Source organism: Eptesicus fuscus, chromosome 20, assembly GCF_027574615.1.
Source record: "Eptesicus fuscus isolate TK198812 chromosome 20, DD_ASM_mEF_20220401, whole genome shotgun sequence".
Taxonomy (NCBI): Eukaryota; Metazoa; Chordata; class Mammalia; order Chiroptera; family Vespertilionidae; genus Eptesicus; species Eptesicus fuscus.
In genome coordinates, this window is record NC_072492.1 from 42,452,678 (window position 1) to 42,574,573 (window position 121,896).

The window sequence follows — 121,896 nt, forward strand, 5'->3', positions numbered from 1 at the left end:
TCTTTCTAGCTTGGCCCTCCTCCCTTGAAGATGAAGTTCTCATTCACGTATTCACAAGTTCAGCGGCTCTTTATTGAAGCCTGCTCTGCACCAGTCACTAGAGTGGGATACAACAGAGAACAAGACAGTGTTTCTTGCCTTCATGGAGCTTATTAGTGACATGGGAAGATAGAATAACAGACAAAATAAACTACAGATGGAGAGCAATGTTATGGAGGAAAGAAGGCAACAGAAAATAAGGTGGTGCGGGGGGCGGGGGGGGGGGCACCTGTGCCTACTTTAGATGGACAGGTCAGGGGGGTCCCCCTGAGGAGTTACTAATTTGAAAAGGAATAGATGGGAAGGGGCCAGTCAGGATGAGCGTTGGGGGACGGGAGGAGGGAACATGGGGAAAGGTTTTGGTGCAGCTTAGGAATTTGCAAGGCTGGCTGGCTGAGTTTAGTGAGCAAGTAGGAGAGTGGCATCATGGAGGTCATGGAGACTCAGGCACAGATGGGGACATGCAGGACCTTAAAGGCCTAAAAGAGGGTCATTTTAGAACCCCTGTAGGCCCTCTGGAGTCCTGTTTGGGAGGACCTACTCCACATTATAGTCAACAAAATACCATGTACCCACATCCCTCGTTAAAATAAAATACACAAATAACTACAGAAAGGTTGATTTGAAATTTAGGATTAGTTAACATATGGTTATACTATGTAGTCACAAACATTTATTAATTTTGATTTTGTAGTTTTTTGGAGTTTGTTTCCCCCCCCCCTCCCCCCCCTTCGTCTCAAATACTTGTTATAGGCCCTTGACAAGACCTCGCCCCTGGGCAGTGGGCCATGAATGAAATGCCTAGTGGATACAAAGAGGCTGAGTGTTGAGAAGTTTAGATTTCATCCAAAGTGCCATAGAAAGTCATAGAAAAGTTTTAGCAAAGAGTGGTATGGATCTGAATTACATTTAAAGATTTCATGGCTTTTAAGTGGAGAATGAATGAAGCAGGTAGGAGTGGAGGTGAGATCTGCTAGGATGTTTTTTCCAGGGCTAGGGTGTTGGTCCTGGAGACATAGGTTTGAATGTTTTGGGCGTAGAAGTAACTGAATTTGCTGATGAGTTAGATGGGGTTGGGGAGGGAATGGAAGGAGACAGGGATGATTCCCAGGTTTTTTACTTTAATAAGTGGGTGGATGTTCATCTCATTTACTGAGGTATGCAAGTGGGGAGGAGTTTTTCTAGTAGAGAATTAAGAATTTAATTTTGCAGATAGTAAGTTTGATATGGTAGGAGACATCCAAATGAAAATGTCAAGGAGGCAGTTGAATTTACAAATCTAGAGGTTGGAGGAAAAACTCTGGGCTACAGATACATTTAAGAGTTGTTTTTTTTTGCAATCGAGGGGTGTTGACATTCAGAAATTGGGAAAAGGAGGACAAGGTCTCAAAGAGATTGAAAAGGAGTATTGAGTGGAGTAGCCTGGAGAAAAACAGGAGAGTATGGAGTCCCGTAAGCCTGAAATGAAGTGCTTCTAGAATGAGTTGGCAGCTGTGGCAAATGCTGCTGAGTTCAGCAACGTGTCCATTAGAAGAGTCCACGGTGTCATTTCCCATCTCAGGAACCTGTGGTGATGTTGTCTTGCCAGCTACATCAAACTCAAATCCCTCTGACATTTCTTCAATGTCCTCTATTCTCCATTCCTCCCCTACGTGTTCATTCATTTGTTACATTTGTCTGATGCCTCTTTTCTGCCAGACTCAGTGTTAGCTGTAGGAGATGTATAGTTTCTGCCTTCTAGTGGCTCAGGTCGCAAGCACCATCACCCTGGACTAGTAGCTATTCTGTTTCTTCTTAAGGAAACAAACCTGCTACTTCAGCGGGAATGAGGGGGAGAAAGGGAGGAGGTGGGGAGGTGTCTCCTCCTTAGCAGATTCGCCCCTACCTCTTTGTGCTGAAGCGTCCATCAGAAATGACTTGCCTCCTTTACAAATCTTCCTCCAGGTCCCACTTAAAGATTCACACACCATAAAGCTTGTTTCTTCATGAAGCGTGCCTTCTCTCCTAAAGGACAATGTAAACTCCTTGAGATGCTTTGTATCTCTTTTGTATCTTTTACAGACAGAAGAACAACAGATACAGAGATGGATCGACCAGGAGCTTTCGGGCCTTCTATTTGCATAGGAACCTTCCAGTTTTTGTATTCAGAAACGGCAGGTGGAAGTTGGAGACATATTTTCTGATAGACTCTAAATTAACTAAAAGTATTTGTTGACTTATTAAGCTTGTTTTACTTGTAAGGATTTATATGAGAATTCTAGTTATTGATTATATCAGTGCCTTGCCCAAAGCTAAGTGCTTGCCTTAATCTTTTAAAAAATATATATATTTTATTGATTTTTTACAGAGAGGAAGGGAGAGGGACAGAGAGCCAGAAACACCGATGAGAGAGAAACATCGACCAGCTGCCTTCTGCACACCCCCCACCAGGGATGTGCCCGCAACCAAGGCACATGCCCTTGACCAGAATCGAACCTGGGACCCTTCAATCCACGGGCTGATGCTCTATCCACCGAGCCAAACCGGTTTCGGCTCGCCTTAATCTTTTTACATACAGACTTTACTTTGTAGAGCAGTTTTAGGTTCACAGCCCCACTTCGGGGAACCCGGATCAGCAGCACCCATCGAACTTCAGGGGCTCCTTCAATGTCAGCCAGGGACCAGGAACAGACAGGTTTCAACTTCGGCCCAACCTCTGGCTTAGGTCTTTTATATAACTGAAAAGAATCAAAGCCGCTTCTAACTTCCCTTCTTTAGACAAAGCAATGTTCTTTCTAGTTTGATTTCCTCAGAGTTTCCAAATATCTCATCCTTCTGAGATATTTCTTATCTTGTATTGATGTTGCTTTATTTTGGTTCCCTACATTTGTTACTTTTTCTTCCTACTAAATCATAATGATTTGAATGGAAATATAGTGATTTCTATGCTATACTGTTATGCACTTATGTATTTGAATACTAAGAGTAAAGCCCAACCATAAATGATTTTTAACTTCTCTTTTGTCCTTTTTTGGGTGAAGAAATTGAAAAGGAGTATTTAGTGGAGTAGCCTGGAGAAAAACAGGAGAATATGAAGTCACATAAGCTTGAAATGTTTTCTTGTTCTTCCTTATTTTTAAAGACTAGTCAGCTGAATCACAAAAACTGCTAGCAAAAATAAAGTGATTTGCACAGGGTAGTTGGAAAAATATATACTAACACAAAAATTTGCAAGGGTATGCAGAACTCAGAGCTGTTACATAGAGTCCTTAGGATGCAACATGGTGACAAGATTTCATCCAAAAATTGGCTTCGCAGGAGAATAGCAAGAAATGCTTCCCTTTTTAGACAAGGACACCAAGGCCCAAGGAGTGAGTGTCTTGCCCAAGGTTTCCAACTCCAGCGCCCTGGCACGAAGCCAGCTTGAGTAATTGCATTTAGGTCATGCAAATTTTGTCTGAAAAAGTGCTACATTAAAACGCCTACTATGAAATAATATGTACAGTATTATACTATTTTAAAAGAAAAATATATACAGGAGCATCTTAAATACTAGAAGGAATGACACTGTTCGCATGACAGCAGTAGTTATTTTTGCATGGCAATATCGTTTTTCCTTTTGTATTATTAGAAAAATGTTTAAAATGTACAACGTTGCATATTCATGTGCCACAAATGAAAGAGATGGAGAAGGTTTGGGAAGTGTTTTTGGATATGTTTCCGTGAGTCTCATCATACACTGAAAGACGGTCATGAATAAATGTACGCAAATGTTGAGGCCAGTTCATAGCCCTGTCGGGGACATCGCGAGGCAGAAGGATAGCACAGCAGGGAGTGGGTATCGCCTCCTTTCACAATCTTTCGCCAAAAGAAGTCCTGCCCCAAGACGAGTGTTTAGAAAGGTACAGGGTCCTGGTTTTGTTACCCCTCAGCGTCCGGCTCCAGGCAGCTCTGCAAGAAAACCCTGAGAAAATGTGGTTCAGATAGAAAGGGCCTGGCTGTTGTCTTCCACCCTCTGAAGCCAGCTCAGCCCCAACTAGCAATACATTCAATGCCATGTTTTATATTTTGTGATTGAAATATTTGGGCTTAACTTTTAGCTTTATGCTGGGCACTCTGGAAACTGATTTGATTTTATATTTTTTGAAAGTGATTTTAATTGTTTTTAAAATTCAGGTCAATGAGCCACTGACTGGGAACAAATACTTGCAAAAACAAAAACCAAAAACACCCTAGAAAACCCATATCTGATAAAGGGATGTAATCTAAAATATATTTTTAAAAAAACCTCTTAAAACTCAACTATAAGAAAATGAACAACCTACTTAAACAATGAGCAAAAGACCTTAAGAGATACCACACCGAAGAAAATACACAGGTGGCAAATGAGCATCTGAAAAGATGCCCCGTATGATGTCATCAGGGAGATGCAAATGCAAACATCAGTGAGATCCCATCACACACCTGCTAGAAAGGCCAAAATCCCACACGCCGGAAGCACCAAATGCTGGTGAGGACGTGGAGCCATAGGAACCGTCATTTATTGCTGGTGGGAATGCAAAATAGTACAGCCATTTTGGAAGGCAGTTTGGCGATTTTCACAAGGCATTTACTCAAAGGAGTTGAAAACGTACGTCCACACAAAAACCTGCACATGGATCTTTATAGCAGCTTTACTCATAATTGCCAAAATTTGGAAGCAACCAAGATGTCTGTCAGTAGGTGATTAGCTACATGAACTGTGGTACATCCAGACAGTGGAATATTATTCAATGCTAACAAGAAACGACCTATTAAGCCGTGGAAAGACATGGAGGAACTTTAAATGCATATTGCTAAGTGAAAGAAGCCAGTCTGAAAAGGCTACATACTGTTATGGTTTCAACTACATGATGTGTGAAAAGGCAAAACTGTGGAGACAGTGAAAAGATCAGTGGTTGCCAGGAGCTTTGGCGGAAGGAGGAATGAACAGGCAGACAGCGCACAGAGGATTTTCAAGGCAGTGAAACAATTTTGTATGATACCATAATGCTGGCTACATCTCATTATATTTTTGTTAGAACCCGTAGAATGTACACCAAGAGTGAGCCCTAATGTAAACTATGGACTGTGGGTGACAATGATGTATCTATACAGGTTCATCATACTCTGGTGGGGTATGTTAATGCTGGGGAGGTTGTGCATGTGTGTGTGGGGAGGGGCAAGGGGTGGTGAGGGGGGGAATCTATGTATCTTCTACTCAATTTTGCTGTGAACCTAAAACTGCTCCAAAAAGTGAAGACTACATGTAAAAAAAGTAAGGCCAGCACTTAGCCTTCAATTTAGAAAAAAATTTTCCAGTTAAAAATCTAGACTTTCTAGCCATAAAGCAGTCATATTTTTTTTAAAAAAATGTGTTCATTCATACCAGGTTGTGTGTGTGTGTGTGTGTGTGTGTGTGTGTGTGTGTGTGTGTGTGTGAAAAATGAGCCGTTGTGTCCTTGACTTCTCGAAACACAAAAATGAAATGTTTCAATAATCTTTAAAAGATACTTTAAGAAAAAGAAATGTTTTGTTCTACTAAATAATTCTTATCAGACCTCATGAATGTGACACTAACAGCAATTAAAGCAAATTCCATGTGAGCAGTTTGGCAGGACAGTCATTGCAAAACACGGGACAAGTATGACTAATACTCCCCTGTGGGATAAGCTGCTAAAAATCTAATTTCCAGATGGTCAAAGTTCAGGCTTGACTTCTTTGGAATTCTTTACAAATTGAAAACACAGAAAACTCAGAAAACTCCAATTTTTGTTAATTGACTGAAATTACTAAGCAAATGAGCCACAGGATCAAGGGGACTGACTGGGGTTCCTAAATAGAACTCGGTGCTGTACTTTTCCAGCAGGTGGCAGCAGAGAGCTGCATAAGATTAAATCAGTTTTCTCTGAAGAGGGGTGGAAACCCTAAAGGTAGAATTGCAAAGCACTTTAGCTGTCACAGAACACCCTCAGTTTACAGACGAAGAAACTGTAAATCCATAGAGATTACCTGAACTTCCGAAGGCAAAACTCTTCACTGAAATGAATTTCTCGAAACATGTCCGGCTATGCAAATTTCACTTACAATCCCATTACACTCAAGGCAAACATGTAATTAGATATGAAAAAAATATAGTATTTCATATAAAATATTGTTATGATAGAAAAGCCTTTGAAGTACTTCCAGAACTCTTCTCCTTTTTTTATTCATACCTTTATTTTAAGTCCATCTGGATGTTTTCCGATGGGATGTGCACTCCTGGGGAGAAAGTACACATTTGGGAAGCAAACCTGCATTTGATTCTTCATCTCATGTCTGCTCTCACCTAAACTGTTCAAGCTTTGCCCTAACCGGTTTGGCTCAGCGGATAGAGCGTCGACGTGTGGACTGAAGGGTCCCAGGTTCGATTCCGGTCAAGGGCATGTACCTTGGTTGCGGGCACATCCCCAGGAGGAGTTGTGCAGGAGGCAGCTGATCGATGTTTCTAACTCTCTATCCCTCTCCCTTCCTCTATGTAAAAAAAAAGCAATAAAATAATAAATAAATAAATAAATAGTTCAAGCTTTGCGTTCACTGTCAACTGCAACAATAATATACACCCCACAGGGTTGTTGCAAGGTTTGAATGAGACCACACCAGTCATGTTCCTGGCTCATCCACAGGAGGCACTCAGTAAACGCTATTTCCTTTTTCCACCCACTCTGGGGCACACGGAGGTGGACAAGCCAGGTATTTCCACGAATAGAGCTACCAAACAAAACGCAGGGCACCAAGTTAAGGTTTAATTTCAGGTGAACAACCAACACTTTTTTTGTGTGTGCAAGTATGTTCCAAATTTTGCAGGGACATACACTAAAATAAAAGAAGATAATTAAAATTTAATTGGCTGTCCTGTGTTTTTCTTTGCTAAATCTGGCAACCCTCATTTTTTAAAGTTCCCGATTTATTACAGAATGAAGAAACCCTGGAGCATTTTATAAAAATTAGTGATAAAATTTTCAATATTGATACTTAATAAGTTAGAATGCCAAACTAAGAAATACATTGCAATATAATTGCCTGTCACAAATAATGATAATAACAAACATTCACTCACAGCGCACTCTAGCAGGTGTGGTCTGGTATTGGGACACATGCTTAACGCTGCACAACCAATGTCTTCATTGAATCTTGTTTATGTGTCTTTGTGACTGTCACCTCATTTGGAGATGAGGCCAAGGATCTCAACGTGAAGTCCTTTAATACGTGAGGGCTCAGCCAAATGGCCCTCAGCCCCTGGGATAAGCCCTATGCAATGTTCTAATATAATAGTAGAGACACCTAGTCCTTTATCCTAGAAAAATATTTCCTTTGTCAACTATGACAGGATCATTCAGTTGGTTGTATTATGTGTATTATTCCTTTATTGGTGTTGGGAAAAGGCAAAGGAAGCCATTGGGCTGAAAGCAACCACAGGACCTCGTGGCCCAATTTCTGCCCTGTAAGGAGCTGGAGGAGCTGCAGCAAAACCTTAATAGACCCCAAAGCAGGGCACGTTCTCCTTGCATTGACGTGTTGTGGTTTATTATGTAGTAAAGTTGTCTGTTCATCACATCACAAGTACTTTTCCGACCACTGTGGTCATCCGATGGCACCACACGGCATCAGGAAAGGAACGGCCTGGACAAGTCTAATTAAGGAGCTGTCCGCAGTGTTTGTCACTGTGCCACATTTACAAACAGAGCCAAAACTTTAGAAAAGGTATTGTTAGGGTTTTCTTTTAAATCACGTTTAATTAAATATGGAATAAATAAAAACAGTATTTGCAAAGTATATGTAAGAAATAAGGGACCATGATGTATTGAACTCTTGTGTATATCCACCACTAAATTTTTAAAATATATATTTATTGATTTCAGAGAGGAGGGGAGAGGGAGAGAGAGAGAGATAGAAATATCAGTGATGAGAGAAAATCATTGATCAGCTGCCTCCTGCATGCCCCACACTGAGGATCAAGCCCACAACGCGGGCATGTGCCCTGACTGGGGATTGAACCGTGACCTCCTGGTTCATAGGTTGATGCTCAACCACTGAGCCATGCCTCCGAGCCACCACTCAGTTTTAGAAGGGGAAAAACAAAAAAATCATCATGATCTCTGAAGTCCTCTGGGGTCCCCTCCTAGATTCTCTTCCTTCAGAGGTAACCATTATCCTGAATTTGTGTTTATAAATTCCCGTGTTTTTCATTCTAGTTTTACCATGTATGTTTATATTCCTAATATTTATATGTATATACATGCGTACTAGTAAAATTTTAAGAGAAATACGTCATCCATGAAAACATATATGTTTAGTTTAAAAAAATAATGGTAAAACGAACACTTCTGAATCTATTACCAGGCCAAGAAAGAACGTTATCAAGACCCATCTGAGCACCTCTTCAATTGTATCTCCTTTCTTCATCTCCCAGAAATGAATATTATCTGGAATTTTGTATTAACTACTTTTCATAGGTGTCAACTGTGCCCAGTACTTACCATTTAACCATGTTTAGGTATACAGTTCAGTGGCATTAAGTACATTCGCACTGTTGTGCAACTATCACCCCACCCAGCGTTAGGGCCTCCCCTGTCTGGGAGAGTATCCAGTTAGACTCTCACCTGGGCTCTGTCTCCTGTCCTTGGAGCTCTTTAAGTCCTTGAAAACTGAGAGCTAGCTAATTTGGCCATTGCTCCATTTACCTCTCTGGGATCCAACTGCCGTTTGGTTTTGGCTGAGGAGGGAACCATGCCAAGTCCCCGGATAGTCAAGGCCGGTGGGAGCACAAAGGCCTTGTTATCGATACACCTGAATGGCCAAAGGCCGCTCTGGGCATGTGCCGAGATGGGAATCCTAATCAGGCCAAGATACCACGAGCGGGTGCAAGGACACAAGGCACACTGCGCCCTTCTGTAGCAAATATGATGGATGTCACTATGGCACGAAGCCTTCTTTGTCTAAATGGTACAAAAGTAGGTTCCTGACCAGCTAGTTGGCTGGACCAGGCTGGGGTCGGCTGAGGATGGAGTGTGTGAAGAAGTCTGTAGAGAGAGCAGCTGGGTAAGAGAGACAGGAGAAGCTGCTGAGCCAGAGAGCTCATGTACGGCTACAATGTGAGGCGGTGAGTCTAGGAGGCAGCGTGCGGCTGCTCAGATACTAGCTGTGGGTACAGAGATGGATGCTGCTTTATGGGAAAGATAGGCACTCACCAGCCAGTGTCCGGCTGCCTGCCTGCGTGGACTTGGCTGTGAGGACTGTTCTTGTCTAATGGCTATGTGGCCACTGGCTTCAGCAATAAAGACTCATTCTTATACACCTACACCTTCTCCATCTCCATCTCCTTCTCCGTCTCCCAAGGCACTCTGCCAAGCTCGGCCCAGACTCGGGACAACTCAGAGCCCTAGAGCTCGTGCAGAGCTCCTGCTGCGTGCTCTGACAGCTGGCTATTCCTCACTTTAACTCACGCACTTAGAAGCACGTTTTTGTAGTATTTTTACCCATAATCTTTAGTTGTTTTCAGCAGGAGAGTCAGGGCAGGTGCCTAAGCTCATTATAGCATCTAAAATTATTTTTAAATAATATTCTTAAAGTTTTTCAAACAAATACTCAGGCCTTTATACGCATTGCTTCCCAAGTTATGCGTGTTGCTTCTCTTTATGTCATTCTTTCCTCTCAATACCCTGTCTTTTCAGTATGACACATACTCACTGAATTTTAGCGTGTGAAATTGATATCTTTGGCTGGGGAAGAATTGTGTAATGTTCGGCAGAGAAAAAGAATTCAAGGGCAGCTGAGATCCGCAATGTTCATGCAGTTTTGGATTATTTTTGTTTCTTGTTTTCTCCTATGGTTTCAGCTTCACTTTGGAAATGCTCCTAAAGAGCCCTACTGTTTATTTTCCTCATTAACATTCCTGGTAAACAGAACAGTTTGATGTTTATCAAAGGGACGTCTTCAGGACAGCACATCACGTTGGATGGTCTCCCTCTTCAGCATGTCTGGTCCTGAAGCACATAACAGGCACATTTTGAACATCCGATTCTCCACATTTCATCACATGACATGCTTTATTTCCCACGAATGCACTGGTTGTTGCAGCAGGAGTCCAGAAAACACAGCAGAGAGGAGATGGGCTCCACGCTCCATGTCTCATCTTGAGGGCCTTTTCTTTTCTCCCTTTCCTAAAGCCTTCCCTGACCAGCCTGGGGGGAGCCATCCGCCCTCTGTCTGAAAGCCAATGAAAACAGTCCTCTTCTTAGTCTCAAAGCATCCTCTCAGGGGGCCCGCTTCGCCTCAGGATTCTGGAACACCATTTTCCACGTTTTTCCTCTCTTAGCTCTCTGACATCTCACCTCCTTCTCAGGTCTATACTCTGTACCAACTTCTTAAATGCCACTGCTCCTTCAGGCTGTGAAAGACCATTTTCTTCTCCAACCACTACCCTATCTGTCACAAAGATGTAGCTCCAGGTCAACATCCCCATGAGCTCCGGACTCCATATTTAACTCCTTCTGGGCATCTGTACCTGGATGGCCCCTGGGCTTCTTAGCCCAATGTGTCCTGAACCCATTTGTCTACGCAACTCCCCACCTCCACCAATAGCTGCTCTCTTCCTGCCTCTGTTCATCCCAGAACCTGGGAATCACCCTTCTCTTTCCTTATTTCCTTATCTGCTTTTTCCTCTAAGGCTGGCCAGTTCTCTCTTCATACATACATACACACAGACACACAGACACACACACACACACACACACACACACACTTATACACAGATTGATATACATACGTATATAATATAAATATAATATTACACTGTTACATTATATTATATATTCATTCTCTATTCCAGCATAAATGCTACTGCCCTAGTCCAGGCTGGCCCTCATCTTTTCTTGCCTAAACCACTACATTTGCATCTTAACTGGTCTCCCTCCTTCCCGTAACATTCTCCCTCCAATGCATCCTCTACACTGCCTCCAGGGGTCCTCCGGAGCGATCATTCTGGAATGCAAATCTGATGAGGTCTTTTCCTCACGTACAACCCTTCCCTGGTGCTCTCACTTAAGGACTCAATCGAGTTCCTCAGGGTAGCATGCCACAGTCCCCCACGCCCAGCCTGGCCCATGCCTTGCCTGTACCTTGCCACGCCTGCCGTGTGTTCCAGCAGAGCGAGTTGCCCACAGCTCCCAAAGGCGCCAGGCTCTTGCACACCAATCTCCTGTGCTGGGAAGGCCTTGTCGCCCACTGCTCATCCGTCTCATTCTTGTTTATCCTCCAGACTCAACCCAACGTCACCTCCTCTTGAAAGCCTCCCTTGGATCCAATTCATCTCTCTTCCTTAGTCTGAATCAGGGCCTTCTGACAAGCACATTCAGGTCCTGGAGCGTATCTGTCAGCAGCATGGGGCTCAGTCTACTGGATTGTTTTGGGGGATCTTTGGTGCCCAACACTCTACCGGCATAGCAGGCATTTCATCAATGAACGTTTCTTGATTGACTTTTTGATCCCAGGTTCTGTTTATTAGCTGTGTGATCTTGGGTGAGTCATTTAACCTCCTGCGTTTTCGTAAGAATAATAATATGCCCATCACAAGAATTAAAAGAGATAAAGCATATAAAAATGCTTTGTGGATTGCACCTTACTGCTTTTCAAATGGAAGGACTCATTCCTACCACCACTTGTGTACTTCTTTGATCTGCAGGCTTTCAAAACGTGTACTCTCTCCGTTTCCCCTCCTTCTCTGGGACCTTGCTCTGCTCCCCCAATGTCCCCTGTCTCCTTCCTTTTCCACCTCACTGCTCCCTTCTCTTCTGCCTACAAATCTGTTCTCATCTCATGCCTTCTGAAAGCCCTCCAACCCTACCTCCCCCTCAAGCCATGTCCTTCCTTTCTTCTTCCCATGGCTGCCAAAGCCCTTCAAAGCGTGTCTTAGCTGGCCGCCTGCTGCCTCTCACCACCCACTCCTTTCCTGCCCGGCACAGTCTGGACCCCCCTCTCAGAGCCTCGCAGTCCTTGTGCCCTCTGAGGGCGCGCGTGACCTCCTGTTGCCTAACCCAGCGGGCTGCTTATCAGACCTCCTCCCACGGGGCCTCTGGCGCCTCAGGCCCTGCTGCTCACCTCCCCCTGCTGGGACCTCCTCCTCACCACCCCGATCCAGCGCTTTCTCAGTTTCCCCGTTCCCTTGTTCTCTTCCCGTAAGTGTTGGCATTCCTCAAGGCGCTGCCCTCCAGCTTCTTGTTTTCTCTCTTCTCTGCTGGGTGATCGCACAAACTCCCCCATGGCCACTGGGACCTCTTGGCAGACGCATGCCTTCTTCAGTCTGTACGTCTAGAGCAAGTGCCCCTGAGCTCCCGTGGCCTGCTGCGGGCTGGACGGCTCCCTTTGGTGGCCCTATCAGGACCTAAAGCTCAAAGTGTCCAAAATGGAAATTATTATTTTTCTTTCCTCCTATTTTATTTCTATTAATGGCCCCATCATGCTCCCAGCCACCCCAGATTCCTCACTCTTGCTTTCCTTCCACTTCCAGTCACTTGCCAAGTCCTATGGATGCTCTAATGGACATATCTGATGCGAGTGTCCCACGTTTGGGCTCCAGTTGCGAACGTCCCCCCCACGACCCACGTGGTTCAGGGTTCAGGTTCAGGGTTTGGGCTCTGGAGGAGGCCGCACGCAAATGAAAGAGACTAGAAAATATTAATTTGGATTGATTGGGGGCCAGGCGGAAGCCCACCTCTAGGGGGAGGACTCCACCCCGCTCTGGCCTTGCGATCCCTTTTATTAAGGTTTGGGATCCACCCATAGCCAGGAATAGCCAATCAGCAAGGATTTACATAAGACTAAAAGGCAGAGGTTGCTTTAGCTACCATTGTCTCAACTAGACAGTGGGTGGTTGGCTCTGACCTTTCAGAGCTTCCAAAGTTGACCAGCCCTCCGGGTTCCCTGTCCACACCTCTCTGCTAGTGAGGACAATGGGCGGCTTCCGACAATCTGAGGCTCCCCCACCTTATCATTTCTACCACCCCCACCCCTACAGAAAGGCCTTTATTATCCTCCCATAAACCATCTCCCTAGCCCCGTGGTCGGCAAACTCATTAGTCACCAGAGCCAAATATCAACAGTACAACGACTGAAATTTCCTTTGAGAGCCACATTTTTAAAACTTAAACTATATAGGTAGGTACATTGTTATTAACTTAATTAGGGTCCTCCTTAGCTGGCCTTTGCTAAAAACTCAAGGTGGCCAAAGAGCCGCATGTGGGTCGCGAGCCGCAGTTTGCTGACTACTGCCCTAGCCTATCACATTTGGCTTTTTTTCTTCCTTCCGTCCCTTCCTCTCTCCATCCTTCCCTCTCTTTTTATTTTTCTCAACAAGTATTTATCGAGCACCTGCTGTCTATCAGGCAATAGGGAAACAAAAAATTCATGCAGGGCAGGCCCATTCCTCAAGATGGTTAGAGCGCGTGGAAGGCTTATGTCAAGAGGCCCGCATTCCGCGGGGGCGGGCCATGGATCAGGAAGCAGCTGATTATTGAGTGTCCCCTTCAGGCGGGTGTCCTGGCCTCCTTCCCCCCCTCCGTTCCAGTCCATATGACTTGCGGTGCCAGGCTAACACGTGCCTAGGGCATGGTGACAGTGCTGCCGGGTGCCTGTGTTGGTCAGCGGCATGTTTTTATGGGTTTTCACAAAATGCCCCAGCCTGCTTCTCCAGGTGCACCTCCACCTTCTCCCCACCTGCCTTGCGCTCCACCAACGTCCAGCCTCCAGCTGGAGTTCTCGGAAAATACTCTGTTCCCACCTCTCCTTTCTTCATATCGTCCCCTCCTCCATCACCTCTGCCTGTAAAAATCCCAACCACAAGTCCATTTCCAGCCCTGACCCCAGAAGGTCTGACTCTTTCTTCCAACGGTGCTTCAAGTCACCCGTCCTTTTCACAGTGCGCAGAAAGCTGATGACTGGGCGAGCCAGCCCATCTGCTGGAGACGCGGAGAGCTGCAGCAGCACCCAGCCTCCTGGGGTGAGCAAGCCAGGCCCGAGAGCCATCGCACCAGCAAGAAAGTAGAGAGAGCATAGAGCAGTTAGGGGACGCCTTGGACCGATGAAGGAAGAACGCAGACAGGATCAACGCCAGCTGCCGTTGGTCAGGCCATCCCCACGGTCAGGGTGGGGAGGAACTGGAGAGCAGAGCCCCGTGTGCGGCCTCTGTATCCTACTCTACATGACCTGGAGAGCAACCTGCACAGAGTCCTGGTAAACAGGCGACACCCCAGCCCCACCTCCCCCACCAACGCCTTTCTGACTCCCCGCTTCCCAAACGAGTCACTGCTGCCGCTTCCAGCTCCCACGACACGTTCTTCTTACTGCACCTGCGGTAGCAGTTGGCCTGTCCCGCCTCGTGCGTTTACTTGTCCGTGTGCTTTGTCTGACCCACGCCACCAGACTCCCGAGCTCCGAGGGCGGGACTGCAGCCCTGGGGCCAGGGAGAAGGTGATTACTATTCACAGACGTGAGTACAGAGATGCTTCTCCCGCTGGAGCATAAGGCAGGCGCTATGCTCTAGTCTTGGTACCTCCAGGGTGACTTGCAGGTGGCTTACACACCACACACCTCTCTCTCTCAAGAAATGCTGCTGATTGGTGGGTTCAACCCCTGCAGGGAATTACTATAGAGTCTTTTCCATAACATTCCAATTTGGGATGGAATTCCAAAGCAAATGGAAAGTCAAACCACAAATATAAAAAAAAAAATTTTTTTTAAAAAATGCAGGTTTCTCGTACACACGAAAACCTCTAGGTCAGTGCCTGACACATAGTAGGTGCGTTGAGTAAATGTTAACATTATTCCATGCGCACACGACAGCCAATAAGGTAACAAGTCCCCAGACAGCGCAGTTGGAAAGTAGGTCACGTTTTCTTTAGGTAGACATGACTCAGAGGCACTAGGCAGGAATGGGGTGTCCGTGCGGCTCGCTGGGCAGGGCCCCAAGAGGTTGGACTGTCAGATGGGCATCCTGGACTAAGCAGATAACGACTACACCATCCTCACTTTGTGCTGAAATGCCACAGGCAGTCAGGGAATGCTTCAGTCCCCTCTGGGGGGGATGAGAATTTAGCAATTTTTCTGGACATTTCTTGGTAATTTCAGGGTCATTATTTTGAAGGCTCTAAGAGCACAGATTTTGAGCATCCTTATTTTTTAGGGACACATGCTGAACTATTTACAGATGAAATGACATGATGTCTAATGTTTGCTTCAAAATAACCTGATAAAGGAGAAGGGGTTAGGGTAGAGCTGCAGCAAGAACAGCCATGCTGATGGTTCTTATAACTTACTGACATGAATATGGCAGTTCATGGAACTAGCTCACGGTGCTTGTGTATGTTAGAAATTTTCTGTATTAAAAATTTTGTTTTTTGGTTGTTTTTTTGTTTTTTTTTAAGTACAGATTTTAGAGGACAAACCTGGGTTCAAATACCTTCTTGACTTTTTTTTTTGGCGGGGGTGGAGGGGGTTTGGATGATCTTGTCCTTTTATTTTTCTGAACCTAGTTTCCACATTTCTAAAGTGTTGATAAGAATAAATCTTGGGCCCTAGCCGGTTTGGTTCAGTGGATAGAGTGTCGGCCTGCAGACTGAAGGGTCCTGGGTTCAATTCTGGTCAAGGGCACATGCTCAGATTGGGCTCGATCCCCATAGGGGGCATGCGGGAGGCAGCCAATCAGTGATTCTCTCATCATTGATGTTTCAATCTCTCCTTCTCCCTTCCTGTCTGAAATCAATTAAAAAATATATTTTTTTAAAAAGAATAAATCTTGGTTCACAAATTTGTGGCATATAATATAAAGCACTTAGGGCTTTGGCCTGGGACATGGTTGGCAATTAATAATGCTACCGTGGGTTTACTGGAGCCTAACCGTGCTAGCTGGACCAGCTCTTAGGAACAACCTGCCGTCATGGTTGCTGGTAGGTGGCTGGCCCGCAGCCTCGACCTTGCAGGGCCTGCCACAGCTTTGGGAGATGAAACAGAACTGGGATCCAGTTATAGGCACAGATCCTTTACTAAAAGTCCTAACAGGTGTTTCTTGTGTAATTTTTTTTGATGTTGAAAGTGGCGGTGACAGGAGGGAAGAGGCAATGGGTTGGGAGATGCCACTTCTTTTGGCTGCAAAGGTTCCTGGGCTGCAGATGTCAGTGGGCGGGGGAAAGCAGAACCCCGAAGTCCAATGTTATACCCCAAAGTACAATGTTACACCCCGAAGTACAATGTTACACCCCGAAGTACAATGTTACAGGGTGTCCCATTGGCAGATCCCTCCTTTTTTTTTTTTTTTTTGGCTTGGACTTTCATCCATGCGCATGAGCAGGCAGCCAGCACTTCCCAGCTGGCCTCAGGGTTCTGTCTACCTGGGCGTCTTTTCAGGCTCTGGCTGGCAGGGCAGCCCCCTGAGTTTTGCAGAGGAGCATGTGATAGAATCAGGAGAGTGAGATCACAAGGAATCCAGCAGCACCCCAGATCCTTCCCCTCCTTCTCCTTTCTGTGCCCCTTGGCCCTACCTGACTCCGACCCCAGCGATTTCTTTTTCCCCCGTAGAGTGGCTGAGGGAACCTGCCAGAGCCAGGCCAGGAGCTTGCTTCTTCTGGTATTTTCTAAAGAGACAGTGCGCAGCCCTCACCACATGGGGACCTGTCGGTGCAGCCGGCGGATAATTACCCTTTCAGCAGTGGGGGGCCTTCCCATGAACGGGAACGCAGGCATTGGCCGCAGCTGTGACCCCATGGCCATATCGGGAGGCAGTGCACACGCGGAGCAAGCAAGATTCAGCTGGGTCAGTCCGCAGAGTGCTGGGCAGTAGAGGTGGGAGGAGTGGTGTGTAGGGAAGATTGGGCTTCCTTCCCCATGAATGAGTGAGGAACTTGCTGGGCCCGCCCCTGAGGTCTCTCCTTAGAGACCAGTGCAAGCCAGCCCAGCCTTTCCACCCAGCTCAAGTGGCCCACCTCCTGTGGGAGGACCCAGAACTCCAGGACAAACTTAGGACGGACAGATTTCTCCTTATTTGAGGGAGGAAAATCCTAGTAACCCAGTGGCCAGCAATGGGACGTGCTGCCTAGTAAGGTAATGAGCTCCTCATTACTAAAGGTAATCAAGCAGATGCTAGCTGGCTGGGTGCTAGGGATGTTACAGAGGGGACTTAGCATGGTGGGAGTTAGTGCCTGTGCCTCTATGGGTTCTTAAGAGAATAAGAACATGAACTTGGAGTTGTCAGAGGCCCAGGGTTTCATCCTGGCTGCATAGTTATTTGGATGGCCATGGGTAAGTCGCTTAATGTCTTTATTTAAAATAAATCATATAAACATATTTTATTTTTCTGGTAATTGATGATCATTGTTAAAAAAACAATTTATTGTGGACACTTTCCAACACAATACATATAGTTTTAACTCATTAACTCCTTTTTAAAAAAAATATATTTTATTGATTTTTTTACAGAGAGGAAGGGAGAGGGATAGAGAGTTAGAAATATCGATGAGAGAGAAACATCCATCAGCTGCCTCTTGCACACCCCCTACTGGGGATGTGCCCGCAACCAGGGTACATGCCCTTGACCGGAATCGAACCTGGGACCCTTGAGTCCGCAGGCCGACGCTCTATCCACTGAGCCAAACTGGTTAGGGCTCATTAACTCCTTTAAACCATGGCTTCTTCAGCTGAAAAATGGGATAATTATGAAATCATGAAGATGATGCACAGATTAAATAAGAAAATGCTCACAAAGTGCTTAGCATGTAGTTAGGCATCTAAAACAAGTTGGTGACTGACCATTATTCCAAACCAGCACTGTCCACTAGAAATATAATGTGAGTCACATATGTAACTTAAAATTTTCTAATAGCTACATTTAAAAAGTAACAATAAACAAGTGACATTTCTTTTAAAAATTTAACCCAGCACACCCAAAACATTACAATTTCAACATCTAATCAATATAATACTCTATCTAAATATATAAAAGCCTAATATGCAAATTGTCCCCTTGGGAGTTCGACTGGGCCACTGGGAGTTTGATTGCTCGCTATGACGTGTGCTGACCACCAGGGGGCGGCGCAGAATGCAGGGAAGCCCCAGCCAGCAGCTGGAAGGCCCCGATCGGCCCTGATTGCCAGCCAGGCCTAGGGACCCTACCCATGCAAGAATTTTGTGCACCAGGCCTCTAGTTATTAATAAGATGCATTGGCCACCTTTTTATTTTACTAAGTTTTAAAAATCTGGAGTGTGTGTGACACTTGTAGCACAGCTCAGTTTGGACCAGCTACATTGTAAGTGCTCCATAGTCTCATGCACTAGCGGCTGCACCCTGAACAGTGCGGCTCTGAATCTCCCACCTTACTTCTCCTTTGAGCTACCATAGCCCTGAGAGTTTCATCTGTTTACCAAGTTAGGCCATAAATATGGGTTAGCTGGTATTATTCTCTGTGTCGCACGATTTCATCTTGTCTCACTTCTTTACAGGGCTCACAGAAGGTGCCCAAGAAGTGCGTTTTTGACTGACATCCTTGGGAATCCAAAAGCAAGTGAAGGTCACCGGCTTCCTTCCCACCTCCTGGTTGAAATGCCTAAGAGATGCTTTGCACTGCCTGGACCACAAAAGACATAAACATTAGCTGTCATTGTTAGGCTGGGTGGCATTGAGGTGCTGATGCCACCTTCCGGTCAGGGGCCCAGGAAAATCAGTCTGTGCTCTGAGCTTCCGTTTCCTTCATCCTGAAAATGGGATGCTAGTTTCCACCCTGCCGACCTCCCAGGAGAATGACAGTGGTCAGGTGAGATGCTATATTGAGAAAGTGCTTTTGAAAAGTAAGATCTATCAACATCAAGAATGGTTCTGACCTAGCCGGTTTGGCTCAGTGGATTGAGCGTCAGCCTGAGGACTGAAGGGTTCTGGGTTCGATTCCAGTCAAGGGCACATGCCCGGGTGGTGGGCTCAATCCCTAGTAGGGGGTGTGCAGGAGGCAGCCAATCAAGGATTCTCTCTCATCATTGATGTTTCTATCTCTCTCTCCCTTTCCCTTCCTCTCTGTAATAAATAAAAATATATTTAAAGTAAAAGGAATGGTCTACTTGTACTCAACTCAGCAGCTAACAGAACCCTGGGAGGGCAGGATCAGCCTTCAGGCCTGGCTGGAGAGAGTCTCTCATCCACCGAATAACCAGAAAATTCTTGGGCTGGGCTGGGCTGGGATGGCAGCGTGTTCCCATGGCCCCGTGGCATGAGCCCGGCTTGTCCTCCCTCTGAGACTTGAACTTAGGAAAGTGTTTTGAAAGCTGTAAAGCCCTTTGGAAGGATCCTTTTATTACAAGCGAGAGTGGAGGCGGCAGAGGGAGCCGGTATGTGCCAAACTGACGGGGAGCTTTGTTTTATTCGGGCGGCGCGCGAGACCTGCGCTCACGTAGGCTCCTGAAATTGCTAGTTGTCAAATCTGCACGGTCGCCTGAAAGGAAGGAACTCAGATGGAAATAATAGAAACCACAGGGATGGGTATTTCTTGAACCGTCTGATCTGAGGAGGAGAACCGGGCGAAACCTGGGAGAAGGCCCGGGGGGAGCTCTCCTGCTGCTCACAGGGCCTTTTGGGAAAGTCTCCGTAAGCAGAGGAAAGAAGTTCCTGTGAAGCCTTTAGGTGCTTGTCTCGGACCGCCCGGGGCCGCGATCCCATGCCTCCCACTCTCTCTGGTGTTTATACTGCAGAGAGCCATCTGCCTCCAGAAACGGAGACTCTGGACCAGGAAGGAATTCGTCCCAGAAATGCTCGCGGCGCTGCTGGCTCTTTGCTCTTGATTCCTTCATGGTGTGTCCTCTGTGCAGAGGGCCGCCTCTGAGTCATATATTTGGGTGTTGAGGACTGAGCGTTAATTTGTGCTTTTTTGCCTAATAACCAGAAACCGGCAGACCCAGCCCCGGGGCCCGGGTGAGTGGGAAAGGCCTCCTGTCTATGACCCGCTGTCCCCCTTCTGGGGCCTGTCCGACACGGGCCGTCCCTCCCGAAGGAGAGGAAGCAGGCAAGGGAGCCATGCGGAGTCTGAATTTGGGTTTTCTGGTTATTCGGTGGATGAGAGGATGAGAGGCTCCCTCCAGCCAGGCCTGGAGGCTGATCCTGCCCTCCCAGGGTTCTGCTAGCCGGAAGCCCATCCGAACACGAGCGCCACAGCTGGATCGTCCCGGCCTTACGCGCCTTTGAAAGAACACGAAGGCTTTTTGCCTTTTTTCTTTCCATCAGACTCCCCGGGAGAGGGATTTCTCAGTCGAGGAAAAGAAGCGTTTCTGTCTGGGTTCAGAGGCACCCCTCTAGGTCTAAACTCGTCCTTTCTCCAAATATGCCAAGTGCCCGTTAAGTACCAGATCTCATTGTAGGTGCTTTCTAAAGAGGAATTGCAACAACTCGTCGAATTTAAAAGGAACTAGGAAAGGAAGCCCTGTGCCTCGTCTGATGCACTCACAGAACAGCCAGCCTTGGGTACCGAGATCCTCCTTCCGCGTGAGCCACTGAGGCAGGTCCCAGGGTTTGACTTCCGCAGGCTGAAGGCTGCAATATTGTTTCCTCATATTCCCCCCCCCCCCCCCAAAGAACATGGAAATGAATTAGTGTTTTTTTTTTTTTAAATATATTTTATTGATTTTTTACAGAGAGGAAGGGAGAGGGATAGAGAGTCAGAAATATCGATGAGAGAGATGAGAGAGAAACACCGATCAGCTGCCTCCTGCACACCTCCCACTGGGGATGTGCCCGCAACCAAGGTACATGCCCTTGACTGGAATCGAACCTGGGACCTTTCAGTCCACAGGCCGACGCTCTATCCACTGAGCCAAACCGGTCAGGGCTGAATTAGTGTTTTGAAGGTAAATATAGAAAGCTAAGAATGAAGAGTGATGAGACGTATGACGTATGGTGCCTATTTCCTTGAGTAATGAGAGTCTCTCCCCCCCCCCCCCCCCCCCACACACACACACACACGGGTTGGTGACTGTCCCCATTCTGGGGTGAATGGGAGGCTTTCTGAGAGGGAGATGCTAACTGCCCGCTGAGCACAGCGCCCTCTTCTGGTGGAACAATGTCTAAACACAAAGGCAGCAGAAAGCGCCAGAAAATCCATTCACTGCCCTGAATAACAGTCGCGTTGCATTCAGTAATTAGCAAGTGAAAAAGAAGCCCAGACTTCTGAGCGCATTGCTTGGCTCCAGGCACCGGAAGGTTTCATCTTCCCGGAGACTGATGGGGCAAGTGCTAGTATCGTCATCGCTTCCATTTCACCAGTGCTGAAAGGGAGCAGGGACACAGGTAGCTCGCTAAGGTCACGGAGGTGGGTGTGGCATCACCAGCCTTCAGCTCGGGCCTGGTGGCTGCCAGGCCCACGTGATCACCTGCCACCCACATACGCTGGCCCCGAGAGCCAGCAGCCTGGGCTCTCCTGCCTTCGGTGTGGTCATGGGCAGGCTGATCTTGACTTTCATGAGCCTTGGTTTTCTCTCTGTAAAATTAAGGGGTTGGGGGATTGGACAAGAGCCATTCTTGCAGACTGAGATAACAGACAAGGAAACAGGGCACACCCTCTACGATGTGTAGCCCCAAGGACTTAGGGAGCACTTGGTCAGTGTGAGCTGCCACCGCCGCCGCCTCCGTCACCGTCACCTCGGAGAACACGGGTAACAGACCCGGGCCTTTGTCAGTGACTTTGCCCAGGCCCAGTTTTTTTTTTTTTTTTTCATGCTCCAATAAACTTTATTTTTTTTTTAAATTTCTTTATTGATTAAGGTGTCACATATTTGTCCTCATCCCCCCATTCCCATCCCCCCCCTCCCCACGCATGCCCCAACCCCCTGTTGAACTTAACCGTTGGATAGGCTCATATGCATGCACACAAGTCCTTTGGTTGAACTCTCCCCCTCCCCCCACCCTCCCCTCTCCTCCCTCTGAGGCCCGATAGTCCGATCGATGCCTCCTTGCTTCTGGTTCTGTTCTTGTTCATCAGTCTATGTTGTTCATCATTTCCCCTAGATGAGCGAGATCATATGTCACTAGATATATACTTATGAGAACTGAATGTGAGACGAGCAATAATAGTTATGCTGACAGGCAGATGAATAAGTCTGTAGTGAGTTTCTTTCTGGACCAACAGTTCTTTTGAGACCCAATTTCAATGTCCAGCAGTTCCTTATGTGTACATGTCGGCACTGACCCCTCAGCTCTGGATGGTGGACAAATGGTGGTAACGCAGGTCCGACTCCCTCTGGTTTGGTCTCGGCCGGACCCAGGGGCACGGCTTCACCCGGACTAAGGGGCACGTGGCCTCACCCGGATCTAGGGACACATGGTCTCACCCGTACCCAGGGACGCTTGGGCTCTCCCAGACCCAGGGGCACGTGGCCTCCCCTGGGCCTAGGTGCACGAGCCAGGCCCAGTTTTATTCGTTTTGGTTCCTCCTTCCCAGTGAAGAGGCCCGAGTGCTTGTCTCTGGAGGCAGAAGGGGACATTTTGCTCCATCTGCGGAGGGCTTGGGAGAGAAGAGCCCCACAGAGAGGCAGCTCTGGAGGAAGGAGGGTGGGCCCTGGGGCGTGATGCCTTTGGCATTCAGGAGGGGCTCTGGGAGTTACTATGGTTCCCTGAGAGAGCTGAAAACCAGACCAAACCAAACGGAAAAGAAACCGGTGAGGCTGTTTGCGAAGGAGAGGAGTATATTCCCGCCTCAGGTCAATTTGTTTTCCCTCCCCCTTACTTCACGGAGGCCCAGAGATGTTGAGTGACTTGGCTCACATCACACAGCTCCTCGGGGACAGGCTGGGGCTACAGCTCCTGCCGCCGACTCCCCACAGAGCTGGGCGCTCTCTCAACCAGGACCGGTCCATGTTGCCTTCTCCAACACATTCCTCTTTATTTGGCAAACACGGCCTGTTTATTTACAAAATGGCTTGTTTGGAGCCTGAAATTTGGCATAGCTGATTTTGGCTGTGAGGGGTTCACATTTTTCCTCTTTGTTCTGGTTTGCTTAACCATGTTTGTGAGCAAAAACAACAGCAACATAAACACAAAAATGAAAACACAGTGAGGCTGCTAAAGTGGTTTGAAGGCAAACCTTCCAGAATGCGGCCGCATCAGCGTACACAGATTTATTTTGTAACTCGAGAGAGCAGATCGGAAACCATGGAGGTTTACTTTCAGGGGTTTACAAACCCCCAATAAATCAATAGCTGGGGTCTCTGTCCAGGCTGCTTCTCTCCATGTGGGACTGAGAGGCTGGGAAAACGCCCCTGCTGGGCAGGTCCTTAGAGAAGAGTCTGTCATCAGGACTAAGGTCTGGGTGGCAGTTTGCAGAATGGCACTCAAAATCCTTTGTCGTTTATCTTGCACACAGCAGAAATCATAAAAGATTTTATTATTAGCACTTGAGAATCCATGCATAGAATTCACCCTAAGTACGTGAGAATACATTGCATTTAGGAGAGCGAGGTGCCCTCAACCTCCAGATCCTCCTTCGAATTGTGCTGTAAATTCAGGTTGTTTTTTGTTGGGAGGGTGGAGGAGAAGAAGGGGGGTGGGGAGAGAGAAAGAGAAAGAGAGAGAGAGGCGCTACATTTTATCTGCGAGTCCACCCTCCGCCTGGGTGGCTTCTCCAGGCCAGGAAGTCTGGGCGTAGCCCCATCAATACTCTGAGCAGATCTGTTATCTGTTCCAGGACCCAGAGGAGAGCGTCTTAGCTCTTCTCACCCGGCTCAAAACCGGATGAGAGATTAGCTCAAGTGGTGAGCACTCTGCTTTTCAAATGGTGTGGTTGGCTGGCAGCGTTGCCACTGTCTTAATTTAACAAGCCCAGCTACAGGCTGAGCACACTGCAGCGTCATCCAATGCGTGTGTGTGTGTGTATATGTGTGTATATATACATATATATATATCTACAGGGGCGCTCTTGTAAAACACAAACACTTAAAACCTTGGTTCCTTGGGTCCATGGATAACCATTGGTGACAGAAGGACATTTCAGCTTCAGGCTGAGACCTGCCGAAGCGGCCCGCCAAGCCAGGGGTCTGCTGGGCTGAGTGGGTGGCACCTGATCGTGGCGAGAGGGAGGCGGGCAGTCAAACCTGGACATGCTGTCTGCTGCCGGGGCCTTCCTGGTGCGGGGCTCGGATGCACTCTAGTCCTGGCAGCAGAGCCCCTGGGACTTCCCTGGACAAACCTAAGAGCGGCTGATGAAAGACGAATGAGGCTGTGCTCAGAGTCTGATCCAGGGCCCCCTCTCACACTGGCCTCTCGGTTCCGCTTCTTCTTCCCACGTTCTTGTTGGCTCCCTTAAGACTTGTGTGGAACAGAGCCTCCCTGAGATCTGGGTACAACACAGACCGCTCCCCGGAGCCCTAGCTCACAGGATTAAGACTTCCTGTCGCAGCGATGACCGTTCATGGACCTGCCTGCCCTGCTACCTCCCAGGGGTCACTGTGGGGATGCCCAGAGACACCTTGGGGAGAAGGTACCCGCCAACCACCCGCTTTCCTCGGAGATTGCTTAAGCCCGTGGGGTGGCGGGACGGAAGTCTGCGAGCTCTCTGTGGTTGATCGCGCGTGAGGTGCTGCTGTGGCTTCCCAGACTGTCAGCCCAACCTGGAGGGTTGGCCACGAGACCCCGATGTCTCCTTCTGGCCGCTCTCCACAGCTACCCAGCCGGCCTGAGCTAAACCTCAGAGTCAAACCCTGGTCCTAAGCACAGCTGGGACCCAGCCTTAACTCCGCCAGTGCCTCGCTGTCTTTTCTGGGGCTACCTGTTTTGGCTGGAGACATCCAGAGGCTCTTAATGCCGGGGGGCCTCTCTCAATGACATGCCTTTAGTTCTTTCTGCTGTAAACCCCCCAGGCCACCTGCTGCCAGACAGCTCCGCTGCCCTCCGCTCTGCCCTCCCAGGGGCTCGCCAGGCTTCTCTGACCCACCGCCAGGGCGCCGGGCACTCGTTCTCCACCTGCCGTGGCTATGGCAGAGGCCTGGGCGCATCACTGCCCCTCCTCCAACCTCCCTGTTCTTTCCGTCGGGGAATCAGAACGCCTGGCAGAGCTCCCACAGGGAAGAGCGTGCTGGACGGGGAGTGGGACCCTGTGCACCGCATCGGGCCACAACAGAGCCCGCCGCCCAGGCCATTTAGACACATAACATTCTTTGTGTCCAGATGCTTTGCTGGTCAGGCAAGAGCAACACTCACCCTCCTGCCGGCCAGGGCCACGGGGAGCCGGGTCATTTCAGGGCCCGGCTGTGCGTCTCTCACGGGGGGCTGTTCCCGACCTTTCTGTCCCCAGAAGCTTGGAAAGAACCTGTTCTCCCCGTGGCGCTTTTTCTTTCTCAGCTTCTGACCTCCCCATAGCTCTCCCTGGTCTGGCTTATCTATAACAAAAGCATAATATGCTAATTAGACTGGACAGCCGAGTGACCTTCCAGACATCATTCCGGACGTCCTTCCGGACAAAGCCGCAGTGGCAGGGGTCAAGGCAGAGGTGATTAGGGGTGATCAGGCAGGCAGGCAGAGAGGTTAGGGGCGATCATGCAGGCGAGTGGTTAGGGGCGATGAGGCAGGAATGCAGAGTGGTTAGGAGCAATCAGGCAGTTAGGCAGAGTGGTTAGGGGTGATCAGGGAAGGCAGGCAGAGTGGTTAGGGGCAATCAGGCAGGCAGGCAGGCGAGCAGTTAGGAGCCAGCGGTCCTGGATTGCGAGAGGAATGTCCGACTGCCAGTTTAGGCCCAATCCTGGATCTGGCCTAAACCAGCAGTCGGACATCCCCCAAGGGGTCCCGGATTGTGAGAGGGTGCAGGCAGGGCTGAGTGACCTCCCCTCCGTGCATGAATTTCATGCACCGGGCCTCTAGTGAAGAAGTATATGTCCGAGGGCCAGCCCGCTTCCTACTCTGATTGTCATCAGTCCTGGGCGAGGATAAACCATGGAGTGACGGGAAGACCACTGCCAAGTGCTTGCATGTGTCTGGCTGTTTGTGGACTCCCAACCCCCCACCTCAGGAGGCCGGGTTCTTCCTTTTGCAGAGTCCCCAGTGACAATGCATGAAAGGGCGTGACTACGTGGAGACTGTGATTTACCATTTATTTACTGCCAATATTTTTTACTTTGGATGAGGGTGAGCTATAGATTTTCATTTTATTTGTGTGTGTTTTTTAACATATTTTTCTATTGATTTTTAGAGAGAGAGGGAGAGGGAGAGAGAGAGAAGTATCAATGTGAGAGAGAAACATTGATCGATTGCCTCCCGCACACTCCCCAGCCAGGGATTGGACCTGCAACCTGGGCACGAATTGAACTGCTGACCTTCTGATGCACAGGATGGCACTCCACCAACGGAGCCCCGGGGGCCAGGGCCATAGATTTTTGTTTCAAATGCTCTTCAGGAACAGCCTCAGCTCATCTCTGGAATAGAATTCCCTTAAAACCAGCTTACGTTTGGGAGCTCAAACTCTCTGACCCCCCAAACTTTCAGCAGCGCTGAGGCGGTGGGGGCAACTCTCCAGGTCACGATTTTCCGTAGAAAAGTCCCTCCTTCCCCTGTGAGAGTCCTGTGTCCTGTGTCCCAACCGTTCCGGTGGCTTTGCTGCTCAACAGACTCCAGCCGAAGTTCTCTGCTGGATATGTCTCCGTCCAACCACCCGCTTCTCTTCCATGGCTACCAAAACCCCACGTGGAGGAGGAACAGGAATCAGGGAAGCTCTGCACCGACAGAGGAAAAGGCCAGGGAACACAATGGACACCACCGGTGCCGCTGGAATCAAGAGCCCTCCCGGCCCGCCCGGCCGAGGCTGGGCCACAGCTGGGGTAAACGGGCTGCACACACATCCCACACAGCAGTACGGCTCCCGGCAGAAAGGGCGCGCTGAGGGAGCAAAGCCTAAAGATGCAATTCCCCCCAGGAGTCCTCTTCTCCCCTCTCCTCTGCTCTGCTCTCCTCCCTCCGGCGGCTTGGCGAAGGGCCGAGAGAGGCTGAACCCGTGTTCACGGGTGGAGAGAACGCCTCCTCCGGCCTCCCACGGCCACAGAAGCAGGGCGGAACGCGCCGGACCCATAGCCACGAGGACCAGCTCTCGAGCCTATGGACCCTGGGAGGTGGCGGCCCCAGTCCAGAGCTCAGTTTCTCTTGTGTCCCATGCAGGGGCGTTAGGGGACCAGGAGCGGGGCGTCTGGTCATCTCCAGGCGGGCGGGGGTCTCTGGGGGAGCTACAGAGTAGACGGTTGACAGCCCCAGAAGGGGGGACCCCTGGCATCAAAAGAGGATGAAAGTGGGTTATTGTTCCTTAAAAACTCAAAGGTGGTTGCTTTCCTGCCCCTGCTTCCATACTGGGGTGTGATGGCCAAACTGTAGCTCTGGGACCACAAGCCACCACTGTCCCCTCTTCCCGGCCGGGGTGTGTCCGGAGGAGGCCCACAGAAATCCCTTCTCCGCTGCCTTTCTGCCCTTCCGAGGTGGGACCTGGCCTCAGCACTGCTCCGCCTCCACGAAGCCCTCCTTCTCGTGGCCGGCGGGCTCCACCTCCGTGTAGGTGGAGTGGTTGGGGTGGTTGCGGAATCTCATGGCCGGCCAGTGGTGAGGTCTCCTCTGCGGGGAACAGACCAGAGTCAGCGGGGATGAGCTCACCCACTGGGGACCACCCCCCAGGGACAGCGGGGAGCACCGAGACTCTCTTTACAAGGACACGGGGTGGGGGTGGGGGTCTACTGAGCGCTGGGCGAAGGTCAGGGCCCTCCCTCCGCTGCTGGGAAAGCTGCTGGGATGTGAGGGCTGCGGGACTCAAGGTGGAAGCTTCAGCAACACACGGAGTGGAGCCCTGAGACCGTGGAAAGTGAGGAAGCAGGTGAGAGAGGGGGTGACCTGGGAGGCGCTGGAAATGCCGAGAGAACAGGTCCTACCACAGAGTCCGTTGCGGAGCTTATGAAAATTGCAGATTCTTGGGCCTGTCTCAGACCTGCCCCGCAGCACCCCTGTGGCTGGGGATACCAGGCCGGCTGAGGCTTATGCATGACTGGTTAGGATTCACAAGAAACAGGGGGCGAGGGAACAAAAAGGAGGGAACCACCTGGGCCTCTGGGTAAGGAGGTCAGTGGGTTTGTGCACCCTGAGAAGGAGACGGTGGTCACAGAGGTGCCACCGCTGTGCCAGGAGGAGAGCCGGTGAGAAGCCAAGCGTGGGGCTGGGACAGCCGCTGCTGAGCTCCGTGGCCCAGTATGAAGAGGGCTGGGCCTCACTCCCATGCTGCAGCGTGGGCTGGCTCTTCCAGAATCTGAGACGTGCAAAACCGTAGCATCCTCAGTGCAAGCTCCCTGTGATCACGGTTCGTCGAGTCTGATCTAAGGAACCCACCCAGCAGCGTGCTCTCCCTCCGGGGGCAGGCCCACGCCTTTCTCCCCTCTTGGGCGTTCATCTCCTGAACTCCCAGGGTCCCCAGGAGACTTGCAGCCAGGGGAGCACTGGGCAGCGGCAGCTCGTCCCGGGCTTGCCCCCTGGACCTGTCTCCAGGCCGCCTTTTCTCTGACTTCCCAGTGCGTCAAGCAGCCCCGCCTCGGCTCCTTTCTTTCCCTGACATTTCCAGAGAGCACAAGCAGCCCCCTACACGCGCTCCAGTTGTTTCCTCTGTCCTAAGCCCTTCCTGGTTCACTGTCCCAGCTTTAGTAAACCTACTCTCAAAAAATAATAATTAAAAAACAAAAAACAAACAAAACCCTCACAGCAAAGAGGCAGAGACCTCAGTTCCATTATGGCTTTGGATAGACACCGGGCCTGGAGTCTGGCCACGCGGGACCATAGACCGTTAGGGATGGGCTGCCCAGCACTCAGTGGCCATGTGTGGCGTTTCTGGCCTCAGTTCTTCTCCCTGGGGCCTCATTTCACCAGCGGGAGAGCAAACGCAGGCAGGACAGGAGGCCTGGAGGCGTTCCCTGGGGCTTGGGGGCTAAAAGGGCACTAGCCAGTGTGCGATGGGCCTGGATGGAGTCGGTGAAGGCTCCTCAGGTGGGAACAGGAGCCGGGCGCGTGGCGGGGGAGGGATGAGCTGGGGAGAGGCAGGTACTGAATGGCCAGGGAAACTCAGAGGCAGAAGCAGAGCGGGGAGCCGACCTCGATGAAGAAGAGCGCGGCGTTGGAAGTGGGGTGGCCGCTGATGTAAACCCCCGCCAGGATGATGGCCGCCACGACGAGGACCGCCAGCACGATGCCCACGATGGTGCCCAGGTGCACGGGGGGGCCCTTGGTCTTGGGGGACAGGTTGTTCTGAAGGCCTGTGGAGAGACCGTTAGGGCAGGGCTGCTGCAGGGAGCAGGGAAGGGGGGGCCATGGTGTCCTGGGTGCTGACAGAGCCCCAGAGGCGGAAGCTGACACCCCCTTCCGTCCACGTATCCAATACACACAGAGGCGGGGCTGGAGCGGGTGGAATCCTGGGCAGGGCATTCACGTTCTTGGCTCGGGTCAGGTGGTTTTTCAAAATCGCTTCAAGTCGCCCAAATGCCGATGGACTAAGGATCACCAAGAGAAGTTCTCACTGATCCCCAGGCCACATAAGTACTGTTAGGGAATTCACACTGGGCATGTGACAGGTGAAGAGTTGGGGAGCTGGAATCTGGCTGTCTGGATTCAAACCCAGACTCTGCCCCTTACTAGCTGTGTGGCCTGGGGCACATTACTTAACCTCTCTGTGTCTCAGTGATCGTTTATGCAGAACAAGGGTAACAATCACGACCTGCTGGGGTTATTGTGAGGGTTCAAACAAAATAATGCTTGTCAGGTACTGAGGACGCTGGCTGGTATCTCCGAGGACCCCAATAAGCGCCAGGTATTATGGTAGCAAAATGGCCACATTTTTACCTGTCCCTGTCCATGACACCAGACTGTGACCCCCTGAAGGGCAGAGACAGTGTCTTATTCCTCTCCATGTCCTCAGCACTTAGGGAAAAAAAAGGCCAACCCATCGTAGGAGCTCAATAAAAGACATGAGCGAGGTCGTCTGAAGGCCAATAAACCAGCAGCCACTCTTGAGAGCATCCCAAGCGTTTGAAATATATTCCACGGAGGAAACGGGGTATTTCCATAGACGGCTGAGCTGGCAGCGCATCCAGTCCCACCCTTCCTGTGTGGCTGAGGTCATGGAAATACAGAGAGGTGAAGTGGTTTGTCCAAGGACAGAGCCCGGGCCAGCTAACTTCCTGATACCACCTGGCTGTTTGCTTCTCCTCCCGACCCCGAAGGGATGTGGAGATCACGAAATAGACACAGAGGAGCAGGCAAAGGGCAGGACTATCTCATCTTAGTTACACGGCTAGTGGGCGGGATGGGATTTTTAAAAGGCTGTTACATGCACCCCAAAGCATTGCCCTCCCCACACCCTCTTCTCTGCAAGCAGAGGAAACTGGGAGAGAAATTCCCCTGGGGCACTCGGCAGCAGGTTCCTGCATCTGTCTGCCAACAGGTGGGGGAGCTGAGGGGAGACCCCCCCCCCAAGCTGGCCTCCCCTGACCTGGCCAGCAGCCAGCCAGCAGCCTGCAGTGACGCTGGGGATCTGATGGTCAGGACTTGGGCTAATGAACACAGGGTGTAGAGAGGGGAATGTGGCTCAGCTGCGCCCCTCCACCCTGCGCCCACACCCCCCAACGCACACGCGCACTCACACCTGCTGCCCACAGAAGAACAGCTCCACCCCTGGTGGGAGCCACCATCAAACTGCGCTGCATTCACAGCCTCTTCTCTCCTGCGGGACCCCGACCTCCCAGGCCCTGCAGTTAGGGGCACTCCCACCTCCCCGTTGCAGAGTTGGCAGCAAAGGCCTGAGCTGGCTCTGGGCAAAAGCAGGAAAGGTGGGGCCGTCTCACCTCACCAGCGAGACGGGCCTCCCAGGTAATCCTGGGGGAGGGGACCCCACCTGCCGGCACCCTATAAAAACGGTGACCAACGTTGAGGTACCCTCTGCCAGCCCAGGTGGGGAGTCAACGGGACGCTGACATGAGAGAAGATGCTCTTCGCTCACGGTGAGGCCACAGGCCGCACACCACCACGCTGCCGGGGTGCAGCCCCGGGGGTGGATATTCAAGAGCAGAGAACCACCGGAGGTTCCCAAGATGGGAAATCCTAATGGAGATACATGTTCCTTCAATCTAGGGGGCCTGTGCCCAGGAGCCCCTGCCTTCCCACCCAGCAGGAGGTCTAGGAAGCGCAGGCTGCTGCTGCGGTTGCCCCTCCCCCACTGAGAATGCAGGCGGAGGCCAGGCACTGCTGGGCCTCCTCTGAGGGTGTCCAAGAGCCTGGGCTCTGAAGAGGGCGGACAGCTCTGTCTGTACTCACCATCTCCTCCCGCATAGGGATTCAGCTTAGTGTCATCTTCCAAAAGAAAGGAGAGAAGGCGGGAGATTAGTGGAATCATTAGGGCCTTTGTCACTCTAGGTCTGGATGGGACTTCAGGGAGGTTCAGTCCAACCCTTCATTTCAGAGGCAAGGAAACTGAAGCACAGAGAGGGGAGGTGACTTGCCCAAAGTCACACAGCAGTGCAATGGTAGAAGGCCGTGAACAAGCCAGCTTTTCCTAGTCTCGTATTCATTCATTCATTCATTCATTCATTCAACAAATACTCATTGTCAGCTGTGAATTGAGCACTGGGAGCAGGCACTGAGGATAGACTTGGTCTCCGCCCGCAGGGAGTTAACAGGTTGGATGGAGGGAGGGACCATTAAGATCCAGCCTGATGAAGCTCTGACTGGGGCCTCACCAGACCAACGGAGACAAGGAGGAGGGCTGGGGAAAGGGTTCTAGCCGGAGGGAAGAGCATGGGCAAAGGCCCAGCGTCAGCAAGAACTTGGCCAGTTGAGAAATAAAAAGCAGTCCAGTGCAGCCGGAGGGTGGTGAGGATGGGGCAGGGGTGTGGAGAGTGAGGCTGGGGTGGGGCACGGCTGCTTGGCACCACGTCTCACGCTCTCCTAAGGGGCAATGGGAAGCTGAGGAAGGATTTGAGGAGGGGGTGAATGTGTCACAAGATCAGATTTGCCACCCAGCAGGCGTGCCTCCGTGATTGTGCATCGACCTATGAACCAGAAGGTCGCAGTTTGATTCCCAGTCGGGGCACATGCCTGGGTTGTGGGCTCGATCCCCAGTGCGGGACTTGCAGGAGGCAGCTGATCAATGATTCTTTCTCATCATGGATGTTTCTATCTCTCTCCCCTCTCCCTTCCTCTCTGAAATCAATAAAAAATATCCATATTTTAAAAAGATCAGATTTGCCTGGAGACCTCCCCTAGGGTACGATGTGGAGGACAGATTTCCACACCAACACCCCGTCTCTCTCCACCTCAAGGTGTGTGTCCTGTAGCTTCCTAAATGCGTCCCAGCGGCTGACCCTTCCTGTGGCTCTTCCCCGAAGTCCTGTGGGGACAGGAAAACGAGGGTTCCCTGTCGGGACAACGCTCTGGGACTGCTTTAAGCAGCAACACTCTAAACTAACGGGACCAGGCCACCGTTAGGGCTGCCAACATGGGTCCCGTCCTCTTCCCCCTCCAGCACCTCCACCACCATCTATGTCGTTTTATTTATTTTTTAATGGAATTTTATTTCAGAGAGGAAGGGAGAGGGAGAGAAACATCCATGATGAGAGAGAATCACTGATTGGCTGCCTCCTGCACGCCCCCTATTGGGGACTGAGCCAGCAACTGGGCATGTGCCCTTGACTGGAATCGAACCCGGGACCCCTCAGTCCACAAGCTGACACTCTACCCACTGAGCTAAACCGGTTAGGGCACCATCTATGTCATTTTAAAGGCTTTGCCGGCTCCTCTCTGTCCTCAGGTGTTCAAGGCCCTTGCGATCTGTCCCCGATCTTCTTGCCTCATGTCACTCGCCACAACTCCAGACGGCTGCGGTGGCTGCCACAAGCTGCCCAAGGCTCTCAGGCACCCTCGGCTCGCACGTCTCTGAGCTGCTGCATATTCTGTTCCCTCCCGCAGGGCGTGCCCTTCCTCCCCTTCACTTATTCCTCTTTCAGGAGTCCCAGCCCTGAACCGACCTCTGTGTGAGGGGTTAGGGCTGGAATTAGGGTGAGACAATGAAACGGGGTCTGATCCCCTGTCTTTTACTTACAATTTTGATATTTTGTTCATTATGGAATTTTTGGCATCAAGTTTGGTTTTTACAGATATTGCATTAAAATATTATGGATCCTGATTATTGCTTTTTTTTGTGGGAGAGGGGGGTGCCTCCTAAAGTTTAACACCTGCATTGAGAGCCTCACTTGCCCTGCATCTACAAAATGGGCCCGTGGCTGAACCGTGCTTTAACATAGTCACTTCTTTCTTCTCTCCTTTCCATCTGCCCCTTTCTTTCTCTTTTTCTTTTTTAAAATGTATTTTTAATAATGTCAGAGAGGGAGAAAGAGATAGGAACATCAATGTGGAGAGAGAATCACTGATTGGCTGCCTCCTGCACACCCTCTATTGCGGATCAAGCCCACAACCCGGGCATGTGCCCTGACCAGAATCGAACCCTGACCTCCTGGTTCATGGGTCAACACTCAACTACTAGGCCATACCAGCTGGACCCATTGGACCCTTTTTCTTTTTCTTTTTAAACATATTTTTATTGATTTCCGAGAGAGGAAGGGAGAGGGAAAGAGGAAGAAACATCAATGATGAGAATCATTGATCGGCTGCCTCCTGCACACCCCTTACTGGGGATCAAGCCTGCCACCTGGGCACGTGCCCTGACCAGGAATTCAACCGTGGCCTCCTGGTTCATGGGTCGATGCTCAACCACTGAGCCATACCAGCTGGGCCATTTGGCCCTTTCAAACAGGTACCTGGCTCAGGGGGGGTGGTAAGAGCCTACAAGTCTCTAGTCTTAGCCTAGAGGCAAGGAGCTGAAACCTAGATTTGATGTATTGAACATGGATAAGAGAAAGGAATTTCTTTTACACAGCCAGTCCCAGCCGGGCCTGCACAGGCTTCTGGAGACAGTGTGTGGTGCCTCAAGTGGATGGATCTCCGGCAAGACACCCCCTCCCAGGCCTCAGGATGGCAGAGAAGCTCCCAGGACAGCCAGGCCTGAAGAGACAGGGACAGATCAGCAGCCACCAAGATGGACACAGCTGCCCTACTCTGACCCTCTGCCAGCCCCAGGCCTGAGGTGGGATTCTCCGCACTCCAGCTGAATAAGGATTGAGAAAAGAGAAGTTATGGGGAAATGAGGCATGTCTGAGTGTTCAGAATGAGTCTATTCTTTCTTTCTTTCCTTTTTATTTTAAATATATCTTTATTGATTTCAGACAGGAAGGGAGAGAGAGAAACATCAATAATGAGAGAGAATCGTTGACCAGCTGCCTTCTGCCCAATTGGGGATTGAGCCTGCAACCTGGGCGTGAGCCCTGGCCGGGAATTGAACCATGACATCCTGGTTCCTAGGTGGACACTTAACCACTGAGCCACGGTGGCCAGGCTAGAATGAGCCTATTCTTTCCACAGGGATGATAAGACCTCCAGGTTCTGTGAGGATTGCTCGTAAGATGAACTGAGATATTGTACAAAATGCCTGGCCCTGGGCTGGACAATCATCTCCCCTCAGCCCTGACGTGGGCCAGCACAGCCTTAGAGCCTGGGGTGGAGTCCCCTCATTCTAAACTTGGTTCTGCTTCTCACCAGCAAGTGACCCCAATGGGGGTCTCTGAGCCTCAGGCCCCTCATCTGTGAAAGGACAGGGCAGTTCTTATTCCCCGAGACAATCCCTGTCAGAGAGGGTGATACTCCAGGGCAGTCGCCCTTCCCCGGGGCTTCTCCTCCCCCGACGTTACCTTCCGTGGTGAGGCTGTCCAAGGAGAGGGAGGAGGAGGTGGTGCTGTGGTCTCCACCCGAAGGGCTGACGGAGCTGCCAGGGGGAGACGAGTAGTGGCCCTCGTCCTGGAAGTCCTCACACGTCCTGCCCTCCGCCTGTAAGAGAGACCCGGCCGCCCTGGACAGAGGCCTCGCTGGTGGGCGTGCCACACAAATGAGGACGGTGGGGTGCTTTCATCCCTTGGTGATCCATGCATGGTCCACGCATGGGGATCTAGCCAAAGCTGTGCCCTGCATGCCTTTAAGCTTTCCACTTTATCCTGAAAGCAGCATATATATATTTTTTATTTTTATTTATTTTTTTTATTTTTTTAAATATATCTTTATGGATTTCAGAGAGGAAGAAAGAGGGAGAGAGAGAAACATCAGTGATGAGAATCATTGATCAGCTGCCTCCTGCACGTCCCCTACTGGGGATCAAGCCCACAACCCGGGCATGTGCCCTGACAGGGAACGGAACTGTGACTTCCTGGTTCATGGGTCAATGTTCAGCCACTGAACCACACTGGCCAGACCTGAAAGCAATGAATCTGTCTACTGTTTTGAATCCTTCCTCAAGGAAGGAGCCGAGATGCCAACTTTAAATAAACAGAACAAATCTGTACATTCACCAATGGCCAACGGTAGAAGTAGGCCGCTGGACAAGAATCTTTTAAGGCCAGAAAAAAGACTGCTCACCCAGCCTTCCTAATAAAACAGTGGGGCCTGGGGATTTACGTTTAAATGCTGGGCCCAGCACCTTTGCCCTCTCACCAACTGTGAGATGCAGGCCAAGTCACTAAACCTCTCTGAGCCTCAGTTTCCCCTTCTGGTCAGTGGGGCAGCAGCCCCCAGCTCCTGGGGCCACGTGAGGAGTAAATCAGAGCAAACGTAGGGCAGCATGCAGGGGCGTGTGCTTGCACTGCAAGAAGAGATGGAGAGGGGAAGGGAGGGAAAAAGGACACATGGATGACCCACGTGTTAGTATAAGGGGTGACAACAGGACGCTCCCCACCCAGGATCAAAGTGCGGAGCATTCTGGGAGATTCCACTAGTGAGAAAGAACAGGTATGGGATGCTAAATGGGAGGAGCCTGGGACAGCCCTCCTCACTCCCAGAATGACTGCCGCCCCCAAAAGCTGAAGGCTGGAGCCGCAGTTGCTTCACGGATGTCCCCAGGGGCACAGCCTCCCAGAGGATCCGAGTCCTAGGTGGAGGGAACGATTTCACCGAGAACCAGACACCTTGAGAGGAGCTACCAGGCGAGGGCCTGCGGACAGCCCTGCTGCTCCCCACAGCCTGGCTCAGGCACGCCTCTCACCTCCTGGGCACAGCCGTAGGCCAGCCACTCCTGGCGGTAGCGGTCAAAGCCACTGGAGCACCTGCAGGGGGAACCAAAGGTCAGAGGTGGAGGTGGGGGTTGGGGGAGTGGTTAGAGAAGCTCTCCCCTTCCTTTCCCCCCATTCAGCAACAGCTCTCCCAGGGCCCGGGCGGTCCAGCTCCCCGAGACCACTGGGCAGCGGCCCTCAGCACCAGGCGGCTGTGGAATCAGGAGTCAGACCCTCCTGGCCCCTCTATTCCTTCCCCAGGAGGAGGGGAAGGCATTTGGGAAACCCTCGCTTTCTTTCTGACCCAGCTCCCGAGGAACAGGCCTCCCCTGCCCAGACGAGTGTGTAGGGGGCTAGACAGACCCCGTGACCTCCAATGACCTTTGGGGTCCCCTTGACTTGGGGCTGCCAGGAAATGGCTAAAAATCCAGGGAATTCACATGCGTGTTCTCATCTGGGGAAGTCTTGTTCATTCCTCGAGACCCCTTTTTTGGCGTGGAAGGGCCTGCACTTGGCAGGGAGAGGCTGGGTGAAGCTGGACATCAGCAGGTTCAGCCACCACCCTCCCCCCGCCCCGTGTGACGTTAAAGGGCCGGCAGGAGGGTCCTGCCCCAGGCTGGCAGAGACGAAAAGCTGGCCGCCCAGGGCTCCCGGAGAGGACATTGCGCAGCTCCGCTGGGCTGCAAGGCGCCGAGCACTTGGCTAGGGAAGGGGCGGAGGCGTGAGCATAAACCAGAGAATGTTCTCCACGGCCTCGTGCTCAAGTTTCCGATCTCCACTCTTTGGTGCCAGGGGAATCCATCAGGCCCTACTCCAGTGCAGGGACATCTGCCTGGGGAAAATAACATCACGCGCCACCGGCGCGAAGACAGGACTCGTGGCTAGTTCACTTTCTGCACCAGCAACTGCCTGCGCATCTGCCCGAGAACGGGGAGGCTGAGGGCCCAGGCCCCCGGGCACCGGCAGCGTTCCTTCTGAGGATGACTCTGAGCTGCTCCGCCGGTGCCCTGAGCCACCCACACGCCTCTCTCTCGGGTCCTCTGTGCCCTGGCTGTGGGGGACGGAGGATTAGGGGCACTATTGGAGGATGGGAACTAACGTTTCTTTTAAGCCACAATGATCCCTTCAAGGACTGAGCCTTTATCATAGGTCTAAGAGCATCACATGCTAAGCCCCGAGCCAACCAACCCGGATTCCAAGAAGAAGGGCATCAGCCATGGCCGTTCACTGAGTGCCCTCTGAATGCCAGGTGCTGCCTCAGCCACATGCTGCTCCTGCACCATCTCCTGGGACCCTCCCAATGGCATGCGGGAAGGCTCATTTCCTGAGCCAAATCCTGGAGTTAAGGTCACCCTTAGACTCCAGAGTGGGCCACCGGGGGGCGCAATGTGGGATGACAGGAAAACGCCAAGGTCAGTGACATTGTCTAAATCAGCTCCAGGCCCAGGGCAGGGAGGGAAGTCCTGGGAGCCCGCTGAGGGCCGAGCCGGTGGAGGGGAGAGGGTGAGCCAAGAGTCCACGTGGTGATTGCAAGCAGCTGTTGGTGGGAGAGGCCACGGTGGCCGGCCGCAGTGCGCCAGCCCTGCCCTCTGACCTTTTAGGGGCTGGAGAGAGCTCTTGGTTGGAGCCGAGGCTCCAGAGAGCTGGCAGTGGCTGAGCCCAGGCCCGCGGGCACCTGAGGACCAGGGGTTTCCAGAACCACGTCAGCCTTGCACACTCTGATGAAGCACCTCTGTCCTGCAGCTGACAGAACCACTGCACAGGCAGCGTCCACACCGAGGCCTGCCCTCCCCCAGCCTGACCGACCCTCAGGAAACTGGCATGCTCCCTGGGATTGGGCGTACGCGCTCCGTGCGGCTGTCGGTGAGAGGTTTGCTCCCATCTGACCCATTTTGCAGTTCTCATGGCTCAGCTGTCGCTGGATGCTGAGTCAGGCCGTGGCAGCCAGCCCCAGGGCTCCAGGGCTCACCCAGGCGCCTCTGGGTTATCGCCCCACGCCGCCCAGATGGTGGCTCTCGAACTTCAAAGTGCACACGCTGGGCCTCGCTGCGAGGCTCCACTCGTAGAAGAACCCACCTGGGCTCCACCCTGTGCATTCTCTCTGAGGCTCTGTGCCTTCCACGCGAAGGGCCCTGGACACTTGGCAAAACGCTCTTTGGTATTTGAGGAGTTAAAACAACGGTGCATTCCTCACTCATGTTTCTCTGACCACAGAGCCCCAGCCCCTCTTACAGAGAAAACAAACAGTGAATAAAAGCTGTGGGCGGAACACCTGGGAGGCCTGAGGGGGAAGGGGGGTGGGGGAGGGGGGCTCTCCTCCCAGCCGGACCTGTGTCCTGTGTGCTCGGCAGGCCGCCTGTAAAGGCGACAGCTTCTATTTCTACGCCAGGAGCAAAGGAAACGCGGACAGATGCATCACAGCTGTAGGGGACTCGGGGACTCTGTAATTTGCAATTTTCAAGATTGCCTTAGAGGCTCTCGGAGTTCATCGGGCACCCCACTCTCATGAGAGACCTAGCGCCCCTCTGCCATTTACTTATCTCGGACAGGAGAACAGGGCTCAGCTCCTGAGCCGCGTCTGTGAGGAAAGGGTTTCCGGACCAGGAGTGGAAGATGAGCTGGGCTTAAGAACTTTATCCCTGAACCCGCCTCTCCTCCTAAAACCGAGCAAACACAGCTCTGTTTGCCCCGGCTTCCCGCAGATGCCTGGCATTTCCATTCCCCTGGTTTTCAGGAAACCCCGCTGCAGCCTGAGAAAGACCCCCTGGGGTCCTGGAGCTCTCACCCCAACAGCAGTGGGTCTCTGGGGCACCCCGTCTCTGAGCCGGCAGGTCTCACGCGTGTGTGCGCATGAGGCACCACGTTGACATGCGGGCTCGGGGCTTCTCTCCCAGAGCTGCTAAGGCAGGGCCTGGGGCGTGTCCCCGGGACCCACCAGCCTCAGCTCTCGGATTCTGGAGCGCTGGAGGCCGAGGGCCTCTCTGAGAAGCCCTGCCCTAGGACCAGCCAGCCCTTTCCCGGTGTGAGGAGGGGGCTGCGGTCGCCGGGGTTTCCAGGAGCCCAGTGTCATCAGAGGGACCCTGCCACACAGGCACCTTAACTGGTCACAAGCCGCAGGGAGAAGCTCCTTTCTGTGACCTTCTTGTCCTCAGGGTCAGAGCGGACTAGCCAGCGATCCCGTCACCTTGGCAATGAGGCCTGAGGCAAGGAGCCGGGTTATGCTACCCTCTGCCCCTCCTCCACAGACTGCCTGCGGGGACCAGAGGGTCAGTCCGGGCACAAACCTCTGGAGGACGTGGCACCAGCTGCAGTTGAAGGTCAGGTCCGAGGACATGCAGGCATCGCAGCTCCGATGCTGCAGGCAGGCTGCAAGACAGAAGGCAGTGGGCCCTCAGCACCAGGCCCCTCACAGGCCCCCGAAAAGTACAGCTTTCCTGAGTGCCGAGTCCTTACTGAACTCTGCAGCCTCAGACTAGCAGGGACGCTGGAGTTCATTAACGCCTCCCTCACTTGAGTCCAACCCTGATTCCTCCATCTCTCCCTTCCTCTTTCCCTCCCTCCTTTCCTTCCTTCTTTCTGTCTCCTGGGGCGGGGGTTCAGGCCCTGAGCTGGTGCTGCCACAAAGCCCATGCACTTTTTTATAAGGAGAGACAGGCCCTCACCCAGAAAAGCGGCAATAGAAGGCTCATCTCATGAGCAGCTGAGCAGAACACACGGGTAGAAGCAAGACGTGACAACCAACGACAGAAAAGGGACCCCTCGTTCAATAAACATCGCATGCATTTCTTCACTGTGTGCGTTGTCATGGGACTCTCCCACAATCCGCCAGTCAGGGAATCCGTGTGCATTCCATGGAGCCCACCACGATGGGAGCTGGGAGCCAGCCCTTGGCGAGTGGGAGAAAAGCCGTCGTGGGCACAGAGTGGACACATTAGATGCTACGTGGGAGGGACTGACTGTAGGCAGCACCGCGTCCGTGTGTCTGCCAGGTCTTTGCAGGCCTGGAAGGGTGGTGGAGAGCCACGGGCAGGGAATAAGCAGGAGCTGGCCTGGCCCGAGGATGAGAGCTCTGGCCGGTTTGCTCCCTTGCGGATCCAGGGGGCCTAGAACAGTGCCTGGCATGTGGGAGGCAGTTAACATGTTTACCGCTATCTAGATGCTGTTGTTGTCCCCATTGTACAGAAGAGGGAACCGAGGCCTGGGGGGAGTCACTGAGCTAAGAGTGGCCGGTCTGGGTGTGAATGAAGGTCTGTCTGAGCAGAGGGTCTGAGCACTTAGCCTCTGTGGGGTCCCTCTGCCCCAGCACCTGCCCTCACCCCACACCGCCTTTTCATGAGCCTCTTCTAGAAGAGGGACCAGCCAAGGGGTGCAGGGGCTCAGAGATGGCCTGTCCACACCTCTGGAAGAATCTTGGATAATTCTGCCCTCCCCCCCCCCGCCCCCCAATAGATAAGGGAGCGAGCCTGGGCTGGGGTGGGGGTGGGGGGAGATGCAGTTTTTGGAGGACAAAGCTAATTGGCCTCCCAGGGGCTCCAATCACAGCCTCCATAACACTGTCCCCTCCCCCACCAGCTGCACCCACAGGGGAGCCCATGTCCTGGCCATTCCCAGGGACTCTGCAGGCCCCTAAATGGCCCTGGTGAGACCGAAAACAAACCCTGGGTGCCGCGTGGGTGCTGATAAGACCCACTGACCTTTATTTCTCATCTGCATTTCCGATGTCCTGCGTGCTAGTCAGTGCTCACCACACCCACTGGAGGGGTGGGAAGCAGCTCACACGTACAGTGTCCCAGAAACTCATTCCCAGGACGGTTCGCTTCTTCCGCCCGCCCGCCCGGGCAGTTAGCCCTGTCCTTGGATGTCCTTGCTCCTACATGAAGTGTTATTCAAGCCCTAGGATCTGAGCTTTGCTCTCAGCAGTTCTTGAGAAACCACCGGTTCTCAGGCCCCAGGCCTCTCTGGCCCAGAGGGAGGACTGAGGCCTGCAACGTGTTCTCGCCCTGTGACCCCATGGTGTCTGGGTCCTTCCTCATTTCCAGGAGAGGACAATGTGACCTGGCATTCCAGAGCCTCCTCCTCCTCTTCTTTCTCGACCCTCTGCTCCCAGAACCTCCAGGGAAGAGGAGAAGGTGGGGGTCAGGGAAACAGGCAAGGAATGCCCCCGAGGGCAGGGAAAAGGCCATGGCTTCCGAAGCTGGGAGATACCGTGAGACAGAAGAGAAGTTAAAACCCTCTTTAAAAATCCAAGGTCGGGAGTGCTGTCCTCTCCCTCAGCCTCCCAGCTGCTCGGACCAGATCCTGACCAGCATCCCACCCTGATCCTTCAGGTACACAGCAGCAATAGGGGCCTTGGCCATGACCTGCTTTCACCTGCAGGTGCGTGGGGTGTAGAGAGGGGAGAGGGCCAGGACCCATGGTTCTTGGAGAGCTGCTGGCAAACTCCTCTTATGGCCTCTGCCCGTGGACTCCAGCATCCCTCTCCTCTGAGGAAAATACACCGATAATGCATTGACCCATAATGCTTGTCCACCCTTCTCTCCCTGGTGGATCATTCCGTTCCTGGATTATTTTTCCTGGGGCTCCGTCTACGTTCTGAGAGGCGCCCCTCTCCTGGGTTTCAATGATGTGTGAACAACTAGCTGTCGTCTGTCAAGCACAGACCGCACCCCAGGCCCGAGAAGTGCCAGGTAGTGCCAGAGCTGCCATCTGTGTCCTCAGCTCTCCCTACTGCGGTTCAAACCCTGACCAACGCTCCGGGAGGGAGGTGGTGTTAGGCCAGGTGACAAATGAGAGATGGAGGCCCCGAGGTGCTAGATGGCCATCCCCACACAGGGGAACGGTGGTGGGCCTGGGAATGGTGCTCCGTCTGTTTGACTCCAAAGATCTTTCTAGGCCACAGCTGTCCTAGACTGCCTTCCCCTGTCAGTAGGAGCCACGCCTGCTTACTTGGCAATGGGGTGAACTCCACGGCCGACGTGCTGGTGACCTTGCTGGGGTCCAGCTCCACACGGTGGTACTCAAAGATGGCCCTTCGCCGGGATTCTGAAACAGAGGCAGGGCCTATCATCAGGAACAGGTCACGGGCAGAGGGCGCTCAGGCCTGTACCAGGAGCCTGGTGGGGGGCAAGAGGTTGTAGGGAGTGGAACTGAGGGCAAGAAGTAAACCCTTCAAGCTGGGATCATGATGCTGGTGCTGCGGGGAGACGGCGGACAGGAGTTGACCTTGAGAGAGCTTTGTGTTATCAGCAGGTTTAACTACTCGGTGCAGAGGCCTGGCTGCGCCTGGGGTCAGGACACGGGAGGTGCCGCGTTCCTGCGTGCCTCCGTGCCTTCCCAGCTGCTGCGCCCTTGACCCATAATGCATTTCCACCTTCGCTCCCTGTCAAGCTCACCCTTCTACATCCAGCTCAAAGGCTACTTCCTCTGACAAGCCCCCCTGGGTCACACCCTCCTCTCCCCCCCCCCCCAGGCCAGGTGCCCTCCTGCTGCTGCACTCACCGCCCTGTGTGGTCACTAGGCTTTATCTGGAGGCGGGGCATGAGGCGTGAACCTGACCCGCAGTGAGCGCTCTGCTCATGTCTGGGGAAGGACAGGCTGACCTTGGAGAACCTCTTCCTTCGTGGCCAGAGTGAGGTTCAGGGCCTGGAGCCAGGCTTATGTCCTGCCTCCGTCCCTGAAGAAACTGCCTACAGGACCTCAGAGTCAGGACACCCCCGTTTTGATTTGAGTTTTGTTCCCAACTCACTGGACAACCTTAGGGCCTCAGTTTCTTTCTTTTTAAATATATTTTATTGATTTTTTACAGAGAGGAATAGAGAGTTAGAAACATTGATGAGAGAGAAACATCGATCAGCTGCCTCCTGCACACCCCCCACTGGGGATGTGCCCGCAACCAAGGTACATGCCCCTGACCGGAATCAAACCTGGGACCCTTGAGTCCGCAGGCCGACGCTCTATCCACTGAGCCAAACCGGTTTCGGCGGGCCTCAGTTTCTTGTCTGTGAAGTAGCAAGACAACAACACATGCTCTAACACCCTTTGGGATTGTGGATGAAGAGACTTTTCCTAAAATGGCAATCTGCGCTGCTCCGATATTTCCCACCACACCCCCATAATCACCCAAGAACCATGACTTGGGGTTGGCTTCCTTTGGCTCTGAAAAGCAGGAAGCCAGCCCCTGAGCTTTGTGAATGAGTTCCCTATGAGGGGAAAGGGCCACTTAGTGTTTGGTCGACCCAGCACCCCTTCTTCTTCCGGATTGCTTCTTCAATTCCCTTTGGGGGCACTTCCCCCAACCCCTGCCTACATGGTCTGTGGAAGTTGCCTTCTTCCTCCATGACGCGGCCTCCCTGGCCACACAGTGATTGGTCCAGGCCTGAGCATCTGATGGAAGCCGGACCAATCAGAGACCTTCCCTGGGACTTTGCAACTGTAACCAAGAGCCCCTTTGCTCCCTACGAAGGAAGCTAAGATGCAAGCTTGGAATCCATGAATGGCCACAGTTCCAAGCTCATGGGGAAGGCCAGAAAGTGAAACTATCTTGTGGAGAGAAGCAGAAAGTACTGGTGGCATTCCAGGCTCTGGAGTTCCAGATCCTGCCCTGGTCCCTGTCTGACCAGTTGTCAGCTCTCCTGTGCTCTGTGGGCCACTTCAGTGTCCCCATGGGACTCTTTCCCCCACATAACCTAGTCCGAGTTGGGTTTTTGTCGCTAGAAGCCCAGAGTGGGCGAGGAGATAATTTTCTCATTCAGCTGAAGGGGGTTTGGAGAAAGTTCCCCAAGGTGGCAGTAGAACTCAGTTGGGGCATCCATGAAAGAGAGGGTGTCCTGTGCAACTGCTGGGTGCCCCCGTTTCCCTCCTTTATGAAGAATCTGGGAGGGGGGAGGCATCTGCTGCTTAAAAAAATATCTCATCGTGGGGTGGTGAACACACAACACAATATAGAGGATGTGTTATAGAATTGTACGCCTGAAACCTACATAATTTTACCGACAAATGTCATCCAAAGAAATTAAATTTAAAAATCTCTCTATATAAAAGCCTAATATGCTAATTGTCCCTCCATCCATTAACTGTTCGAGCAGTCTCTATGACACACACTGACCACCAGGGGGCAGACGCTCTGACCGGTAGGTCAGCTTGCTGCTGGGATCTGGCTGATCGGGACTGGGCAAGATGGGCCAGATATACCCTGGAGCCCTCCCACAGTCACTTCCCAGCCCTGATCATGCACCCGTTGGGTCCCTCAGCTTGGCCTGCACCCTCTTCACAATCCAGGATCCCCTGGGGGATGTCAGAGAACCAGTTTTGGCCCGATCCCTGCAGGCCAGGCTGAGGGACCCCACCAGTGCACAAACATGTGCACCGGGCCTCTAGTTATATATGAAGAATATCTCAGCTATGTTTCTTTCAATATTTATTCCCTAATCTTGGAATTGTTCCTTCCTGCTTAACCCAGCATTGAACCCCAGGGGGGTCTGGTGCCAAAGCAAGCTCTCTTCCCATCTCACCCCACTGCCCCACTGCAGAGTCACGGCGGACACCTCAGCCCCTGAAACACACGAGACCGCAGAACATCCTCGAAACACATTCCATGCAAACTGCTCTGGCTTCGGTGCCAGCAACGCTGCCCTGGAACTAAACAGGAATCTGCCCCCCCCTCCCCTCGGAGGCCTGGGCCTGCAGGGCTGGTGCTACCCGCTCTGATGCGACCAGGCGGGTCTGCTACCCACGGGTCAGGGTCTGCTCTGGGCTGAGTGGGAAGGGGGAAGAATGTGTGGGGACCGACAAGAATGTGGAGGAAGAGAATTCTGCATCAGGAGAGGGACCACACAGGGAGGGGAGGGTTAGGCTCTGCCCTCACCATCTGTGTGACCTTGGACAAGGGACTAAGCTCAGCGAGCCTCATCCACAAATGGAACTTGTTATTCTATACTTAGGGGGTTGTCCTGGGAATTCAAGTAGGCAACTCCGGCCCTTGGAGCCACGCACAGCATGGGGGCTCCTCTTTCTTCTCACCACCCGCTCCTTTTGTTTGGTTTTCTCGTGGCTGAGACTCCGGGGCATTTTCAGCCTCTCCCAGCCCCTCACACTCTGGCCAAAGAACATGAGGGAAGGGATGGCATGTTTCTTTCCTTCCCTCCTCCCACCCCAGCGTGTTTCTTGTCAGCGATTCTCGAGAGGGTCCCTCAGCTCCTGGGCAACTCTCGAGGGTGTTGTGGGTGGAGCGACCCCCGGAGAGGCAGCCGACCCCAGGGAGTATCAGTGACCCTCCCCTGAGCTCCACGGTGCCCTGTGCAATGCCCAGTGCCATCTGTTACTCTGCCCCGCCAACGTTCACTTTGCTGGCCACCTGCCCCTCCAGGCCGCAAGCGCCCACGGGGAGAGCCTGCAGGTTATTTGTCTCTGTCTCCCAACCCCAAGCACCAGGCCCTGCACATAACAGGACATCAAAACATGACAGTAGCCCTAGCTGGTTTGGCTCAGTGGATAGAGCGTCAGCCTGCAAACTGAAGGGTCCCGGGTTCGATTCCGGTCAAGGGCACATGCCCAGGTTGCGAGCTCGATCCCCAGTAGGGGGCGTGCAGGAGGCAGCCCATCAATGATTTTCTCATCATTGATGTTTCTCTCCCTCCCTCTCCTTTCCTCTCTGAAATCAATAAGAATATATATATATTTTTAAAATGACTGTGAAAGAATGCATGAATGGGTTACAGACAGAAAACCTCAGCAACATATTCTAACTCCAGCCCACACAGATTATGGCCTGTCTCCGAAGGCCAGACAGGTTAGAGCTCCGAGTAGACGAGTTGGCTTGCGGGACTTCTCCGCCTGCAAGGATGCAGGGACAGCCGCCCTCGGTTAGAAGGAAAGTGAAACGGAGGGACAGAGGGGGTCAGGGTTGGGGCACAAAAGGAGACAGGGACTTGCCAAGGGAGCCGATTTCAGAGACAAGAAGCAGCATCCAGGGAGAGCTGGGTCCCCAGCAGAATCTGGGGGTGGGTCTCCCCACCAGCCGGGCTCGAAGTGGAGTTGGGGTTGTGCCTCGAGTGAGGGGCAGCCCGCGGTGGTCAGATGTCCTCCAAAAGCCACCCCAGCCCTCCCAGCGGGGCGGGGGGACCAGTGTGGCAGGAAGGAGGCGGCGGGTAGGTGTGCGGAAACATACCTCCGATTTAAAACACTTGCTCATTCCAACTGCCAGCTTACAAGGCGTTGGTAACACTTTTCTTTCTCTGTAAACAGAACCCTTACCACCCCCGCCGGACTTATTTGCTCCTGGGTTACTCTGCCAACATCTGGGGCTCACCCGAGGACAATGACGTCTGTCTGAATGACCAGCAGATCCCTTCCGGAGCCGACACGGCGGCCACCCCAAAGCCACATATTTGGCAGTTTGAGACGTTCTGTTTTATCTCCGCTTCCACTCATCAAAGATTCAGAAACCGTAAGGTCCAGGCACGGAAAGTCCTGCACCCGATTAAGAAACGCCCACGGTGCGAGAGAGGGGTTTCCGAGTCCCATTTGTTTCCACGCAGACACCGTGGAAACGGCATCGTCCGGAAAAATCAGACGGATGGGCCCCGCTACAAACGTCCCTCCACGATGGGTGGTTATGATATAAAGAAATATCAGGTGGCGGCTTGGGGGCAAGTGTTCACCCGCTCGTTCATGTACTTGCTCATTTGGTTATTTCTTCAATCATTAGGAATCGAGCCCCAGAGATAAACACGTCGAGGGGCCTGCCCCCGAGGAGGGTCCCTCCTCAGCACGAAAGCCAAGCAGGCAAGGGGCAGGCGGAGGAGGGGAAGCAAGAAATGGCTCAGCGAGCAGCGTAGAGGGGAAAACAGAAGCGAAAAGAGGGGAGGGAGAAAGGGCCCCCCGACGGATAAAAGGATAAAAAGCTCCAATGGGGAGTTCTGTGAAGGACCCTTTATCCAGAGAGGCCAGAGGCGAAACAGGCCCGATCTGGGGATGACAGGTCCCCGCCCACCACGCCCTCACTTGGCTGGTCCTTCGCCCTCCTCTGCAGCCAGATCCGGAGCCTCCCTCCCCGTCCCCCCCCGCCCCCCCCTGCGGCCGGCACAGGCCTCTGACACATTTCTGGACTCACATCTGCCTGTGAAAGGAAAGGAAAGTTCTGGTAAAGGAGAAGGCCCACATGTTAAGGGCCGTCCGAGGCCATTGTGGGGCCAGCCAAGGGGCAGGCTATAATTTGGAGCCTTTAATAATGAAGTCTCCCCTCACTGATTCCACTTACTCAGGATCTGTCAGTTCTGGCGTTGGCTACACTCAAGTTGCTTTTTTTTCTTTTTTACTGTCCATAAAAGAAAAGGCTTCTTAAACAAATGAGTAGGTCGAGGAGAGCGGCCACTGCCATGATTGAGCAACAGACGCGCAAGGGTCCGGGGTTGCTGTTGGGAGCGGCGGGGTCGGGCCCGGAGCCGGACAGCAGCAGGCGGCGCCGGGAGCTCGGCTGCCAGCGGGGCCTCCAAGGTGTTCCTCCCTTAAGCCCCAATCACGCTTCTCTCAGGACACGGATCCACCTTAGTCTCTGCAGGATTCGACCGACTGATACTGTTGTGGAGTGGCTCTGGTGACGGTGATAACTATGCAACACTGAAGGGCCACCGTGGAGCAGTGAGGGAACTGCCTTATGACACAGACGGCAGCGTGCTCTTCTCAGCATCCACAGATAAGACGGTGGCAGTGTGGGGGAGTGAAACAGGTGAGAGGGTTCAAAGGCTGAAGGGACATACGTCCTTTGTGAATTCCTGTTATCCGGCCAGGAGCGGCCCCCCGCTTGTCTGCACGGGCAGTGACGATGGTACAGGTAAGCCTGGGGACCTCCCGAAGGAAGCAGCCACGCAGACATTTCAGAATACCTACCAGGTGTTAGCTGCGACCTTCAGTGACACAAGCGATCAGGTTATTTCTGGTGAAAAGGCAACCATAACCAGGTCTGGGGCCTGTGTCAAAACACGCTGGCCTGCACCGGGGGAGGCCCTGCGGATTCAGCGGCCGGCCCGAGTTTCAGTTCTGAAGGCTCCTGTCTTCTGTCCACTGCAATGGACAGCACAGTGCGGGTCTGCGATGTCCGGCCATTTGCTCCCAAAGAGAGATGTGTAAAGAGATTTCAAGGACATGTCCACACCTTTGAAAGGAATCTTCTGAGATGTCCTTGGTCACCTGATGGAAGCAAGATGGCAGCTGGCTCAGCCGACAGGTTTGTGTATGTGAGGGACAGTGGTCGGCAAACTCATTAGTCAACAGAGCCAAATATCAACAGTACAACGACTGAAATTTCTTCGGAGAGCCAAATTTTTTAAACTAAAACTTCTTCTAAGGCCACTTCTTCAAAATAGACTCGCCCGGGCCATGGTATTTTGTGGAAGAGCCACACTCAAGGGGCCCAAGAGCCGCATGTGGCTCGCGAGCCGCAGTTTGCCGACCACGGGTGTGGGATACCACAGGCAGGAGGATTCTGCATACGCTGCTGGGCCATGCTGGCTCCATCAGTGAAGTGGCTTTCCGCCCCGACGAGCCCATCATGCTTTCAGCATCCAGGGAAGATCAGGGATGGGAGACTCCAAGGCTGCTTGACCTCAGACTGCATCCGTGGCATCAAGTGGTACCCAAGCCAGCGTCCTCCCTTCAGATGAAGATCAAGAAACCAGTAGGAGGTGGCCGTGTTCCAGCCACCACATGCATCTCATTTCTGCAGGATGGATGATTAAAACAAGCTTACAGAGGCCTCTAAAAACCACCCGCCAGATTTCAGGGACTGTTTGGTTTTTTTCTTCTTCACTTTTTTTTTCTTCTTCAAAGGGACAGACATTAGTTGGTTTGTAGCTTCCTGTTTTCTCAACCAGATTGAAGACAGGGAATGTGACTGAAATTTGCTTATTGGGGATTTGTTTTAATAATTGGCTTGTATATTTTATTTCTGTGTTTCTCTGAGTCATTTCGTATTAAAAGCCCAATAGATGCCTTTTTACAAGAGAAAAAAAAAAGCCACACACAAATGAATAGAGGAAATGACATGGACTTCGGGGACCCCCTCCGGCCCCATAAAGAGTGGGTTCCGTGCGCCTCTGCAGAAGGATGCTGCTCACTGCACACGACTCCTTTCCCTGCGTCAGTGCACCCTCTGCAGACGCTGCTCCAAGCCCGGGCAGCAGTTTACAGAAGGAAGTGACGGAGAGAAAAGCTCTCCTTCCCTCAGCCCCAGGAGCGAGAACACGCAGAATTCCCCGGCCCTCAGGCTGGGCAACGAGCAAGTCTCTGGACAGGCTGCTGTCATGGGGGGATTTTTGTTTTTAATGGATTAAAGGGTTTTGTGTTTTGTTTTTTTAATATATTTGTATTGGTTTCAGAGAGGAAGGAAGAGTAAGAGAGAGAGAGAAACATCAACAATGAGAGAGAGAACCATTGTTCGGCTGCCTCCTGCACAACCCCTACTGGGGATCGAGCCCGCAACCCCGGCATGTGCCCTTGACCAGAATCGAACCCGGGACCCTTCAGTCCGCAGGCCGACACTCTATCCACTGAGCCAAACCGGCTAGGGCTGGACTCTTGAATAGGGAGGAACCAGACTCCACTCCTCACAGTGCTCCAGGCAGGGAGGAGCCGAGCTTGGGAACAAGGACGGCGATGCCACCCAGTCTATACGTAGGTGGGCTTGGACCAGGGGGTTATCCTGGGGGACCACAGGGTGCCGACCACAGCACTCCCCCAGAACTCCGTCTTGTTTCAGCCCCGGCTGTTTGGGATTTACTGTTATCTGCAGCTCAGCCGAATCCAAACGAATTCCCTGCCTCCCGGGTTGCATATCAGACCCAGAGGAACCTGGCCGCTTAGCCACGTAAAAAGCCACCTTTCCCCAAAGCAGAGATCACGGCTCATTTTAAAACCCAAGGAAGGCCATGGAGACGGCCCCAGAAACGTGCCCGCCTGGGGATATGCTCCACCCGCAAGGGGAGGCCTGGATCCCCAAGCTAACACCTTGACAGACAGATGCCATGACCAAAGCACGCACCCCCAAACTCAGGTGGTGGCAGGCCCTGCTCTCATTCGGGGGCGGCCGAGAGCAGAGGCCAGTGGCACTCGCTCTGCGCGACTCCCTGTTGGAGCTCCTTCCTGCCACAGGCACTGGGCAAAGGGCTGGGGCCACGGCGAGCTCTGTGGAGCACACGGCTAACTGGGGAGGAGGCGGATGAGCAGGTCGTGCGATGGGTTTAACATTAAAGGTATTAACAAAGTGCTAGGTGAGTGGAAAAGGAAACCAAGGATTTGCTGCATGGAGGCGGCAACAGCTGAGCTTTGCCAATTGATAAAAGAGGGGCAGTTTATCCAAGGGACGGGGCCACAGGAATTTAGATTGCCCTCGGCACGTTTGGGGAACACAGGGCATACGCACCAGTGCTGCCCGGACGGAGTGGTGGGCAACAGGAGGGTTTGGAGCCGAGGCTATGAAGTCAGGCTGTGGGCAGCTGCCCGGGGCCTCGAACGCCACCCTAAGGATTGTGGCTTGATGTTTCAGGCAACAAGGAGCCAGAGAATGACATGATCAGATCTGTCTGGCAGTGATGAGAGGGACTGGGGGACAGAGAGAAGAGAGACTGGAGCCTGGGAGCTGCTGGGCAGGGACTGGGGGCCAGGCTCAGGCTTCTGTGGACACAACAGCCCAGCACAGACCACGTGGAGTCACCAAAGCCAGCAGTTCCCACGACAGGGCCCCTGGGCCTTCTCCGCGTCTCAGAACGGGCGCAGCTGCCCTCCTGTTTTTTCAGGTGCACGGTCCTTCCGCCGCCACCCTTCGCTCCGCCTCCCCGCGTCTCCCAGGCCTGCTCCGAAACAGCCTTTCATTCCAGAATCACAGAGAAGCTTCAGAGGCAGACACTCCCAGGGGATCCGACTTCCTCTCCTTCAACAGCTGGATCCACCACCCATTTCCTGAGACTCTGCCGTGCACAGCCCCGTGAGGGAGACACAGACGGGACAGACCAGATCCTGCCCAGCGGTTCAGTGATGCACGGGCGGTGGGAGGGCGCACCGCTGTCCTTCCTGCAAGACAGCTGGGGTGTGTGCACATAGGGCTGGGTGTGTGCACAGAGGGCTGGGGTGTGTGGGGAACTGAGGCAAGGATTCACCCCTCTGGGTGGAAGGGAAGTGGGTCAGACTCAGCAAGTCTCTAGGGGGGACCCTGAGGTTTTAAAACAAACAAACCCAGAAGATCTGGTTTGCATGTCTCCCTTTCACTGCTGTGTGACCACAAGCAAGTCACTCCACCTCTCTGAACCTCTGTGTCCTCATGTACAAAGGGACAAACATACAGTCGTCCTCCCTTATCTGTGGGGATATGTTCCCAGGCCCCCAGTGGATAGTACCAAACCCTATCTATACTCTTTATTATTAAAATATATTTTGTTGATTTTTTACAGAGAGGAAGGGAGAGGGATAGAGAGTTAGAAACATCGATCAGCTGCCTCCTGCACACTCCCTCCTGGGTATGTGCCCGCGACCAAGGTACATGCCCTTGACTGGAATCGAACCTGGGACGCTCTATCCACTGAGCCAAACCAGTTAGGGCCCTATCTATACTCTTTTTTCCTATACCTACATACCTGCGACAGAGTTTCTTATAAATTAGCCGCAGTAAGAGGTTAACAACAACTAATAATAAAATAGAACAATTCTAATATTCTGTCATCAGAGTTATGTGAATGTGGTCCCTCTCAAATTATCTTCTGTCTGTATTCACCCTTCTTGTGATAATGTGAGATGATACAAGGCCTTCGATGAGGGGAGGTGAATGATGGAGGCATTGTGACGTAGCAGTAGGCTACTACTCAACTTTTGCTACTTTATTTATTTATTTATTTTTTAATCCTCACCCAAGGATATTTTCCCATTGATTTTAGAGAGTGGAAGAGAGAGGGAAAGACAATGAGAAACATCGATGTGAGAGAAACACATCCGTTGTTGCCTCCTGCATGTGCCCTGACCAGGGCCCAGGCCAGGGAGGAGCCTGCAACTAAGGTATGTGCCCTTGACCGGAATTGAACCTGGGACCCTTTGGTGGATGCTCTCCAAACTGGCAAGGGCTACTCATCTGTTTTTAATTAAATTTATCCGGTGACATTGGCTAATAGGATCATAGGTTTCAGGCGTCGATTTCTATGTTACAAGATCTGTACACTGCACTATGCGCACACCATCCAAGTCGAGTCATCGTCCATCGCAACATATTAACCGCCCCCCCCCCCCACACACACACACACTACTCATCTTCTGATGAGACGGCTGCTGGCGGCTAAGGGGCGGGATACGCAGCGTGGATACGCTGGACAAAGGGATGATTTATGGTCCCAGGCGGAATGGAGTGGGACGGCGGCGAGAGATTTCATCACGCTACTCAGAACGACGTGCAACTTAAAACTTAGGAGTTGTTTATTTCTGGAATTTTCCATTTAATATTTTTGGACGACGGTTGACTGTGGGTAACAGAAACCATGCAAAGCAAAGCCACGGATAAGGGGGGGACTACTGTACGTTCGCTCACAATGTTGGGAGGAAGACCCCATGAGAGGCTGCAAAGCTCAGCGCCTGGGGACGGGGTTATAATCAGAATGGGAAGCAGCCTGCCTCCAGGTATTCACCCTCTCCCGTCCCGAGTGTGGGCTGGACCTAGTGACCTGCTTCCAGCCAGTGGACTACGGCAAGGAGCGACCGGATGCCACGTCTAAGATGAGGTGACAAGAAGCCTGGCTCCCATCTTCCTCGCCCGCCCCGGCTGTCTGCCTTGCCTGCTCTGATGGGAGCCAGCTGCCAGGCTGGGCGCTGGCCGAGGGGCGGGCCACGTGGCAGGAACTGAGCGGGGAGCTGGATTCTGCCAAGAACGTCCTGAAAGCTCTCGGAAGTGTATCTCCCCCCCAACAACGGCGGAGATGACTGTCACCTGGCCTGTGGGAGACCCTGAGCCAGAGGACCCAGCTAAGCTGTGCTTCGCTTCGTGATCCCCAGAAACGCCGAGATAACGTGTTTGTTGTTTTAAGCCAGGAAGTGTCCGTGTGATTTGTTATGCAGCAGTAGCTAACAAATACAACCAGGGTGATACTGAGACTGTTAAGCAACCAGCTCAGCACCAGCGTTGACCAGTTAGAGCAGATGCTGACAGCAGCAAGGGAGCAGGGTCTTGCAGGTCCCTGCTGAGCCGCTCGCTAGAAAATGGGTTCAGGAAGGGGGTCGGGGGAGGGGCAGGGGAAGTGGTGGGGGTCTATCTTATGGGAATACTCACACAGGGGCGTAAAAGTCTTGCAAGACTATTCACTGCAGCATTATTTTTTTATTTTATTTTTTGTTAATCCTCAGCCAAGGATATTTTCCCATTGATTTTTAAGAGAGTGGAAGGGAGAGGGAGAGACAGTGAGAGAGAGAGAGAGAGAGAAGAAACATCGATGTGAGAGAAACACATCGATTGGTTGCCTCCAGCCTGCAACCGAGGTACGTGCCCTTGGCTAGAATTGAGCCTGAGACCCTTCAGTCCACAGGCTAACACTCTATCCACTGAGCCAAACTAGGGCGACGGCAGCGTTATTTGTTGCAGCAAAAGATTGGAAACAACTGAGAAGTCTACACCCAGGGGACTGGCTCAGTTAAGGACATCCATGCCGTGGGCTGTCACGCAGCCATTGAACAGGATGAGAAACGTGCTGATGTGGAACGAGGGGCCAGGAGAACATGGCATCGTGGACCACCGTTTGTGTTAAATGTATGTACACACACTTATCTGAGGGCTTGTCGCTCTAGAAATAACCGGGTAGCCCTGGTTGCCTCAGAAAGGGAAACTGGGGGTGGGGGTAAGGGATGGGAGAGAACCCCGATTTTTCTGTCCCCTGGAGCCCCCTGTGATGTTCCTTCATGGGGGCAGTGATGGCTGTGTTCTGGGAAGACTCGTAAACCCTGATTAGGTGTCTGGAGCTTCTCTAAATTGGGGGGTACTGAGTGGAAGGACCCCGGCTCATCTGCCCCTCGATAACCAGAGCAGTGCCTCCTGCTGGAGCTTTTATCGGGAAAAATGGATCCTCTGCTTTAATGAAGAAGCGTTGGGACCTCGCGGGGGCCCCCTTTCTTCCCTCAGTTCCCACTCAACTCTCCACCATCCACCTGCTCCCCGCCACCCCCACCCCCAGCCTGGGTCTGTCTGAGCTGAGTCCACCCCAGTGGAGGTCTCTGCTGGCTCCCTGGGGACTCACCTGGAACGTCTGGGGATGTGTTGAGCGTCATGAAGGCGTCTGACAGGCCGGTTTTGACGGGGTGCTGGGAGGAGCTGATTTCCAGGACAGACATGGGGATCTGCAGCAGGGAGAAGAGGCTCCATCTACCCCCAGACCCTCTCGGGCCAGCCCAGCTTCCCCTCGGAGCGCCTCCCCTCTGCTTGGCGCCGCCTCCTGGCGGGTGTGAAGACCTCTCACACCCAAGGGGCCCCGTTCAAATTTCAAGTCCCCCCCACACCACCTCCAGCACATTCCCTTGCTCTGCGCTCCATCTTCGTGAATGGCACCTCACGCAGGCCTGGGAGTCACCCCTGCCCTTCCCTTTTCTTCATTCCCCCCCCCTCTTCCATCTAATACACCTCTAAATCCTGTTAATTAACCAGCTAACTGGCTCTCAAATCTGTCTAGTTCTCTCAATCGTTCCCCCACCAGACTCCAAGCTGGCAACACCTCTTTCCTAACTCATCTCCCAGCATTCCCTCTGAGCCCCCAACAATCTGTTCTCCGCTCGGAAGCCAGAGTGACCTTTGTCAAGGGCAAACCTGGTGTTCCCTTGCCCTGTCTTGCCCCTCACTCCCTCCCCTCCAGCCATGCTGCCTTCTTTCAGTGCTCTGTACCAGCCAGGATCGATCCTGTCACAGGACCTTTGCACATGCTTTTCTTTCTCCTGGAACACACTTCGCTCTCCTCTTTGCTTCCTTAACGCCTATGCATCCTGCAGATTTTAACTCTTTTCCTTAGGGAGCCTCTCCCGGCCCCCACTGAGAGAGAGAGCCCCACGACAGGCTCTCATGGCACCAGGCACCTCTACCGAGGAGCACTAGTTACCGGGGCGATTCTACATTTGTCTCTGCAATCGCTGTCCGTTGTCTCAACAAGACTTACCCTCTACAAGGGCAGGGGTCACAACCATCTTACTAACTGCGTATCCCCAGCACCACGCACATTTCACATTCCCTACAAGTATTTGCTGAGTCGAGGGGGGCGGGGAAGCTCCCTGAGACCCAGGCATCTCTCACTCACCTCTTTGTAGCCAAACACAATGCGGCCGTCACGGTGCAGAGCCGCCTGGAAGGTGAAGCTGCCCCTGTCCTCCCGGCCTTGGAGGTAGACATGGTCCCACTGGACAACAAAGACTGTCCCTGCGGAGAGCAGCAGAGAGCTGGCTGGACGGGGAGGTGGTGTGGGGAGAGGGCCTCGCAGGAACAGTGGCCTACGTGGTCGGGCCCCGTAGGGACGATGCGGGCAGTTTGCAGATTTGACTGAAGGCAGGAGCTGGGCAACCCACCAACATCCGCCTGGCTTCCATGCTGGAGGGGACCGGGACACCCTCTTTCAGCCCCCAGATCCCATGCTTGATCATCTCTTACCCCAAGCACGCCCCTGCCTGCCTGCCTCCTATCCTGACCCTCGAGATAAAGAGGAGGAGAAATAGAAGGAATGCCTGTTCTGGGGTGGGAGGGGGGGGTGTTTGGGGGACAAGGTGGTGAGAGAAAGAAACAATAGAGGACCCTAGTATTTATTTCGCCTCCACGAAGAGCCAGGCATTTCCATCTCGTTATCTCACCAGATCCTGCTAGGTAGCCGGCAGCCTGTCGCCACCTTACGGGCCAGGACACAGTCCAGAAAGGTGGGTGGGTGGCTGCCTTGCTGTGTGACTGTGCCAAGTCCCTTGCCCTCTCTGGGCCTTGCGTGCCTCTCACGGGGCTGGGCCAGGGGAGCCCTGGTGCGAGGTGACCTGGCCTCACCATTGTCAAAGTAAGCGACGGTGGAGTTGTCGGAGTAGCCGGGGTTGAAGTTGGCCATCAGAGGGGCCACGTACTGAGTCGCTGTGAGCATCCGATGGGTCACGTCACCGGTGAAGATGAAGCCTGGGGGGGGCGGGAGGAGTGCGGGGGAGTCACTTCCTATGCTCCGCCCCCAAGGTCAGGAAGGAGCAGGGCAGGCAGGCGAGTCTTGAACCTCTGTCCTCTAGGCCCCCAACGGGTGGGCTCAGGGCCAGGTGTGTATGAAGCAAAAGGGCCCCAGGCCAGAGACGGTCCTCCCTGCCCGTGGGGTGGGCACTCTCCCTGCCCCTGGGAGCACACACAGGAATCAAAGACGGGCTCCTGCTCAGCGCAGTCTCCCTCCCCCTCTGTCACAGACTCAGAAGCACAGGGGCCAGGGGGACTGCCCACACCGGCCTGAGCTGGCCCAGAGGGACACACACACACACACACACACACACACACACACACACACACACGCGCCCGCGCGCGCGCGCGCGAACAAGTCCGCTGATGTGAAAGGTATTCGGACACAGTCACTCACCTCCCTCCTAGAGTGGGCTCCCAAGAGAGCTAACTGTGGGTCCCTCTCCATTCCATCTCTACAACCTCATCTCCAATGCACCTCCCCAGGTAGGCCCCCAAGTTCCGGCTGAGAGCTCCAAATCCTCCCCCAGCCCTACTGGCACAGCCTTACCTCCGGTTGCTATGGTGATCTGCCGCAGAGGATGCCCGTAGAAAGGGAAATCAAAGGACAAGACCACTCTCTGCGGGGGATGGGAGAGAGTCAGCATGGGCCAGGGGGCTGGGCATCTACCCTACCCCATGCTTGTCTGGACAGGGTCGGGGGGCAGGCTGCCAGACCACAGGTGGGCACCCCAACTCTGGCCAAACCACCCAGAAACCTCCGGAAGGCACCTCCCAGATCACAGACTTAGGCCATGCCCACTGACCAGGCGGTGTGGGCGGGTCCCCAGCCTCCCAGCCCAGGGCAGCGCTGCCAGGACCTGGCACTCACCGAAGCCTGCCGGTGGGTGTTGGAGAGGATTCTGTGGACCTTCACGTGGCTCCGGTTGGCCTCGGCCACGTCCACCCACAGCTCCCGGCTGCGAGGCTCGCTGGGGCCGTACAGACGAGACACATAGTAGCTGTGGTTGTCCTCCTGTCGCCACCCAAGACAGAGCCCACCGAGGCATGAGGGGTCAGGCCTGCCAGGAACCACCCTCTGCACCTCCCTGACCCAGACCTCTGGATGCAAGAAATCCTGGCCCTCCCAGGAAGCTGGACCAGATGAGCTAACCCAGATGGCCGACTTAGGCCTGGTAGCCCCTGGACTTCCCTGGGCCCCCAAAAGCTTAGTACTTGGCCCCTAGCCATGACCATGCAGCTCTGGCCCCAGCCAGACCCACACCTGTTACACTCAGGCTCAGCCCTGGCTTTCCCAGAGAGACCAGGAGGCTTCTCCTGCGGCTCGAGTCCCCATGAAGCACCCCAAGGCAGAGCTCGGCTTGAGGCACCAGAGAGAAGCAGACAGAGCAGCCCCAAACAGAGCCCTTGTCTTCAGGGAGCTCCCAGACTGAGGGGGAGAGCTCCCCTGCTCCGGGAAGTAGTATATATAATTGGTTTTTAGAGAGGAAGGGAAATGGAGAGAGAGATAGAAAACATCAATGATGAGAGAATCATTGACCAGCTGCCTCCTGCACGCCCCACACTGGGGATCGAGCCTGCAACCTGGGCATGTGCCCTGACAGGGAATCGAACCGTGACCTCCTGGGTTCCTAGGTTGATGCTCAACCACTGAGCCATGCCAGGCGGGCTGGGGAGTAGCCTTTTTAAGGGAGAAGAAAACACGGCATCTTAGAACCTGCCAGTCTAAAGATGGAGGCAGGCCCTTGATCTTGGGGAGCTGCTAGGCTGAGGGAGGAGGTGGGACTTACGCAAACAGAACACACAGACACAGACCCCCAAGCCGAGGGTGACACAGGGCCCATCCTGCAGTCACTGCAGGGCTGAGAAAGGGGGAGAAGCAGAAAGAACCTCCAACCTCTACTCTGTGCCCAATGCGGACAGAATAAAGAAGAAGCCGAACACAGCCGGCGGGCGTGACTTCGGCAAGGCCTGTCCTGCACAGGAGTGTCCAGCGCCAGGATCGAAGAGGCGGGGAAACGGGGGGCAGAGAGGGTGGAAGAGCCAGGAGAGGGGGCGACGTCACAGCATTTCAGCAGGCGGGGCCGGGGGGGCGGGCAGCCTTAGGAGAAACGGAGGCAGAGCGGGCAGGTTCACTTGGCAGCGGCCACGGAGCTGGGGCTGCTGACCCGTGAGGAGCCCCGGGCGTCGTGGGTCATCAATCAGGCTGCCCAGCGGCAGCGGCTGCAGACACAGCAGAGCAGACCACGTTCGCGCTGCCAGCTGCCAGCTGCCCAGCCAGCCCTCGCCCTGGGCCCAGCATGAGCAGGGACGGGATGCCTGCTCTCCCCACCCCCCAGCAGGGAGAGTCTGCCCTTTTGACAAGTGACACTCTGGGAATCTGGGGTCGGGCAGAGCCGGGGAAGAGGAGCAGAAGACACGTGTAAGGGGGCGGGGGGTAGACTTCACACTACCATTGCCTGGTTTCACATCCATCAAATCAATTTAAAACCACATCGCTCTGCTCACAAGCCCCTGGGGCTCCCACTGCCCTCATGACTGGCATGCATGGTCTCATCAACAGCCAGCTCTGCAGTCTCCCTGGCTTCCCTTCTGCCTCCTTCTCTCCTTCCCCTGGGCATCCTTGTGCCCCCACCCACCAGACCAGGTCCTCTGCAGCCTCAGGCCACCAGTGGTCACTCAGGCCTTCGCACATGCTGATCCTCCTGCCTGAATGACCTTCCTTGCCTTCTCCTGGTCGATTCCTGTTCCTTTAAGGCTCAGCTTACACTTCACCTTTTTAAAAATGTTTTTATTGATTTTGAGAGAGAGAGGAAGGGGACAGAGAGAGAGAGAAACATCGATGAGAAGCATCAGCTATCAGCTGCCTTTTGCATGCCCCCTACTGGGATCGAGCCCCAAACCCGGGCATGGGCCCTGACCAGGAATTGAACCAGCAACCTCTTGTTTTTGTTTTAAATATATTTGTATTGATTTCAGAGAGGAAGGGAGAGATAGAAACATCAATGATGAGAGAGAATCATTAATCGGCTGCCTCCTGCATGCCCACCACTGGGGACCAAGCCTGCAAACTGGGCATGTGCCCTGACCAGGAGTCGAACCATGTCCTGGTTCATAGGTCGATGCTCAACCACTGAGCCATGCCAGCTGGGCCCCTTTGCCCCTTTATAAGGGAAGGAGGAGGGATCAGTGCCTGGCTTTGGGTTGACATTTTGGAAATAAACCCGTCTCCCTAATGCCTGGGCACCCTTTCATGATCTGTGGGTGAGGCGGAAATGGGTGGCCCAGCAGCGCGAAGCCGCGTCTGGGGGCCACTCCTGTGTGTGCTCTCCTCAGATGCACTGTGTCTCACAAAGACGATGTGCCAGCCCCAACCCCGGTACCTGGGACTGTGACCTTATTTGGAAATAGAGTCTTAGCAGGCCCCGATTCCCATGATGGATGTCCTTTCAAGAGAAAGGAGAGGGAGGTTTACAGAGTCGCAGAGGCCACACAGGGGAGAAGGCCACGTGACAACAGAGGCAGAAATTGGCTTGTAAGCTGCCTCACCCCGAGGAACACCAAGGGGTGCCAGGAGCCACCAGAAGCTACAAGAGGCGAGGAAGGACTCTTCCCTGAACCCCGAGAGGGACCAGGGCCTGGCTGGCGGCTTGACTCAGACTCCTGGCCTCCAAGACTGCGAGAAGACATTGCTGCTGCTGTCAGCCACCCAGGCTGTGGCCATTTGGAAACAAATACATTTGCCCACGGTGTGTTGCTGTGGCTCAAGCGGGGTAACCCCGACTTGTCTCCCTATTCCGTGCCACTGCCCTGTGGCTTCCCAGCTGCTCTCAGACCGAAGGCCACACTCCGCACCACGCCTCACAAGGCCTGGTGGGGCAGGCCCCAGATGTTGCCTACCCAATCACTTCTTTATGAGCAGAACATCGATTCTGGAGCCAGCAGCAATGGAGCCAGCTAGAAACCTCATCCCCTGGATGGGTTACGTGTGACCCATGGGACACGGGCTGGCTAATGAGAGAAACTGAAGGTTCTAGTGGCGCCTTTTGAAAGAGGTCAAATTCGACTGCTTGGCCCTCTTGCCTTTGCCCTTCTTACCCCTGCCTGGGATGGAGGTATGATGGATGGAGCTCCGGCAGCCATCCTGTGAGCATGAGGACAAGAGCCACAACCTAAGGATGGCGGCGTGAGGAGCTGGTTGGAACCTGGGCCCCGGAGGCCATGTTGGAGGGATGCTCGTTAGCCCTCAGTTACACACACACACACACATACACACACACACACACACCACCTCCCTTCCCCTGCTCTTTGCACGCCAGCCCTGCTCGGCTTCTCTCGGTTTCTGAGCTCACCCAGTGCCATCTGCCTCAGGACCCTGGGGCTCCCTGTGCCTCAAAACCTCTCTCTTCTTCCGTTCAGAAGCCGCCGCCCCTTCCCGTCCCTCAGGCCTCAGCTTCCCAGTCCTTGCCTCCCTGAAACCCCGGTTACGCTCTCCTCCCGCTCCACCAGCCACACGATCCTGGCGATTTATTTGGCGTCTAGACTTCTCTCCACACCTGCCTCTCCTACAAGTTGCCCACAGGTGAGGTCAGCCTTTACCTCTGGTGGTGAAGACAGAGTACGTGCTCCGTGGGAGGATTTGTTAACGAACGAGTGACCATTCCGAGTTTCTGGGGGCGGGACGGCGCGGCGTCGCCAAACAAGGCAGGACAGCAGCGAGCAGGGGCCACACAGCTGCCCGAGAGGAGCCTGGGCGGGCCTGTGCTTGCCACGGCTGTTTGCAGGCGGGGAGAGGGGCCCATTTCCATCCCCCGCTCCCCGGGACGCCCCGGGGGGAGCGGGCACTGAGCCTCACGCGGTGGAAATGAGGCCCCGACAGAAGCCACGCTCTGCAGCTGTGAAGCCCAAACATGCTGACGCGTGTCTCGCTGCCTCACCTAAGGGGCAAGCAGTGGGGTGACGGGGGACGCGGCTCAGCAGCCCGTTGCCCCGACTCCTCTCTTTCCCACGAAGGAAAACGGTCCCCCCGCCCCCAGCTGGTCCTGCTCTGCTGAGGAGCCGGGCTGGGTGCAGCTGGGGGGTCCTCGGACAGAATCACCTCCCTCTTAGGGTTCCCAAGGACGCACAGCGGCCGTCTTCACTGGCAAAAGGTCTTTGTCTACGGCTCAAGGGGAGTCGGAAACTAAAGGAGCTGCCGCCTCTAACTCCTAGCCCCCTGGGTCGGCAAACTGCGGCTCTCGAGCCACATGCGGCTCTTTGGCCCCTTGAGTGTGGCTCTTCCACAAAATGCCACGGCCTGGGCGAGTCTATGTTGAAGAAGTGGCGTTAGAAGAAGTTTAAGTTTAAAAAATTGGCTCTCAAAAGAAATTTCAGTCGTTGTCCTGTTGATATTTGGCTCTGTTGACTAATGAGTTTGCCGACCACGGGCCTAGACAGTTCCTCTCCGATGAGTCAGCAGGTCCCTGGGAGTCCTTGAGGCCCAGGCTCTGCTTCAGGCCTCCAAGTGCCGAGAGCAGCGGGCCTACCAGGGGAAGAACTGCCTCAGGGCGCGTCCCACACAGGCCCGAGCACCCCACCGCTCCTGGCAGGGTGACTGATGGTCCCCAGGGCAGTGGCCAGAAGCGGTATCTGTCTAGAGCCCTGGCCTGGGTGCTCCGTGGGGATGGGGGAGGCCAAACTGCAGGGGGGGGGGGTTGCTGGGAGAACTGGAGGAAAGAGGCAGGCAGCCGGCGTTGGCAGAGCTGTGACACTTGCATTTCAGATGCATCGCCGCGTAACAAGTTGGTGAGTACTAACGTTAGTCCCGTTTTATAAGTGGGGAAACTGAGGCCTACAGATCTATCTGCATCCATGTCAGTCTCAAAGACACAGTGCCTTCTCCTCTGCCTACGTTTCTCAGGTCTTTAAGGCACTGCCCCACGAGAAGAAGCCTTAGACCGCCTGTCTGTCGTTGGTTAACACGTGTCCCGTCAGAGGGACCCGCATGGGTCCTTCAGGGAGCACAGAGCTCAGGGACCGCGGCACATTCTCCTCCTCACCCCGAGCACCTGCCTGGCGCAGGGCCTGGCACCTGGCATATTATAGGTGTCAGGAGTCTGCCTGCCGCGTGAGTTCAATCACGCAGATCCCACAGCTGGCGGTGCCGCAGGCTGTGCGGGGAATGAGCGGCATGGCTCCCGCAAGGAGAGCGTCCTCCCCCACCCCCGATGTCGGGCGGCACCAAAAGCTCTTGTGAAAGACCCGGCTGCCTCCTCGGGGAGCCCAAGTCCGTAGAAAGCATATTCCCGTTGCTGGGACAACCTGCACACAGGAAGGCGTCTCCCGACTCCTCAAGCTTGTGGACGGAAACAAAAAAAAGAAAAAGGCCACATGCTAACCCGACAAGCTCAGGGGAGGCCTGCATGGCGGTCTTGCAAACTTAAAGACCTAAAGTCACCACAAAGGACGGCCTGAAATTAAACTTGAACTAAAAGCAGTGATGGTGGGTAGTCATGTCCTAGGCCGGTATCTTCCCTGATGAGGTCAGTTTTTACCTTCACTGAGCCTATTGTCCTTTGGCATCTATGATAACATATCCCTGAAATGTCTGGGTAACTCGTAACTTCCCTTTTTCCGGACCCCTTGGGACACAGACCCCCTGGGCGCCGGGACAGATACCACCAATTCCTTCATTGTTACTGTTATCTTGTTAGTTGTTGACGGTTAACCAGCCTGCACCCCCCGAAGTGTGTGTCTATCATTTTACTTTTTATCCAATCCCAGGGGTTTGCCCGCTTTGCTTTCTCCCGCCTCTCTCATCTACCCCCGACGGATCTCACGTAGCCCACCTACGTCCCCTCCTTCGACTGCAATGGATAAAAATAGAGGAAAAACACGCCGATCTCTGGAGCATTATCCCAACCCCAGTCCGCTGAGATACTGCTTCCCGGCAATTGTCGACAGTTGGCTCCAATGAACTCACAAAAATTCTTTGCAGGTTTGAATGTTTTTACGTGAACAAGCTCTTCCCTGGGAAGTGAAGCCAACACGGGGGACGCTTCGGGGCGAGGAAGACAGCCTGGCACCCCCCAGCTTAAACGTGGGAGAAATGCCCTCGACCAAGTGGCTGGCAGCCCAGCTGGGCAGCACGCAGGGGACACGGGTGACTCTGATGTCAACAGGGTATTGTCCGTAGGAAAGAGAAGGAGGACCTCACAGGCATCTGACTTTGATACGTATGTGCTGGGTACGTGAAAGGAGACGAGACTTGGGGCGGTGGGGGGGGACTGGAGAGACAGAGACGGCAGCCCTGGTTTCCGACAGCGTTTCAGGTCCAAGGTCAGGCTGTCCTTCCTCCCCTCCCTGGAGCCCAGAGTGGGTCCCTGCACCCTCAACATAAACCTTTCCCCGAGACGGCTCAAGTGGCTCCTTGGAACCAAAAGGGCCCTAACCAGAACAGCCTTGCTCATGGGGTGATCAGAGGAAGGACTTCCAGGGACTCCCCGATAGCCCGGCACCAGCACAGACAGTGCGAGTCCGAATGGAAAGAGGGAAGTGAGAAACCCCACATCTGAGAGAACTTCCCCCCCCTCCCTCCCCACCCTCTTCCCCCCACCCCAACGCTGGCCACCAAGGTTTTTTTGATTCTACAAAGTCCATCACTGCTAGCTTCTTCTTTTTTATGAGAGAAAGTTTACTTGGAAAGCCACAGAGGTAGAAGTGAGCCATAGAAGACATGGGCTCAGGAAACAAATTACAGAGGCAAAGAGAGGGGCCTTGGAGCTTAGGAGAGGAAGTGATGGTGACTTGCTTGAGGGGGGAGGAGGAGAGGGGAAGTTAAGGTAAGGGCAGGCGCTTCGAAGTGAAAGCCCTGCTGGGTCCTCCACCCTAAGGGCTTTTAAGGGTGGGCCCAATAGAATATTCATCAGCTCTCCAGGTGTGTCCTTTCTGGTCCGGGACAGTGGTCATTAGTCAGAGCAGCTGGCCCTGAGGTCAGCCCTAGCTTCGCTTGTCTGGTTTCGCTGCTTTTCTGGGCCTGGAGCTGAAGCACAGCTGAGGCCTCGCTGTATGTGATGAGGGCCAGAATCTCCTTGTCCTGGGGGCTTAATGCTTAAGGGCCCACAGGGGAGTCACAGGAACCCACTCTTTGGCCCCCCCGTTCAATCCTCCAAGGGGGTCTGCCACATGACTGGCAATGTGCCAGGGGAGCAAAGGTCAGGGGAGGGTCCAAACCAAAGGGCAAGCTGCCGGCTTCCTGAGTGACCACCCGGACAAGCGTCACGTGGTTTGGAATTCTCCAAACGTGGCGGCACCTCCCCTCCAGCACTGCAGGCCCCTGGTCATGCTGCCACTGGCCTTCCAGAGGGCCAGGGAGCACAAGCCAGGCCACTCGGCACGTCCACCAGAGGGAACCAGGCTTCCTCCAAACGCAGGCGAGAAGCCCTGGTCAGTAATCCCCCTTCGTCTGAGGAAGCCGCATGACGATGTGATTTCAAACATTTGGGGCCATGAAATCCTTCCTTCCAATTCATCTCCCATGGAAACTCCATACAGAAATCCCGTCAGAGGGAGGCCGCTCTGGGAGAAGGCAAGAGAAGGGCCTGGAGCCCCGCTGAGCGGCCTCCTCCTCCACGCCCTCCATCCGCAGCAGCCCGGGAAGCACCTGTGGGAACCCCGAGGGTTCCGTGGCGTGCAGGTTGAAAACCACCGCTCTGGGATCCAGGGCAGGGGCTGTGGCATCAGACAGACCCACATTCAAACACTGGACCCACTGGAAAATGGTCTGTGCCAAGCATGGCTCCCCACTCCTGCGTGTCCGCGCTGACACTGCCCTTTCTCGCCGAGTCCGTGAGAGGATTCCACAAAACATGTCGATGGCGAGCTCTCGGCCCAGTGCCTGGCCCACGGTGGATGCTTGATACGTGGGAGCTGTGATGCTGATGTTGTTGGATCTTTCTAGGAAAAGGATTTGATTGGGGAGGCTGCCTCCTCAGCGCCGTCCCCAGCTCCATCCTAAACGTCTGCTGTTACCGTGTCTCTCTGTCTCAATTATTCAGGCCGGAAGCCTGCCAACACTCCATTTCTGACAGCGGGGCAGCATTTACCTTGGCTGAGCTCAAGACGGTTCTGGACAGGAATTCCGGCTAAGCTGTCACCATCGGCCCATCACCTGCCTGCCAACTGGCAGGTGGAAATGCCAGGGCAGGCAACCAAGGGCATCCCGCAGGGCCTGCTGGAGAGGCCGGGCCAGCCAGGCGTGTCAGCTCCAGGCAGCTGGGCTCAACCCAGGAGGTGCTGATGGGATGAGTGGGGTAGGGGCACCCCAGCCCCTGCCTCTACCGTTCCATGAGGCCTTACCACACCAACAGGAATATTTTCTAGAGCCCTGCTCCTCGAAGTATGCCCCGGGGACCAGCAGCATCTGCACCACCGGACCACCGGGAGAAGGGGGAGCAGGGGGGGGGGGGCCTCGTTAGACATGCAGAACCCTGGGCCTAACCCCAAACTTGCTGGATCAAAACTGCGTTTGAACTAGTTCCCCAAGAGCTTCTTTTGCACAAGAAAGTTGGTGAGCGCTGATCTCGAAGCACCCTCTGTTTAGGCCAATATGTCACTCATTTTTGCCCAGGAGGAGACAGTGGTGAAACGTTCAGACTCCGAAGACTGAAAGACCTCGGTTTTTGTCCTGGCTCTGCCACTCGCTAGCTGTGCAACCTTGAGTAAGCTAAACATAGAATTACCAGGTGACCCAGCAATTCCACTCCGAGGTGTATACCCCCAAATAGTAGAAAACAGGTACGCAAACAAATACATGCGCACGTGTCCATAGCAGCTCTATTCGCAACAGCCAACAGGTGGCAACAGCCCAAATGGCTATGAATAAATGAATAAGCAAAATATGGTATATCCGAACAATGGAATATTATTCAGCCAAAAAAGTGGATGAGCCTCAAAAACATTATGCTAGGTGAAAGAAACCAGACACAGAAGGTCCTATATCGTCTCTTCTCACTTATATCTGAAACTTGTAGATTAGGTAGATCCATAGAACCAGAACACAGACTGGTTGTTGACAGGGGCTTGAAGGAAGGGGAGGATGGGGAGCAATTGCTTTAAGGGTATAGTATTTCAGTATTTCCTTTTAGGGTGATGAAAATGTTTTGGAACTAGACAGAGGTGTGTTAAATACACTTCAGTTTAAAATGCTTAATTTTGCCTGACTGGCATGGCTCAGTGGTTGAGCATTGACCTATGAACCAAGAGGCCACGGTTCGATTCCCCGTCAGGGCTCATGCCTGGGTTGTGGGCTGGATCCCCATTGGGGGGCGTGCAGGAGACAGCCAATCAATGATTCTCTCTCATCATTGATGTTTCTATCTCTCTCACCCTCTCCCTTCCTCTCTGAAGTCAGTAAAAATATTTTTAAAAAATAAATGAAATAAAAACATTTTAAATGGTTACTTTTATGTTCTGTGACCCGTACTTCAACAAGAAAGATAGAGAAGAAGAAACAAGAAACCAAGGAAAGAGAAAGGGTGAATAAGAGGGGCCCACCTGGGACATGGACCTCCTGGGGCTGAGCACCCGGGGAGGCGTCGGGGGAGAGGAGACACAGGGACTGTGATCCCATCAAGTGCCTCCAAGTTTGCTTTTAAATCTCACTGCTGTGAGTGCACTGTTTGCCACGCCATTTGGGAAAGTTGAAGCCAGCTGGGGCTTGCACAAGCCCGCTGTGGCAGGTGGATTAGCTACGGGGTCAGGTGTCCCAGGTCAAGCGCTGGTGGGTGCCGGGGCCAAGGTCGGGCGGGAGACCAGACTTTCCACGGGGCTGGGGACTGGACGTCTGGACTCCACCTCCACCTCTCTGGGCGCCCTCACTCCTCACAAAATCTACCCTCTCTCTCCTCCAAGTTCACTCACAACTTTCCCCTCCGTCCACCCACCTCACACTGGACTCCCAGACTTCTTCCCCTCTGGGCCTCCTCACAACCCTCCCTCCCCGAGCGAGTGCATGGGCATGTGGGGTTCTGGAGTGAGCGCTGCTTGCTCTTCCTGTGTCTGTGCTACGACTCTGTCTGTCCGTCTGTCCCGGCTCCTCTAGGCCCCCGAGTCTGGGAGGGGCCTCCGGAGCCTCCTTCTGGGAACTGCCTGCTGCTTCGGGAGGCTGTAGAGACCAGGCAGGAATTGCACTCCCTCGTGCCTCTTGGAGGACGTGGTGCCGGGCGCTGGGCATTGCTGCGGCTGCCATGGTGGTGGATGAGCCGGGGAGTTTCGTGTGGACGGGGAGGAGAGGAATTGTTCCAGGGCCTTAAACTGGTCTTGGTGGAGAATCTCTGGAAAACGTGCGCTCAGACAAGAGTCGATTCCCACTGGGAAGTGGTTTTGGAGTGGGCGTGAGAATAAAGCCCAAGGAAGTGGCTCTGACCTGGAGCTGTGGAGCGGTCAGTTCCCCCTGGGGGTGCAGGCGGGATCCCCCAAGGCCTCAAAACAAGAGGGTCTGAAACACTGTGCTGAGGTGGCCAGGCAGGGGTGCTGGGCAGAAGGGGCTGAGCAGAGGGGATGGGCAGGAGGGGTAGGTAGGGGGTCTGGGCAGAGGGGTAAGCAGGGGGGCTGGGCAGAGGGACTGGGAAGAAGGGGTTGGGCCAGAGAGGGTGAGAAGGAAAGATGGTGGGGCGGGGGAGGGGGAGGCGGCCTGACAAGGCCTGGGATGGAGGTTGAGCAGAGGAGCTGACTTGAGAGAATGGGGCCGGGGACCTGGCCAGGAGGGAAGCCTCAGCCAGAAGGATGTACTGAGGGACAGCGAAGGAAGATGAGGGCACAAAGGGGATGGCAGCTCACCTGCCAGGCCCTCGGCCCCTACATACGGCCCCCGAGAACAGGCACAGGCCAGGCTGTGATATGGATAAACGGGGGACATGTTTTCCTGTTGAGACCAAGAAAACTTCCGGAAACAGACCAAACCAAACTTGCTGCAATGTCCCTCCCCACTCCCCTCTCGCCCAGCCTTCGCTGCCAAGCTCTTGTGTAGCCTGGGTTTCCTTTAGCCCAAGAGGCCCAGCTCTCAGAAATGCTGGCCACAGAGACCGGGAGAAGCAGGCCTCGCTGGGCGCCTGTGCTGGGCTGAGGCTGCCCACGTCCAGGTCAGGCGGGACATAGCCTGGGGGGGGGCGGGGTTTGAGATCTGGCTATGCTGAAGCGGGGTGATCATCAGTGTTCCCCGTCGATGACTGCTCAGTGCAAAGCTAACAGGTTCGAAGGAAGTAGGGAAGGAGCACAGGCCCCGCTAAAGATTCAGGCACGAGACCAGCCGGGTCGCGGTGCACGAACCCATGAGTGTGGGACCCGAAAGTCAGCAGCGTTGGGGTCCTCAGAGGCCACTGAATCCAACAGCCCCCGCCAGGCACAACCTGTTCTTTTCAGTCACCCTCTTTCGAGGCCTCTGGGGACCAACAAACCCTTACTTCCACCACGGGCAGGGCACCGGCCACAGAGCCATAAAACAGCCTCGGGTCACACGGTGCTTCGGTCCCAGCGGGAGGACCGGCAATGTAAACAAAGAGAGAATTCCACGCAGGACAGGGTAAGGGCGACAGACGGAGAAAAACCATCTATTTCCCCTGCCCCTGTCGCTGCCCTGCAGCCCCACAGCGATTGGAAAACAGCCACATGTGGAGCCATCTCTCTGCCAGACTCACTCCTTCCCCTCCCCCCGCCCCAACCTTCCCAGCTCCGGCAACCTTTGGGCATGAGACTGGTTTCTAGGTGACCATCTGAAGGGAGGCCCGAGGCCCGCGGCCATGGTCAGGCTGAGAAACGCCCCCAGGATCCCCAGAGCCCGAGCCCCGGGGCCAGGGTTTCTGTGGGTTCCCGTGAGCACAGCTGGCTTTGCCACCTCCGTCCTTGGCAGCCTCCTCTCATCCTGACTCATCCTCAGCCCACAGGCAGTGAGGAGCCCAAGCCTCTTCCTCCTGAACTGCTGCTGAGCCACGTCTCCCCACTTTATTTTAAACCTAAGCGCCAGGATTTGTCCTTATCCCGGTAGTTTCACCCGGAGGCCAACCATCACCCAGCCTGGCCCGGCGGCCGCCTGACACCGGGGGGTCTCTCCCAGCTCCGATGGAAGTCTGAGCCTCCTGTCTTCTGGGCAGAGCTGGGCACAGCCCCGCACACGGTCAGAGGCACCTCCTGCCAGGGTGGCCCTGCTCCTCCCGGGGACTCCCGCTGTGTGGCTGCTCACGGAGCCACGGAGCCACGGAACCACGGAGCCCGGGGACGTGGAAGCCTGGTGGTCAAGGTCAGCCACACGGTGCCTGAGAAAGCCCCCTGCTCTGGCGGGCAGCCTGGTGACCGATATTGAAACTGGTTTGAAATGTCACATGTCAGCGGTTCCCACACCTAGATGACCGTGAGAATCCGTGTGGGGACTTGAACGAAACCCGTTCCCAGGCTCCATCTGCAGTTTCTCAACAAGTCGGTCTGGGGTGGGGCCCAAGAATCTGGGGCTATTGACTCCACGCCGGCTCTGACCGGTCCCACTGCCCTTTCCGAACGCCCACACACAATTGCTTCCAGAAGCCCGCGTCCCCGCGGCTCTCCGGCGAGGTCCTCCCTGCAGCCTGGGACGCGCCCTCTGGCCATGGCCTCTGGCCCAAAGCAAGTGTCAGTTCCGTAACTGATGGCCCAGCTGAGCTGGGGGACAGGGAAGGTGAGCCTCCAGTGTCCCCTCATTCAGGGGCCCTCTCCTGCCACGGCCTGCCACTCCCTCATCCCGCCATGCCCCCCCCCCCCCACCCCCGTTCTGAAGGATGGAGAAGACAGGGCAGCCTGTGAGTGCCTGAGGCTGTGTACATGAGGGTGGGTTCTACCTCAGGGCCCGGATGAGGGCGAGGAGAGCGAGGCCCGGACCCCAGGTGCAACAGGTAATGCCCCGCACACTCAGTCATCACGACAGAGAACATTCAATGCCCTGGTTTTTAAAAGTCAAAATGAATCCAAACAACTCTAGGATGAACTAAATATCAAAACAGTAAGGGGAGAGTCAGTATTGGTGCCAGCCATGTCAGAGCCTGCGATAAAAGGAATAATCAGCCACGGAAATGATGCAGAGAGGGGGAGAGTTCGGAGCGTGCGCTACCCTGCTCCCTCCCCACCGGCTGCAGGCTGGCAGGCCCCTCCCGCCCCTCCGGCTACAGCTCTCGTCCAGCAGCCCCTCCGGCAGAGGCAGCCACAGCTCTTCTGGTTGGGCAGCCACCCGCCCTGCCGCCCTGCCGAGTGCAGCTGGCTCTTCCCAAAGTGCTTCCCCACCCCTTGTTGTCCTCCTTCACCCGGCCCGCTCCTGTGGAAAATGTCCCTGAATTAAACAGTCCCCCATTGAGAGAGAGAGAGAGAGAGAAGAGAGAGAGAGAGAGAGAGAGAGAGAATGCAGAGAACAAAGAAAAAAAGGATTCAGAGACCTAACCGGTTTGGCTCAGTGGATAGAGCACTGGCCTGCAGACTAAAGGGTCCCAGGTTCGATTCCAGCCAAGAGCATGTACCTTGCTCATCCCCAGGGGCCGGGGGGCGTGCAGGAGGCAGCTGATTGATGTTTCTACCTCTCTATCCCTCTCCCTTCCTCTCTGTAAAAAAAAGAGTTGTTTCTACCTCTCTATCCCTCTCCCTTCCTCTCTGTAAAAAAAAAATAAAATATTAAAAAAAAAAAAAGATGCAGGGAGCAGGAAAAAATATTAAACATTTTAATTTAAATATCTTTGGAAAGAGAAGATCTTACATTTCTGGCACAAGAACAGGAGCCTTTTTAAAGAAAAGAAATAATCGGAAAATAATAGAGAACCCTTGGAAATTAAAAATATAATAGTGGGGGGGGAGACGGATCAGCAACATTAAGAAAATAAGGTTGCCCGGCTGGCATGGCTCAGTGGTTGAACATCGACCTATGAAGCAGGAGGTCACGGTTCGATTCCCAGTCAGGGCACATGCCCACGTTGTGGCCTTGATCCCCAGTAGGGAGCATGCAGGAGGCAGCTGGTCTATGATTCTCTCTCATCATTGATGTTTCTATCTCTCTCTCCCTCTCCCTTCCTCCCTGAAGTTAATACAAATATTTTTTTAAAAAAAGAAAGAAAGAAAAGAAGGTTGAGGAGCAACCACCACTGAGTGGTCTTGAGCTGTTCTTCCACAAAATTTTTTTTGTAATTTATTGATTTCAGAGAGAGAAACATAAAGGGGGAGAGAAAGAGAGAAACTTCGCTTTCAGGGATCAAACCCACAACCTTGGTGTATCGGGATGACCCTCTCACCAACTGTGTTACTCAGCCAGGGCCCACAAACTCTTAAGCAGAATGGAAATAAGAATGACAGAAAATAAAGTTTCTAAAAGTTGGGGGGGGGGGGGGGAAGGGGACTGAGAAAATCTCCCAAAAAGTGGACCAACAATAACATGCAAACTAACAAATAAACAACAAAAAATGTGCCCGGCCGGCGTGGCTCTGTGGTTGAGTGCTGACCTATGAACCAAGAGGTCGAAGTTCCATTCCTGGTCAGGGCATGTGCCTGGGTTGGGGACTCCATCCCCGGTGGGGGGCGTGCAGGAGGCAGCCAATCAATGATTCTCTCTCATCATTGGTGTTTCTATCTCTCTCTCCCTCTCCCTCTCCCTTCCTCTCTGAAGTCAACAAAAATATATTTCAAGAAATTAAGTAAAATAATGCAAAGGGACAGACAAACATCAGAAGAGAGAAGAAGGTTTGAGGATTATTCCCCAGGAAGGACGTCAAATCCAGGGAAACTGTAGAAAGAAGAGAATGCGGTAGGGAGACAATTATCAAAGAAATGAAGAGGAAGGCTTTCCAGAACGGGTGAATATGAGTCTCTAGGTTGAAACAGTCCATCAAACATCCAGCTACAACAGGGCCCTCCTCCTCGGAGGTTGCAGGGAACACCCGGAAGCTCCCGGAGGAGGGGGAACAGGCTATACAAAAAGGGGGCATTGAATGGCACCAAACCTCTCAGCAGTGACATTGGAAGCCAGAAAACAATGGTGAGGCGCCTGCAAACTTCTGAAGGAAAATTATTTTTAATCTAGAATTCTATATTCAGCCAAACCATCAATCAAGTGTGAGATAGAATAAAGGCATTTTCAGACATGCGAGCTCTCAAAATAATTTTCTCCCCCATGTAACCTTTCTCAGGAAGCTAAACAAACGAGGGGGAGAAGCAGGAACAACAGAGGGTCAATGGAATAGGCCGGCCCAGCTGGCGTGGCTCAGTGGTTGAGCATCGACCTGTGAACCAGGAGGTCACGGTTCGATGCCCGAGCAGGGCACATGCCCAGGTTGTGGGCTGATCCCTAGTGTGGGGTGTGCAGGAGGTAGCTGATCAATGATTCTCTCTCATCATTGATGTTGCTATCTCTCTCTCCCTCCCTCTTCACCCTTCTCTGAAATCAATAAAAATACATTTTTTTTTAAAAAAGAGAGAGAACAGGACGCCCAACACAGGAGAGAGGCCAGAGGTTGCAACGAAGAAGGAGAGGTCCAAGGATGGCTGTGGGGAGGCAGGGAACACAGTGCCGGTTGGAGCAGGACTGTGAGAGGTTTCGGGGGCCGGGGGGCACCGGGGAGAACTGACAGGTTTGACTACCCCGAAAATTATAATGGAGGCTGTTAAACCACAAAATTCAACAGAGTACGTTGTAAATATCTTATTGGTTTCATTGAACTATTCATGAATCGGGCAGCATCCCATCTAGCAGATAGAAGGAGGTTTCTAACCAAGAGTGGATTGTTCGTGTCAAGGTCACCTTCTTTCAGGGGGTGACAGGGGGTCTAGCAAGCAGTTTACCTCATTAGAGCTGACCAGGTCATTCCAAACTGACTGGTTTAAGACTCCACTCCTGGGAGAGGTGGAAACTGTAATTAAATTAGGTATTAAGTGTTGTTTTTCTGTCTTGTGGGTTTAGCACAAGGGACTCCATGTTGAGCCTGTGGTCTCTTTTGTAGCCAGGCCAATGGATGTGTGAGAATACAGAGCTGTAGCAGGTACAGAAAACGAAGCAAGTGGGCAGGGTAAGGACCCAGGAAAAAGAAAAGTTACATAAGAAAGTCAACAATGCTATCATCCTGCTTGGATTAGTGGTGAGCAATATTCCCATGATTACCATGCTATAAAGCCGAGCACATGGATTTAACAAAAATATTGGGGAGAATGTAAAAGGCAGATCATCTACACAACAGGCAGTCAACACATAATGTGTAAACGGATTCATCGGGAGGCAGCAGAATGCGCAAGCTCCTTAGAAATGGGGAGGGCTCCACCTGCAGAAACGCCTGAAGCACAGCCTCCTCTGAGCTGGGGGCGGGGTAGGGGGCTCTACTGTGTCTTGTTTTTTAATCTTAGCATTATTTGACCTTTTGGCTATCTGTAAACACTTATTTGATTTTTAAAATGTCATGAAAACATAAAGGAATATATACCGAGAAACACATCCTCTTATTCCTTCTCGTTTCATAGTTTTTTAGCATCCGGAGAATCCACCCCTTTACTCTCAGCCACACTCACATGGACACACACACACACTCACATGGACACACACACACTCACATGGACACACACACTCACATGGACACACACACACTCATGATAGTAGACATGGTGACAGACAACCAGGAACATGTACATAATCACCAAACCCCTCAGACACGCATGCAAACACACTCCTGCCAACACGCACACATGAATATAGACTCACCCACACATATGCAGAGGCCCCCCGAAAGCCAGCTGGAGGACAGCACTGCCTCCTGGCCTGGATCCCCCTGACCTCCTGCAGCCCCACCCCCAGAACTGCCCCAGGCAGAGGCGGGTCCCTCCTGGGACTTGACCCCCATTGCTTCCTCTGCTCAGAGTTCCTTGCTACCAGGCTGAGCAGCCGTGAGCCCTTTGGGGACCTCGGTCTGTGGATGGCACAGAGAGGAGGTCGGGAGGGGCCAGAGCCGGCAGCTGGATGCGACGAGGAAGCCCCTTCATTCAGCTTTTGCTGGAGGCCCTACGCAGGGGAGGAGTCCAGTGTCAGGTCACGCTGTGCGTCCTTGAGCAAATCCCCTTACCTCTCTGGGTCCACGAGGAAGTAGGCAGCCTCTGTCACTCTTGAGACGCCAAGATGTCACGACCCAGGCCGGGCCCTGCTTCCACCCCCTCTAGATCCCTAGCTTCACGCCGACCTCCAGGGCCCACACCGAAGAACAGGCGTTTCTCACAAGTGTGCCTGGCCACGTGCCGGGCCCCCCACCGCCACGTCCCGCCCCCTCCATGTTCCTCCAGCACTCACCACCACCCTGGTCCTGTTATCCGGCAGTGTGTCAATGGCCAGGGTGCCCCCACCCAGGTCCTGGCTCAGCTGGGTCCTGTCCGGCTCCGACACCTGCCCGGGGCTCTCTCGGGCTCTCCGATTCCAGCCCTGCGAGGTCCCCTGGGCGGCCCATCCAGAGGCGTGGCCTGCATCCGGACCTGGGAGAAGGGGACAGGAAGGTGAGTGTCCTGGGAGTCCGGAGGGAAGGACTGCGAGGGGAACCAGCCCACGTACGCTGCAGAGGCCCTGCCCCCACGCCATCACTGCTTTTGGGGACACTGACTACCAGGGCGGGAGACACCCCACATGCACTGAGAGACAGGTACCCAGCTCCCCTCCATGCACTTTGCACACATGACTCTTTAGTCCTCACCCCAACCCTCCACCGTAGAGATTCCTGTCTCCATTTCACAGACAGGAATCGGCTCCCAGAGGTTAAAGAGGGTCACACAGCAGGTAAGTTTCAAACCCAGTTAGACCTGCCTCCAAAGCGGTGATTATTCTTAACCTGAGGAATCTTTAAAAATCCCTGATGCCTGTGTCCCACCCCAGAGACTGGTATAGCACAGTCCGTGGTTCGGCCTGAGCACTGGGATTCTTAAATGATCCCCAGGGAAGCTATTGAGAAGCCCTGGCCCGGCCTGGGTGGGTCAGTGGTTGAGCATTGACCTGGGAACCAGGAGGTCCTGGTTCGATTCCTGGTCAGGGCACATGCCCAGCACAGGATTGGGAAGCGGTGGCACCCAGGCCATTTAGCAGCTATTCCTAGACTCAGATTTATTCTAAATGACACAGAGACCATGCTTGTCCGTTTCAGAAAGATGGACCAAGATGTGTCCTATATTGTCACTCCAATAGCCACCCCTACAAGGGATGTGTGTGCGGGACACAGACCACCAGACAAGTGCCCCTGCTAGTCCCCGCGACCTTCATCAATGTCAGGCCCACCCTGTGTCAGAGGCCTGTCTCCACCCACTCCCCAGAGCTCCCGGATGTAGCTCGCTTTGCTGGAGCATCCACTGGTGGTGTAACTACCTGCCTGTCTCCCTGCTGCCCCGGGACTCTCCTGCCTTCTGCAAACGTGTATCCTCAGGGCCTAGCAAACACTAGGTGCTCAATCACGGCGTAATTGAGCACACGAGCTGGAGGTAACTTGGGAGCCAGCAAGCACAGAGACTGAGACAAGGTTTGGCCAGGACCAGGCCTGGGGCTGGGGCCAGGACTCTTTGCTGTGAGGCTCTGGTTCGTCATTAGACATTTTATCCAATTAAGTCATTCTTGGCTGCTGGCGCCTGCTGGACCCTTGCCGGCCCCCTTTTACTTCTCTGCCCCTAATCGCAACCAGATGCTCGGGAGAAGCTGGGGAGAGGGGCGGTCCCCGGACCCCTTCCCCAAGATGCCCACCGGCTGCGATGGCCCCGAGCCCAGTGCTGGGAAGGCGGCCTGCCCCTGGTCCTTATCCCAAGCCAGGGCTGCCTGGCGTTTCTCGGGCGAGGCCCACAGCTGCCTCTGGAAGCAGAACTGTTTATGCTGGGCTGGTGCGCCCCGCTCCCCGAGTCCTCCTGCGAGCAGCCCTCGGGCCTGGGCAGGAGCCAGGGCAGGAAAGGAGCATGTGCAGAGCAAGCAGAGGAGCTGGGCCGGCCTGGGCAGGGATGCTGGGATCGGCTGGCATCACAATCCTGCAGCCGAGACAGGAGGGGGCCTGGATGGTGGGGGCCCAAGGCCTGGGGAGAGGGCAGGGAGGGGGTGCCCAGCGAGAGGTGGGGTTGGGGAGGACACATCTGTACCCACAAGCTGTTCGACCTTGGACCCAACCGTTTATTTCTCTAAGCCTCAGTTTCCTCATCATGAAAATGGGGACAACAATCACGCCTATGAGAGGCTTTATAAATAGAGGCTCAGGGTCAAAGGCAGAGGCCCTGAAGGAGGAGTCGGCCCTACCCTGGCCTAGTCCTGAGTCTTGCCCTCCCAAACCACACGCTCCGTCTCCCTGCCACCCTCCCCCTCCCAGCTGGCGGGGACAGGACATCATCCCCTCAGCCCGCGGAGGGATCCAACACAGCTGGTGGCGCACGTGTGTGTGTGTGCAAGGGCCCACGTGCCTGTGCATACACACGTGTGCGCGCACACACACGGACTTGCCCGAAGGCCCTGGCCTCCTCCCTCTGTGTCCACGCATGTGTCACACACCTATCCGAACCTCGGCGGCTCCCTGCTATACCTCTGCCTTGCGTTGGAGAGCCTCTGCGTGTGAGTGAGGGCAAGAAGCTTCCAGAACACACTGCTCGTGTGTTCATCCCCTCATTCACCCGTGGCCCCACGCGGCACGGGGTCGAGTGGGATGTCACAATAGTAATAGTGACCATGAAAATGACAGCTGGCTGTCACAGAAAGGCGGACACTGTGCGGGCACTATCCCAAGTGCTTTGCACACATTAACTCATTTAATCCCCATAATAAGCCCAGGAGGCAGGAGCTGGGTTTAGGTCTATTTTACAAACTGGGAAAGCGAGCCACAACGATGTTAAGGAACGCCCCACGGTCACACAACCAGTCCGCGGCAGGATTTGCACTCGGGCAGGCTGGCTCCCGGGTCCGTCAGACCACAGAAAGCCCAGCAAGATGTGAGCAGCAAGGCCAGGCTGCGCCCCAAAGTGCAGGGGCAGCCCCGGGGCAGGCCTGGCACGTGGGCTGGGCTCCTGGACGCCCTGCTCTGAGAACCACTGCACCTGGGAGCTGCCCGGGGAGACTGTGTCCCCTGTCTTGGAGGGGGCAGCCCAGCGGTGGTGCCCCAACCCCCTTCACATGCCACTGCCTTGCTCCGGGGCAGGAAGCAATGGGCTGGCCTCAGGAGGGCAGGGCAGGCCACCCCAGGGCCTGGTCCAAGCCACCCTCATCCCACCCATCACCCAGGTTTGCCATTCCAGGCCCAGAACCACCACTCGGTCCAGCAGCTACTTCGGCCTCCACCTTTAATGCCCTTCAGCCGGCTCCCACCTGCCCGCCAGCGCATCTAGGGGACAAACTGGATGCCAACTCTCCCAGGCGCCCCACTCGCCCAGGCCTCCAGCTGAAGACTCAGCAGCTCCACCCAGCACCCGAGGCCCTGTGACTGGACTCCTGCTCCCTCTCCAGCCTCCTGACCCCCTAACGCACCCAGCCTGCTCTCCGGCCACCAGGCCTCACACCAGCAGTTTCTCTGCCAGGACCACTCCGCTCCATCAGTGAGCCTTCTCCCAGGGAGCTCTTGCTCATCCTTCAGGTCGCATGAGATGTCACTTCTTCCCAGCGCATCCCCGGCTATCTCTCCCGCTCTCCCAGAATGCTTCACTCGTGTGGCACCCCAGCCCCGACCGATCGATCGCAACGTATCGCTGCTGCCTGAGCATCTCTAGACTCCAGGTGCCTGACACAGAGCAAATACTCAGTAAGCTCAGAGATCGGGACTGAGGGAAAGAAGGAAGCGAGGGAGGAAGGGAAGGAGGCAGGAAAGAAAGAAGGGCAAGGGAGGGAAGGACAGAAGAAGAGGGGAGGAAGGGAGGGAGGGAGGGAGGGAGGGAGAAAGGGAAGGCAGGAGAAAGGAGGGCAGAAGGACCTTTAAATGCCCTGAGTACCGAGACCCAGAGGCTGACAGACCCTCCCCTTGGGACAAGGCCCCGCTGGAAGCCCCTCTGTCATGTCCCCGCAACAAAGGAGCCGGGCGTGGGATTGGACAAGGTCGAGAAAGAAGCCTGAATCACTCCTCCCTGACTGCAATGCCGGACAGACTGACCGCTCTCAGCTCCAGCCGCCTCCTCGGTAACGTGGGATGATAAGACCTCCACCTGGCAGGTCGCTTCAAGTCTTTAGGAAAATAACACACAGCATCCCGCGGGTCCAGCCTTCCCTGGGTCTCACGTGAGGACCGACTTTCCGAGGGGCTTGGGACAGGCCCCAGACCCTGAGCGGAACGCCTGCCTCCTCGCTGCAAAGCCCCCACCTGCACCCTCTCCCCTCCTGCTGCCGCAGGTCCCACCGAGGACCTCATCTGGGGAGAGCGAATTTGCAGGCAGGGACCACCAGTAGCTTCGAAAAGGAGAGAGAGGAGAGGGGAGGGGAGGGGAGGGGAGGGGAGGGGAGGGGAGGGGAGGGGAGGAGAGGAGAGGAGAGGAGAGGAGAGGAGAGGGGAGAGGAGGAGAGGAAAGGAGAGGAGAGGAGAGGAGGGGAGGGGAGGGGAGGGGAGGGGAGGGGAGGGGAGGGGAGAGTGGAGAGGAGAGGAGAGGAGAGGAGAGGAGAGGAGAGGAGAGGAGAGGAGAGGGAAGAGTTTGGCTCCCTGCGTGTTTCTCTCGAAGGAAGCGAGTCTGTGACCACCTCTGACTCACTCGCTCATTCAATGCACGTTTATTGAGGCCCTGCTGGGTGCTGGGTGCCATGCTGGCTGCGGGGGTGACAACAGTGATCCGGCCGACACGTCCCCTGTGCCCGTGAAGATTCCGTTGGCTAAGACATACACCAGATTAACAATACAGCCGGGCCCTGTGTCGACTTAGGCCGAATCTTCCCGTAAGTAAATCACCGTGTAATGAACTCTCTGATATTCTAGGGAGTTGCCAGCTTCGTCCTGCGGTCTGAGAAACCTTCCTGTTATGGTGGCCCGTCCACCTGGGACAGATCTCAGCTCCCTCCTGAGCCATCCCCCCACCCAGCCCAGAGGACGCGGGAGCCTCGGCGCTGAATGGCAGAACCCCGTCAGGCCCGCTCCCAGCTGCCCTCTCACTCGTCCAAGGCCTCCACCACCCATCAGAGCTGGGCTGTCCCTCCTTAGTGGCCTCCCCCAGAATGTCCCACCCCCACCTGTTCTCTGCCAAAGATACCCCTGCCTCCATTCAGCTCCTCTGTCCAATCCAGCCCGGCCTCGGGGAAAGAAAAACTAAACGGAGAGTCAGCAGCTACCCCCCCTGGCTCCTAAAGCTTCCTTAGCTCTGACAACCGGCCCTGCTGCAGGGAAAGTCCACGTCTCCCGCTGAGTCCGCCAAAGCGGAGAAGACAGCATGTCCTCTGCTCAGAGACGGGATTCGCTCTGTCTGCCCGCTCGGCCTGGCCTCCCCGGGTCTCTGCTACCTCAACCCAACTCCGAAGAGGGGCCTTCAGCCAGGCCTGGGTCTGGCCACAACCCCCCAGCCCAGCACATCCCTGTTATCTCCCAACTCCCTTTCCCCAGACCTTTCCGCGGCTCTCCCGGTTCTGTCCGAGTTCATTCCGAGCCCTCCCTCACCGACCCCGTCACATCCTGAGTCCAGAAGATCCCACCAGGTTGGGGCTACAAAGGAGCTCAAACACTGGCCTGTCCAACCTCTTCCTTTTTTATATTGTGGGTGTTTTTTTTTTAATTGTCAATCACCCAGACATATCATAACAAATCAGAAAAGTGACGGCAATCCTCAAAAGAGAAAACAGATCTTTCATAATCCCACCACCAAGAGTCAGAGATTTTGCCCGCAGCCTCACTGTGTAACGGGGCAAGAGGCCCAGAGAAGGAAATAACTTGCTCAAGGTCACACAGCAAGTGAGACGCTGGGCAGAGAAGCCAAGCCTCTGGCCATTCCCCCTGGAAACTGGTGGCTCTGCCCCAGCAGCCTCTTGCCACATCAGCTCCCACTGCTCTCTGCCCACATCTCCACCATCAGCCCCTTCCCCACCCAGGCCTTCATCAGCTGCAGGCAGGGACCATTCCACTGAAGTCAAGATACTGTCACAGACACGGTGCCTGATGCTAGCATGCCCCTGAACTAGCGGCCTTCACACACACACACACACACACACACACACACACGCTCTGTCCCATCTGAGGGACCCCGATGCCAGTGAGGCATAGAGCTCTGTCTTCCTGCTTCTCTCTGTCAAGAGGTTTGACTGCAAATGACCCACCTCCCCAACCCCAGGTGGTCTGGGTGCACGAGGAGAATGTGAAGTTACCTGTGGAAAAATGGTTCTTTTCTAAGGTGAGAGATTCCTGGTAGATCTCAGAAAGGGCTCCAGGAGGCAGAGACGGTTGTGAAAAACTGGTGTAGGGGAAGGGGTGTGTGCAGACAGGAGCCCCAGTCTAGAGCCAGATCAGCTACAGGCCAGAGGCCGCAGGGCAGGGCAGGAGCGGCAAGAGGACAGGGAGACTGGGGGACAGGGGAGCAGCAAGTGGCTCCTTCCCGGGCCCAGGACTGCTCTCCCGGCTCCAGGCAGAGAGGAAGGCTCCAGGCCCAGGCCACCACCTCCCTCCCTCTGGGAGAGACGCTGGGTCTCCACCGTCCCCCTGGCTGCTCCCACCCGGCCCCCCAAATCCAACTCACCCCCCGCCTGGGCCAGCTTGGGGGTGGAGGTAGGGAAGGGAAAGAGGAGGCGAAGCCTGGCAGACTCCCCATCCCATCAGCATTAGCCTTGCGCCCTGTGGCCCGGGGTCCTGTGACCCTCGCTCTGTCCCCTCTGGGACCACCGCCCACCGCCTTGGGGAGCCCCCTCTCCAGGGGGACCTCGCTGTCCTTCCAGGAAGACAATGTTTCATGCCTCCACCCTCACTCCCACCCTATGTGTTTGGGAAAGTGGGGTCCCTGTCCACCTGCCACAGCCCACGGAGTTCCTGGCCTCCTGCGGACAACACCCCCCCAAACCCCTCCGAACCCCGACCTCCCCAGCCGGTGGGTACCTGCCCCCTGCCCCCGCCCGCCCCCGGCCCCCCGGCCCGCTCCGGCCGGTCCTACCTGCTCCGGGCTGGGGGCTCAGCGCCCGGGCGGCCCCCCGCAGCACCAGCACCAGCAGCCAGAGCCGCCCCCGCATGGTGGGCGCCAGGACCGCCCCGGCCCGCGGCTGCCCGGGGAGGAAGCGGCTGGCGGCGCGGTCCCCGAGGCCCGCGGGCGGAGGGTGGGAGGCGCGGCGGCGGCGGAGCGCGGGGCCCGACGAGGCGGCGGGAGCGGCGAGCGCGCGAGCGGGCGGGGAGCGAGCCGGGGCGGCCGGGCGGCCGGAGGGGGCGGGGCGGGGGCGCGGCGCCTCGGAGCTCCCGGCGGCCCGGCCCTGCCCTCGCGCGCCCGCGGCCGCTCCCAGGACGGGAAGGGGGTCGGGGAGGGCGTGGAGTGGGCGGACGGGGCGGGGGACCCCGGGGCGGAGAGGACCCCGAAGAGCATCCGCTGCCCCCGCACCTTCGTTCCCGCCTCCCTCCCTCCGCTCCTTCCACGCCCCCCGGGGAAGCCGCAGAGGGAGGATCCGGGGACCAGTCCCAGGAAGGGGCCCTGGGCTCCGGGCACCCCACCCCGTGCCCCGGCTCCACCAGGGTTTCCGACTTTCGGGGCTGCTCCTCGGAGTTCTGTGGGTGCCCACCCGCACCCCGGGAATCTCCCCTTCGGGCAGGCCCACAGCTCCCGGCCCGGCGGAGGCCTGGGCTCCGCCCCCGCCCGGGGCTGCTGTCCACCTGACCACGCAAACCCCACGCCCAGCACCGTGGTGTGTTGCCCCCCAGCCCAGCGCACGTCGGGTGGAGCGGGCCTGGCTCACCCTGGGTTCCAAACGGATGGGACCGCTCCCTGTTCCTAGAAGGTGGCCCAGGCCACCCCGCTCTGGGGCCCCAGGCCAATCTTCACAGCCAGCCCCAGGGCAAGAACACAGCTCACCCCACCCCACCCCCCAAGCACCCCACTCCCACCTCTACCGTATAACAGGCTCTGGGGATAGATTTTTTTTTTTTCCTTCCAGGACAGAATAAAAATACCCGCAATTTAGGAGATTTAATAGACGGCGAGAAATCAGGTCAGGACTCGGAAGGCAGCCCGTGACCTACTTCGTGCGACAGCAAGGAGTTCGAGTGCGGGAGACAGGCAGAGTGAGGCGTGGGGGGCACCCGAGCTCCTACGGGTCTGGGGGCTGGGAACCGGAAAATCGCAGAGAGGGGTGTGGACTAAGCGTCTCTGGGGGGATTCCCCAGGAGGAGGGACGTGCGTGGGGACCAGAGAAGGAACAATGTGAGCTGGAATAAAAAATAAAAAAAGAACTCAAGACTCTCTCATTTTTCAGAATCCCGGGTCCTCCTCCCTCAGGACCCAGGGTCCCAAAAACGAACTCCCCCCGTCCTAAACCCTCTGTTCCCTTCCGGCGCAGCAAGGCGAGGCCTGTCTGCACCTCCTTCTTGTCTAATGTTAAGTCCCGACTTTGCAGACTCTTCAATAGGATCAAATAGGCCGCCGCTTCCAGCTTCGGCTTCTTGCTGCCACCTAGTGGCCACGTGACGACCCGCAACCTGCCCAGACGCTGTCCACCGGCTCCGGCTTCGGCCGGCTGGTCCACTTCTCGCCCCTACCTTCTGGGAAGTCCCTACCTTCTGAGAGGTCCCAGGACGTATGGGACTGCAGCTCCGGCTGCGTCTCTTTGTGCATTCCCCAGCCCGGGGTGCCTCGCAGTCTGTTTTTTATAAGGTCTACAAGGGCTCAGGCTGAAACAGCAATCTGGAAATAATTAGGAACCAATAACATGTAAATGTTTTAAAAAGGTAAACCTGTAGAACTTGAACGTACATCAGAATCACCTGGGGAACTAATTTTAAAACAGATTTCCGGGCACCACCCCCAAGTTTCTAATTCAGTTCTGGGATGAGACCGAGAACCTGCATTACTACCATTTCCCCAGGTGGTGGTGCTGGTCCCCGGGATCGTAATTGAGAGCCACTGCTATAGAATTCTTGTTTCTTGCACTCTCGTCGCTTTTCGTTTGCCGAAAAGAGAGGTAACGAACGAAATTTCAATATAAAATTGTGGAGGAAGAAGGGAGAAGCTTTAAGGAAAATTGTTTGATTCACCGAATGTGGGGCCTGAAAAAGAACGGGCCAGGGGGCACCCGGATTTGAACCGGGGACCTCTTGATCTGCAGTCAAATGCTCTACCACTGAGCTATACCCCCTCTGCCATCAACGGCGCCGCGGAAAGCTTCTTAACACTGCTTCTACAAGGCGCCCGAGGAGCTGCGAAGAGAAATAGGGTCTATAGTAGCGGGAAAGGACTTAAATCTCAAGCGAATACCCATCTGAATGCAGGGTTTGTTTTCTGAAGCACTGAACTAAAGGCTTCCACTGACGGTGTAAGAAAAAAGCAATTTGAGCATGTGGAGTCCCTGGAGATCTTTCGAGATCCCTCACTTCCGGGAGTTCCTTTGAGCCGGGATCCCCTTCTTTTTGCCCTGCTATCGCCCCCTTACTGCTGCTCAACACCCCTCTCCCCTTCCTACACTGTTACGCGGATTTCTCGGGGCCTTCCTTCCCTAGCCTAAGCCTCGCCCATAGAAACTAAGCCTCCCTCCCTAAGAACTGCCCTCGGGTCACTGGCCAGGCCGACCTGGGAGTGTGCCCACCTGCCCCCTACCGAGGAGAGTGGGCCTTATGTACAGTCCACATGGGTCAACCCGAAGGTCCGAGTCCTCCCTCGTGATGCATTCCACTCTTAGACACGCTACAGTCCGCATGGGTCAACCGGAAGGTCCAAGGCCCCCTCTCGCAATGCATTCCACTCTCAGACACACTCGCAAGTGAGCTTGTGGATTGGGCAGGGCCTGGGCCTCCGTCCTCAGTGACTGCAAAAGAGGGTGGCTGGGCCCGAGGCCGCAATCTCCTGTCACCTCTAGGAGGACTTACAGAAATTGACTGCAGAACCAAGAAAACTGGAAAAACCTGAGTATGCAGAGGGGGCACCCGGATTTGAACCGGGGACCTCTTGATCTGCAGTCAAATGCTCTACCACTGAGCTATACCCCCGCCTTGTAATGACGCTTTTGTTAGGATCATTTTCTTTGGAATAAGGACATGGTATTAATTTGTGTTTTTATTTGAGGCTTATGCCAGAATAACTTAATGGGCCTGCTAGAATTCCTGAGTTCTTCCTTCACAATCACGCCTCAGGAAAACCATCCCTGGTCTTGTGGGGTAATAGCGCTGCTCCCTGTATATAGGGCAGCCTGCGTTTCCATCCTGTCTCCAGCTCAACCTAAATAAGACCCTGAGCTTTTCCAACCCCTAAGAACCCTTACTCAAGCAGGCAGAAATAAGAAGTGAGTACTTTTCAATGCCATTTATTACACCTTTATAAAAAAATTTAAAACTCTAATACAATGCAAAACAAAATCAATACAAAAAGACAAACAAGATACACGGGTTCTCTGGAAACCTGGGTCACTTGGCAGGAGTGGGATTTACATTGGAAGGACACTGGGAGTTAAGGGCATAGTTGGTGTGGCTTTAAGCGCAAAAGCTGTGGTCGGAGCCGAGCCAGCACCTCAGGGAATGGGAAGGTGGGAGGAGTGGAACTCCCTGCAGTGCCAAGAATTGTTCCCAGTCCCACTCCCTCTCCCTTCCCAGCTGCTTTTGGGTCTGCCTTCCTTCCCCTGAGCCCACTCCCTTTACCTTCTAGAATATCCTTTGCCCAAAGATGGCTGAGGGGCCAGAAAACTGGGGTGGGGGTGAGGGGTTTAGGGTGGAGGGTGGAGGTGGGGAGGGTTCTAGGAAAGAAAGCCTGTCTCTTACTCTGCCCCTCCATTTTTCCTACGGAACTGAGGGGAGGAGGCTCCACTCCCTAACCCACCCAACATCTCCCGGCGTCTCCAAGAAGGACGCCTGCTTCCCTGGAGTGCGGGGCAGCTTCACCTGCTGTCCTGTCTGCAGCAATTCGGGGTATACAGTCTAGCTCCTCTGTGGGGAGTTAGGTGGGCAGTGGCTTCTCACTGTCCATCGCTGTGCCTACTCCCACCAGAGAGAGAATCGTAGAAAAGTAATAAATAGTCACTTGGGTTTTCCACCCAAGTCGTCCATGCTAAACCCTGAAGTTCCTGGTTGGCCTCCGACTGGGACATCAGTTGGCAGTGGCCCGAGATTGCATCCACTGGAGCCCAGCAAGCAGCCTGCAGGACGGGAGGGACGGAGCAAGGGTCAGTATATCCCAGGAGGATGATGGCCTTCAAGCCTCCAGCCCCTGCCCAAAGCCAACTGAATGGGGCAACTGACGTTACAGCAATCTTTCAGTCAATACTATAAACAGACTGAGTGTGTGCTATGCACCAGCTACTGTGCTAGGCACTGTGGTTACCGGTGAAAACACAGACACGCCCTCTGGGGCTTACATCCAGCAGAGGAGGTAGATATTAAACAAATGATCACGCAAATAATTCCATAACTACATACTGTAATAAAGGTTAGGAAGGAGATGTACAGAGGCCTCTGGATGTCTGGGAATCAGCGGGACTTCTCTAAGGAAGGGGCCTGGAGACCTACCTTAGCAATGTCTTTGGGCAAATCTCTAGTGCCCCCTCCCCACCCACTCCTTCGAAGGAGGCAGGGCCAGGGTGACTTCAAAGGCCTGGGAAGAGATCCCCATAAGCAAGATCTCCCATTAGACTGTTAGCGACACCAGAGCAAAGGGGGGGGGGGATAGGGTGGTCTTGGTCATGTCTTTAGCACCTGGTACAGTGCATGGCACATGGGGGTACAGTGCATGGCACATGGGGGTACTTAGGAAATGCTGGTTGAATTGAACTGACTGTGACTGGGGGGTGAGGGGGTTCTCTTGACCCAGGAGGTAGCAGGAGACCACCAGAAATGTGTGGTTCCTTGGCTGACCTGACCAAAGCCTCCCCTTCTTTAAAGGGACGGGCTCTCTCCAGACCGGATACAGGCCCTTTCTATATGACCGTGACCTAGCGCCTTCACATCCCCCCGCCCCCTGCCATGTACTTCCAATCTTCTTTCCTACCTGACTTCCCCTGAGCACTTAGCACTTTTTAACTTACTACATATATTTTTATTTTTATTTTTATTTTTATTGTCTGTTTCGTCTCCCCCCACCCCCTCCCCCACGGGAAAGTAAACTCCATGAGGGCAGGTATTTTTGTCTGTTTTGTTTACCGGTGTTTCTCCAGGGGCCTAGAACAGTGCCTGGCACAAGTAGGTGCTTAATACACGTTGAATGAATGAACAGTATCACTTACTCTCTACAGAAACTCTGGGAAGGAGTAGATTTAATCACCCTCCTCTTGAGTCGGTAAACTCAAGGTCAAAAGAAGTCTGTGATTTCTGCCTCCAAGGCTTGTCCCAGGTCTTCCCATGGCTACCTCCTCTTCATTCAGATCTCAGCTCAAAAGACATTAGTAGAGGCTGTCCCTCACCACCAGAGCTAAACCAGACCCATCCCCACCCCTCTATCACTGTGGTCCAAGTTCACGTTCTTCATAGCACTTATGAGTACCTAAAACGTGTGTGTGGGGGTGGACTGTCGCCTCTCCACCCCCCTAGAACAAGCTCCTGAGAGCAGGGGCTCTCTCGCTCCCTGCTTACCCACAGCATCTCAGCTGTGGGGAGGTGCGCAACGGACTTGGCTGTGAACCAGATTCTGACAGGAGAGGCAGGAGCATGTTCTGATGGTCAGTCATTCATTGGTGCCAGTCCCAGGAGGTCCAGGCGGGACAGCCACTAACCCTTCCCCGGTGAGGGCACAGCAGCCCTGTATGTGCCATGGGTGGTCTTTGATGGCACTAAGGGTGAGGAATTGGGAGATCTCCACGGTGGTCATGGAGTCCTTCAGATCCTGCTTATTGGCAAAGATCAGGACAGAAGCATCTCGCAGAGCCTGTGGACAGAGGAGCCCAGCTCCAGTCAGCCTCCCAGGGCCCAGCCTCCCCCCCCCCCCAGTGCCCCTTGAGTGTCCCCTGCTGTCCCAGCAAGAGAAGCCCGAGCCCAAGTGGGGTGGGCATGGGGGCCTGTCCCAACATAGCAACCCCTGCAAGTGACACTGACAGCTCACAGACGCCTCCAAACCAGCTCATGTAATCCCTGACAGTCCCGTGACATAGGAATTTGATGATTCTCCCCAATTTATCACTGGATAAACAGAATTAGAGAGGCAAAGCAGCTTGTCCGGGGTCCCACCGTGAGTGGGACATGGTTTCAGAACCTGGACCAGCAACTTTGGCTTCTGTGGTCAACTGTGCGGAGGGCGTTATGGCCCTTCATCGGAGCTAAGCTAGCCCTGCCCACGCTGCTGAGCTGGAGGCTCTCAGAGACGGAGTCATCAGGAATGAAGCTCAGAGAGGCCAAGTGAGCAAGCTGGGGTCACACAGGGGGCACACGGGGCCCTCTCCCAACCGCAGGGGGCTTACCTCATGGGCCAGCATCTTGTACAGCTCCTCCCGAGTGGTCAGCAGCCGGTCCCGGTCCGTGCTGTCGATCACAAGGATGATGAACTGGCCAGCAGAGGGGAACCATGAGTGGTGGGCTTTCTCTCTGGTGAAGGTGCCCTCTGCCCAGCCGTGCTCCCCACTGGCCTCTGCACTACCTGATGCGAGTCCCACGGAAAACAAACTGTCCAGTCTCGAGATCTCGCTGCCCTAGTCCCATTGCTTTTTTTGTTTTTTTTTCTTAAATTTATTTATTTTTGTTCTAGTCCCATTTTAATTCCCTTTTCCAACCAGACGTGGGGAATACATAGCATAACCTCAGATTTCATGCCAGAGGCTATGCCCTGGGCATTCATGAGTCCGTTTAGGCCTCACCACAGCCCTTTGGAACAGAAACTGAAGTTGACCCTTGAACAATGTGAGGGATGGGGGCAACCGACTCCCACACAGCTGAAAATCTACATATAACTTTGGACTCCCCAAAACTTCAGTCCTCGGTATCCGCAGGGGACTGGTTCCAGGGGCCCTGTGGATACCAAAATCTAGGGGTGCTCAAGTCCCTTATAGAAAACGGCATAGGACAATGCATACAGTTGGCCCTCAGCGTATGTGGACTCCCAACCGCAATGCCAGTCCCCGGAACGCAGAAGGCTGTCTGTCTATATATTGAAAAAAAATCACCTATAAGTGGACCCATGTTGTTCAAAGTTCAAGGGTCAACTGTATTATTATCTCCATCTACAGATGAGGAGACTGAGGGGGACCAAGGTGACATATCTTGCCCTCAGCCGCACATCCGGTGAGTGGAGTGCTGGGACTTAAACTCGGCCTTCTCGTTCCAGGAGTGAAACCACTGAATTCTGCTGCTCCCAGGGTGAGTAAGTAAAACCCCCGGAAACAAGGGTCTACCCCATTCCAGGGCATCAAACGGAAAAGTGCCAGCAAGCAGACAAAGCTGCGAGGAGATATTCAAAAATGTTCACAGGCACCGTGCTGTGTTAAGTATTTGACCGGCATGCATTAGCTATTGGTTTATTATCCCATTTTCACAACGACTCAGGGAGGCCATAAGCGGGGAACCAAGGCTCAGAGAGGTCACGGAGCTAACTACCATCACACAGCCCCGCCAGCCCCGCCAGCCCCGGGCCCACCGCACCTCCGTGTTGGAGAAGTATGTGTTCCAGGTGGAGCGCAGCGCCTCTTGGCCCCCTACGTCCCACATGAGAAAGTGGGTCTTCCGCAGAACAACCTCCTCCACGTTGCTGCCGATGGTGGGACACGTGTGGACCACCTCGTTCATCAGGCTGGGGGAGCAGGAGAGGCGACCACGAGCTCAGCCCCGCTCACTCCCAGCTCTCACCTCCGACCTTTCTGCTCCTAAGTCAGGCTGAATCTAGTTCAGAAGAAATCAGCCCCGGGGTGGACCGAGCCTCTGCTGAGCAGGAGTGAGACCAAGTCCTGCCCTGGCTTGGACCCCAGAGAGGGGAGACTTAATGGAGCAGTCTCCCCAAGCTTTAAAATGCAGTTGAGTCACCTAGGAGGCTCATTAAAATGCAGATTCGGACCCAGAGGGTCTGGGCTGGGGCCCAGCGCTTTGCACTTCTAACAAGCTTCCGGATGATCCATCGCTGCTGGTCTGTGGGCCACACTTTGAGTAGCGAGGGATTAGACAAACGAGACAGACACACGTGAGGGCCATCCGAAAGGTGCTCTGGCCATAGTGACAGAAAACACACACCCTTTCACCCGAAAGGAATTCCCCCAGGACCGTGGTCGGCAAACTGCAGCTCGCGAGCCACATGCGGCTCTTTGGCCCCTTGAGTGTGGCTCTTCCACAAAATACCACAGCCTGGGCGAGTCTATTTTGAAGAAGTGGCGTTAGAAGAAGTTTAAGTTTAAAAAAGTTGGCTCTCAAAAGAAATTTCAATCGTTGTGCTGTTGATATTTGGCTCTGGTGACTAATGAGTGTGCCGACCACTGGCCCAGGAGATCTGGGAAGTAACTCCCTGTGCTCTTGGAGTGAGAGGTGAGAGAGAAACTTCCTTTTCGCTGTATACTCCTGTACTGTTAGGGTTTTTCTTTTCTTCTAATTTTTAAAAACCATTTCTAGGTGTCACTTTTTCAGGGGAAAATCTGAACTAAGTAAACACTCTGGAGGCTCCAGAACAGGAGAGATACCATCCAGGGAGTGAATTTCGGGGAAAACTCCGATGGGTAATTACTCAGCACATGTGGGTCCAGACTCTGCCGGACCAAGAGCTACGGAGCCCAGCGGACCCAAAGCTGGCCCTCCCTGAGGGTTTGCAGAAGGAAGGCCGAGGCCAAGGTGGCGCGCAGGAGTGCAAAAGAAGGGACCCGCCGCTAGGGGGCAGAGAAGAGCAGGGAGGCGGGGAGAACCTGCCTGCCCACCAGCGTCAGCCGGGAGCCGAGTTTGGCAGGGGCCGGGGGTAGATGGCGGGGCGCAGTGGGGTTGCCCATACCGAGCAGCATTCGAGTGCCAGGTCGAGGGGCCACTGAACTATCCCAGGAAGGTCCCACTAGCGTTCCCAAATCACTCCTCCCGGGAACCCAGGGAAGCGCTCCGGTGATTGGCCCACATGTTTGTCAGTCTGGTGGACAAGCACAAACCCCGCCCCCCACCCCGGGAGTCACTTACAACTGGTAGAGGATGGTGGACTTCCCTGCATTGTCCAGTCCCACGATGATGACCTTGTGCTCTGGAGGCATCCGAGGGAAGGGCAGGGTCAGGGCCCAACGCGATGACCAAGGGACTGTGTGACCCACTAGACCTCCCACGAAGGACGCAAGTGTCCCCAGCAGGCTGGGGGACTTCCCCATGGTACCACTTCTGCTCCCCTGCCCCCATCTCCCACTCACCCCCAAAAAGGGGGGGAGGGGACACCAACAGGACAGGTTTCTTTCCCACGGCCCCGGACACCAGCCCCACCTCCCTCGCTCCACAATTCCAGAAAAGTGATGTCTGAAAGGGTCCGGGGAGCTCAGGGCTTGTCAAGACCTGGAGGGTCTGGGGAAAGAATCGAGCGCGAGGTCACCATCGCAAGAAACCGGCGGCGGGGTCTTCTGCCCCGAGGAATGCGGCTCGCCCAGCCCTGTGCCCTGGGGCGCCCCGAAATCCGCGGCCCGCGAGGAGCAGGCAGGGAAGGGGCAGGGGAGCCTGCGCATCAGGCAAGGAGCGCCCATGCAGGACCCTCCCGGTCCCAACGCATCCCAACCCCGGGATACGCGGGTGGGAGCCGGATCGAAGCGATCGCTTGGATGCCCTGTGCGCCCCTTACCCTGTTTCCCGAAGATGCCCATCAATTTGGCCATCAGTTGTCCCATGGCGCGTCCCGGGCCAAGCAGGTGCAGGACTCAGTGGCCTTCGGGGGCCGGGGTTGAGCCCTGGCGCTTGGAGCCCCGCCCCCGGGGGAGGGCCAGACGGGGTCTGTGAGGTCCCGGCAGCCTCCGGAGTCTCCTGCAGGGCCTGGGAATTCCCTGAAACGCTGAGCCCTCCGGGGTGCTACGGACGTCATGTTGACACCAAACTACTGTCCAGAGCCCCAGAGGTGCAAGGAAAATGGGGTGCAGACTCCACATCCTCCCCCCTCCCCCTGAGAAAATTCCAGAGTTCTCTGGGTGGACTGCTCCCCCACGGCAAATCCAGGAGACTCAGATGGTCTTCCAGGACCGCGTCCCAGCTCTTCCTTCTCCAAGTGCCACGTCTGGAGCATGAGGCTAAAGCAAAACCCTTGGCCACCCACCTTCTCCACCGACTAGCTGTGTGGGGTAGATGGGGCTCCCTGATCCTCTCTCTCTGAGCCGGGGGAATATTTTGACCCTCAACAGATCTCAGGCTGTCCACTTGTGTGGGTCTTGTAGTTCCCGAAGAGTCTCCCTCCCTTTGCAGGTCCCTTGGAGACTGGCAACGTCTATGATTTACTGACAAACCGCCTGCTCAGGCACAGCTCCCTCCACCCAGGGGGTAGGCATCTGAAGACAGGGATGGAGCAAAAAAGACATCTCTTGGCCACAAACCCTACAGAGGGATTCCAGATACCAAGACACGGCGGCGGCAGAGGAGGAACAGGAAGGGGGAGCCGCTAGTTGATGTTTGTGAATTTCCTTCTTTGCTTAAACTGGGGAAAACCAGAAAACAAAAAGAGAAGTGGGGAAGGCAAAGCAACCGCAGGCTGCAGGGCGGTTAAGAGGCACCAGCCATCACCCAGTGCCGTGGTCGGCAAACTACGGCTCGCGAGCCACATGCGGCTCTATGGCCCCTTGAGTGTGGCTCTTCCACAAAATACCACGGCCTGGGCCAGTCTATTTTGAAGAAGTGGCGTTAGAAGAAGTTTAAGTTTAGAAAATTTGGCTCTCAAAAGAAATTTCAATCGTTGTACTGTTGATATTTGGTTCTGTTGACTAATGAGATTGCCGACCACTGCCCCAGGGGAATTGTCTCCTTCCGCCCCTCTGCTCTCCGACAGCCCATCAGTGCGCTCTCTAACTGGTCTCCCTGCCTCTGTCTCCCCTTACCAAGGCATCTCACAGCCCTCAGTCCTGTTAACCTTCCGAGTCTGTTACTCCACAACTCATCAACCTTCCATGGTTCCCTATTGCCCACTGGGTTCCGATCAGTCTCCTCACCTGAAATTCAAGAACCTCCATGGATAGCCCCCACCTGCCTTTGCGGCTTAGCTCCCATGTTGGCTCCAACGGTCCTTGCTCACACATGCGCAGCTCTTTCCAAATGTGCTTTTCCTTCTGCACCTCCGCCACCTGAATGCCTTCCCCTCTTTCAGAAAGGAGGGTTCCTGAGGCCCACCCCATCAGCTGCCTGCCATAAAAGCCACCTACTTCCCAAGCTCCGGCCTGGTTCTCCAGCCACATGGGGCTTCTCTCCACACTGGGACTGCGGACTGGACTGGCATGCCTGTTTCTTCCCATCATCTGTGAATCCTAGAGGGCAGGGTTCATGTCGTGTTCACTCGTATACCCCCCCCCCCACCTGGTCCAGTGCCCGGCCCACCGTAGGAATGTGTTGCTATTGGATTGAAGGACAGTGAGTTAAGCTATAACCTGAGAAATGGTTTTGGAGCATTAAAAAAAGAAGTGTCACCGAATCCGGTTTGGCTCAGTGGATAGAGCGTTGGCCTGCGGACTCAAGGGTCCCGGGTTCGATTCCGCTCAAGGGCATGTACCTTGGTTGCGGGCACATCCCCAGTAGGGGGTGTGCAAGAGGCAGCTGATCGATGATGTTTCTAACTCTCTATCCCTCTCTCTTCCTCTCTGTAAAAAGTTAATAAAATATATTTTTTTAAAAAGTGTCAGTACAAGTTGAAGAGAATGGAGGAAGACAGGGAAGTTTGTGGAGAAGAGAGAAAAAAATTCAAGTTCTGTGGTGTCCGTGACCCCCAAGTCTAGGGCTCATTCCCCGCAGATTCCTAGCAGAGTTAGAAGGAAGAAGAATAGCTAGCAGAGCCCGTCTGGCTGATTTCATTTCAGCCCTAGGAAAAAAGGATCTGGGGCTGCGGCTGGGTGCAGGAGGGTGAGGGCACAGGAGGGTGCTGAGGGAAGCAGCAATGTGTTAAGCATTTTCACCATCTGTTTCCTGGGGGTGGGGGTGGGGGTGGGGGTGGGGGACCTCTTTGTGTGCCCTGCCTCCTCCTCCACCACCACCACTTGCAGAACTGAAAGTGACATTCGGCAGCTGGAGCACATGCAGTAAACAGGCCAGAGCCCAGCCTTCGCGGGGAGGCCCAGAGCCTGCATCTTAGGGGCACTTCATTCACTTCTCATTCATTTGACAAATATGAGTCAGGAGGTAGGGAACATGCCAACTAGACAAAACAGGCCCAGTCTGGGTCTTATGAAGCTTACTGTCTAGTGGCAGACAAATCCACGTACCAAAAACAAAACCACTAAAACAAACAAACACACGCCCGGGGAGGCAGCGGATGGGAAGGCCTGACTGAGAAGGGCGCCAAGGCCTCTTCTCCGAGGACGTGCTCACTGGAGCTAAGTCAAGCTTTTTCTCTCGAGGACTGGACGGGAACACGCCCTCCCTTCTGGGCCGTCGTGTCCCCGCTCAGCTCGTTTTATTTTTGATTGGTGGGTACCTTCAGCCACACCTGGGACGGAGGCTCGCTCTGGTGCAGAACATATTGCAAAGACAGAAGCAGCTCGTCAGGTGTGTGTGTGGGGGGCAGCGCCTCAGTTCCTGAACCTCAGTTCCTGAACCTCTCTGGGCCTCATCACAGCCAGCTTCATGGTTGTTGACATCCCGTGCTGACTGTGTCGGTTGAGGGCTTGTGGTTACCAAGAGACAAGCCTCTCTCTCTCTCTCTCTCTCTCTCTCTCTCTCTCTCTCTCTCTCTCTCTCGCCTCCCAACATCTCCAAGCCACCCAGAGATGCCCCTGCCTGTATGTTCTGGGCAAATGCAACTTCAGGCAGAAGGCACATGGGGAAGAGACACATATTCAGATACCTGTTCCTCCACCTTCCCCGCTCCGCTCCCAGAAGCTGGGCCATCCTGGGGGCGGGGAATGAGCCCTAGACTTGGGGGTCACGGACACCACAGAACTTGAAATCCAAAGATCTGAGTCCAAGTCCTTGCTCCAGTGCCATGTAACCATGGACAAGCGGCTGGATCTCTCTGAGCTTTATCTGTAATTGGTAGTTAATAACCCCTGCCCTTGGCATAAAAACACCAGGCTCCACGCAGGACGGAGCGCTCTGCCGAGCTCCTGACCAAGCACTCGGCTGTCTTCTGCTCTTCCCCTCTGGGATGTCCTCCTACCGCACCATAAACCCACCTGTCCAAAGCTAGGTGTTGTTTCTGCCTCTAACTTGCTTTCTCTCTACAACCCACAGTCACCCCAGACACCTCCCTCTCACTGCCCACCTCCAATTGCTCTTCAACAGCTCTCCATTCTGTTAGACGTCTCTGAGAGCCACAGCCTCCTTTCCCACTCCACTGCTGCGGTCTAGTGCAGGCCTTTCTCATTTCTCACTTGGAGTATTGCAGGTTTCCAGGCTAGACCCTCCAATCTATGCTCCAATCTGCAGTCAAGGCAATCTTGCTCTTGCTGCGTGCAGCCCTTCGATTTCTTCAGGACAAAGCCCAAACTCCTTAATGTGACTCAGGGTCCACGGGGACCCGCTCCTGCTGACCCTTCTCTGACCACACCTTAAGAGCATGCTTTGCTAGTGAAGTCCAAGAACATGTCCTGTGTGTCACCCGTCTCCTCTGCCTCCAACACTTGCCCCACTCCTCTGCTTCTAGCCTCTGCTCAAGCCTTACTTCCTTCAGGAAGTTTCTCCTGGTCTCCTCAGATTTAGGGGACTCAAGCCCTGACCCCTGTTCCAGGTTCTCCCAGAACCCAGTGCTCCCCACACTGTGCTGTCCTGAATTGCCTGTGGCTCCCACTTAGACTTGTGCCTGGTACGTAGTAGGTGCTCAGCAAACGTTTGTTCAGTGATTTAACACGGGAATGGATGCACTGAAAGACAGTGCAAAGAGCACAACACTGGGAGGCAGAGGCTGGACTCCAGTCCCAGCAGCGCTAGAGGACCCTGGGTGGCCAGCCACTGGACCTGCGGGCCTGCCCCGTTCCTCTCTCCCCGGGTCTGCTAACCCCTCACCTAGGGAGGTCTGTTGCCCACTCTACACACACACATCAGCACACAGAATAGAGGAGCACTCAGGTTAAAGACCCAGGGGCTCACCCTTCAGGTCCAGCACCACCCCAGAATCAAGAACCAGGTGCTACGAGACAGGATACAGGCGACAGCGGTAACCACCTTCGGAAGTCCGCCTCCTGCCAGCTGCTGAGGGCAGGAACCGGCAGTCACCTGCTGACTGTCTTTCTCTGAAGCTGGGGCTGGGGCAATCCCCATTCTCTCTGCCCCTCCCCCAAGGCTGGTGAGCAGGGGCTGGGAAGGGGGTAGTTGTGGGGGCTTCAGGGGAGAAAGCCAGACTCAGTCCCTCCCTCTCCTGAGGTGTTGGGGAGCAGTTGAGGCCACAGGAGCGGAACAAGCACAAGCCTTTAACCTTGTGCCAGTGGGTCTGGATCTCACCCACTGCACGACACCCCATTTCTCCACCTCAGCTTCCCATTTCCCCTGGCTCTGCTTAAGGGGAGATGGGTTCGGTGCAGAGTCTGGCGCTGAGTGGGGACTGAGCCTGGCTACGCAGCTCAGTCAGGTCTGAGCGTAATGCATCAGAGTCACAAATCAGCCTCATCTCCTGTGGAGTAAACAACTCCAGACACAGCGTCCTCCGGCACCCACCCCCCCACCCGCGGGAACAAAGCAGGCTTGGGAGGCCGCCGCAAAGGACAGGATGGCGGTTTTATATGTGGAAAATACTCCTGGGGGAGTAAAGACGAACAGATGGAGGCACATGATACCGGACAGGAGGGGGAAAGGTTGGGCAGTGGTCTCTTCTAACCAGTACGTGGAAGCTGCACCCCACCCCCAGGCGGGGGGTGGGACAACATTGGCACAGGAGGTGGCGAGACAGGCATGAGGTGCCCATCCCTGAGGTGGGCAGCCGGGCAGGGCCCAGTCCTCGTTGGCACAATCGGCTCTCTCTGGCCCAGCTGGGATGCTGGGGAAGGGCAGGGCTGCTGGGCTCAGGGGATGCTAGGCAGAGGGACACTCAGGTCGGAGGGGGATAGGAAGGCCTCTCCTGGGGGGAGTGGAGTGGACGTGGGTAAAGGACAGGATCACAAGAGGCAAATACAGAGCAGCAGCAACAGCAGCAGCCACGCCCCCCAGAGGAGATCCGTGGTCCCGAGGCAACCCCTGGGGCAGTGATCATTTCTTGGGCACCAACCCCAAGGGCCTCTCTCCTGGGGTTTTGGGGTGAGAATGAAGGAGCAGTTTTTGGTTTCAAAATGAGGCGGACCAGAGTGTTCCATGGGCTCCACAGGGGTGTGGAGGGCCCCTCTTCTGGTGGCAGCAGGCAAGGGATACTGTAGGCAAAGCTCATTCCTGGGGCAGGTAAAGGCTGAGGCATGGAAGGGGGGGGTGGGGGGCGGGCGTCTCCGATTGCCCACTCCTCAGGGTTAGGTCCTGGGTGGGCAGATGGCACTACATCTGATGCCCATCAGTTTCTACCCAGACACCTCCCCAAGGGGCTTCCAGCCGGGAGCTTCCTCCTACCAGACGATGCTGCCAGAAAGCTGGGGGGAGAGGGGGTGGGGAGGGCTGGGCATGATGAGGGACCCCGGGCCTGGAGTTTGGGAAGAGAACACTCATCGGAGAGCCTGTGGTCTCTCTCTCTCTCCAGGAAAAGCCCCCTACCCTTCCCAGATTCTCCAGGTTGGAAAAAGGGCCACCCCATTTAGAGTCCCAAGTAGAAAGAGCTACGAAGCGCACCTTTTCTCTGGGAGAGCGAGGGGAGAGAGACCCCCTGAGGCGGGGAAAAGGAGACACTGCAGACAGGTGGGCACCCCCCCTCCATGCACCAGAGGCAGATAAAAACCTACAGCTGGAGCTGAAGGGACTTCCCAGGAGCTGGGATGCTACCACCTAAAAACAAAAAAAACCGAAAACCCCAACACTGAGCAAAGGCATCTGAAAGAGAAGCGCCCCCTGGAGGTAAGATACATCCCGGTGGAGAGCGAGCTGTACCTGCCCTGCCGGGGCGGAGTCCTTCCTCCCAGAGCGGCCGGCCTCTCAGCGGATGTAAACACCCCGCCCCCAGCCCTCCAGCTCGTTCTTGTTGCGCCCCAGCACCGGGCCCCCGCCCTCCGCGCAGTAGCGGGCCTTGTTCCGGCCCCGATTCCGGTTGTCAGTCAGCTCCTCTTCGTAGTCGTCTTCTTCATCCTCCCAGGATCCCTGCCGAGCTGGTGGGGTGCTGCCCCCTGCGGGGTCTCCCAGCCCTGGCCCCTCGGAGGGGTCAGTCTCCATGTCCACGCACGAGTCTCCCAGCTCGGTGTAGGCGGAATTTCGGTTGCCAGAGGCGTCGGCGTCAAACGTGTCTTGGCGGGACAGCGCCCGCACGGTGCCCACCCGGCCTGGTGGGTGGCTGCTGGGGTAAAGGCCTGGGGGCTGGCCCAGCTCCCCCGGGTACTCGTGCACGCTGGCATGCTCCCCGGTGGCCCGGTCCAGCGACTGGTCCCCAGAAGCAAGGTAGGGTCCCTGGTTAGCAGACAGACGGCACACACCATGCGGATCAGGCAGGGGTGAGAGAAACACAACAAGGCAATGCAGGTTAGCGATGGCACCAAGGCACCAGCCTGGCTGAGGGAGGAGGGGGCTGACTCCCTGCCAAGGACTCTTGTTAGGACGGGGGCGCCCAACCTTCCCGCGGCTGAGGGGGCCTGAACTCTCCCGGTTACCATGGCACAGTGAACAATTAGTCATCGCTTCAACACACGTCACTAATGCTGTTTGGGGGTCAATCGTCACTAACAGCTCATTAGTATTGCCACTCATTAGTGGTTGATTGGGTTAGTCATTGCTCCAGTTTACCAAACACACTAAGGGGGTTTCAGCTCAAGCTCACGAACCCCAGCTCCTTCAGTCCAAACCAGACCCTAAGCAGAGGATTCTAGAACCCCACACTCCCTGACCCAAAGTCAAATGATGGACTTCCTCCTCTGCCCCCAGCAAAGACTCATAAAGCAGCAGGATAGGAACAGCGGATGGGTCTCCATCCCCACAGGAGAGGATGAGGTGGCCCGATGTCCTCGTGGCCACGCCCATCACAGAGGCCACTGGGTGGGTGCGAAGAGGCCTGGGGCCTGGTCCTGCCCCTTTAAGTTGGGTGATGCTAAGCAAATGACTCCCCTTCCTGTGGCCCAGCTTCTCTGCGGTGGTGTGATGGAGATGAGAGCAGCAGTTTCCAAACTGTTCCCCTGAGATCTGGGGGGGTGTGGGAGGGCACAGAAGTGCTTCAGGGGTCCCGTGGAGGTGAAGTGGAGGCTAAGCCACTAGCTCCCTCTGAGCGGAGCAAGGATGGCTGGCTTATACTGAGCTTCCACATAAGATTCAGTGGACAAATTTGAAAAGCAATGGTCTAGAATAGTGTTTTTTTTTTTCTGGCTCTAATCGAGAATCAAATGCATAATGATGTGATCTCGGGGATGGGCCATGGCTCCCCCGGGAGGAGGGAGAGGCAGGGCAGGGCACCCACAGGAAGGCCTTTCCTGGAATCTGTTTAACTGGGAGAAGAATGGAAGGTTCAGCATCAATCACCGAAGACGCTACATTCTAGGTCCCTTCTGAGGGGCCTCCTGTGGTTAGGGCTCTAGGGAAGGGGACAGTCGCTTTGGGTTTAAAGGCCCTGCTTTGTGGGATTCCCTGCTCTGTCGGGTCTACAATTCTGTGGCCACTATTGAGTCTAAAATGGGCATGGAGTCCAGTGAATGACTCTACCAGTCTTCTCCATGTTTTCTTCCTCGTCACTTGACTTACAGGGCCCCCAATCAGGTCTCACCCCCAAAAGCCCCCAAGGCAGCGGATGTAGTCCTAGGGGACCAGGCCCAAGGAGTACCATCAGCCCGCCCCAACCCCATAAACAAACCACAGACACCAGAAGCTGCTGCTCACCACATTTTTTTTACAAAATAGAGCTCTTCCCTTCCTTCCCCATGATCCCTGTTCTCCAATTCCCGGCCATGGGCAGGACGGGAGATGTGGGGGGAGGGGGTACCTACATGGCGTGCTCCTGCAGCTGGGGCACCGCCCCGGCCTGTTGTGAGGCCTCCAGCCCACCCCAGAAGCTGAGATTTCTCCTGAGTGAGGTGAGCACCTGTACCTGGAGGTTGGAGACAGGGGCAGGGCTGGCAGCCAGGGCTGCAGTAGCCATGGTGCGGTTCAGCAGTGGGTTAGGTGGAGTGCTGCTGGGCGGGTGTGTGGCCTTCCAATAGGCTTCCAAGTATTCGGCCAAGTGCTCACAGGCATCCTCCAATTGGTTCTCATCCAGGATGATGTCAAACATTTCCTGTGGAGGCGGGGTTAGGGGTAGGGCTAGGATGAGCCAGGCATGACCTAGGGGTTGTGGGTGTGGCCTGGGCACAGTGGGCGGAGAGTCAAGGGGTTGAAGGACAAGGTTAAAAAGAGATTTCTGGATGTCCAGAAAGAGAAGGGGGGCTCTCAGATGTACACTGGCAGAACTACAAAGGGTCTTGGCACCCACACAGTCCAACTCCCTCATTCTAGATTTAAGGCTTAGACTCCCCAAAGAGAAGTGGTACTTGTGGGGCTTGAAGCCAGCCTCTGACTGCCTGCCCAGCACTCCTTCCCAGAAGACCAGTCTGCACCTATGGACCCAGCCCAGGTGTTCCTGGTCACTCTGTCTCCCATGCAGGCCAGAGGAAACCAGCATCCAAATGCCACCCCCTTCCCCGGGGTCTGAGCACTCACAGGCGGACACTGCGCCAGCTTCTCCGAGGCCGCTATTTGCACATTGAGGTGTTTGGACTGAGACTTCCCTCGAGACTTGATGAGCCTCTGAAGTACCTGGTTTGGGGGGAGAAGAGGGAACCCCAGAAATGCACCAAGTCAGAGAGGCAGGTCCTGGTTAAAGCTAGCGTGGAGAGCCAGTGTCAGGGCTAGGGGATGTTCGATGACTCTCAGCCCTGGCCCCCTCTTTAGAAATCACCTCACCAGCTCTGTATCCATCCTACACAAAGCCCAGGCTCTCTCCTGGGTCTCGTGCCAACATGTCCTAGAAGTTCTCGTAACAGTGGCTGTCTGAAGGGCATCCAGCCCAGCTCCTCTAACCTTCTTCCCAGGCTCCGTTGTCTAGGCCAACTTCCCCTCCACGTTAACAACAGCCATGCTTTAGGGGGCACTTGCTGTGTACTGGCACTATTGGGTACTTTTTACATGATCAATTCATTTAGTCCTGACAATAATCCCATTAGGTGGCCACTACTATGATTTTCACTCAATCATAATAATACCAATAGCTGAAACAAACCCATAACCTTAACTAAATGATCAAAGCTAGCATCACCAATGATGCGGCAAGCCAATGTCATATGCCTCTTGACGCAATGCAATCAGGACCCATGGCTTTGGTGAAAACTGAAGATGGACTGCATTCTAGATAACACTTCTTGAATTTGACAATTATACTGTGATTAATGCCCTTGTTCTTAAGCAATACAAGTGGGATAAAGGCATACAATACCTATAACCTACTCTCAAGTCGTTACGTGTACGTAATATATACATACATACATACATAAAATAAAGTAAATGTAGCAAAATGTTGAGAATTAATCAATCTGAAAAAAATTGAATTGCATACTTTAAATGGTTGAATTGAATGATATGTAAATTATACCTCAATAAAGCTGTTAAAAAAATTAGCAAATCCAAGTGAAGGGCATTCAAAGGATGGGAGTTCTTTGGACAATTCTTGCAACTCTTGTATAAATAAAAATCTTTTTTTAATATATTTTATTGATTTTTTTCAGAGAGTAAGGGAGAGGAATAGAGAGCTAGAAACATCGATGATAGAGAAACATCGATCAGCTGCCTCCTGCACACCCCCTACTGGGGATGTGCCTGCAACCAAGGTACATGCCTTTGACTGGAATCGAACCTGGGACCTTTCGGTCCGCAGGCCAACGCTCTATCCACTGAGCCAAACCGGTTTTGGCTAAACAAAAATCTTTAAAAAAATAAAATAGATACAGTGCTTAGTAGGTACCAGCCACTTCGCACGGTTAATCCATTTATTTGATCTTCACTATCACTACTTGAGGATCCCTATTTTACAGATGAGGATACTGAGGCATAGAGATGTCAGGTGACTTGCCAAAGGAGCACAGAGCTGGTGAGTGGCAGCACTGGGACACAAACCCAGGCAGTCTGGGGGAATGGGCGTACTGGTACTTTCTAGATCACAAAGTGTTTTTGCGATCTTATTGGATCCTTTATCTTATTGGATCCTTTCAACCACTCCAGGAAGTACTTAGATTCATCATCCCCTTTATGCTCATTAGAAACTTAGGACTCAGAAAGGTTAAGTAACGGGTGCTCAGCTCCCAGGGTGCTCTCATGAGGTAATAACAGTTACCGCCCCTGGTTGCCATCATGAACTCTGGGCTCTCTACGTCATTACCTCAAACTCTCTCAACAATCACACCAGGGGGGATTATAATCCCCATTCTACAGGTGAAGAAAGGAGGTCAGAGGCCTCAATTTCAATAAAAAATAACAACAACAAAAACAACAAAATCTAATTGATAAGCCAACCACAGCTAGGATTTGAACCTCATGCTGTCTTCTAACTTCAAATCCTTCACCTACGCTTGCCCTCCATGTGTCTCAAACCCCCACTTCTTCACCTACACTCGCCCTGCATGTTCCTCCCCATTAACATCTAGGAGGGAAAACTAATGGAGCTGCAATATGACGAAGAAGTGAATCCTACGGATTTCATCTCTATCCAGGTCCACATGAGGACAGTGCGGCAAAAAGGGCTGAAGCCAAAAGGCAGGAAGAACCTCCCGGCTGTCAGGTAGCTGGGTGACACCGGGGATAACACGCACAGAAGTCCAGTTTTCTGGATCAAGAGTGGGAGGTTAACCAGAGCGGAGATAGGGGACTGGCCTGCATGACCCTAATAATAATATTTGTTTTAAGATTTACAGAGTATTAACAGCTAATACATGATGAGGTCCATTATACCAGAACCTTTGCTAAGTACTAAGAATTCCCATTAGGTCGAATCTTCACAATATCCATGTGATGGAGTTGTACAGAGCAGGAAAGTAAGGCTGGGGGGATTAAGCCACATCATTGGTAAGCAGCAGCTGGGATTTACACAGGCAGCCAGACTCCCGAGAGCGCCTGTCCCCTCTCGGGTCCGGCTTCTGCACCCACCTTGGGAGAGGTGATCTTGATGTAAACAATGATGGGGGCCAGTGAGGTCTTGGAGAGTTGGGCCGGGTGGTTGATGGTGTCAGCGTCCAGAGCAACCAACTGAAGGGTCCGGGCCAGCTCGAAGATTCGCTCGATCTCGCTCTGAACCTCAGCTGGGGGTACATGGAGTCATGGAGAAGAGGGAATGTAAGGGAGCCCCCCAGGAGGCAGTGGGTGGATAGAACACTTCTGGACATGCCCTCCCTCCCACATTTGGCCCCAGAAAGCAGGGGGGGGGGGTTGTTAAGAGGGGGGCTCACCCAGGCTGGAGCGTGTGTTGGAGCGCTCAATGATGATGTGTTTGCTGGGGTTGTTGAGGACTGAGCGCTTAGCCAGGGAAATGTCCGCTGTCACCCGAGTGATGGAGATCCTGGGGGTGGGGCAAAGGGAGTCAGGGGTCGGGTGGGCTAGAATGGCCTGCCTGCTCCCCAGGCTCTAGGCCTGTCTCCTATCCCTCAGTCCAAGAGTCCCAAATTATCATTCAAGCCACCCTGCCCATCGCCAGCAGCAGAGGACTGCAGTAGCAGTGGGGACCTAGCTCCCGGGGTCTTACCTGCCATCAAACCGATGCTTCAAGAAGTCAAACAAAGCTTTCTGCATCATGTCTGTAACCTGAGGGTGGGATTTGGGGTAGGGGAGAAGTCAGGTGTTTAAAAAGCCACTCAGCAAGAGTGGGCTGCTGGGTATATGCACCTTCCCACTCCATTTTCTTCTTAAATTCCTGAAATGAATAGGACCCTGAGGGTAGGAGGAGTCTTTTGAGTCTAAGGAGCCTCCAATGAGCTCTCAGATTCCAATGGTTCTTCTAGGTGGTACCTCTGGGAGGACTCTTCTGGGGATTTTCGGGGGAGGAACTCGACCCTCTGAGTGGGTCTCCCTGTGGGTCGGGCCCCTCGGGGAAATTTCTCTGAAGGTCTGTAGCCCTCGGGGGAAGATACCCGGGAACCTGGGCCCTTCGAAACCTCTGGAGTCTCTCTGAAGGTCTGGGCCCCTCTGGGTCCACTCCCCTCTATGGGCTCCTACCTCATAGCCCTTGAGCGACGGTCCCACCAGGATGATGGGCCTCATGGAAGGCACCACGTCATAGGGGGGCACATGCTCTGTCTGGAGGGGAGGCAGGGAGGGGAAACCCCAGAGTGGAGATGGCATTAGCTACTCTCCCCCAGCCTCCAGGCTCCCCCATGCATCCGCTCCTCCCGCTGGTCCCAGGCCCAGATGTGGGGGGATCAGGGTGAGGGTGGGGAGGGATGGCAGGGAGAACCAGGAAGGGTGGGAAAATGGGGCATATATGGGAATGGGTGTTAGAAGACCCCCCCTAGCTCATCCCAAAGGGTGGGGAGGGGGGACACAGAAAGCTGTGATACTCACCGATTTCTGCTTCTGTTTGGCTGGGTCCAGAGATTGCCAAGAGTGGGAGGAGGGGGAGGAGGGAGAGAGGGAAGGGCACCCAGGCAGGGGCAGAGGGCAAGGAAGGAGCCAGGACAAGAGAGGGAGGGAGAGCGGGCAGACGAGGAGAGATAACAGGGCATGCGTGTTAGTGACAGACAGAGCCAGAGAGAGGGGACGGGACCCCATGCCAGGGGGAGCCAGAAGTGGCCCTGGATCAGGGCTGGGAGTGGGATTGTCAGTCAGTCCAGGGGACCTCAGAATATTCAGACATACCAAGACCCTCTTTCTGGGTCTTGGAAAAGAGCTGGGAAGGGTGACAGCCCCTAATTGGGTGCCCACCTCTTGCCCCAGTACAGCCAACCTGCCCATTTAAAGAGTTCTCTTGACTGTCCTGCCCTGTAGCCAGTAGACCCCCACATGCCCACCCAAGACCCATGGAGTCCGAAAAGGGCAAAGAAAGGTCACCGCGCCACTCCCCCTTCACATTTGGGGGTGGGGGCAAACATGGGATAGCACAGTGGTAGTGAGGGGGAAGGTCAGGTTTCATTACCACCAGATTCTATTTCTGGTTGGGGAGGGGGGCAGCTTTCCAAGGGAAGGGGTGCTTTGATGTCAAGAACTACCCCTTCCTGTGGAGTGGGCCCGGGTAGGGTTTTGTGTGGGATAGACACGCCTGTCCTCTGTGCCATCCCACCCCTCCCGCCTCCTCAGCAGGAAGCCCCGATCCCCGCAGAACCAGGCTGCCACCACATCTGAATCCATCCCGGCCCCCTCCCCTGCCAAAGATCTGGGCCCTGACCCCCGCCCCTCTCATGAGAACCCAGCGAGGATTACCTTCTTGAAGAAGGAGATGCGTTTGCCATGGGGCGACGGGGTGGTGACACTGCTAACACTAGTCTTGGCAGAGCCACCAGGCTCCCCAAGCTCAGCCTCCTCGTCCTCTAACTCTAGGGGGTCTAGTTCAAATGCTAAGTTAGTCATTTCATTACCTGGACCGGCGGCGAGTCAGGAGAGAGGGAGGAGGGAGGCGAGGTGGGGAGGAGTGAGATGGACAGGGAGACACAAAGACAGAACGCAGGGATGGGATGGGGGAAAAAGAAAGAAGAAGAGGTGAATGGAACAGGGCTGGGAGAAATGAATAGGGGGATGGGGGAGGGGAGTCAGGCAGAGAAATGGAGCTACCAAAGAAATGGGAGAGGAGAGACATGAGAGGATGGGTGCTGCCTGGCCCAGCTCGTGGGGTACCCTACTCTTCATGGAGCGGGGACCACTGGATGTGTGTGGAGGACTCAGGAATGGGGCACCCTCTACTGCAGGGGAAGGAGGGGAAGGGCAGTGGGGAGACCACCCCACCCAGAAGCTCCCCATGACTCCCTGGGGAGGCAGCAGCTCTTACCACTGGCAGGGGGTGTGGGGCGGCGGGTGCCAGTCACCACGTCTCCCAGACTGGAGCTGGAGTTGTCACCTGATTTGCTGTGTGGGTAGAGAGGCAAATGGAACTGTGAGCTAAGGGGTGGGTGTGAGGGTGGGGGAATCTCAGTTCTCTCACATGCTGCCCTGCCCCCAAGATTCTCCAACCCCACTGGGGATACCACAGGCAGCTCTGTGCCCTCGGGGCAACCCTGAGGCCAAGTCCTGGCCGAATGGCCTCTCCCGGGGTCGGCAGTGCCCCACCCCCAGCCAGACACCTGGAGCTGAGGCGGTTCTGGCGCAGCTTCTGTTCCTGCAGCAGACGCAGGCTGTCCAGTTTGACCGGGCTAGGGATGAAGCCAACCTCACAGCCCTCCTTTACCAGCCGCCCGATCCACCAGTCATTATTGTATTTCTGCAAACAACGGCAGGTGGGGTGGGAGAGACCAAGAGGGAGATTGGAGGTGCAAGCCAGCAGCCACCCCGCAGGGGAAACTACCCTCGGAGTTGCCTACCCTGCCCAGGGGGTGGCACCCTCAAAGAGCCCCACCCCTGGCTCCGGCCTCTGAGTACAGCCCCCATTTTCAGGACAACTCCAGGACCAGCATCCTCTTGGGCCACGGATCACCCTGCCCCCAGCACATCCCCGTTCTGAGAGTCCTTCTTCCCCACGTGTCCGCCCTGCCCCGGAAAGGCGAGGAGAGAAGCAAACGCTGGCACCTACATGTGCCTGGCAAGCTGCCGCTCCACTTACAGGCCTCATCACAATCCTGCCCAACAGCCTGGTGACCTAGGCATTACCACCCCATTTCACCAATGAAAAATTAGAGGCTCAGAGAGGTGGGACGATTTGTCTAAGGTTGCACAGCAGACTCAGCTCAGCTCTGCTTGGCTCACAAGTCTTTTTCCACGACAGTTCCAGATGCCCCTCTCCTGGTACCCACTACCCTCCGGATGCCAAGCGCTCTCTCCACCTCTTTGATGTGCAGGAAGTCCTTGGGCTCGAAGGTGATGGCCACTCCCTGCACAGGCACCTCATCCCCTGGAGATGGGTTGTAGCCGACATTTGTCCGAACAGCAAATGCCACCGGCTTGGTCTAGAGGAGGCGCACAGGGAGGGTGACAACCAGAGGGTTAGACCATCATGTAAAAATGTACAACTTCTTGACTGCGGTGGCGATTATGTGGAGGGTTGTTTTATAAACTGTTCATTAAAAGGTATACCGAATGGCTTGGTAGGGTTTTTGCATATATGTTAATTTTCACAATTAAAAAGCAAAAAATAGCCCTCTCAGGGTGGAGGGGGACACTGGGGAGTGATAAGTATTAGGGGTGGGGGAAGCCCAGAACAACACCCAAAAGGAATAATAATAATAATCTCTAATAATAAGAGCATAATATGCTAATTAGACCGGACAGCTGAACGACCTTCTGGACGAAGCCAGGGCTGTGACGGCCGAGGCAAGCCGGCAGCTGCGGTTGCGAGGGCTGAGCCCCTTGCACGAATTTCATGCATTGGGCCTCTAGTAATAATAATAAGCTACTGTTTAGTGTGCCAGGTACTGTGTTACATGTTTCACATGCATTGTCTCATTTATTTATCACAAAAATCCCAAGAAGTATTGTTCTCTTCATTTTAATGAATGAGGAGACTAAAGTTCAGAAAGGTTAAGTGACTTGCCTAGGATCATTGTACAGCTAGCTAGTAAGAGCAGCCCAGGAAGCTTGACTCCAGAAAGAAGTGTACATTTTTAGCACTTCTCAAGCTCCTATTACGTGTGGAAACAGTATTAGACACATTATACTGTATAAGCAGGCAGTATTACAGCCCACGTTTTACAGGTGAAAGACAAAGGCACACTGAGGCCCATGGGTATACCAGCTAGGAAGTGGCTGGGCCAAGATTTGACCCTGGGTCTTTCTAGGCTGTCTCTAAAGCCTGGGGCGGGGGGGGGAGGGGGGATAGGACAGCACAGCCCCTCCCTTCCTTCTCACCTTGGCTTTCTCAAGCTGGGCTAATGCCTGGCGCTCTGCCTCCTTCCTTAAGGCTTCCCGGTCCTCTTCCAGAGACACATCAGAGTCCGATGGACGGCTGGTGTAGGACTCCGCTGAGCCCTGAAAAGACAGGGCCAGCTCAGGGCCAACACCACCTCCCCAGTTCCTGGGCCTCAGAGGGCATGGAGATGCCACCCATCATGGATGCCTCCAGCCCCAGGCAGCCCAGCATGATGCCACGGGGGCTAGGAGAAGGTGGCATTAGGAGGGAGGAATCAGGGACTGAGGTTTGCAGGCCCACAGGAAAGATGTGGCCCTAGAAAGGGTGACAGCAGCAAGCCAGGGGTTAAGGCAGGTCCAAGGACAGCTGCTAGGGGCCCGGGAGGGGCGGAACCTGATAGGGGCAGCGCAATAGAGGAGTGCCAGGGGACGAATCTCCCCTCCCTGCTCCTCCTTCCCTCCCCTCCCCTCAGCACCAGCTGAGACAGACTCAGCAGAAGCCCAGTGGGTCCTTCCAGGCACTGTAGCCACCAGCGTAGGCCTGAGCTTTCTGCACTGCTCGGCATGATGGGGCCACCACAAATTCTGCTGTCTTGTGCTCAAGGGTGAGGGAAGACAGAATCCTACCTCCCCCGGCAGAACCAGGGGAGCCCCAACTCTGAGGCTCTCAGAAGGTACAAAAGGAAGTCCAAGATTCCTGAGATGGTGCAGAGGCCAGTGAAGAGCAGAACATGGGGCTGCAGCTGCCAGGGTTCAGGCCGGCTCAGAAGTGGGGGGGTGCCAGGACCACATCGACCATCCCAGAGCATAACCCCTTCAGGGATGCAGGCACATGTGTAAGACACAAATAGTCCAGACCCGCAGTGTGAATGAACACGCTTACTCAGGGGTGCGCTTGGATGTGCAACTTCAAGTCCATGGAGGAGGGTGTGTTCTACAGTATGTGCTGGATGTCATGACTGAATGCCAGCAGGTACACGTGAGCACATACAGGGGGCACCCTAGGTGTCAGTGTCCCTGCGGGTGTGCAGCACTGAGGGCAGGAGCCAGGATGTGTGGGTTTGTGTGTCTGAGCAGCGGTGCTGTCGCTACAAGGGGTGGAAGGTGACGTGGGGAAGAACAGGACTGCGGAGATGTGGGGGGGTTTTCCTGAGGGCAGGAAAGGGTCACGTGGCCAGAAATCCCATTAGCTTGGTATGGAGGGGACCTGAGGAGAGAAGACACAGTCCCACCTCCCTCAGAGGGCCCTGGTCATTAGCTAGCGCAGGTGTCCATCCTTTTCCCAGCCAAGTCATGAAAATGGGAGACTCGTGAGGTGATAGGTTGGAGGTGGGGGGTGAAGTCACTAACAGAAGCTGGAAAAGAGACGTAAAGGAAGGAGAGTGGAAACCAGCTCGACTACCACTCTTCACCCCTCCCGACGGGAGCACTCAGCGTCAGGGAGACAGATGCACAGAGAGCCCGAGAAACAGACCCAGAGAGAGGGACAGAGAGGCACTGACTGACCGACACACACACATGCACACGCGCTCACGCACATGCATGCACACAGACATGGCAGGAATGGCAGGAGACCGGGGAACGGTGAGGAGGCAGAGAGGCAGGCTAGAGTGAAGCCCCCTTCACCAGCTTCCTTGAGGGGCTGCTCCCACCCTGCCCCCCATCCCCAGCTCACCACCACGAGGGTCCGGCTGGGCGCCTCCATATCAGCGCCCTCAGTGCCTGGCCCTGCTGGCCTAGGAGGTGGCCCAAACTGCCCGTTCCCCCAGGGGGCTCAGATTACAAGCAGAGTTGCTACATGTGCAAACTGCTGGGGTATATTTAGCTCAGAGATGTGGCAAGGACTGCCCCCCCACTCCCTGCCACCTACTGGGGGTCAGGACTAGGGAGAGGAGAGGGGAAAGGATTAGAGACTGGGGTCTGACAACCTGGGTTACCAGACACCGAGGGGACCAAGTCCTTTTCCTGTCAAGAGGGGTTACACTGAGAGCCCAGCATCATTCCTCCTAGCCCGGTCCTAGCCCGGTCCTGCAACAGGAGGGATGAAGGAGAGACTGAAGGAAGGACTTCCTACTTGTGTACTTAAGCGATGCTCGGCTGAAGGGTGCCTTTCCTGGGCTCACTGTGCCAAGTGCTGGGGAAACAGGGATCAAAAAGAAGGGCCGCACTCCAACCTGTGGTGGATCTGCCTGGGCCCCTCCTCCCAACGACCCCTGCCCTCCTATGCCCTGCCCACTTCCTCTTCAACATATTCCTTGTCTGATCCCAAGCCCCTCTCCCGTTTTTTTGTTGAGATGCTCCGTAGTCATAGCAACCACATGCTTCTCCCTGAGCCTGAGATGGCCTGGGGTTGAGACTTAGAACAGAGATGAGAATGGCATCTTCCTGACTGAGCACAGAAGAGCCCAGAAAGCTATTCAGTGGCCCTGCCTTCAGTCAGAGGTGCTGGCCTAAGTCCTTCCTAAAATCAACTCTCTCCTGCCAGTTTCCCTCCTCCTTCAACACACGTTCTCTGCATATTGAAGAACCGTCACGTCTGGATACCAGGAGCCTTTCCCTGACCCGCGCCTGACCAGGGCTCCAGGGACTCTAACGTCCTGGCTCCTCGTTTCTTAGGACTTGCCTCTACCCAACGCCGTCAGATCCTGGGGGAGGACGGGGACGCAGACAGCCGGCAGGGGGAGTGGGTGACAGCCTGAAGCAAGCTAGAAGGAGGCAAGCCAGGCTGTCCCTGAATGAGATGACGCAGGCAGGCAACAGGGGTTGGTGCCTGGTGCTGGGGGAGGGGACGGGCGGGGGCTGAGGGCGTGGTTACAGCTGACGGTACAGGCAGGAGAGGTCATGGGGTGTCAGCATGATGGGTGGTTCCAGGCAGGCGACAAATGGCATGGGGGAGGGTGCCTGGAGAAAGCCTCAGACCCAGCTCACCAAAGCCGGGCTCCAGCAGCCAGCCACCCGGCTCCTCCCGGCCCAGCATCCCCGTTACCTGGCGCACAAAGCTGTTGGATGTTGTGTCCGAGGACGTGCTCCCATCCGACCTTTTGAACCGGCCTTTCCTCTTGCTGTATTTGCCCTGGAGGAGCCAGGAAGGGACAAGGGTGGAATCAGAAAGGCGCTCTCCCAACCCTTACCCTATCGGGCCAGAGCTACAGCGGAGCCTTGGAAATATCATTCCCTGATCTGAACAGCCCCCCCCTATTCTTCCTGAGATGGTACAGCCCGAGGGGAGGGAGGGCCCAGATCACAGCCATGGGGTGGGGGGACATTGCAAGAGAGCCCTAGGAAGTGCACACAGGAACCCCCCAAACTAAGCCAGAGAGGCTGGGAAGGGGGAGGCGCTGAGTAGCTGGAGGCTCATTAGGCAGCAAAGCTAATTAAGATGCTGGGCAGGCTGCAGAGGCCTGGAGGGAAGGGAGAGGCCGCCTGCAGTGCTGGGGGTGGTGGTGGTGGTGGTGGTGAAGAAACCTGGGGGAAGTCCCTCTCCCGCGCCCCCTCAGCTGGAGGGGAGCAGGGCTGAGTGTGCCTGTGGCCCCTAGAGAGACGAGGCACTGCCAATTGCCAACAGGGCCCCACTGGCTTTGCTTGTGCCCAACTCTTGCTTTCCTGTTTTGCAGAGTGGGGAGGGGCAGCTCTTAGCTCTAGGAGACCCCAAACTAGATTTTCGGGGAGGGGGTGAGGCGTGTGGTAAGTAAACATCTAACCCTGGCCCACTGCCGTCGGGCATATTGAAGCTCAGCACCCCCTGTCCTGGCAGGACTTTTTCTCAGGCCTCTCCTCACCATCACAGTGGTCACACCTCTCCCCAAAGGGGCGAGAGGGATCAAGCACCCTCCCACTAACCCCCAGCTGCCACTGCCAACATCCTGTCCCCATGGTACCCACCAGGCTGCATCAACCTAAATGCCCCTTGGCCCTGCCCCAAGATGAGCCCGGGACACAGCCCCCACAAGTCCCTGGGGGAGGCTGGCTCAGTCTCACTGACGAGGCTCCTGACTTGGCCGGAGTGGACACTGCCCCAGCAGAGCCGCACATCCGGCTATTTCCAGGCCGCCTGGAAAGGGGGTGCTTCTTCGCCCTCCCCAACTCACTCACGCACACTGACCCCAGGCCAGTCCAGAGGAGGGGGGTCATGATGATTGAGGGTTTAGGCCCTCCACGCCCGTGCCCCCAGCCTGCATCCTAGAGTTTCTTTACCAGAGAAGGTACTAAGCCATGACCAGACTAGGATCTCCATCCTCCTTCTGGTACTTGGGCCTAAGTACCCGAAGGAGGATGGACAGATGGGAAAGAAGGGCACCTGGGAACCCCAGAACCCTCCCTCCTATACCTCTCTTTAAACCAGACATACACCCTACCTCTGGAATTGGGGATCCCTACAAACTTAAGAGGATCACCCAGTAAGCTCCGACTCTCTTCCACACCACCACCCCAGGCCGGGAAAAGGGAGTGGCACCAGAGGACAAGGGACAGCTGAAAGAAAGGCCCAGTCAGCTGCCTCGCAGGCTCCAAGGGGCCTGGGTGGAGAAGGAAGGTATTTTTAGGTCTGACCTGGCCCCCGCCGCACACACATGCAGATTAACCACGTTATCATGGCGGTTCCAGCTGCTCCACTCTGGCCACAGCCAGAAAAGAGTTAATGCTATCCCAGCCTTGGGGTGTTGCCAGATTAGAGAAGGACAGGCCCCAGGGAAACCACCCCAGACCTTGCTAGTCACTCCATGGGCACCCACCACACCCGAGAAGGCCCCTTCCTCGGAGTAACCCGGGGGCACGGTTCCGTGTGAGTGGGGGCGGGACAGCAGACCTCCTCCCCCAGGTAACCGCTTCTTCCCCTCCAGGACAGTGAGCTGGCGTCCGTCCAACTTTCCAAACTTTGGAGGCATTTTTCCGGGGCTGAGGGGGGAGGGGAGGATTGGCAGAGGGAGAGAACGTGGGTGTTGGGGACGAGGAGCCGGGCCAATATAGGGGTGTAGCTGACGTGGCTGGAATGGGGGCCTGGCCCCTTCCCCACTCTCGAGGGCCACTGTCTGCGGCTCCGAGGGCCTGCTGGCGCCGCCCTCTGACCAGCGCCCCGGCCATCTCCCAGAGCCACCCCCGCCCAGCGCCCCAGAGCGTGCTCTGCGTCGCCCCCTTTGCCTGAGCTCGCTCTCCAGCCTCCCTCAACCCCGGGATCCCCCCGCCAGCACCCCCATTCTCACTGGAACCTGTACCCGAGCAGCAGAGGAAACGAGGAAGCGAGGGTGACAGGCGCTCCGACTGCCTCCTCCGGCTCCGCAAAACCGCAGCCCAATCCCGGGCCAAGCGCCCATCAATCATGAACCCGCAGGCACTGGGGGCGAGCCGGCGCCCCTCGCCCCTCCGCGCCGAGCCTGCACCCCTTTCCTCCCCAGGGTCCCTCCAGCCAACCGCACAGGGTCCGCGGGAGCGGCCCCTTCCCTCTGCCCAGCCGCCGCGCCTCACCTGTGGGCTGGGGTCGAAGACCTCCATGGGGATCTCCTGGGAGGGTGGGTAAGGGCCCCGCGACATGCTGGTCTTCTGGACCATGGAGAGGAGCCTCCCCTCCGGCCGCCGGCCCGGCCCAGCCGGGCGCCCTCAGCGCGCGAGAGGCCGTAGGAACCGAGGGCGGCGCGGCGCAGCCAGCACCGGATCCAGCCACCTGGCCCTGCCTGCGGCTGCCCTCTTCCTGCCTCCCCTCCCTCCGCCCGCTCTCTCCTCTGCCGCCGCCGCCTCCTCCGCCCCTGGAGGCTCAGCATCTCCCCCCGCCCCTCCGCGCCGCGTCCCCCCGCCCCTCCGCCCGCCCGGCCCCGCCCCGCGCAGCCCCTCCGCGGGCTCCGCGCGGACAATGGCGGGGCGGCGGGGGACGCACGCCCCTCCCGGCCCCGGAGCGGAGCGCGCGCCGGCCTCGGACTGGCCCGGGGTGAAGGCGGCCCACGCTGCGGGGGCAGGGGAGGGGGGAGAAACCCGCCTGAGGGTTGGGGGCCGGGGGTGGCGGTTTACCAGGGGATGCCAAGCGCTAATGGAGGCATAACGCGGCTTAGCATGGCTGGCACTGCGCCCCCCGCCCCCTTCCGTCCCAAACCGCTCTTCCTAGCTGGTCACCCCATTCCAGCTTGGGCCACCGGAACTTCTCGGTCCCGGGGACCCGGCTTTAACTGCTTTCTCCCCTGTGGGAGCCCCGGTCCCCTTGAACCAAACAGAAAGTCCCCTCCCCGCCTCCAACTCTGGGCTGGCCGGCGGGGGGCTGAGGCTGGAGGGGGGGGGGGGGGTGTCCAAAGGGAGTCCCAGCGGAGCACAAGAAACCCCAGGGACCCAGGAGTCCTTCTGTCTTAACTCCTAGTACCCCAGGCCCTTCCAAAAGGCCGGGATTGGGGCTGGGTGAGGTCCGTGGACTTTGGAAGAGAGAAGAAAAGGGAAGAAGGAATGAGCTGAGAGGAGAAACCGGCTAAAATCAGATCTAAGGACCATTGACCTAGGATTGCCCCCTCTTCATCCTTATTTGGGGACAAATATCCAAGGCCTGGACCCCACTTACCACGCATGATCTTCGGAGAGAAAAGGAGTAGGAGATTCCGGCAAGAGACCTTGGTGCCAATGTGGCTCAGGCTCTTTCTGGCCATGTGGCCCTGGACAAATCACCACACCTTTTCTGTAAAATGGGGTTGCCAGTACTGTGGTATCTTTGTCGCCTGGGATTATGGGAGGATGAGGGAAAATGAAATTAAATGATGGATTGCTGGGGCCTTTGGAGATGTTGTAAGGAGCAGTGTAGGGGTCAGTCATGACAGGAGGACCTGTTTTCTCCCTAATCCACCCCTCCCGCTGTTCCACAAAGAGGAGAGGTGAGAAGTAGAATGGAGATTTGCCCAGGTTTAGTGACCCTAATATAAGGCCGGCCTGCAACAAGTAGATGGCCAGCCTAAATTGTTTTTCTGATCACATCACTTTGAGAGACAGTGCAGCTGAAACCCATTAGCATTGTCCTGTGAGCAGATCCAATCCGGAGCAGGGTCCCCACCTGCCCACTGGGCACAAGAGAGCCTGGCATGACAGAAGGCATGGGATTGTCAGTCAGAAAGACCTGGACTTGCCATTTCTGTGACCTCACTTAGCTGTAACATGACAATGACACTAATTGTGTTGTGAGAAAGTGGCATAAATTTTGCTCCTCTTTCTCCCTTTTTGACCTGGGCTCTGTGGAGCAGCCAGGAAAATTCAGCTAGAGATGCGGTAATCAGGTGGAGCCAGCATTCAAATCGAGGCTTCTTGGACTCCAGAATATTCTCCTTGGGTTTTTGCACTTGGGTACGCCAGACCAGGAGGGAAGAACTATGGGTTGTGTGGTCATTCGAATTTTTTTTAAGCTTTCACAACTATGCATTCACTCAGCCAAAATACTATTTTTCAAGTGTTTACTATGCCCTAAGCTCTAAACCCGCTGTAGCGCACTGTAAGCCAAACAAGTTTCCTACTACCAAGGAGCTTGTCTTAAAGCTTCCCTTTGCAAGTTGCAAACATTAACTCATGTGATTTTCACAACGGGGTTACGGAAATATTACATAGGAGAAAGTTGAGGCACGAAGAGATTAAGAACCACAGCGGTGCAAAAACAAGCTAATGTCTTTGGGGACCTATTCTGCACTCCAGGGGCTCCCGATCTACTGAGAAAATGAATAAAAAGGGGGCTTTTGCCTGACAGCTGCCCTGTTATTTTCTTCCGCTTCATTCACGAATGTTTTCCACCCGCTAATAAAACATCTTTCCAGAGAATACAGGATGCCTGCAAGGACTGGGCCACTCTGGCAAACTCCCCTACCCCGCCTGCGCGATCCAGCTGACTTCCGGCTCCCACTAACCACGTGATCAGGCACCCTTGCTGCGCGTGCCTAGTAGGAAGTCGGACTATACCACTTTGCCTTACCAAAGGGGTATATTTTCTATGTTTTTAAGTTTAAGACGATTCCTGCTATTACGCTTCTATTATCTCGGGTATTTACACACGATATTAGTAAGTTTAGGATGGCGGAAGATGGAAAGACAAGAGGGGAATACGGATGCAAGCGGAGCGGGAGATGGCCTCTCCCCTTCACAGATAATGGGAGGAGCCTGGCCGTAGGGAGTTCTTTCCTTTCGCCGCTGCGGCAGCAGCCATGAGGTGAGGGCTCGCGGGGCTCCGGTCTGGGTGGGTCCCGGCTGCCGGGGGACGGCGGGGCTCGGGACCGTGGCCCCCGATGGGAGAGAGGAGGTGGAGGCCGCCCTGAAGCGGCGGGCCCCGGAGTTTGGGGTACGCCGGAGCACACGAGGCCCCGGCCTCGAGAGGGTTGGGGTGGCGGAGCGTCCCGGGAACTTTAGGCCGCGGGAAGGCGGGGCGGGGCGCCGCGCTCGGATCCGGGGCGACCCACGCGGGCAGAGGGAAGGTAGCGGCGGTGACTAGGCCCTGGCCTCCATACTCGCGGGGCGCTCCCGGATCCGAGCGGATCTCTGCATCTGTGATTAGGTCTCGGGTCTCCGGCTGCCAAGAGGGGCGAACCCTAGCACCTCCCGTAGACCGCTCGGAAGAAAACTAAGGCCAGCTGAATTCCGCTTATTACTGTGATGAGACGAAGGGAACGAGCCCAGGAAGCAAAGGACTAGATAGCAAATCGGGTCTACTGGCCGCGGATTCTTCACGCTAAACACCTGTTAGAGCCGAATACCAGAGCGGGCATAAGCCCCCTCTTCATCCTAATTTTACCCGTTCTCATTTTCCAGAGGAGAGAGGGAATGATACAGGAAAGATCTGGGGGTGTGATGGCGTGGCTGGCAAAAGTCGTAGTGGAGGGGGAGACATGTTTGCCCCTAACACTTGTGTGCGCATGCACATCCAGTTTCCCATGTGTTCTGTTTCACCACCTTAGAAGGCTTTGAAGGGCAGATGTGCTGGGGATACTCGTTCCTTCCTAGCAGTGGCTTCCAGGGCCTGACTGTTTTCTTCCCGTTTGTCGCAGTATGCTCAGGCTTCAGAAGAGGCTTGCCTCCAGCGTCCTCCGCTGCGGCAAAAAGAAGGTCTGGTTGGACCCCAATGAGACCAATGAAATCGCCAATGCCAACTCCCGTGAGTTCTTGGGTCTATGTTCCTTCTTCGCCCTACCCCTTACTCATTCTTCATGAGATGGAAGACGACACAGTTGTGTTGACGTTATAGTCTGCGAGGTCTTATAAAATGGAGGGGTCACAGAATAATGGAGATGCCAGAGTTTTTATTCCTGCCATTTGCCAACAGGGCAGGATAGAAATTAATGGACAAACTGTTCATAGAAAAAAAAATTTTTTTCATCATAAAGTAAATAAAAGAGCTAGGATTTCGTCTTAGCTCTTCCTAGAACAAAACAAAGAAGTTGATGGAACCACCCAGTGTTATATTAATTACTATTCCTAGAGTGGATACTGTTTTATGGCTCTGTGGAGGCACTGGGGGATAGAGATGACCAAGGAAATAATGATGTGGGAAGACCTGGGGCCTCAGACTCAGGAGAGCCGGTTGGCATATTCAAGGCAAAGAGATGTCAATCCTACAGAAGAGAGCATCATATCACAATACTTCCATGTAATATTATAGGGGAAAAAAGTATTTGATGACCATTGTAAGGCAGACTTCATTTGGGATCATTGTGATAGGTACAGGAACCACTGCAAATGGGCTTTTACAGGCGAGGAGGGAGATTGGGCTCAAATCCAAATACAGCATGGGCAGGTAGAGTTTATAGCTAAGGCACGCGGTGTAGAGCATCAGTGGGTGGGAAGTTACCAAGAGGAGGTGGAGATAACGGAATTTGGTTAAATGGACCTCGAAGGATTCTTAAACTCTGGGTTATGACTTGTATTCTTGAAGCGAGGCCCTGTCTGACTGACCAGGTACATTGTTTTTCCAGGGCAGCAGATTCGGAAGCTGATCAAAGATGGGCTGATCATCCGGAAGCCCGTGACTGTCCATTCCCGGGCTCGATGCCGGAAGAACACCTTGGCCCGCAGGAAGGGCCGGCATATGGGCATAGGTTAGTGCATTCTTCTTCCTCAGACTTAAGATGTTTAAGTCTAGACTGAAATATATTTAGGATCTTTTGTTTCCTAGTCTGTCTAATCTTGAGCCCTTTTCTTACTCTTGATAGTTGATGTGCTTTCTCTGGGCAAATCAGAAAGTTGGCACTGGTGTTGAAATTGAAAGTACAGTATTGGTAGAAAGAGGTCACATTTCTTGAGCACCTACCCTATGCCAAGGATTCTACTTGGTACTTGAAAATGTCCAATAAATTCTAAAACCACTTTCAAAGGTCAGGATAATTTAGGGAGATGAAGGTCACACCATCTTTAAAGCCCCTTCCAGCTTACCATGCTGCCTTGGTGCATGCCCATCATATCCGCATTCTGTGCAAAGCATGGGGGAAGAATTGCCTTGTTTGTGCTTCCTTTAAAATTTAATAAATGAAAGAAATAAAATATTCGGGGTCATTTGTAAAATGGGGATGTTACTTAAAATGATATAAAGCACTTGTCACATGACCTAGTGAATATAAAGGTTTCACAAGGTGGGAGTTGGTAGCTGTCATTATGACCAATCAGCTGGCTTGAATAACTCCCTTGAGGTCTAAATGCACGAGAACGGACCTAACTCATCCTCTCTGCAGGTAAGCGAAAGGGTACTGCCAATGCTCGAATGCCCGAGAAAGTGACGTGGATGAGGAGGATGAGGATTCTTCGCCGGCTACTCAGAAGATACCGCGAATCTAAGAAGATTGACCGCCACATGTAAGCACGTCTTCCTCTTGGGCCCGCCGAGACCCATTTGCTGCTTTGATGGCTCGTTCTTTGTGCAGACACGGTTCTGTCTCATTGGCCTTGGCGAGGGGGCTGTGTGTTGAGTAAGCTTAGAAAATTCTTCCATTCTGTCCTGTTTTTTTTGTGTGTGTGTGTTTTATTGTTGTTTTTTTACTTGTTGATTTTAGAGGGGGCAGGGGAACAGACATCAGTGTGTTGTTCCACTTAGTTACACATTCATTGGTTGAGTTCTATATGTGCCCTGACCGGGGATGAGGATCGAACCCGCAACCATGGCATATGGGAGCAACACTAGCCAACTGAGCTACTCAGCCAGGGCTAGCTGTTTTTCTTCCCATCCCACCCCCATACATCATCAGGATAGTCAAAGTATTGAATTATCTGCCAGACAAGCTCTTCTGGCCAGCAAGTTTTGGTTTGAGGGAAAGCAGTTCATCAGCAATGGAAAAGAGGAACTCTACACGCTTTAGGGGCTTGGTGTGGAGGGGCCATCCTCTGATCCCATCACTGGCTAGAACCTCTGCTCCCTACTTCCTGCAGGTACCACAGCCTGTACCTCAAAGTGAAGGGTAACGTGTTCAAAAACAAGCGGATTCTCATGGAACACATCCACAAGCTGAAGGCAGACAAGGCTCGCAAGAAGCTTCTGGCGTAAGTTTCTTCAGGAATTGGCCTCTGTGTCATGGGGCAGCTTCTTTGACTTATAAAGTGTTCCTCAGAGACATGTGGGGTAGGGACTGTAGGTTAGTTGAAGTGGGAGTTCTTGATAGCCCAGGCCACTCATTCCTCAAGCTAACTATGTTCAAAGAGAGAGGTCTGAGCATGTGCTTCCATCTCCCAGCAGCCTCTGTTCTCAAACTGACCCATGTTTTCTCTTCCATTCCTCAGTGACCAGGCCGAGGCCCGCAGGTCTAAGACCAAGGAAGCCCGCAAGCGCCGTGAAGAGCGGCTCCAGGCCAAGAAGGAGGAGATCATCAAGACTCTGTCCAAGGAGGAAGAGACCAAGAAATAAAGCTTCCCCTCTCTTCCCTGTACATAGTGGCCTTGGCAATTACATGGTTCAGTCACTTAATAAAAGTAGCCTTCATCTACCTCTCTGCTTCTTCCAAAGTTACTGATTGTGGGTTTTCACTTATTATGTATTTATTTTAGAGAGGGAGGGAGGGAAGGAGAAAGGGAGAAACATTGATTTGTTCCCCTTATTTATGCCGTGATTGGTTGATTGTTGTATGTGCCCTGACCGGGGCTTGAACCCAAAACCTTGGTATATTAGGACAACACTAATCAACTGAGCTACCTGGCCAGGGCGGGTCTTCACTATTCAGAGGGCCAGAATGACCACACTGAGGACACAGATACAAGCCCTTCCAGGGTCCCTGTTTCATTTTTTGACTCGTGACCTCTCCACCCATGATAACAGGGGATTTGTGTGTGTGTGTTACCTTGTTTTAGTGGGGTGCAGGGCCTGCTCTGTAGGGAGGGAAGGAATGGCTTCTATCCAAGCCTCAAAAATACTGTGCTTCAGCAATGCTTTCATAGCAGAGCATGGGTGGCACCTTAAAAGTGGTCTCAAATGTTGGTTGGGGACCAATAGTTGTCACATAGTAACTGCCAGTTTTACAATAAAATGTCTGCTCTGAGAGCCCAGTACTTTGACATTGATTCTAGTCTTTGCAACATTGTCAAGTAGGATTATGACTGTCTTGCAGACATTTGGATTCACACAAAGCTAATGTAGTAGTGCGGTGGGAAAAGATTCAAGTATATTTAGAAGTGAAACGGCTTTGTAGACATTGATTGTTGGGGCTGAGGAAGAAGTCTGGGTTGGTCCCAAGGCCTTTGCTTTGGAGGACTGGGCAGGAGATTCCTTTCGTGATGAGAAGGAACCATTTGAGGTGGGGAGAAGGGCTAGAAGAGCTGGGCTTTAGATATATTGAGTGGGTGGCAGTTTGAGGGACAGATGTCCAGGGGGTCAGTCAGCCAGTTAAATACAGGAATGTCGACTCAGATGAGGAAGACTGGGTTGGGAGGAAGGTTGCATAGAAGGGGCCACCTCCTTTATATGGACACAGCTAGGACTGATGTCTTATCTAGTTACCTCCCTGTCCTCCACCCCTCTCCTGAGGGATTTTTGCTTTGGGGGGAGCAATACAAAGCCAATTGGCCTTCAGAGGATGTACTTGGCAGATGTTCTCATCTGCACTTGGGGAAGGCAGGGCTAAAGTGGTCTTAGGGACAGCAGACCCCTCTCCAGCTCTGCCTCGACTGTCCTGTCTAGTCTGGACCAGATGGGGGAAGTGGGTGGCCCAAGGCAGGGAAGCCCAGGTTCAATGACAAATGTCCAGAGGACCTCCACCATCCACGTGCATCAGAGCCTGGGACGAGAGCACTGATTTGAGGGTTCCCTGTTGCCACTGTGGCAGCCTGTATGCACTTACCTTTTTAGCTCTTGCTCCAGTCCTTTGTCACCCCAAGTGGGGAAGCTGTGGCCTGGAAGGGGAAGGGCCTTGGACAAGCTCTCAGCGTGGAGTATGGGACCCCTTCCCAGTCACGGACCAGAGGAGGAAGGCCATGGGAGGCCACGCAGCCTCCACTCCCCTCAGGCAGTTGAGGAGCGACCGAAAGGAGGATATGGTAACAAACATGGCACCCGCACCTGGGCTCCTGCTTGCAGCACAGAAACCGGTTTCCACCCTGGACCAGGAGATGGTGCTGTTCTCTCACAGGTGGTTGCAGAAAACTGCCTCACATTTTGGGTGGCGGGGAGGATTGGCGGGGAGGAAAGGGTCATGGGTTGTGGGAGCCTATCTCTTGGGAAGCTTTGGGTTTAGTCACTTCCTTTTTTCCTTTTTTATTGAATTTATTGGGGTGACACTGGTTAACAAAATTATATAGGTTTCAGGTGCACAATTCTACAACACAGCATCTGTACACTGTAATTGTGTGTTCACCACCCCAAGTCAAGTCTCCTTCCATCACCATTTAACCTCCCTATACCATCCTCCACAACCCACCCCCCTAGTTCCTTCTTTCTGAAGCTCACCGCAGCCTGGAAAGTTACCTCTCTCCATCATGGGCCTCTAACCCCTTCCCAGAGCCGTGCTTGGGAAGACCCTTCAGCAAGCAGATCCCCTGAAGTAACCGCTGGATCTCTTTTAGGTATGGAAACTTATGAAAATATACGTCCATTCTCTCAAGCATATACAATTGGTCCCTTTATATAATCTGCATACCCTTTAAAGGGGTTCATTGACCCCAGGTAAAGATTCCCTGAGCAAGTCCAACTCCATTTCAGAGGGGCCAGCGGCTCCCCAGAATCTCAGCGTTGCATGAACACAAGCACCCATCTTTGACTTCCAGGCGTGGGAGGGTGTGACTCAGAGTGGGTTGCGGCAGAGGTACTGCGCACAGTGGCGGCTGCAGAGGCACGAGCTGGAAAAGGGGTGTAGGTCCCTGGCCCGCTTCCCAGTGCTCTCTCTGATG

The 121,896-nt window shown here is 54.4% G+C and overlaps 4 protein-coding genes and 2 non-coding genes across 8 annotated transcripts; 1 reads left to right on the forward strand and 5 right to left on the reverse strand.

Annotated features, from left to right (window-relative positions):
* Positions 1–26,166: 26,166 nt before the first annotated feature.
* PLXDC1 (plexin domain containing 1) lies at positions 26,167–81,557 on the reverse strand. Its single transcript, XM_008153793.3, has 14 exons — positions 81,482–81,557; positions 74,730–74,908; positions 57,297–57,440; positions 56,976–57,045; positions 56,261–56,383; positions 55,536–55,654; positions 54,492–54,591; positions 42,184–42,279; positions 39,522–39,603; positions 36,231–36,291; positions 34,891–35,026; positions 31,406–31,441; positions 29,192–29,352; positions 26,167–27,676 (listed from the first exon to the last, which is right to left on the reverse strand). The coding sequence occupies exons 1-14, from the start codon at positions 81,555–81,557 to the stop codon at positions 27,557–27,559; spliced, it is 1,503 nt and encodes a 500-aa protein (XP_008152015.1). The 3' UTR covers positions 26,167–27,556.
* Positions 81,558–83,591: 2,034 nt separating this feature from the next.
* On the reverse strand, positions 83,592–83,663 carry TRNAC-GCA (transfer RNA cysteine (anticodon GCA)). Its single transcript has one exon. It is a non-coding gene; the product is annotated as a tRNA-Cys (tRNA).
* Positions 83,664–84,438: 775 nt separating this feature from the next.
* TRNAC-GCA (transfer RNA cysteine (anticodon GCA)) lies at positions 84,439–84,510 on the reverse strand. The gene has a single exon. It is a non-coding gene; the product is annotated as a tRNA-Cys (tRNA).
* A 317-nt stretch (positions 84,511–84,827) lies between these two features.
* On the reverse strand, positions 84,828–90,641 carry ARL5C (ADP ribosylation factor like GTPase 5C). The gene is made up of 5 exons (XM_028128759.2): positions 90,574–90,641; positions 89,074–89,221; positions 87,900–87,983; positions 87,219–87,370; positions 84,828–85,649 (listed from the first exon to the last, which is right to left on the reverse strand). The coding sequence occupies exons 2-5, from the start codon at positions 89,215–89,217 to the stop codon at positions 85,601–85,603; spliced, it is 429 nt and encodes a 142-aa protein (XP_027984560.2). The 5' UTR covers positions 89,218–89,221; positions 90,574–90,641; the 3' UTR covers positions 84,828–85,600.
* Positions 90,642–96,967: 6,326 nt separating this feature from the next.
* CACNB1 (calcium voltage-gated channel auxiliary subunit beta 1) lies at positions 96,968–113,298 on the reverse strand. 3 transcript variants are annotated; one of them, XM_008153796.3, is made up of 14 exons: positions 113,062–113,298; positions 110,588–110,674; positions 107,602–107,721; positions 106,581–106,703; positions 105,885–106,021; positions 105,593–105,669; positions 104,176–104,195; positions 103,831–103,911; positions 103,361–103,419; positions 103,068–103,177; positions 102,769–102,920; positions 100,294–100,389; positions 99,686–99,871; positions 96,968–98,064 (listed from the first exon to the last, which is right to left on the reverse strand). In XM_008153796.3, exons 1-14 carry the CDS (start codon positions 113,143–113,145, stop codon positions 97,600–97,602), a joined length of 1,797 nt encoding a protein of 598 aa, XP_008152018.1. In that variant the 5' UTR covers positions 113,146–113,298; the 3' UTR covers positions 96,968–97,599. The 3 variants fall into 3 exon arrangements, with proteins under 3 accessions (XP_008152018.1, XP_027984563.1, XP_008152019.1); XM_028128762.2 differs by lacking the exon at positions 104,176–104,195 and adding an exon at positions 105,031–105,185; XM_008153797.2 differs by lacking the exons at positions 96,968–98,064; positions 104,176–104,195 and adding an exon at positions 105,031–105,185 and having other exon boundaries at positions 99,475–99,871.
* Positions 113,299–115,676: 2,378 nt separating this feature from the next.
* On the forward strand, positions 115,677–119,505 carry RPL19 (ribosomal protein L19). Its single transcript, XM_008153798.3, has 6 exons — positions 115,677–115,753; positions 116,586–116,692; positions 117,510–117,632; positions 118,263–118,383; positions 118,954–119,064; positions 119,302–119,505. Exons 1-6 carry the CDS (start codon positions 115,749–115,751, stop codon positions 119,423–119,425), a joined length of 591 nt encoding a protein of 196 aa, XP_008152020.1. The 5' UTR covers positions 115,677–115,748; the 3' UTR covers positions 119,426–119,505.
* The last annotated feature ends 2,391 nt before the right edge of the window (positions 119,506–121,896 follow it).

What these genes read in the sequence shown, in the direction of transcription:
- PLXDC1 (XM_008153793.3), bottom strand. Translation starts at nt 81,557, where the DNA reads ATGCGGGGGCGGCTCTGGCTGCTGGTGCTGGTGCTGCGGGGGGCCGCC. An exon ending in CGTCGCTTACTTTGACAATG is followed by an intron (nt 55,655 to 56,260) that starts GTGAGGCCAGGT and finishes TGCTCTCCGCAG; the next exon opens with GGACAGTCTTTGTTGTCCAG. An exon ending in CCTACGGCTGTGCCCAGGAG is followed by an intron (nt 35,027 to 36,230) that starts GTGAGAGGCGTG and finishes TCTCTCTTACAG; the next exon opens with GCGGAGGGCAGGACGTGTGA.
- ARL5C (XM_028128759.2), bottom strand. Translation starts at nt 89,217, where the DNA reads ATGAACGAGGTGGTCCACACGTGTCCCACCATCGGCAGCAACGTGGAG. An exon ending in CATACTTCTCCAACACGGAG is followed by an intron (nt 87,984 to 89,073) that starts GTGCGGTGGGCC and finishes TCTGCTGGCCAG; the next exon opens with TTCATCATCCTTGTGATCGA. An exon ending in TGTGCCCTCACCGGGGAAGG is followed by an intron (nt 85,650 to 87,218) that starts GTTAGTGGCTGT and finishes CCCGTCCTGCAG; the next exon opens with GCTGCTTGCTGGGCTCCAGT.
- CACNB1 (XM_028128762.2), bottom strand. Translation starts at nt 113,145, where the DNA reads ATGGTCCAGAAGACCAGCATGTCGCGGGGCCCTTACCCACCCTCCCAG. An exon ending in TCAAGATCACCTCTCCCAAG is followed by an intron (nt 100,390 to 102,768) that starts GTGGGTGCAGAA and finishes CCCCCAAACCAG; the next exon opens with GTACTTCAGAGGCTCATCAA. An exon ending in CCCCTGTCTCCAACCTCCAG is followed by an intron (nt 98,065 to 99,685) that starts GTACAGGTGCTC and finishes TCTGCTAACCAG; the next exon opens with GGACCCTACCTTGCTTCTGG.
- RPL19 (XM_008153798.3), top strand. An exon ending in AATCGCCAATGCCAACTCCC is followed by an intron (nt 116,693 to 117,509) that starts GTGAGTTCTTGG and finishes TTGTTTTTCCAG; the next exon opens with GGCAGCAGATTCGGAAGCTG. An exon ending in GCTCGCAAGAAGCTTCTGGC is followed by an intron (nt 119,065 to 119,301) that starts GTAAGTTTCTTC and finishes TCCATTCCTCAG; the next exon opens with TGACCAGGCCGAGGCCCGCA.